The sequence below is a fragment of the Cibotium barometz genome, chromosome 33, assembly GCF_041138505.1.
Source record: "Cibotium barometz isolate CiBa-2024 chromosome 33, ASM4113850v1, whole genome shotgun sequence".
NCBI lineage: Eukaryota > Viridiplantae > Streptophyta > Polypodiopsida > Cyatheales > Cibotiaceae > Cibotium > Cibotium barometz.
In genome coordinates this window covers 31,537,618-31,681,796 of record NC_141078.1, presented here as the reverse complement: position 1 = coordinate 31,681,796, position 144,179 = coordinate 31,537,618, and the positions used below count along the sequence as shown (strand labels likewise).

At 42.6% G+C, this 144,179-nt stretch overlaps 2 protein-coding genes across 2 annotated transcripts; one reads left to right on the top strand and one right to left on the bottom strand.

The window, feature by feature from the left end:
• Positions 1-58,245: 58,245 nt before the first annotated feature.
• LOC147619486 (glucosamine inositolphosphorylceramide transferase 1-like) lies at positions 58,246-111,374 on the top strand. The gene is made up of 5 exons (XM_086773168.1): positions 58,246-58,479; positions 58,964-59,321; positions 59,554-59,676; positions 59,779-59,946; positions 109,033-111,374. The coding sequence occupies exons 2-5, from the start codon at positions 58,968-58,970 to the stop codon at positions 110,710-110,712; spliced, it is 2,325 nt and encodes a 774-aa protein (XP_086629294.1). The 5' UTR covers positions 58,246-58,479; positions 58,964-58,967; the 3' UTR covers positions 110,713-111,374.
• LOC147619487 (uncharacterized) lies at positions 79,250-79,840 on the bottom strand. The gene has a single exon (XM_086773397.1). The coding sequence runs from the start codon at positions 79,838-79,840 to the stop codon at positions 79,250-79,252; it is 591 nt and encodes a 196-aa protein (XP_086629523.1).
• Positions 111,375-144,179: the final 32,805 nt, after the last annotated feature.

The window sequence follows — 144,179 nt, the reverse complement described above, 5'->3', positions numbered from 1 at the left end:
ATGGATAGTTTGCTTACAAAAGTCAAGGATTTTAAGGAGAAATTGGTTAGTGTTGATGAAATCTATCCTAACAGTTCATTGGTGCATACTATCTTGAATGTGTTGCCAGACTCGTATCAAGGTTTTGCTTCTACCATCAGACTTATGAAAATGAAAGGCAATCCAAATTCCTTGAAGTTTGAAGAGTTGGTTTTTGTGTTCTTGCAAGAAGAGAAATCCAGGAAAAACAAATATGTCATACATATTGGAGATAAGGCTTTTGCTACCAGTCAACAAAAAGGCAAAGGTAAATCATTTCTTCAAGGTAGTTACAAGCCAAAATCAAGGTCATCCGGCAAGCCTGCAGACAAGGAAGGTGATAAGCTAAAGAAAAAGGAAAAATGCAACTATTGCAAGAAACATGGTCACTACATTAATGAGTGCAAGAGACATCTTGAGAAGGAGAAAAGGAAAGACTCAAGTATGGCTATTGATACATAAGCATCCAATGTAGAAAACAAAGAGTTTCCAAACTATGCACATGATGATTGGGCTTTCATTGTGCAATGTAGTTATGACCCTTCACATAAGGTTGTATGCATGGCTGTACATGTCTGGTATTTTACAGCGGTGCTAGTAAGCACATTACTTCTCATCGCATTTTGTTCTCACATTAGGAAAAATTTGGACTCACAAATTGACCCTCTAAGGGCTTTCTCTCTCTTCCATGAATCAAGGAAAAGTGCAAAAATAATGTTATAATATTGCTCCTCTCTCTTCTCTTTTTGAATCTTGTACATCTCAAAATATTAGTTTTATAATAGATTCACTTATTATTTTATTGACTGTCCAAAAACTGTTCCAGACCTGCTCAAAACTCGAATATCTCAAAAACTATTTTTTTATTTGAGCTGGTTTCGAATATCTCAAAAGAGATGACATTCTTAAATGCCCAGATTCATTTATGACCGAAGAAATAATCATTTCATGATTCTAGAAGGATTTTATCTTAAAAATGGAATATCTTGATTTGTACTTTCATAATTTCTTTTCATACAAGTATATAGATGCGTGCTTTATCTACATTTTGGTGCGTTTTATGTTTTTTTATAGAGATTTAAAGAGAATAGATCTTTTTTAAGATTTTAAGAATGTGTTTAGATTTATTATTTTAGAGAATAGTGCATTACGAATTTTCTCTTCTTCTTGTCTTCTCTAGGCCGCGATCTATGAAGAGTTTTACGAACATCCAAGTGGAGGTCTTCCTCATCGAGTTGGGGGTTATCATTCCTACCACGACGACCTCGATCCATAATCCTATCAATACGAAAATTCTTGTCAAGTCCCTTTATTTATAACTCAAATCCGACTTTAGATCCAACTGATTATGGGGTTCTTTAGATTGGTCACTCCCCCCACAGAATTATGGGATAAAGATCCCTTCTAACAAAAGAACAAACAGAACTCATTATTAGAGAATAATTCATTCATATTCTTAACACAGTAATGGTCCATCAAACCAAAAATTCCATCTGGACATTCCTCCATGGGAATTTGAGTTATGCAGGTTCTCAATTTGTCATCCCTTAATTAGAGTCACTGGGTCAAGGTCAATAGTAGCAATCTGTTAGCACAATCCACTAATCTCATAGTGATTTGCTGAAGTCATAAATCATCATTTTTCAGTTACAAAGATCATCACTGAGATTTGTCCGATTCATCCTCATTGTGGCTTTGTTCAACTTATCTTCTTTCAACCAGAATTCAGGATTCATTATCTTTCAATCAGAATCCAAATCAACTCATCAATCCTCAACCATATCAACCAGCATTTGAATTCATCATCTGGATAGTATTTTTGCTTATAATTTCAAGGTCTTAGATTTACTCGTATATATTGTTAGTAAAGAGCTATAGTTATACCCAGGTATATATGGGTAGTCACGGTCCTTGGAGTTATAAGTAAATACCATCATATCTAGGCCTCAAGAAAGTCAAGGATTCCATACAATTGCGGTACTTCCATCTGAAGACCCAATTACCAATTTATGAATTTTTATATTGAATATCAATTTGTATGAATTTCATCACATAATTACAATATTTTATTGGTACTTCATAAATTTTTGACATTTCTTGCTTTTTGGTTGATCCTTTTTAGTCAATTTGCTCTGATATAGCAAAGGCAATATCCCGCTCGATGCGATCAATCGAGTTTTTCTCCTCAAAAGTGAGGGGGCACAGAGGTAGATCGGAAGGCGGGGGGGACATGTGCAAGTGCTCTTTGCACAACCTTTCTATGATTGTCACCACTCTTGGAGAAGAGGAACTCTAGGGGTATCCATCGAGCAGTGGAGTCAGGGATAAAAAATGTGATGTCATCACATCCCGCGCAAAAAAATGCAAGCATTGAGCTATCAAGCTCTAGAATCCTAAATATATTCTCTAGCTCAACACTCTGATAAAACCTAAGGTAAATCTAGTCCCACATCTGACTGTATATGGGTTTCATTCATCCACCACTGTTGTGCGAACGCATCATGATGAGAAGCCATGGTGAAGGAGTAAAGGGAGCAACAAGCAAGGTGGATAGAAATTGAGAGATAGAGAATGCAATAGAAGTGAATGAAAATAACCCCTACTTATACTTATAAATATAAGTTTGTATATTATTTCATTAAAACTTTAATAAAGCAATATATATTTTATTAAAATTTTAATGGAGTAATATTTATTTCACTAAAACTCATGAGGAGGTGATGGCACTCAATGAAGCTAGTGGTGGGTCATGACTTTGGGTTTCGTAAGACTGGATGGATGCAATTTATACTTATGTTTATTATTATACTTAAAATATCTATAAACTTATATTTATTTTATTACCTTATGTTTATACTTTAGTAAATAAAGGACACTTTAATAAAATATAATAAATAATAAATCCTACTTATATTTCTTGTTACATATCATCATCATCATCATTATCATTATTATTATTATATTTTATTATTTATAAAGTTACTTATATTATTATTTGCATTTAAATATATACTTAAAGTTATATTTATTTTTACACTTATATCCATAGACTTAAAATTAATGACATTTCATTAAAATATAAGAAATCATAAATCATATTTATATTTCTAGGATAACTAATTATATTATTGTTTACACTTAAATATATATTTATACTTATATTTACAATTATACTTACTTATACTTATCTTTATTTTCTTACATATTGATGGGTTCGAAACATAGTAGACTTAAAAAAACCACTACAATTTATGAAAATGAAATAAAATAAAATTTACAACACTTTTAGAGAAACAGTTTTTAGTATTTACTTGAAAGAATAAGAATTACATGGACTTTACAATTTCAAGGATGTGTGGAGCAACACACTGCTTGCATATTTTCTCGGGGGGTCCACTATATGGAAGCCCCTCCTACGACGTGCGTTCAAGCGGTATTTAAAAATCCCCTTATCTGTGAATTTTGAGCTAATAAAACTACCCCTTTTTCTTTATAAACTTACGGTTTTTTTTCCAAAGTACAATTAAAATACCCCACTTTTAATTGTATTTCTGTAAATTTACCCAATATTTTGGATTAAAAAAACCCCACCTAATGATCGCACGTGGTAGACTTACATATTTTGAGGTGCACCCCCCGAGCATGTTTTGCAATGTTCACTTCGACTCCCAACCTTCCTACCACCCAACTTAAAATAAAAATTACAAGGGGGATCATTGGACATAAGTTACATTTCCTCCCTAAGAAAACTAAGGGGCCAATGACTTTCTACATTAACGCTAAAAGGGTCATGACCCTCCCAAAGAATATTCACATCACTGAGTTCTGAATGCGTGCCATCTCGCATGTCTTGGTCCAAGCTGGGCCACTCCCCTCATAGAAGTCGCCACCTTCTATACTTGAAGTGATTGCACAAAGTTTGTCTTGCAATGAAGTACATGTCATAAAAACAAACAACCAACATAAAAACATAAAATCAACAATTAACATTCAACAATTAACATTCAACAATCAACAATCAGTGTCTTGCAATGAAGTACTTATGAATAAAAACCATCAACAATCAACAGACATAATAATTTTGCAATCTGACCTAAAGGTAGCATCTGACACAGTAATTCTGCACTCACAATCATCGTGGGTGAGTTCTCTTGAGATGCCATGACTCCTAGTAAAACTGAGTCATCCAATCCTCAGATGGGCACTTGCATTGATACGTAATCTTAGTTTTCTTAACTACTTCACAGGATCCAAACAAATGTGCAAACAAACCAAATGGTACAAACCAACTTAGATGCACATCTCTAGATCCTGTGGATGGTTTCATGGCAGCATGAACATGAGTTTTTATCTTTACCTTACATGATTCTGATATGTCTAAGCTAGGATTATACCATTCCTGGTGGCTAGACAATGGTGGTAGTGGAATATACTCTAAACTATGTCCCTCCATATCATACACTGAATCATAAAAGAAAACATTTTGAGATGCCAATTCTCTTGCACTCTTGTTGTCATAGAACAAGGCACCTATCTTTGCATGTAAAAAATTTAGCTTTCCACTAAAACATTCTACGTTCTGTCATTCATGCAGAGTGGATGGATATAAAGCTGTAAGCAACAAACATGCTTGTATTAAAACATGCAGAGTGGATGGACTCAAAGCACAAGGACACAACACACAGAGATATAAACTTACTATTAGGCTTATGTCTTTCACTAAAGTTATCATTATGCACTTGAATCTCTTTGTGCATATAAACATGTTGAATGAAAGCCTCTGTTATTGTACTCATACCATTTGTGCAACGTGTCATGTCTGCTATGCCGAGCATACGCAGTCTCGTGGGCTGTGGGCTTCCTCCCCATAACCCATCACTATAACATAAATCAACACAATTTATAAGATTAAAGCAATCAGCGCATCAATGAATTAAGTAAAAAATCAAATAAGGTGGCAAGATACTTACAAACTCTGCCTCCCACTGCTCAACGCCTCTATCCGAAATATGAAGATCCAATGGTCTCCATCTGGATCCGTCGTGCCTCTGCATGCTGCGTGCTCTTCATGCCACCCTCTGCTCGTTTCTTTGCCTCCTTCCACTCGTGTTTGTGGTGGGCAGTGGGGCAGGTTCGGCAAGATAGCCACCCGCAGCTTGATTTACCTGATCATCATACGCGAGTTTCTTAAGGTGAGATATTTTATTACTTAAGATCTCCCTTATTCGCGTCCTTTCCCATACATTCAAGAATGTCGCATGTGGGGGATTGAGGTACCGACTATATACAGCATCTATCACCTCCCCAACTAATCGGCTATTTTGATCTTTAAATTTAATAAAATAATTTCTATACAAGTTTGATACTACCCCATGCATGTATTCCATTACCTCTTTCCCCCTCGCATCCATCACTATCCTGCCACTATCCATCACATCATAGTATATCTCTTCCTCTACCTCTCTCACCACCTCCTTATCCTTACTGTCTCCTCCAACTCTTCTCCCTCTATCTCCTCTCTCATCGCGTGAAGAATACAACCTCCCCCACTAAAGCATCTGCTGCATCCTCCCCATCTTCCACTCCCACTCTCCCTACTATGGCGTCTGCTCTCCCTACTACTGCGGCGTCTGCTCTCCTCTGTACTGTGGGTGGAGTCATGACTAGGGGATTGTGTACGTGAATGTGGACGTGACACTGAGCGTGATGGTGGCTGTGAGGGAGTACGTGATGGTGGCTGTGAGCCCTGACTTGACGATGCCTGGGAAGGGGTATGTCTCCTCACCAGACTCGCAAGCACACAAGGTTGTGGAGTAACATGGGCACTCGGGAGCGGGGTGACTATACCAGGGAATCTAGGAGGAGGATGGGCATACATATACTCTGTAAGCTCAACTAGGCTAGGGTGGCACCCAAAATGATTTAGCATCTCCATCATCCAAGTGCCGTATGCAAATGGATCGAATGAAGTACCTGGATCCATGCAGAATCTACAAAAAGAATCCATTTGTATGCATCATGTATCATGAAGTTTATCATGCATCATGAAGTCGCGTGTAAATGAGCATGTAAAATCCCATCCAAGATCGCGTGTATCTCCGTGTGAAAAAACTATCCTAGCAGAGTACACACAGGCCTACATGCGATTATACACGCGACTCTGTGAAAAAAAGTGCGAAAAAAAGGACGCCTACCAATCAACGTCACTTTCATATAAAGAAAAGGACACTTGCATAAAGAAAAGGGCTCTTGCAAGAAAGAGAAGAAAGGAGGGACATTTGCATAAAGAAAAGGAAGGGAAGAGACAAGACCAACTGACTCACCTCTTGAGAAGTGAGTCTTCTTTTTGGCTTTTGTGTGCACCCATGTGTATGCTCCTTCAACCCGCTGCAAGCTCCTTGCACTTGTGATGCCTTGGTGGCGACGAAGAAGATGAAATTGAAGAAAGCAATAGGGTTTTGAAGTAGGCGACGGCTTTTGTTTTAAGTATGACATTGACCGCTGCGTGTATGATTGCATGTATGATTGCGTGTATGGTAACATTGCAACGCAAATACACGCGTTTTGACACAGGGTAAATGCGTAGATACACGTGGAACTATACACGCGATACAGAGACTTTTTTATACACGTGGTTATACACGCGATACAGAGACTTTTTTATACTTTGATTAAAAACTGATTATGATTATGTATTTGCTCTTTTGTACACAGAATGTCATCAACATCAACCTCCTCAAGCAATTTTGGTGAAGATGAGACAATGTGTCACCGTAATCGTGATGTGTGGTTGGGACAAAGGATCAAGTGTATGTGTAATCGTCGGTGTCAAGGATGCATTGTACGAGCGTGTGGAATTACCTTGAATCACATCTCCATGTATGGAGATGGAATCAAACAAGTTTAGAGGTGAGTAGATGTAAATTGATAGTATCCAAATGACTCATGGTGTCCAAATTAATGGAGTTGTTAATATATATACTCTAATTGGAGCAGGATGCAGTACCACACCCTAACATGGTACCCTACGCTCGGCGAGAGCATGCAAAGCATCGACGACATGATGCTCAAGCTTCGGGATCTATTGTTAGAGATGAGTGGGAAAGGGATGACAATAGCCCTACACCCCACGAAGTCATGAAAGAGGAAGTGTTTGATGATATGGTGCGGCATCTTTTTAGGGATGATCCCAAAGGTATGGACGACAATGACACTAATCAAGAGCATCTTTACAAGGCTTCATCGACACCGGTATTTGAAGGGTGCACATTCTCTATTTTACGTGCTTCACTTGAATTACTCAATCTACAAATAGTTTATGGATGGAGCAATGCAAGTCTTGATGCATTATTGAAGTAAGCATTCTAACTTGCAAATTCAAATTAGTGGTTAAGGGTTTCGCAATGAATAAAGCTCAATATGTTTTGTTAATTGATGATATTGGATGCGAGGCGCTATGTGACATCTCTTGGAGGATTGGATTATGATCACATACATGCATGCGTCAATGATTGCATTCTCTTTCGTGGGATGTATAAGGAGGCTCGACATTGTCCCACTTGTGGTGAAGCAAGGTATAGAACAGATGTGAAGAGTTTTGATGTACCTCGTAAAGTCTTGCGACACTTTCCTATAATTCCTCGCATCAAAAAGATGTTCAAGTGCAAATCCATAGTAGAGCTCATGTCATGGCATACTTCACATCATCAAACAGATGATGGCATGTGGAGAATTCCCTTAGACACTCCTGCTTGGAATCATATTGAAGATAAGTGGCCTAGCTTCAAAACAGAGCCCAAAAACTTGAGACTTAGCCTAGGTATGGATGGAGTGAATCCATTTGGTTTCAAAAGCACCGCATAAATACAGTGTGTGGCCAGTTGTGTTAGTGAATCACAACCTTCCACCATCAATGGCAATCAAGAAGGGACATCTTATGTTATCCCTTCTAATTCCAAGGAAACATAGAGTAAAGCACATGGATGTTTATCTCAAACCGTTGAGATTGATGAGTTGGAGGAACTATGGAGAGGTGTTGTGGTGGTGTGAATGTTAGTAGGCCTCCCTCCTCTCGACACTTCGACTTGAAAGTAGTGTTGATGTGGACAATGCATGACTTTCCAGGATACAACGATTGTTCTGGTAAGAATTCAAATAACTCTCTACTCTAATACTATTGGTTATATTAATTACAACTATTGACTTTATTTTTCTAACTTTTATTTATATTTTAACAGGCTTGATAACATCGAGTAACCTGTTTGTGGCCCTTCATTAGTACATGAGTATGCTAATGGTTTGTGTAAGACCATATTCGATAATCATTTTCGATTTCTCTCGTCAAATCATCCTAAATATGTTGCACTTCCTGCAAAATATTAGAAGCATATTTGGAAGTCTACAAATGTTCTTCCTCCATATGGTATGAACGAGTACAGTAATGTTTTTCAATCTTCTTTTGTGTAGTCTCTAATTGGACTAAAGATCACATAGAGCAATCAATGTCATGGCATCTCTTGTGTGTAGGTACATTTTTTTGGCCACCATATTGGACCCATCTCAAGATCAACCATCTTCTTGATCCCATGCACATCTTCAAGAATGTGGCATCTGGTATTTAGGAACATGTTATTAGTAAACGAGAAAATATCAGCGTATGAGAGGACTTGCGGGTCGCAAGACAGATGCGTTAAGCTTGGCCCCATGAGAGAAGAGTGGGCACGTTTGTCTTCCACGTGCACCATGGATTATATCAAAGCAGGAGGAGAAGCAGGTAAAGCAGGCCATCACTACTTTGCGTACTCCCACTGGATGCATGAGATCATTGAAGGGGGCCTTTACAACCACTAAGAAAAGAGGTGTTAAGCAACTATACGGGTTGAAGTCCCACGATTGGCACAAGATGCTCCAAGTAAGTGTTTTCCAAGTCTTGTACGTTGAAATTAAATTTTGTAATGCCTCAAACCATATATACATGTGCTCTTATGTGCTCAGTTCATACTACCTACTAGCATCGATCATTGTGCAAAAACAAGAGTTTGAAAAAATGTATTTATAAGATGGGCGAGCTTGTGAAGTATGTAAAACCCATGTTAGATCACCCTTCATTATACCTTGCACTTTGATTTGATAGTTTTTCAAAATGAACGTGCATGAGGCTAGGTATAACGTACTATTCATTTGTTTTTCGGATATGTTAGTTCCAAAGAAATTGATCCAGCCACGTTGGATGATGCGCGTGTTATGGCAGTGGAGGTGGTTTGTTTGGTAGAGGAAACTTTTTCGCGAACCATTCTCACAAGCTAACTACATCTCATTGTGCATTTGGTGGACAAAATTACTTTATGTGGCACTGTGCATGCACGTTGGATGTTCTTCCTAGAGCGCTTCATGAAGACCTTAAAAAACTTTGTGAGGCAAAGTGCAAGGCCCAAAAGAAGCATGGTCGAGGGTTGGTTGATACAAGAGTCTCTTGTATATATTTCAGAATTTCTTAGTCAAGTGGATAGCTCTTTGCCGCGACTATGGAGCAATGAAGAGGACTTGAGGATGACCTCTATTGTGCCTCAAGGAAAAGGATAGAGTAAAGTAATTGACAGAGCATTGATTGATGATATCAATTTCACTTGCATTCTTAATAGTGATGTGATGAGCAAATGGGTTACAAGATATGAGGATGCAAGGACAAGAAGGCAAGCAAAAAGAGATCTCTAGCAACACTTCCGACTGATATCCATGTTGATTGGTTGCATGAGGAAATGGAGAGAGAGCAGAGAGAGACGAGGGGCTGCATATCACGGCGAAAGAATGGGAGTATGCACGAGGATGCATGTTAAAGGTACATAGAACTAATGTTTTACATTAGTTGTAAGTGATTTGCTTTTATTATTTATTCACATTGGTTACACAAATATTGCTTCTATTTTGGTCCAGTGCACTATGTTCAATGCTATATGGTGTGAAAGAAAGCATTTTCAAACACAAAGAATTGATGATTATTAAGAGGAATACACAAGATTGCGGTGTCATTAGTAGCTTTGAGGGAGCCAATGGAAAAATGGATGATTATTGCGCCACAATCCAAGACATATTTAGGCTTGACTTTCATCGCTTCTTTGTGTATGTTTTGGATGTCAAATGGCAAATGAACGTGGTGGGAAAAGGGCCTAATGCAATGATAAAACGCCATGTAAGTGGCTATGTAACTATTGACTCTATAAAGTTTTGGCAAACAAAGAAAGATAGGCTCGTATTGCCACAACAATGTGAGCAGGTATGCGTTTTTTTACTATTGTGTTTCATGTACATATATATCTAAGCTCTTGTACTTCTTGACTTTTAATATGCTAATTAATTACAGTATGTGTATTTGAGTAGGTTATCTATCTGCTGCCAGTGATGCATGACACTAAATGGTGGTACGTCATCCCTGTTGCACCACGTTCCAAAGTGATGTACAATACATTCACTGATATGGAGAACATGGAGGATGTAGCAGGTTGCAATGAAGATGATGTCGAACATGCCTATGAAGATATTGTGATCGATGATCAAGAAATAAGAGATGATCATGATAATGAGGATGAGCATGCCATTTCTCATGATCATGAGGATGACCCTACCATTGATGATGATGGTGATGTTGATGAGGATGATCAGGCCATATACAAATTGATCAAATGGCTATTGAAGTTGGTTGTTTGGCAAGGATGGATCTTATTGAAGATGAGATCGAATCCTAACCAACCCATCATTGTATCGTTCTAAATTGATGACAATTCTATTGTATATGTTGTCTTTTAATTATCATCTCATGATTTGTTTTTGAATATATATTGTTGTAAATGCATGTATTGGGATTGTGTAATGATATATATTGTAATGTACTATGAGATGGTTTAAAGAAGATGGTTTTTTTTTAAGGTATGGAGTTTTTCTTAAATAATATTTGCTCTCTGCTATGGAGTTTTTCTTTGCTATCATGTGTAATAAAGCGTGTATATTTGTGTCTAAAACATAGTTTTTACGCGTATATACACGCTCTGTTACATGCGTTTATGAGCTTAGTATACACACGAATTTAAATGCCCATGTACATGCACGACCATACACACACGCGTAACTTATTACGTGTATCGAATGCGTGTATGGAAGCATTGTCTTGTAATGGGAGTATATGTCTAAGGAGTTTCATGCATACATGGCTGTGATAATGGGATAAAACACCAATGTACTATGCCCTGCACACCTCAGCAAAATGGTGTAGCTAAACATAAAAATAGGTCTCTCACGGTGAAGATGGCTTATTGTATGGTCAAAAGTCAGGAGTTACCGCATGGTTTCTGGCTAGAAGCAATCATGTGTGCAACATATGTTTTGAACAAGTTTCCTACAAAGGCTTTGCATTGAATTACACCTTTTGAAGCTTGGAACGGCAAAAATACCTCTGTGACTCATTTACAAATATTTGGTTGTCTTGCTTATGCACTTTTGCCTGAGTAACTTTGCACAGCAAGCTTTGATGAGATAAGGATGTTAAATGTATTTTTGTGGGATACAGCTCAGAAAGTAAGGGCTACCATCTCTATCATCCTACTACTACTGCTTGATGTAGCACTGGTAGTAGCAAGGGGCCACTGTAACGCAGTAGTTCAATGCATTTTATGGTGGATGACATAGCCAACCTGGTGTTGTGGAAAGAATTAAGAAGAATGCCTTCTCCTATGCATGCAAAACAAAAGGAAAATAAAAAAAGAATACTCCCCCAATGTAGTTTTTGCCACCTGCTTTTGTACCTCTTTGGAAACTTTTAAATGTTGATTGAAGGCTCCTTAGAAGTTCACTTGATGCTTGCTTAGGTCCAAATTTCTCTATTGTGTCCAAAATAACCTGATTTGATGAGATTTCCCACTCAAGTGAGTGAAGAGGAAGAGAAATATTAGTAGCTAATTAGTGTAAATTTAATACATCCTACTTAACTACAAGCTAGAGAGATTAATGATAGGGCGTGGATCTGATACCATGTTGAGAAATCATGTATGGTTGAGCTTATGGTGGACTAAAGCATATTATAAACATGATTAAGCATATTAATTAAGATAATACAAAATGTGATTAAACTAATAACAAGATAATGATAAGTGATTAAGCACAAACCCTCATAATCTCATTGCGTTAGAGTTGATCCAAGTACATCCTTTTATAACTCTCTTGTTGGAAATCCCAACTCACAAGATGTGTGCACCCTAGTGCCAACCATGTGTCCATAAATGATCACACTACATGTGTCTCCTTGCACTTTCCGTGTGCTACCTTTTTGACCTTTGTATTCACCTTTTAAATGACCGTACAAATTAACCTTTGCCAATGTACCCTTAGTCTATCCTTTTCTAATGTGCATGCTCCTCCCCTTGCTCTACACATGTTGCACCCTGACACATTGTATTTCTCAACAAGTTGATCGGGTCTTTTGGATCTCTTTGGGATCCACACATCTTCATTAATTTCACAAAACCCCTTTGCTTGTAATAATTTCTTGGGGACCCATAACTTAGGCTTTGAAAGAATATTTTATTGGGTTCTTCTGGGTTTTCGTTGTAGAAAAGGTTGACGAGTACTCTTCTTTCCAGGATTTTGAGATTTACATAGTGAGCATTGTTGTAAGAATTGCTTTGGTTTGGCAACGTAGCCAAATCGGGTTACCACCCTTATAGCAGCCTTGAGCTACTAATAACTACTTTTCCACACACCTTTTGATTTCATGAAGATATCCTTATGTTAACTTATGTGGTGGATATACCTTCTTTTTTAGAAATGAAGATTGGGTATCTTCCTTGGCATTTTCTTGCAACAATCAAGTGGTGATAATTGTTGATTTAGCCACCATTGTTGATGGAGATTGGGTCTCGATGAGAGGGGCTACCATGGCGAGGTCACTTGGATGGGTTTAGCTTTGTCAGCTATAAATAGTGATGGCCTTTGGTGTTGTCTCATCAATGACCTAGGATTATTTTCAATAAGGGAGGGGCTATCACCGATAAAGAAGTTTTTGTGATGTAAATTGTTAACTCCTTTACTAAGGCTGGTCAAAGAGAGGCTCTCGGAGTAGAGGCTTCATCATACAATACTGTCGATATAGAGGGTAGGCCTTTACTATCAATGGAAGTCACTGGAGAGGCTATTTGCTCGGGCATAAAGGCTATTGATATTGAAGGTTTTAGAGAGTTATCCTTGCCACCACAGAGTAAGGTTCAAGTTGTGATATTGGTATCAACTCTATATAAGAATCCAAAGTGATTGTGTCGACTACGAGGTTGTGAAATTAGAGGTAGAATTGAGAAGCTTTCTAGGAGGAGCCTTGTAGCCTTTTATGTGCTACACCATAAAAATATTTTAGTGTAAGATTCTACTTATCACAAAATGGTATCACCATCTCCATGCTATGGATCCTCAAGGCGATTGTATTGCTCATAAAACATGGCCTTGTCTTGGTCAAAATAATCCATTCCCATCTCAAAACTATGTCTGCTTTCAACACAAGCTCAATCATAAAGAACTTACAGTTAAGGGGGTTAGTTTACATATAGATTGTATTTACAAAGTACCCCCAAACATGGCATATTCATGTCTTTCATGAAAGAAACCCACTCAAGATAAGCTTATAGTGTAGGTTGATCTACTAACTCCCATAGTTCGCAAGGTTCATAAGACGATGTTCATGCCATGGATAAAGTTGGGCTCGAATTATGTTAATACTTCCAAATTCTTTAAATCCTCCATCAAATCTTGGAAGATTTGCAATAGGGTCAAGTTTAGGTGTGTTGGGGTTTCAAATTCCAAGGTTTTAGGTGGTGAAGGTTCTTTTTTTGGGCAAGCATTATGAATGTACTCATTCGGTGTTTTAAGGTTATAGTTTACATGGAATTGTCAATAAAGCAATGAGAACTACTTATCCAAAAAGATGATTTTGTCAAGGTTCTCAAGAGTAACCTGGAACTCCTATTCCATATCAACACCCTCAAGGAGAATAGTGAAATAACTATGTGTTCCCCACTATCAACATCTATTACTTCAATGTTTCTAGGGGGGCTAATTGCAAGTTATCCCAAGGATACCAAAATTTCCCTAGCTATGATATTGTAATTAGCATAGGATTAATCAGTGCTCATTTCTGTTCAACACTCTTTCCCATAGGGAAGTCTAACCAAATTTTGATAGGCTTTTAAAATGGAATTATGGATGTCTAGTTTCACTTTCAGTTTCCATTTCCCATTCACTCCAAGATGGAGACATTGAATTTTCATTCTTTGATATATTCCCAAAAAGTTGGTCTAATGCATAGTCTTCCTCGTTTTGACTCTTAGCATTCTCAAGATTACCTAATGTGATGCTCAACATGAACAATGTCACTGAAGGAACTATTACTATGTTTACTGAGACTTGTTCAGAAGCATGTGAAGACTTTGGAGGTTCACATGCAGCATGTGAAGACTTTGGAGGTTCACATGCAGCATTGGAAAACCACTTGATTCTATCAATCTCATTCTCAATTGAACACTAACTTGCAATATCATGATCTATCCTCACCCTAGTTTAATGGATTGGAAAACCAATTGATTCTATCAATCTCATTCTCAATTGAACACTAACTTGCAATATCATTTGTAGATTCTTCTTTTGATCTATCCTCACCCTAGTTGATTAATTTTGTACACCATGCCTCTTCCTCTTGAAAGAGAATTGGTATGACTCTTTGTGTTGGATTTGGGGAATGGATTTAATCGGATGTGGTTCAATGTTTGTTGAAGCCTTGGAGCTCACATGGTTGTAGAGCGGTTCTCTCTACCGTGTAATATAGTGCTCATAGAGTACTACCGATCAACAAATGTGTTAAGAAACACAATGTCAATCTGAGGACTAGACCCGATTAGTGCATGAAGGCTTATCCCATGAGGGAGAGTTCACATACACAAAACACCACTAGACGATTCAACCATTCAACACCTCAATCAATCCCTTAAATCGAGTACACTAATCAAGACAACAAGCAATGCATAGCAATCTCTTAATCCCATTCAAACATTGATTAAATCTTAGCTTTCCCTAATGCCTGCAAATCCATAAGCGTGCATCTACTAACCCACAAGCTTAAGCAAGCAGAGAATGTAACATTCACAAACCCACAAGCTCATAGAGAGAGTCTATCCATGAATAACTCATTGCCAAAGAAGTGGGCAAGAGCTTGCATCAATGGAGACTACACACACACAATACAAGCATGCAGCATACACAAGAGAAAGAAAGAAGTATTCAACTAATCATAGATTAATCTACTTCAATGATGCTAAAACAGATTAAGAGAATGAAGTGGAGCTATACTCATTAGAGCTTCATGCTCATTAGAGTACAATAGAGAGAGAGTTAGAGAGCTGCCATAGCTTGAGAGCTCAAGAGCTTCACTCAATAGCTTATGGGAATGGCAAAAACGTCCCCTTTCTTTAGCTAACATCTCTTTTGTAGAGATGCCACTAACCCCAACCCTAGGCCTCTTTCACACATGGGCGGACAACCCCATAAGTGAGCCTTGCTTAATACACTTAGAACTCTCATTTAGAACCCACATTGGTCTAAAACAATTTACATTGCACTTCGGCACAAAAATATGGAAAAATTATGTGCGTCTTTATGTTCCCATGGCTACAATCCCGCTCTCTCGCATTAATTGCTTCCGGCCTCCTTCCATAATCCGTGTTCTTGTGAGTGTTCCCGTGGAACATTCCCCCCTTCCTAAATCGCGCACGTCCTCGGGCGCCGTAGAAGTAAAAGCTGCAAAAAACAATGGAAGACAAGTAAAGCCTTTTATTGAAAGAAAAAAAGAAAAAAAACCAGCAATGACAATCTCACACGTGAGCATACAAGTGAAAGGCCGATTAGAGTTTTAAAGAGTGCTAAAAGAGGTGAGTAAAGACTAGTCAAAGTGAGACTAAGTGGTAGATAGTGCTATGCAAAGGCAAGTGTGCTTGTACACCGCAAGTTATGACCGCAGTCTCAATGTCCTACAAGTGTTTAAGTTATTCCTAAGTGGTAACCCGACTCCTAAATATGAGCAATGGTGCTATGCAAAGGTAAGTGTGCTTGTACACCGCAGGTTATGACCGCAGTCTCAATGTCCTACAAGTGTTTAAGTTATTCCTAAGTAGTAACCCGACTCCTAAATATGAGCAATGGTGATTGGACCTTTTTTTTTTCTCTTTTTTTTTTGTTGGCGTGTGTGTAAAAGATGAATAAAGAGCAAGGTTCCATCCCAATGAGACCCAAGCAATGGCCCAAGAGACCTCCGCCAAGAGAATCTAAAGGCCGCTCAGTATCTCAAGGGCGACAGACCCTTTTCTTTCTTTTTGACATAAGGAGTACCCCATGAAGATGAGGGCATCGGTCTCGAGGGCCCATAATGTACCCCAGAGTCCTACCAACATCTATCAAGGTGATAGAGTCCTTGAAGGTCTTTTTCTGAATCTTTTAGACGTCAGTGTTCACCCCATGAAAACCAAGGCATCGGCCTCAAGGTGCTAAGACAACCCAAGGTCCTACCAAGCATTCCACATGGTTGTAGACACGTCATGTCTCGATTCACTTGTATATATTTTTTAGGGCATGATTTTCGTAAATTTTTTATTAATCCTAGCATCTAGCCCATACCTAAGAGGTAGCTACCACTAAGGATAACTAATATACTTCGAGAACATAAGAACGTGGTATACTCCATTGGCATATATCCTACACCGTCTTCAAATAGAAATACCTTCTACTAAGTCCTCTAAGAATCTAGAAATCACTCACCACATTTTAACAACTAATTTAAAACTTAAACCAGCCAACTGTGTGTGAACATGCAAATAATATATCCAAAAGTTAAAAGCACATAAAGAACAAAAGATTATGATTTGAATACACCTGTTGTAGTGCTCATTGATGGTTGTGCGTTTGCATTGATGCATTGCTGATGTTGTGCAGATTGCTTCTCTTTACTCTTTGTAGGCATTGCATGTCTCCCCCCTTCCTAATTTGTGTGCATGGTAGATGGACTATTGGGGCGTGTGTATGCTCTTGTTTAGCTGAGATCTCTGCAAAATGTTTATTAACAAATAAGAAAAGAAAAGAAAAGAATAAAATTTGTTATTGGTGCCAATCACCAAATATAGCCGAGGGGAAAAACCCAGTGTGGGAGAAAAGTGCCAGGGCTTGTTGATCTTATTGTGGAGTTGATAAGCTTACCCTTGCAGTGGTGGTGGATCCGTGTCCACTTCTGTTGGAAAGATGGTATCAATCACTTCAGGATGCAAGGACAACCCTATACAAAAACCGACCTCTGGAGAAGGTGGTAGAGGAAGGAGTGCTTCCTCGCTAAAATATGGCATTGGTTCTATGGGAAGGTTAAGCAGACAATTTCGATTTTGGAACTGCTCAATATAGGTACTCATAGTGATCCAAAATTGACATGTTGAGGCTCGGGGAAGGAGGGCTTGCAAGATAGGTGGTTGGAAGTCATTTATGCATGTATCCCTCCATTATTGTGCTTGAACCTCCTCCGGTAATCTACGTTGATTTGGTCCTCGGTTTGGTACTCTCACATCAAGAAGGTTATGGCGTTGGGGTGTAATTCCCACAATTTGTTTCATTAAGCCTGTGCCATATTGTCGAAAGTAAGAGCGGCATAGCCAACAAATGTGTGAAGCTTCTCCTAATACGAGTCGTGCACACTCTTGACAATGTGGAAATGGGTGATGCTATTGATAGAATAAAGTGACAAAGTGATGCCCACAGCAATTTTCACCTAACTTGGGAGCATAAAAGTACCTAGAATGAGTTTGAAAAGGAGGAGCACTATAACCCCTGCGATGTTCAGGTTGAGTACTATCAGGGTCAATGCATGGTGGACATGTATCTCGCCAAGTATCCATCAGGAGGTATCTGGACGTAGAATAATGAAATTTAGAAACTTCAAACTTTATACATTCATATCCATCATTACAATCCCTATCAAAAACATTATAGATAAGAGCATCTTAGAAAGAACACAATCCTCTAAAAGCATAAGGAACCACATTAGTAAATGTGAGACTATTCAAACACTGATCTACCAAAGAGCTTCAATTGTAGTGTTAATGCCTTACCTTTGGTTTTGGGTATGTCCTTCTTAAGAGATGGGAAGGTTAGCAATTGTCTAGGGATTTGAGCAAGATAAGAGGATTTAGGCAGTGAAGTGGTAGAATCTATGCTCAAAGGAGACTCATGTAAAGTTGGATTTGTCTTAGGTACACAAGTTGATGGTGGAATTGTGTAACAAGGAGAAATTGGGACAACTGGTGATTCAATACATGTTTTGGGAAGGTCAACACAAGGAGATTTGTAGGTGCTATCACAACCACCTATCCTATCTTGAAGAGGTTGGGTTGATTTCCTTTGCACCCACTGATATGGAAAACCAAGGGTGGCTTTTGGAATCTTATTGATACATTCTTTTACCTCTAGCAAACCATGACATTTGGGAAGCCAAAGTGCTGTTGCATCCTCATAATAGCCTTGTGCTTTAAGAACATGCTTTGGGACCCAATGAGTAACAATCTGAGGTTTAGGCTTGGAAAAGATGTGCTTTTTAGGAGGTTTAGCAACTAGGCTAGATGGTACAAGTTGTACGCATCTTTGGGTAGCCAAATTGATAATTCCTTCTTGCCTGGCCTTCTTTGAGCAGTGACTAGAGTTGTTGGAACATGCCAGCCATGGCCCTCACTTGAGGACTCATCGATTATCCACATCATTTGTGTTGGAACTTCAAGAGCAGATTTTGAAAGTGGGTTATGTAAGGTAGAAATACCACCCTTTTGACATGATAAAGCTCATGGAGTAGCAGATCCCAAGATGCAATCAAAATCAATTTGCAATTTGTATTGTCTTTTCTTCCAATCTAATGAACAATTGGTAGCACTTAACATGATCGACCGAGAATAGCCTCTGCCACTGCCTTGGACTTACTAGCCACATAAAAGGGAACTGACATTCGGTGATCCTAAATGGACATCATAATAACACATTTTCCCTCTATAGGGTTCTCTTCACCTGAGAAGCTTTGTAAGTCAATAGAAATGTGCACAAGTGTTGGTTGTCCCAAGGCTATCTATGTGTCAAACGAGAAAACGTTATAATCTACACCAGAGTCAATTAAGGTAGAGACAAAGTAGGTAGTCTCATGAAGATGAAGACACACTTGAATATTGAAAGGATCGACATATTGTTCATCAGTAGCCAACTGTAAGGCCAACATAGAAGCCTTGCGACCCTCCTTGGCTTTTGCAACTCTAGTTTTAGCCTCTTCTTGAGCCTGACGTTTAAGTAGGTCATGTGCTTCTTTCCATGTGTGTGCAGCATGCATTTGTTGAAGCATGGCTTCAGTTAATAGTTCATTGTATTTCTTGAGACGACTTCCATTAATGAAGTTAGTAGGCATTTTCTCACCTTCTAGTGTCTCTAAATGCACTTCACCACTTGGAGTAAGCTCATTAATCACAAACGGTCCTAGGCCACGTTTCTTGAGCTTTCTCTTATGCTTCTTAAGTGTGTACAAGAGCCCAAGGTCCCCTTTTTCGAATCGGCCAGTTGTTACATTTCTATCATACCATTGCTTTTGTCTCCTCTTCTCGACATACATCCCCATTACCGCCAATAAGCGGGTCTCATCAAGCTTTTCCAATTCATCAATGCGTTGAAGAAGCTCATGACCAGCAGTCCAGTCCAATTGTTTAGCAACTCGTAGAGTAGGTACAAGAAATTCAATGGGAAGAATTGCATCTAGCCCAAAAGCAAGCTCAAATGGGGTTGTGCCCACCACCACAGATGTTTTATAGGCTGTTCTATATGCCCAAAGAACTGAGTGCAACTTTTGCTCCCAATCAGTCCTATGTCCCTCAACAATCTTTGTGAGTGCTGTGCAGAGAATCTTGTTAGTACTCTCAGCTTGTCCATTGGTCTGGGGATTATAGGGTGCAGAATGCTTGTGAATTACCATAAATTCTTGAAGCAAAAACTCTATGACCTCATTCACAAAGTGCACACCTTGATCACTAACGATTTCAATAGGTAAGCCATAGCGTGTAAACACATACTCATACAAGAACTTGGCTGTGGTTCTGGCATCATTTTTTACTATAGCCTTTGCCTCTACCCATTTGGTCAAATAGTTAGTTGCGACTATAATATATTTGGCATGCATGTGATGAGCTAGAGGTTTAATGGGATCGACAAAATCAATACCCCATTTGGCAAAAGCACGTGTGCTTAACATAGGCCGCAATGGCATATTGTCCTTTGTGATGGGAGGTTTGGTCCTTTGACAATCGTCACAACGTTTTACATATTCTTCAGCATCCATTTGTAAGGTTGGCCACCAAAGCCCAAACCACCTAATCAACTTAGCTGTGGTATTGCCCGAAAAGTGTCCACCCCCAACACCTGCATGTGCATGAGTCAAGATTTTCAAGTAGTCAGCTTCACATACACACATGCGTAAGTTGCCACCCTTGCCCCTCTTGTAGAGTTGGCCCTCTATCAGCATATAGTTTGCCGCTTCAACTTCAATAGCATGCTTTCGATATTTAGGAATTTTTTGATCAGTATGACCATGCTAAAGATAGTCCACAATATACTTACTCCAACTTGGTGTAGTTGAAATTTGAAATAATGTGACATTATGAATTGGCTGTTGAATTTGACATGAAGCATAGTTTACGAATAAATTTTTCAGCATCCGCATGCATGGTAGGCCACCATTGCCCATCCTGAGATATACGTCGCGCACTAGTAGTAGCTGATGCATGGATTTCACTGATACCCTCATGTGCCCATTCCAAGATCTCCTCATATTGGTCAGGGTTAGGTATAAGCCGCAACACTCCATCATTACCCTGACGATATAATCTCCCTGAGATTAACTTGAATGGTCACCATAGGTCCACATTAGGACCCGCTAGTTATATCTGCCTACTTGTTGTCAAAATTTCTAAGATGGGTTCAGACCATTTAGGAGCTGTCTCTACAAGGAAAAGTGTTGAATCTAACATATCATCATCCACACCCACAGGAGCTTCGCCAGAGGTGATTCGAGACAAATGATCTACCCTAAGATGAGTTGTTCCCTTTCGGACTACCACTTCAAAATCAAACTCAAGAAGGATGACAAACCACCTCACAATCCTTCCAGTTGCACAAGGCTTATTCACCAAATATAGCAGTGCTTGATGGTCCACAAAAAATATAAATTTGTTTGCCAAAAGGTAATGGCGAAACTTTTTCACTGCATATATCATGGACAAACCTTCTCTTTCTGTTGTGGTATAATTCTTCTCACCATTGTTCAACTGTCGACTAGCATATGAGATTGGGAAATCCTTATTATGTTCTCCCGATTGAGCCAAAATACATCCAATTGCAAAGTTTGAAGCATCAATATGGATATCATTGAAAGATTTGGTTCCAATCTGGTGCCCGTAAGATGGGTGCAGTCACTAATGCTTGCTTCAACTTTTCAAAGGATTCCTCACACTCATCAATCCAATTAAACTTTACAAGAAGAGCATATAATGGTTTGGCTAGGACAGCGTACATGTAGATGAATCGACTATAATAGCCACAATGTCCCATGAATATTTGTACCCCTTTAGGGTTGATAGGCCGAGGTAATGAGACAATGACATCAATTTTATCCATATCTGTTGAAATCCCATTGCGAGAAACAATATGGCCCAAAATTTTCCCTTGTCTTACCATGAATTTGCACTTGTTAGGATTCAAGAATATACGATAAACTTGACACTTTTGAAACACAAGTCTGAGGTGTTCTATATGATCATCACGCTCTTGTGAGTGAACACATAAATCATCCATGAAGATCTCAAGAAATTGCCTAAGGTACTCCTTGAATACATGACTCATTAACCGCCGCCGCTGAAACGTTGCTGGTGCATTTGTTAGACCAAATGGCATAACACGATAGGCAAAGATGCCATCTTCAGTAGCAAAGGCTGTCTTGTGTTGATCCTTTGGATCAATTGACACTTGATTGTAACCGGAGAATCCATCCAAGAAACTATATGCCTTTTTCCCTGCAACTCATTCCAAAACATGATCCGTGAATGGAAGTGGGTAATGATCACGTACAGTAGCTGCATTTACCTTCCTGAGGTTTACACATACTCGAAGTTTTTCATTTTTCTTGGGCACCACTACAATAGGGGAGACCCATTCAGTGTGTTCAATCTCATAGATAAATTTTACCTCTAAGAGCTTGTCTATTTCTTCTTTTATCTTTCGTGCAAAATTCTCATTGTAAGTATAAGGACATTGCTTGGAAGGCTTTGCATCCTCTCGCAATGGAATTGTATGCTGACATATGCTTGGATCAACTCCTTTGAGGTCTTTATAACTCCAAGCAAAAACATCGCGATACTCCTTTATTGTTTGAATTAATAACTTCTCCTCATCTAAGGACAAGTCTGCGGCAATCCACACATAGCGAGGCTCTTCTCCTGGCTTAGCGATATCAATTTTTTTTGCATCTTCTGGACCATCATATGAAACCCCTAGCACGCTTGGTTTTTGTCGCATGGGCTGTTGAAGAACAATCTTCCGATCTTGAAGAGTGTACTGTGTGAAGTTGGGGGGAACATTGAGACCTTGTTCTTGTCCACTTGAGTCATCACTAATTGAAGACCATGTGGTTTTGAGCTCTCTTTTGCAATCTTGCATCAGATTTTTTTGTTCAACCGTTATCTTTGCACTTCCGACACTCTCTTTTGAATCGGTTTGAGACTTGAGTTTTGGTTTTGGTTTCTTTGTTTTTTTGTAGTTTTTGCTAACAGTTTTTAGCTTTTCTCCTGGTTGGAATCCATCTGATCGTTTTACTTGGTCTTTGATACTATCTTGTGCTTGGACATAGTATAGATATCCATTCTTTCCTGAGAAGTGAGGTGGTGGTTGAGAGTGTTCATTCTTAAACTCCTCCTTTTCTTTTTGTATTCTCTCACGTCGTTCCCTCTCATCTCGTTTACAGATTCTCTTATGGCTCTTACAGCATTTACGTTTAGGTCGGCTTCGAGGAATCTCTACTTGAACCTCCCTTCCTCTCAAAAGTAGGCGTGCCTTTCCTAACTCTTCCTCAGGGATTATCACATCATTATCGAAATCAGAGTCCCATCCATCTTCCTTATCAGCATCATTAGCAAATTCGAGTGTTAAATCCTCCACTGAGACTTCCTCTACATGCAGTGCTATTGTGGATGCATCCCCATAGTACAAATCATCTAAAAGGTCACGTGGTTGTACCATTCGTATAGGAATAATGTCATATCCATCTGAGTCACAAAATTGAATTGGTTTAGGTAAAGCACATGTCGATAATGCTGCAAGGACATGACTCCATTCTAGGGGATCAATTAAGTGCTCAAGGAAGGGTTGTGGAATGTATGCCTCATCTGATACACTTCGATTACCCTTAAGTCTCTCAGTGTTGAAATCCCTACATGAGGCTCCACACATCCACAGATCTTCTCGCCCATCTGACAATGTAACTCCTTAGCCCTCAGATGAAGCAGAATCCAACTCATCTAAGACCTTGTTACATCACGATATGAGTGATTCTTTAGGTTGACCCTTGTGATGATAGAATCATGTCGGAGGTACAAATAATTGTATCCCCAATCTTGAATCATTTGAAATTGTCACATGAATGGTCTACCCAATATCACTTCATAGTTTGGATGCTTTCCAAAATCCACTACTGCAAATGTGTGCTCATATTCAATCCCACATGTATTGACCAATATGTTCTCTACTAGCAGCCCAATGGGATGCTCTAAGCTTCCATCTGCTAGTAGCTGCAAGCGCATCCTGGTACTCCTAATAGCTAGTTTGCCCCACTTTTCCCAAATGGACCTTGTCACAATGCCCACTCCTGCACCACTATCAAGTATTGCAGTTGAAGCTACTTTTCGCACTTCTAATGGGAGGGTAGCATTTCCCTGATCATCCTCACAAAATTTTCCTACTTTGTTGTGATAGGAACTGGCATAACATGCTTTGTCTCAGTGTGTATAGTACAATGATGGTGACCCTTTTGTAGCAATACCTGCTTTGACAAACATGTGGCAATATCATTCCACAACTCTAGACGAAGCTTTATCAAATCAAGCAAAGGTATGGTACAAGCCACTCATATCCATCTCCTTTGTCAACCTTCTATGCATGGAGGGTATCCTCAAGGTTTGAGAACAGTTCTCATATTCTCCCAAATAAGATGGTAAGGTTTTCATTGTATGCTTACTTCTAGGAGAAACAATTGTTTGAACTTCCTCCTGGATGCTTGGGCGTCTAAAGTTGTTTTCTGTGCCCCTAGTAAAATCCACCTCAGAGAATGGAGGTGAGATAATAGAGGACATATTCTCATTAACTTTCTCATGAACTGCTGCCCACATCTCATTTGCCATATCCTCTTTAGCATCAATAACTTCATCATCACATGGGAAGGCAAGACTAGGTGGTGGGTGGCAGAATGCCTTCTTTCAATGGGGTGTCAATTGGTGCAGACTTTTCGCTACTATGAGCTTGTGAGATCAGCTCACTTTTCATTTCCCAACTTGATGACACTTCTGGTATGGTTTCTAATGTTGGCTTAAGAGAGGTTGGGCCCCGAGGGATAGGTGGAGGTGGACCCTCAAGTATTGATTGAGCTTCCCTAATGAGTTGCTGATGTACAGCTAGATTGATCTTCTCCTCAGGGTTTGGGTATTCTTGAAGCTTCTTGGGTAGCTCAGATAAAGCTACAATGCAACTTCTATGAGCATCAATGATGGCATCTAGAGTCTCGTTCACCTTATCCACAAAAACAGAACCCCCAGTACTATCGTCGGTCATACTAGCCTCATCTTGTTTAGCACTAGGCCCAGGTTGAGGTTGATGCTCCTCATGCACTTCTTGGGATGTAAACTAGTGGATGCACTCTTAGTTCGCTTATTGCGGTTCTTTTTCCTCCTAGTGGTCCTTTTTGTATTGGAATGTAGAGTCTTGTCCACTAGATTTGGCTTTGCATCCCTAGTTCGAGGTGTCTCATCAGTTGCATTTCGGCATTTCATGTCTGTGATCTAGTCATGACTCTAAGTGGCACGACATCCTCATTCTCTGATGAAGGTGGCGATGGAACTGCCTCTACAAAGTTGAGTGAAACCTTTGGTTGAGAGGTGCCTTCCTCATGTGGTTTCAACAAACAATCCTTTGGAAAGTGTTCTACACAACACCCTAGACAATATCTTTCAATTGGTGGAAACTATGGTACTGTTGTATTGGATCGAGCTGCTTGCCTGGGTGATGTGGACAATCACGAGCCCAATGGGGTTCTCCGCACTCATAACAGGGGCCCATTAGTTTGGCTTCTACTTTCCTTTGTTGCCATTGACCTGAGGGGCCTGGAGTCCTAGGTTGGTAGCCGCCTAGCAACATCAAAGAATTTTGTTCCCCTGGTTGAGCCTCGAGTGCTTGGCTTGGATATGCGGGACTTTCAAAGAGATTTTCCTTGGATGAATATGATGCATATTCCTCCTCCACATAGCCTAGGTTTACCAAGTCTCTACACATATTTGAATTGTCGTAGTCAACAACCCTCACAGGAGTAGTCCCTCATAGGAGCAGTCCCAAGAGCAGGAGGTTGAGCTCCAAGTACAAGTCGTGCTTGCTCTTGTGCCATCGGTGGCTTACGTTTAAAATTAGTATACTGTTGATGCATTTGTGGAGCCACTCCACCCCTTTGCTGCTCACGCTCCTGTCTCATTCTTGCAATGCGAGTACATTCCTGTTTGGTGTGGGTAAAGTTCCAAGCATAGGCCTAGCACCACTTCTTTGTGGGTTGGTTTGTGACTAGAGGAGAAAAGGTATTACATTCTTCGGTTTTATGGTTACCGCCACATGCTCCACAAAGATGAGGACCTGTAGGTAGTACACTCCTCATTCGTTGTGTTGTTGTTGTGGCTGCATGGGTGGGCGATAGGTTTGTCCCAATCTCCTTAGTACTAGGTTAGCTATGTGGTCTGGATTTACTAGTGCGCTAGACCCTGAACTTTGGTCATCACCCCACTGCTCCCTAGGTTGCACCTCAGGGCTAGAACCATCTTGGAATTTGAAGTTATCTGTGAAATCCATAGCATCATGGCAACACTCATTGAAATTTGTACGCTTCTTTGCATAGAGATGTGTATGCAGTGTTGAATTTTTGAGTCCTTTTAAGAAGAGAGAAATTAATCGACTCTGGGTGGGCTTCTCATCTTCTGGGCAAACGATTAATGTACTGCTTCATCCTATTTACACAGTCTCTAACACTCTCAGTCTCGCCTTGCTTGAAAGAGTAGATGTTTGCTACTGTGTCATGTTGAATCCCCATCAAGGAAAAAGCAGCAATGAATCTCTCTTCCAAAACTCGTAAAGAAGATTTGTCTGAAGCCTCTAGTGCCTGAAACCAAGCAAGGGCCTTTCCCTCAAGAGTGAGCCCAAATCCTTCAATTTGCGTATGCTTGTCAGTCAGAGTAGATGTTTGCTACTGTGTCATGTTGAATCCCCATCAAGGAAAAAGCAACAATGAATCTCTCTTCCAAAACTCGTAAAGAAGATTTGTCTGAAGCCTCTAGTGCCTGAAACCAAGCAAGGGCCTTTCCCTCAAGAGTGAGCCCAAATCCTTCAATTTGCGTATGCTTGTCACTTGCTCAGCTCAAACTGCTTGCCTAAATGCTGCTACATGGTCATATGGATCTCTTGACCCTTCGTACTTCTTTACCAGTTTCTGAAGAGTTGATGGCCTTACTTGTCTTGAATACTCATCATAGGGCCTACGGCCTCTCATTCTTAGTGGGAACTATTCCTCTCTTTGGTAAGATGGTCCACATGCATCCCAAATTGGTGTGGGTCCCCTATTACCTGCCTCACCAACCCCCTCCAAAGATCTTGTTACCCACATTTCAGTAGGTGCATTTATGGGAGGCCGAGTTGGCTCCCCTACCCTCCAATTGTCATAGTGAGAGAAACGTTGTTGTGGTGTGATCTGTGGTCGCACTTTTGGTGTATGATAATATCTTGGTGCTAGAGTTGGGCTACTTGCAGTGGTCCACTTTGATGTTGAGGGTCCCTCTCTAGTGAACTCTCTTAGGGGAGGAGCAACAGTTTCTCCCAGAAAGGCTGTCTCTCCTGGTTTAGCTGTATTAGTTGAGAACACTTCCATGAATAATGGTTGTCCTCTCCATGTGAGCTCACGAATTTCGTTTCAATCTAAGGTTTGGTATTCATTGGCCCATTTATCATTCAACGATTCGGTTCTTGTATCCTGCAAGCTTCTCGACTACCACCACAAGTGCTAGAGGAAGATCTGGCTCTGGCAATCTAGTTGTGGCATAATATCCTTCTAAAGAGTCCTTATAGACCTCTTGAAGTGGGTCATCCTGTTAGACCTTTGTCACTGGAATTTGTCGTACAAACTCCCATTGGTTCTCAGCCCCCTGATCCATTTTGCTCTTGTCTTTCTTGTCCCTTTCCAAATTTAGATCTACACAAAGTAAATCATCTATGGATGGCTTTGAGGACTGGGCATTGGATGGTCCAGGCATGTCTGGCTCAATGAGCCAATCATCTCTAGACTCCCTTGCTCTGGAAGGCTTTGATAAGTCTAAGAATTCACTTTTAGAGAGCTCCCCTAATTTGTCCACATTCTCTGGGGATGATAGGTGACTTCGTAGCGAACACCATCTCCACCCATGTACATGTTACCCTGGTCATTGACTAGAGGTGCTCTATCAAGCTCTGAGAAAAAGTCTGCGATCTTAACGAGATACCGTTGTTGTGGATCCCTAAAAATCTCAGCTCCTTGAGCATTCGTGTAGACATATTGAAGTCTCACATTGAGTGGTAACCCCATGGTGTCGGCTTCAAATGGATTAAAAGATCTTGTGGGTGTCCTATTTGGGGCTAAGGGATGACTATTTAATGGCCCTAGATTGTCCATAGACAATGAGCTAGTTGTCCTGGAAAGGGTATCAGATTGGGATTCGGAAAAGGTTTCAGCAATATCTGCCAAATTTCCTACCGATTGGGTTCCACTTTCCTGCGTAGGTACTCTAGAAGGTGCCCTAGGCCCTATGGCAGTGTCTATATGACGTCTTGATCGCAAGTGCATAAGGTCAAATTTTAAGTTTTTTTTTATAAATAAATCTTTTCAAAAAAATCTAAAAATTTTCAAGTTGGCTCAAACTTTGCCAAAACCCAGTTTGAGCCCCCTCGAACACATTAGGCCAAAAAAATAGCGTAATTTTTTGGATCGAAAATCGCCTAAAATTTACCAGTTTCCCATACTGACTCACTATGGGAAAATGGTTCCGGGATCGAAATTTCGACGATGGGTGTCGTCTAACTCCTTTCGAAAAGTTAGATAACCTCCCAAATTTTTGCGACAAAAAATGAAAAATTTTCCAAACACTTTTTGCACCCCCTTATCCGGTGCGGTGGCGGTCTTTATGGTGCGGTGTGTGGATCTCTCCACGCGGTGTGCTGTTCACACAAAACTACCGTCTTTTATTATTATTATATTTTTTTTTGAAGTGCGTGTGCAGTGAACTAAATGCGTGTACAGCTGTGAGATAACGAATTCAATGCGTGTGCAGTGAACTAAATGCATGTGCAGCAAATTCGAAATGTTCAATCTTCATGTGTGTGTGCAGATTTCAGTTTCTCTACAGGTGCAGGTTTAACAGAGAACTAAAATGCAGGTTTAACAGAGAACTAAAATGCACAAAATTAATGATGTAGAAAATTGAACTAAGCTAAGAACAGAAAATAAAACGAACATGCAAAAAACTGAAACTGTAAAAAATTTCCTTAAACAGAATGACAGAAATGCGAAAATAGGCCTCTCTTTTTCGCACACAAATTGAAATTTGCAGGTTTAGCACCTACCTCCAATCCTTCTCGTGTGTTGAATCCTTGTCCTGACCTCGAGGGAGAAGTGTAGCCAGCCAATTACACTCAAATTGCAAGACAAATAAAGAGAATTTAATAGCAGATTAGTCTTAAATAAGTACCAAAATTAGTCCCAAAGTCTGCTCTCCTATCCAACAGTTTTGCAACCGATTGGAGCTTAATAAGGAGTGGTAGTGTGTGTACGGTACTCAACTAATGTAGGCACTCACTCCCCGACAGCGGCGCCATTGTAGAGCGGTTCTCTCTACCGTGCAATATAGTGCTCATAGAGTACTACCGATCAACAAATGTGTTAAGAAACACAATGTCAATCTGAGGACTAGACCCGATTAGTACATGAAGGCTTATCCCATGAGGGAGAGTTCACATACACAAACCACCACTAGACGATTCAACCATTCAACACCTCAATCGATCTCTCAATCCCTTAAATCCACTACACTAATCAAGACAACAAGCAATCTATGGTGTCTTCAGATCAAAAGTTTTTACCATCGGTTGATTGGGGTCTTCCCTAGAATCTCCTTTTCCACCATTGGTATGGGGCTCCACTCAACCTGTGTAGCTTCTTCATATTTTATCGGATCATCTGAAGGTGGGCTTTGTGTCTCTTCCACTCCCGGGTCTGGAGTGCCCCACTTCTAGACACTGGCACTTGTAGGTGGTTGCATTCTAGGTGGAAGCATCCTCCTTCCCTCTAGCATCTATTAGAATAAGAATTGAGAGCATGGGTGCTCCAAAGGAAGAGGTTTCCTAGTAGGTATGGATTTTATTCTACTTGCATTCTAAAAAAATATTGTGGCAGCTCTCTATTAGTCCTCCTCAGCAACGCAGAGAACATCACATGTGAAGCCTCAAAGAATGGATTGTCCAAGTTGGCCCCCACCACCACACGGAGCTTTTGTGAGAACCTTATCAATGGCCTCAAACTTGTCAACCTTGCTATGATGGAATAACAGTTGCAATCTCAACTGTTCCAGATGTCCAAGCATCATCTTTTTGTGTGTGGATCATGCCAAATTCATAGTGCACCTTTGTTGACTGGCTAGAATTCCCTTCGATAAGCATTCCAATGGTGATGAAATCAACAAAACACACAAGAATATATTCATATTGTGAGTTTAGTGTGTTTAAAGCAAGTGCCAACTTGGAGAAAAATTCTAACGAGAGCTGCTCCTTTGTACCTGTAGGTCCATGATTGCCAGTTGAAATGGTACATGCTCTTCATCACTACAGAAGGCTATAAGTGAAGGATTTTTTTTTGAACAATGGAGAGCGTCCCTAACAAAGGACTAACAAAGGACTGGTTGTGTATTTCCTTACTTCCATTCATCAATTAACTTCAATAGCATTAAAAAGCCATTCCAATTAAGCTTCTCAAGCTTGAGAGGGGTTGAGAAGAGAGAAACATTGAGAAATTATGGAAAAAGATCAAAATTTACACTTTACCTTACAAATTGCTTGATTCTTTGATCACGGTAGTTGATGGAGCCACCAATGGAGATTGAAGAAGGAGGGAAGCTCCAATTTCTTCAATTTGGAGAGAATTTTAGAGAATAGTAAAAATTATCATTATTTCAGTATAATTCTAGCATAGTATAATTCTCTTATTTTTTTACAAAGGACTCAGGTTCTATTTATAGGAGAGGGAGGCTCTAACCAAGACCAACTGATTTCTAGAATTTTTCAAATTCAGTTTGGTTGAATTTGGACTAGATTTGGATCTAGTTTGGTTCCTTTTTTATTCGATTTTGATTCGGTTTGATCCAAGAGAGAGGAGAGATAAAAATATCACATTATTTTTGAGTTTAAAACTCATTCAAGCATGTGAAGTAGGCGCCTCCTTGAAGGGACTCCCCTTCCTTACACATGTGTCAAAATGGAATCATTATATCCAAAATATCTCATTTTTTTAGTAATACTCATAGTTTTTTACTAATAAACCTTGTACATAGTCAACTCTTCATCTTATGTGAGCATTTACTCATTTTTGGGTATTTTCTTTTACAAATTGGATTTATCTCCTCCCCACACATGGATTGATCTTATTGGCCCATAGGAACCTTAATTTAAAATTTCGAAAAAAATCTTGACCCTCAGGATAAAGCCTCTTGAACAGATTATACTTGATTTCTAATGCACCTTCTGAAAATCTTTTTGAACTTCTGTGTCGGGGGAACTTATTTTAATAACAAGAGATATTTTTCCATCCAAAAATATTTAAAAACTGAATTACCACTCTCTAGAAGATTTTCTCTCTCTAGGCCAAAACTGGTAGAAACAAGATCTTTTATATTTCTAAAGAGGGATTTGACTACAGGGGAAGATACTGGACATCCTGAGAGGCTGGGGAGGAATCTTACATGTCCAAGCTATATTGCCTCTGTAATAATAAAATGCTATGAGGTAATCTCACCACCCAAGAAATATCACAGCTCACCCAAATCCTTCATCTCAAACTTCTACTTCACCAGCAACTTGACATCATGTATGTCAGTATCACTATCACCACTGATAATCAAGTCATCCATATAAATAACATGTTCCCTATATCTATATTTTTGACATAAAGTAAAAATTTTATATTGGATATTTATAATCCAATGGTAACAAGATACTCCCTGATAATCAAGTCATCCATATAAATAACTAATAACATGTTCCCTATATCTATATTTTTGACATAAAGTAAAAATTTTATATTAGATATTTATAATCCAATGGTAACAAGATACTCCCTGATTTTGTTTGACTGTGCTTTGGGTGCATGCTTCAAGCCATACAAGACTTTACATAACCTGCACACAAAATTTGGGTGTGCATCACTCTCATAACCCGGTGGCTACATCATGTATACTTCTTCTTATAAATGACCATGCAAGAAAGCATTCCTTACATCCATCTAATGTAAAGACCAACCCTTTGATGCAGCCATGACAGCTCTCATAGTTGCCATTCTCGCAATTGGGTTGAAAACTTTTCTCCTTCATGAAATAAACCCATGCTTTCGTAGTGTGATCCATTAATGAATGTAACATAATACTTGAAACTTGCAATTGTTGTAGTCTTTTTCGATGCCCATACATCCAAATTCATAACATCCAATGGCCTTGTATTGACATCCAATGGCCTTGTATTGACATGCTTTATATGTGGGAAAGCATGTTTAGCCTACTTACCAAGTTGGCATACTTCACATACTTACCAAGTTGGCATACTTCACATACTTTATGTATACTATCAACCTTAAACTTTAGCGAACCTAACAACAATATTTTGAGCCTCCATAGAATTTAGCCATTGTATATTCACCTAACTAATGTGCTTGTGCCATGTATCAATATCTCCAATGACACATGTCTCACGTGCAAACATGGTTGCCTTTACCTCGGTCATGTTCAAATCAACATCCTGTCATTTCTGTTACCCTTTGCAACCAAGTGGTATTGATTTTTGAAGTCTTCCACAAAATACCTTTGAGGATTAGACCTCACTTGTTGTTGCAGACCTTGCTCAACCATCTGTTCAACAGAACCAGGTTCTTTATAATATTTGGAATATGAATTACATTTATAAAGTACTTTATTTTGCTATCCTACGTAAACAATGCACTTTACTAACAGCTATCCTACGTAAACAATGCACTTTACTAACAGCTATCCTACGTAAACAATGCACTTTACTAACATGCATAATGGGATGCGTAGTATCATCACACCTGTTTCTATATAACCTAGTTTTTCCATTTTTTTTGTGTCTTTAAATCACTCACCATGACTAGTCATGTGATTAGAGGTGCCAAAATCCACATACCAGACGTCTCCATATCCTTACACATCTCCTATCATGGAACTGAGCAAGGATTGTGAGCAGGAACTGAGCATGTGATGCATCACAAAAACAACTGCTTATTACTATCATCACTATAGTTGCTTTGCTAACTTTCCACTTTTGACATCATTCTGCTTTTTATAGTAGCCCTTTGCTATGTGCCTTGGTTTGTCACAATGTAATAACACTCTATGCTATTTGCACTCTCTAATTTCTTTACCAACCACTTTGGCCCCTCTGGCTCCCCTGCCTCTAGAGTGGCCTCCTCCACCTATTTGTAGATTTGATTCATGTTGTTATTGCTTCCCATTATTTCTATTCCAAAACGGCTCTGCGATTTAGGATTTCTTACCTCATGGGGTCAAGCTATGTGATTTCTAATGGCACTTGTTCTACATCAGGCTAGCTTTGAGGTTGCAATCTCCTTGTTGTTGTGGCTGAGGATATATTATGTAAATGCCATTATGGATCCCTTTAGTTTGAGATGATCCTAGTCATTAGCTTTTTACTCTTTCTAATGTTCCTTGCCTGAGCAGAGAAGAAATGAAACTTGGTTTCGTTGGTGAAGAAGAAACTATAGTGGGCTCATTGAGAAGGTGGGACTCCTGGTTACGCTTTGTGTGTTTGTTTGTTGGGTGTTTTGAGAAACACTTATCCCTACTAATGGTATATCAAAATAGACATATCCCAATTGTTGTAGTTGTTGGGTTGCTTGTGATAATCTCAGCTCAAGATTGATACTAAATGTTTGAAACATTATGGCATATAACCACTTCCTGAAGGAGCGAACCTTGAGGTTCCTACTCTTGATCTTTCATTGGAGTTTCACCCAAAAATAGAAAAGTCTAATACCCTTTTCATGAAGTTTATGGCATTGTTTACAGATCCAATTGTGGTGAATCTGGAGCTCAGAGGAGAGTGACAGCTCATGTTTCTAAGTGTTCTGTCGCTCCTCTACTCATGTCTACTTTTAATTGGCTCATTCCTCTTAAAGCTCCTTGCTTGAAATGGATCTGAAGGATTTTTGCCTTCTCAACTAGGGAGCAATTTATTGAGTGTGTTGGTTGTTTGCTGGGATCAAAGCGTGGTGGGTGAGGAAGTGTTGTTTGATACACTGTTAACCCATTCTTAGCGTTAACAAGAGCTATTGCCATTATCTTATATCAAGGAGCCAAGGTAGATACACCAAAAGGTCATACATTCAAGATATTGAAGCAATGGTGCCCAAATCTACAACTTGGAGGGGTGCTCGTAATGGTCCGACGGAACACTTATGGTGATTCTTGCTTCAACAGCATGTGGTAGTAAGTTAGGATGAAGTACCAAGTGATGTACTTCATGGATATATTATGAGAGTAGTCATTGTAATAGCATTAGGCCTCTTATGAGCCTAAAGTGCCCGACCAGCCACAGTTTGAGTGTGAACACTTATGGCCATGGCCATGCATCAAGAAGGGGGAAATGTTAACCCATTCCTAGGGTTAACAAGAGCTACCGCCGTTATCTTACATTAAGGAGTCAAGGTAGATACACCAAAAGGTCGTACATTCAAGATATGAAGCAATGGTGTCCAAATCTACAACTTGGATGGGCACCCATAATGGTCTTGTGGAATACTTATATGGGCAATTCCCGCTTCAAGAGCATGTGGTAGTAAGCTAGGATGAAGTCCCAAGTCATGTACTTCATGGATATATTATGAGAGTAGTCATTGTAATACCATTAGGCCTCTTATGAACCTAAAGTGCTTGGCAGGCCACAGTTTAAGTGATTGTGAACACTTATGGCCATGTATATAAGTGAATATCTCTCATAATACAAAAAACTCTCCCACTGTACAATAGAGTCTTGCTCTTGCTAATCCTCTTGCTAACATCTCCTGCTAATAGTCTTGCTAATCTATCTCTCTAATGCATGCTAGTAAGTGTATGTGTGAGTGAAGTGAGGTGAGAGAAGAGACGAGTACACATAGTGCAACACAGCGGTATGACAACGCTTGCGGGAGGCAAAGTGGAATTTCTTCTCAAGGAATTATAAAGCTTGGAGACCTCAAGGATTACAGCTCAGCAATTGGAAATATCCTCACGGTAGTTGCGGTTCACCAGGTAATCTTCTTGTTGAATGTTTTCCAAAGGGGGTTTGGGTGAGCCATAACATTTTTGGCACCGTGCCGGGGAATCATCCCTTGGCTATTTCCATCGTTTTTCTCTAATCTTCGTAGTACCCATTGCCCATTGTCTTGATTAGTGGTTTACCATGAAAAAGATGTGGTTTTGATGGTGATTTGTGTGTGATTTTGTGAGAAATAGTTCTCTTTTCTATTTTGCAAAGAATGCCTTTTTGCTTAATTTTTAGCTTAAATCGTTGTTTTTATTGTTGTTAATTTGGTTTTTAATGTTCCTAGGGCTTGCACTTAAAGTGTTTTAGGTTTTGTTTGCTTCCATTGCATCAAAAAAATGCAATAGAATGCACTTTTTTGTGATTTTTAGGTCTATTGTGGTTTTGATGTGGTGATTTGTGTGTGCTTTTGTGAGAAATAGTTCTCTTTTCTGTTTTGTAAAGAATGCCTTTTTGCTTAATTTTTAGTTTAAATCATTGTTTTTATTGTTGTTAATTTGGTTTTTAATGTTCCTAGGGCAAGCACTTAAAGTGTTTTAGGTTTTGTTTACTTCCATTACATCAAAAAATGCAATAGAATGCACTTTTTAGTGATTTTTAGGTCTATTTAGAGTTATAGAGCTAGAATCATTAATTTTTGTTTGATTTGTGTGCATTAGAGTATTAGAAAAAGCATTAGGAGTAGCTTAATCATTTAAAAAAGTTCTCAAAAATATTAAAAAACTCTTGGAATTGACTAATCTTCCTTAGTTGATTGGCTTTTGTCATTAAGGGTGATTAATCCAGTCAAGAGACAAAAAGATTAAAAACTGTGTTTTTTGGGGTCAAAATTGTGAAAAGATGCAAGGGGGAAGAGAGCTTGAGCTCTTGCAAGCACACACACACTCACAAAACCCTAATAGAGAACACACAAGGTGAGAGGCTGAAAATCTTCTTCTTCTTCACTCAACACTCAACACTCAACACACCATATACAAGATAAGAGTACACATAATATGAAAGGTACTCAACCAATACATACACTGGTTCTCTATAGTGTGAACCCAACTAAATGAGCTGGCGCTATAACTATACCAGTCTCTAGAATGGCTATCACACAGCCTGTCATCCCACTGGCCGCATATCACCCATGATCTCACCAACCATGCCAGTGGTGTAAGTGTGGGGCCTATCCCCTAGGCGGGTCATCAGTGTCCACCGCCTCACTAGATGAGCTCGATATCTCAACACTCCCTTCAACCTGCAAACATGCTCGGGGTGACTCACGTCCTCATAACCAGGTGGCTGCAACATATACACCTCTTCTTGCAAATCCCCATGCAAGAATGCATTCTTTACATCCATCTGATGTAAAGACCATTGCTTTGACGCAGCCACTGCTATCACAACTCTCACTGTTGCCATCTTGGTAACTGGGCTGAAAGTTTCCTCATAATCAATGCCATATGTCTGTGCATATCCTTTGGCTACCAATCTAGCCTTATACCTGTTTATGCTTCCATCACTGTTATGTTTTACTTTGTACACCCACTTGCAGCCAATGGCTTTCTTGCCTTCAGGCAATTGCACTAAGTCCCAAGTTTCATTTCCATATAGTGCATTCATCTCCTCATCCATAGCTTTCTCCCAACACACATTTCCAACAGCCTCATCAATGCATGTGGGCTCTACAACCTGTACAACCTTTGCCATATATGCATAGTGATGTGCCACATAACCATCATATGTAAACCTCTGCACAGGGTTTTTTACTCTCCCAAATCTTCGCAGCTTTTCATTCACGGCTTCCATAGCCTTCTTTACACTCGGTGTTCTCATAGCTGGGATCCCAAGCTCCTCATCAAGGCTCATATCTGAGCCTCTAGACTCTCCATCAACATGAGAATGCCCTGCAGAAATGTCAGGCATACCAAGGGTCTCAACCACTTTCTCTTTTCCTTTATGTGATGTACTAATCACATTTGCAGGACTGGTATTATGATGCAGCCTGCCACTCCATGGTCTATCAATAGACCCACTAGATGAGGACTCTCCTGGTCCACTCAAAGACTGTGATTGCTGACCTACATTCTGTGCAACCACACTTCCACTCACATCAGCCCCAACAAGCTTCTTTTTCAGCAGCATACCAGCTGCTCATCTCATCAAAGACAACATCCCTGCTTACCCTCAAATCACGTGCAGTAGGGTTATAACACCTGTATCCCTTTTGCTCAAGAGAATATCCAATAAACACACATTTCTCAGCTTTCGGATCTAGCTTAGTTCTCAGCTCATATGCACATGCACATATGCAATGCATCCAAAGACTTTCAGATGAGACAAATCTGGTTTTCTACCAATAAACCTCTCCTCTAGAGTTACATCATGTATGGCTGCAGTTGGAGTCCTGTTCATGATGTATACTGCTGTAGAAACAGCCTCAGCCCAATAGCTATGCGGCATATTTTTCTCTTCCATCAATGCTCGCGCAATCTCAGCAATGTGCCTATTTTTTCGCTCAGCAACTCCATTTTGCTGTGGAGTATATCTGCATGTAAACTGTCTCCGAATACCATTCTTCTTCAAAAATTCAGAGAACTCATTGGAGAAGTACTCTCCCCCTCCATCTGACCTTAGGCACTTTACATATTTCTCTGTTTGCTTTTCAACCAAAACTCTAAAATTCTGGAAGTGAGTGAACACCTCACTCTTCTCCTTCATGAAATATACCAACACTTTCCTTGTGTGGTCATCAATAAATGTCACATAATACCTGCAGCCTCCCATAGACATGGTCTTCGTAGGACCCCATACATCGGAATGCACAACATCTAGTGCATTTCTGCTCACATATCTGTTACGTGGAAATACATGCTTTGTTTGCTTTCCAAATTGGCATGCTTCACATATTCTCTGCATACCTTCCACTTTAAATTTTGGCAGCCCTGTCACAATTCCTTTAGTTTGCATAGACTTCATTCGCTGCACATTCACATGTCCAATTCTTTTATGCCAAATGTCTGTGTCTGCAACAATTCCTGAACCATTTGCAAACATTGCAGCACTCATTTCAGGCATGTCTACATTTAACGTAAACCCACTCTATTGCCTTTTGCAACCAACCTGTACTTGTCTTTAAAAGTCTTCAACATAACAACCATCAGGGTTAAACCGAACCTGCAAATCCTGCTCAATCATCTGGCCAACTGAAACCAGATTCTTTGTTATGTTCGGAACGTGAAGTTCATCTGCAAGGTACTTCACTTTGCCATCCTGCATAGACAATGGCACATCTCCAACATGGGCAATTGGATGAGTAGTGTCGTCTCTTGTTTCCACAAAACCTGGTCTTTCGAGGTTTTTTATCTCCTTGAACCACTCCCCATGACTTGTCATGTTGTTCGAAGCACCTGAATCCATATACCACACATCATCTTTTTGTGCTGCTTCAATATTTTCAGACATGGCATTCACGACATGCTGCATAACAAACAACCTTTCATTGTCCTCATTATTTCTGCTTGAGGATGCATAGTTATTTTGCTGCACTTTTCCATTTTGCATGTCAGCTTGCTTCTTATAACATTTTGCCTGCACATGTCCAGGCTTACCACAATAATAGCATTCACGTGCAGACTCCCCCTGCCTCTGAATTTGCCTCTTCCACCTGCGTGTTTTTGTTGTTGTTGTTGTGTATTCTGGGACTATTGTTGTTGCTGCTTGCTGGCCATAATTCTGATTACCTGTTCGGCCACCTCCTTAACCGCGTCCACGACCTCCTCTACCACCTCGTCCTCTTCCTGAACTTGTGTAGAAGGCCTGTTGCTCTGAACTGTTTTTGTTTTGTGAAGACTGTTGGTCTTCACCCAAGCTCTTCTCTTCTATAATCAGCATAGACACCAAATCTGTAAAGTTGGGAATGTTTTCCCGAGTCTGAATAGACGTCTTGAATGCCTTGTATTGTGGCCCGAGACCACGTAGACAGACTTCCACCTTATGATCATCATCTACAGACACACCAATAGATGCAAGGGATTCCACAATACCCTTTATCTTCAATGCATAGTCATTCACAGACATGCTCTTTTTCTCCACAGTATGAAGTTCGTTCTTCAACTGTATCTTGCGTGCCTTGGTATTTGTTTCATAGAGTTTAACCAAGGTATCCCACGCCTCCTTGGGGGACTTGGCATCCTGAATGTGCCCAATCATGGTGTCCTGTATACTAATGGAGAGCCAATACATTACTTTCCTGGCTCCTTGGTTCCAATTTTTAAACTCTTTCACATCTGCAGCAGTTGGATTTACCGGTATCTCCGGTGCCTCTTCATGCTCACCTTCTATGTAGTCCCAATAGCCCTTTCCCATCAGGAAATTCGTCAACCTGAACCTCCAAGCATGGAAGTTATTCTTATCAAGCTTCTCAGCCACAATCTAGGTTATGCCATCATTTGACATCTTGCCAGACACACAATTTTACCAGAAATAGCACTCTAGTTTGTCCTGCACAAACTGTTGTATTTTCTGCAGCGGTACTGTAGTACTCTCAAATGTCACAAAACAGTGACTTCAATGTGCATACATACACCCAATGGCAATTGTTGACCTCTTTGCAGCACCCACAGTGTCTGCACAGTCAATTTGTCTTCCTGCAGTTCTTAAAACAAAGCTCTGCAGAGAATACCCGTAGTGCTCGAAATTGCCTGCTTTCTGAAAAACAGAGGTCCAAACGCGCCCGAAACGCGTTTTTGACCCAAAAAATTGGTTCGATAAGACAGTATAGTTGCCCTTTAGCTTTGCCCCCACGAAGAAAGCTCCGCAATCAGAGATCGTTTGCCGGTGCCTCCCGTAGAGCTCCCGACAAGGGTGTAGTCACCAACACAAATAGTGAAGAGTAGTTGAAGCTCTTACCCTCGTACCGCTTCCTGTGGTTCTCTTGCTTGCAGCTCAGCCCTTAGCACGAACTAGGCTCTGATACCATGAAAAGATGCAAGGGGAAAGAGAGCTTGAGCTCTTGCAAGCACACACACACTCACAAAACCCTAATAGAGAACACACAAGGTGAGAGGCTAAAAATCTTCTTCTTCTTCACTCAACACTCAACACACCATATACAAGATAAGAGTACACATAATATGAAAGGTACTCAACCAATACATACACGGGTTCTCTATAGTGTGAACCCAACTAAATGAGCTGGCGCTTTAACTATGCCAGTCTCTAGAATGGCTGTCACAGAGCCTATCATCCCACTAGCCGCATATCACCCATGATCTCACCAACCATGCCAGTGGTGTAAGTGTGGGGCCTATCCCCCAGGCGGGTCATCAGTGTCCACCGCCTCACTAGACGAGCTCGATATCTCAACAAATTGATCATGTAAGAGATTGAAATTAGTGTTTTTGAGTATTTTGAGAGAATCTAGATGCATCAAAACACCTAATTACATCAATTGGAGGAATTTCACTCTCTTTTGCTTAATTTTGTATAAAGAGAAGAGACTAAAATTAAGGAGTTTAATTAATCTCTAATTATAAATTAATTTACACATTAGTTGATGCACATAGCTTAGCAATTCCATGCTTTATCCAATGATGTGCTCAATGGTGTGAATTAATTGGTTAGTGGTTAATTAGATTAGTGCAAAAGGGAATTAATTAGTGGTTAGTGGTTAATTAGATTAGTGCAAAAGGAAATTAATTAGTGGTTAGTGGTTAATTAGATTAGTGCAAAAGGGAAAAGGATTAGTAGAAGGATTAATAATTTTTTATCAACTCCTAAGCACCTTTTTTTCATAACTCATTAAGGTTAATGAGCATTGAGTGAGAAGATGTCAATGAGTTGTCAAATTGTCCATTTTGGGGATCATTTATGAAGCGTGTAAGGGGGTGTCATAAAAGTGTTGACTTTTTTTATTCCCACTTGACTTTTTAGGAAAATGCCCATATCTTCTCAATTTAAAATTCAAAAAATATTCCCTCCACACAAGGAAAAAAGACGACGTTTCATGGTGTGAAACAGCCTGTGCGGCCCCAAAAAAATCGATGTTTCACGACGTGAAACAGACCGCACGGCCCCAAAAAAAAGAGTGTCTGGAAAATAGCCGTGTTTGGAGGGTCACATCTCCTAAACCATGAATCCAATGAACGCACTCTAGTGCTCACTGGAAAGCCGGCATCAAGCTCTTTGAAATTGGTCTTGAGTATCTGAGGATAAAATCCATCGTTTCGGCTTCCGACCAACAGCCTTAAAACTCGACCTAGAAATCAAGGCAAAAAATGGACCTTAAAGCACTAAAATCGCCCAAGATAGCTTCGAAAAGGATTGCGTGCCATATTTGGACTACTTTTTTAGTGTCTAAACGACAAAATCATGAAAAAAATAGAAACACAAAGTTGTAGTACTTCAAAAATATTACAACTCTCTTATATAGAGTTTTTTCAAAATCCTACTGGAACACATTCAAAAACGGGCTGCAAAACAAGAAAAATCTTTCCAGGAAAAAAAATCATCTTGAGAAAGTGATGGAAAACAGGTTTTGAGACCCCCTCTTCCATATGGGATGCTATTGGCATGCACTTTTTTTGGAAAAGTTCATCTCAAGGGCGACCGCATGCACTTTTGAGACCTTGGCTTCCGTCTAGAACAATGGACGCACTTTTTTTAGAAAAATATATCTAAGAGGTCGTTCATGTGTGCTTAGAGCCTAAGTAAATCAAGGTAAACGGACACTCATTTGACCCAATGAAGGGTGCACTAGGCCTCCTTAGGCTGTAAACGGGCTGTAAGAAAACCTAGAAGGCACAAAACAAAACACTTATGCTTGCTTATTAAGAAGCAATTGACAACGTTGTGTGAAGTTTTGTGAGAACCCTAAACTCAACTTGTACATGTGTACATGAGTGTTGTTCGTGTTGTGGTAAAGTCATGGGAGCACCCATTGACTCAGCGTGGGCGTCGTGGATGCGGCAATCAAGCTTAGGGCTTTGATGGAAGTGTATGTGCAGGGAAAATGATGAAATCCTGGAAGCATAGGCTTGTCTGGAGCGTAGTATGCTAGAGATGGTGTCAGCCATTCGATTGCTTTGTATGTGTGCACGTCCTCAAAAGTAAATCGGCACCAGGTTGTATTTGAAGGTATGCATGGCAATAAGGGCAATTTATTCTTGAGGAGGCCAATTCAATGTGTGCATAAACTTGATCTGGAAGGTCCTGGAAAGAAAGGTGGCCACGTGTATGAAAAGCTGGCGAGAAGGTGGCACTAGAATTTTTGATGGAGGGAATATACTAAACTCGTACCAAGTGGCGGATTCTGCCGGAAGAGCAAATGTAGATTGCAGACGGCGTGGGGGATGCAGAGAGTTACGAGCAGGGGGCCCTTTAAGCATTGTGGCCATCCTTGAGGCTTTAAAGAAAAAAATAAAAAATAAACAACCAGGTGGCTAGCTTATTGAAATCCACGTGGAGGTATGCTTTGCAGCCATCTCTCTCGCCAGCACAACACCTAGAAGGTGGGCGAAGAGAGAAAGAGGATGGAGTTACCGCCTTGCGAGGGGGATGCTTCTGGGGGTGAACGAAGAGAGAGAGAGAGAGAGAGTACTGTGAGGGGATGTGGCTTTGGGTGGAGAGGCGCAGGTGAAGGGAGAGTGCCCTAGGGAAGGTGATGTGACTGTGGCTACTGGTGTCAACGGAGAGTAGCTGGTAGAGAGAGGAGACCGCATGCTTGGAGCAGCCGCTTGGGTTTAGCTGGTGCGCTGGTGCCAGCTGTGCGGGTGCTGAAGTCAGGTGGTAAGTGACTAGCGGCTGGCTGGGGAGCCGCTTGGCGCTGTTGCTGATTGGCTAGGGAATGCTAGTGTCGAAGATCTTAGAAGACAACGAAGAGGAGAGAGCATCGACTGTACAAGGGAGCCTGAAGGCTGCAAGCAGAGGCTAGGGGAGGCGGGTCATGAAAGAGTGTGGAGTGCATGCTGTTTTGCTACAAGGGAAGTTAGCAGTGAAGGAAAGCGAGACTGTTAACAGCAGCAGCAAGTGCTGAGTGCATGTGTGGACTGTGAAGGCAGGGAAGATAACAGAGTACAGGGAATATCTCAATACTTGTAAGATTCCTCCCTAGCCTTCGAGGTATACAGGAGTAAGAATCTCCGTTTTTGATCTTATAATTATTCCCTCTCTAAAATAAAAGAAAGATTCTGTTTAAAAAAGGAAGACCCTTTCCCTAGAATACTTCTCAGGAGTCACGCCTGTTTTAAGGATTCAGAACAATGAGTTCAGAAGTGAAAATCGGTGTTTTGGATACCAAGGTTTTGGTTTTCATTCGAGTACGACCCAAAATAAATTCTTTATCTCTTGGGGAGTATAAGAAGTTATCCCCCAGATATTGTGAGCCTTATATCTGAATTCAATGAAAGTAGGTGACTTAGCCTACAAGCTTCTTTTACCTCCTCATCTCAAAGTTCTTAATGTATTTCATAGAAATATGTGCCAAACCCAAATCATGAAAAGACGGTAAAACTTCAGTGGGGCAAGATACCGTTGGCTTCTAAGTTACGCTAGCTCCTTCCTTTATATAAGTCGTAACTTTTACCTGTCGCTCACAGTAATCTTACTTCCATCGATCTCCCTTCTTCTTAATCTCCTTCATGGCTTGGAATTAGGAATTAGTTTTATCCATGATGATTTCTCACCTTCAAGATGCAAGTGAGTCTATGAAGAAGGATTTTATAGAACAGTATGAGCGCTCACTTTTTCCTCACTTGGGAACTTCTGTAGCTCAGACCAAATGGTGGACCTATCAAGACATAACTAGGGTAACACCCTGGGGTCAGCAGCACTTTCATAACAATGTCCGCTTGGCCATGGTTATTGAAGCCTTGGGTTTGGGTCCCCGATACTACTGCATCATGAGATCAAGGCATCTTGGGTTTTCTGAGCGAGTCTTCTTACTGGCGTGTTTTCTTCCTCATCAGAAGATATGCCTTTACCCCGTTTTTGGCTTGCCTCTCAAAGGTCCTCTTGTTAGATCACCTCATACCACTGAGATAGGTGCGGCAATAACCAACAGAATTATTCCCATAGATGAGTTACCTTATGCGTGCGCAGCTTGTGAGTGCTGCTTTTGTGATCATATGATGGATGGGCTTATGGAAGTGTAAAGAGTTCTTCTATCTTTACTGTATAAGTTCTGAGAATGAATAAAGTTTAAATCTTGTTCTTATTTTGAATCTTGCTCTCTTTGAGACTTTTCTTGGTGGTTAATCTTGATTAAATTTTTTTTCTCTAAGTCTCATATTCGTGCATCTTGCGAAATTATCCCAGTTTGCGAGATGAGAACATCTCGTGTTTTTTAAGTGGGGTAGAATGTAAGATTCCTCCCCCAACCCCCTTTTTGATGTTTAGGATCTTCCCCTGTAATCAATCCCTCTTCAGAAATATAAAGACCTTGTTTCTAACTCTTTTAACCTAGAGAAAGAAAATATTCTAGAGAGAGAATATTCAGATTTTGAATATTTTTGGATAGAAAATTATCTCATCTTATTAAAATAAGTTCCCCTGAAACAGAAATTCAAAAAGAACTTTCCAATGTATAATTGGAATTAATTGAAAATGGGTATAAAAAGGACCTTAGCCTAAGGGTCTAGATTTTCAGAAATTTTTGGATTATGGTCCAATTAAGGTTCCTATGGGCCAATAGCATCAATCCATGTGTAGAGAGGAGATAAATCCAATTTGTAAAAGAAGATGCCCAAAAATGAGTAAATGCTCACATAAGATGAAGAGTTGAAAATGTACAAGGTTTATTAGTAAAAAACTATGAGCAATATTAAAAATATGAGATATTTTGGGTATCCAAAAATGAGTAAATGCTCACATAAGATGAAGAGTTGAAAATGTACAAGGCTTATTAGTAAAAAAACTATGAACAATATTAAAAATATGAGATATTTTGGGTATAATGATTCCATTTTGACACATATGTAAGGAAGGGGAGTTCTTTAAAGGAGGTGCATATTTCACATAAGATGAAGAGTTGAAAATGTACAAGGTTTATTAGTAAAAAACTATGAGCAATATTAAAAATATGAGATATTTGGGTATAATGATTCCATTTTGACACATATGTAAGGAAGGGGAGTTCTTTAAAGGAGGTGCATATTCACATGCTTGAATGAGTTTTAAACTCATAAAAATTGAGATATTTCATCTCTCCTCTCTCCTCATTCAAGTCTAGTTCCAAAAAGTTAACTTAACTGACCTAAAAATGGTCAACAATTGACCAAACTGATTTGAAAAATTCTAGAATCAGTTTGTTTGGTTAGGAGCTCAATTTTTCCTATAAATAGAAGCCTCCCCCTTGTTGAAAAATATATAGTGTTTATGCGTCGTTACTCTACTCCACCTAAGCCAAGAACTATGAATTCATTAATAATTCACTAGTTTTTGGAGCTTCCCTCTTTCTTCAATCCCCATTAGTGGCTCCATCAACATACTTAACCAATTGATTGGTTGGGGGCCTCTACCGTGAACAAAGAATCAAGCAATTTGTAAGGTAAATGGTGAATTTTGATCTTTTCTATAATTTCTCAATGCTTCTCTCTTCTCAACCCCTCTCAAGCTTGAGAAGCTTAATTGGAATGATTTTTGAATGCTAATGAAGTTAATTGATGAATGGTAGTGAAGAGTTATATAATTTGATGAATGCTATTGAAGTAATTGATTAATGATAGTTAAGAATTACATAAATTTCTATTTATGATTAATTCAAATGATTTTTTATGTAATTTCTCTCTCTCACTCAAGAAATGGCCATACGCATGACCCATTCTCAATCCAAATGAAGCTTTTCATAAAGCTTTTTCTTAATCCAAGATTAATCTATACTTGAGGCCAAATTAATGGCTTTTTTCTATGCTTTTAGTTTATGTATTTCATGAATATTGATGATTCAATCTATTATGGATTATTGATCCAATTAGGGATCATTCTAATTATTTCTTAATGATAAGTTTTATCTCTTAGAAAAACTGAGATTTATCAGTCATAACAGCGGAGCTATGGCAAAATTTTCATAAAAATTATGCATAAAATAATTTCATTCAAAGCATGAAAAGAGGACTTCCTACCATATTCTAGGAATTATCATCCTAGATTAATTGAAGATATTCATTGTAATCATAGAGAAATTGATTTTTATATTATGCATAATTGATTTTCATGCATAGAGGTATGCATAAAAGATTATTATTTTAATGTAAAAGTGTTACTTTTATCATATTGGATTTCATGCATAGAGGTATGCATAAAAGTTGATTATTTTATTATAAAAGTGTTACTTTTATCACAATTGAATTTCATGCATAGAAGTATGCATGAGAGTTGATTATTTTATTATAAAAGTGTTACTTTTATCATATTGGATTTCATGCATAGAGGTATTCATAAAAGTTGATTATTTTATTATAAAAGTGTTACTTTTATCACAATTGAATTTCATGCATAGAAGTATGCATAAGAGTTGATTATTTTATTATAAAAGTGTTACTTTTATCATATTGGATTTCATGCATAGAGGTATGCATAAAAGTTGATTATTTTATTATAAAAGTGTTACTTTTATCACAATTGAACTTCATGCATAGAAGTATGCATAAGAGTTGATTATTTTATTATAAAAGTGTTACTTTTATCATATTTGGATTTCATGCATAGAGGTATGCATAAAAGTTGATTATTTTATTATAAATATGTTACTTTTATCACAATTGAATTTCATGCATAGAGGTATGCATAAAAGTTGATTATTTTATTATAAAGGTGTTACTTTTATCACAATTGAATTTCATGCATAGAGGTATGCATAAAAGTTGATTATTTTATTATAAAAGTGTTACTTTTATCATAATTGAATTTCATGCATAGAAGTATGCATAAAAGATATTCTTTTTATACTAAAAGTGTGATTTTCATCATAAATGGATTTTATGCATAACTTAGATGCATAAGAGAAATTCTTTTATTCTAAAAGTGTAATTCCTACCAAAATGAATTTATGCATAAGAAGATGCATAAAAGATTGATTCAAAAGCGTCATTCTCATCTAAATTGAATTTATGCATAAGAAGATGCATAAAAGATTGAATTTTAATTCAAAAGTGTCATTCTCATCTAAATTGAAATTATGCATAGGAAGATGCATAAAAGATTGAATTTTAATTCAAAGATGTTATTTTCATTTAAAATAAATTTATGCATAGGAAGATGCATAAAAGATTGATTTTTACTTCGAAAGTATTAATCTCCTTAAATAGAATTTATGCATAAATAAATGTGTAAAGAAATCTTATATCAAATATAAGAATTCTCTTGTATTCTATAAATAGATATGAGATGTGATAGGATGTGATAAGAGGTGTATAAGATGTGATAAGAGGTGATAAGATGAATTAAGATGTGATAAGATGTGTATGGGATGAGGTAAGAAGTGTATGTGATAGGATAAGATGTATATGGGTTGTGATAGGGCGAGAATGGATGTGATGTAAAAGATTAGATGTGAAGGCATATGGGGTTATATGAATGGGAATGTGAAAATGGATGTATGTATGTGGATGTGTGGATGTGGAGATGGGAGTGTGGATGTATGAATGTGAAAATGGATGTATGCATGAAGATGTATATGCATAGATGTGAATGTGGAATGTGGATGTGAATGTATGTATATATGTGGATGTAGATGTAGATGTATAGATGTGAATGGGAATGTGGATGTGGATGTATGTGAATGTGGATGTAGATGTGGATGTATAGATGTGAATGTGGAATGTGGATGTGGATGTAGATGTATGTATGTATGTGGATGTAGATGTGGGTGTATAGATGTGAATGGGAATGTGGATGTGGATGTATGTGAATGTGGATGTAAATATGGATGTGGAATGTGAATGTGGATGTATGTATGTATGTGGATGTAGATGTGGATGTATAGATGTGGATGGGAATGTGGATGCGGATGTATGTGTGTGGATGTGGATGTATGAATGAGGACGTGATAGTGGATGTATGCATGTGGATGTGGATGTATGGATGTGGATATGGATGTGTATGTATGAATGTGGATATGGGATGTGGATGTATAAATGAGGATGTGAAAATGGAGATAAGCATGTAGATGTGGATGTATGGATGTGAATGTGGATGTGGATGTGGATGTATGGATGTGGATATGGATGTGAAATTATGATATGTGATGTGAAGGAATCTGAAGTGAAGAGATGAAAAATGATGTGATTGGATGAGTACACATATAAATGGAATGTGGAATAAGTAATGTGGATTAATGAGGATTAATGTGGAAAAATGAGAGTTAATATAGAAATTGTATTTGTAAACTGTTTGTAAATGCTGTTTGTAAATGACTGTTTTATGTCAAGAATGCTAGGGAAGCATTTTGATCGTCTTGTGATTAAGGTCGTGGAGACCTAACTGATAAAGTTGCAACTGCTGACGGAGAGTCAATGGAGGACATCTCGCGTAGCAAGGTCGGCCAGCCTCAGTTCGATTAAAATGGTGAGCTTCCGCCGGTATGGTGGATGAGGGACCAAGGAAGCGGTCTATGAGTGAAGCGCTAGGTCACCTGCGAAGGATCCTAGAGGGTGCTGACCATACGGTGGTCGGGCTCTGGGTCGCCTAGGATACCCACGTGTGCGTCGAGGAAGATATTGGAACAAGGAGTAAGAGTTGTTTTTCTGAAACCAGGCATGGATCTGGTTGATTGACCTTGCTGGTCTTCAATGGATGAGTCCATGGCTCTTTTTTATGGATTTGTTGGTTGATCTTGCTGATCTTCAACGAGAGTCCATCTTGATTTTTATAAGTGATTATATTGCCGAGTATTATGGGCTAGGAACTATTGAAAAGGCCCCTGAGTGGACAGGTGGTGAGCGTTCTAGTTGCCAATGATGCCATAGATACTATGATGAAGGAATGATGGGAAATTTGAGAATCAACCAGATAATTTGGAAGACTGTGATCAGTGGTACTATGGTTTCATTAAAGGATTGTTTTAAAGTTAGCTGATGCTAAGAAAAAGGGCAATTTCATATTGGGTATGTAAGTGGTGTGCCTAATTTTATGTTTGCATGAACTTCCGGCTAGGGGGCCTTGGAACTCTTTTCCTTGGTACCCGGGACAAAACCTAACCAAATTCCAAATTGGATCCCATTACTACAATGGTTGGGCGGTTGGCTAACCCATGGGATCGGATGGGGTTAGGCTGGACTGATGGATCCGTAAATCGAGATTTAATTTCTATTATTACGATAGATGAAGTACCCGAATAGTAATTGTTCTATGGATAGGAATCAACGGCTGTGCCTCTTGATGGGGAAAAAAGCGTTGATCCCAATGATCCAAGTGCAAGTTTCTTCCTTGATCTGACCAAGTACCGTTAGAGGTATAGTCGGATCAGTTTGATCAGTAAATGATCTTGACTACGTTAGAGTAAAGAGATATCCTAGTGGAATCGCCCGTGCTTTCCGGATAAGGGAAGTTTTTCCGGGTTCGGTTTGGAAAAACCGACGGATTAGTCTCTTGTCCGGATATCCGTGGACGAGGCCCCGAGTGTGGGTCCCTGCCCCGTGCATGAAGTGCTACTTCCGCTGCTAGTACCCCGAATCCGTCGCGCGGTGGAGACAGGGATCTCACAATACTGCTCTACTGTCAAAGAACCATGCTGCTACTGTCATGGAGATGAGGAGAGGAAGACATCAGGTTGCTGTTCTTGTGTGAACATGAGAAAGGTGACAAGGAGGCTTGCTGTGTTTAGCTATGCAGAGCTGGCTGAGCACTGAGAGAGAGAGAGTGTGTGTGTGGTTTTTGTGGATTACTACCTCTTGGAGTTTCAGGCCAGGGGTGTTGCTTTCTGTTGATTAACTGTGGCTGGTGTCTGGGATATTCAACTCTGTAGAGATGAGGATCTGTTCTGAAATATAAATCTTGTTCATGCTCTTGGGTCTGGTGTTCTGGGTGTGTTTGTACGCGTGTGTGGAAGTGTGACACTCTATAAAGGCATAGACAGCTTTACCGCTTCCGTGTCATCACTTTTTGGTGCCTCCACTGAGGAAGAAATTTCCTTCAGTTTGTGAAAGAAGCCAAGGATTTGTGTGAAGAAGGTTTGGAAAATGGCTCAGGATTTTCTAGAGTATTGGGGATTGCCACAGGAGAGTGCAATCAGGTTTCTGGAGAAGATGGAGTTTGCAGCCTTAATGAAAGACAGGGCAACCCCGGAAATCCTTTCTCAGATTTTGACTTATTGCTTGCATGGTGATGCAAAAGCATGGCTACGGATGTTTGTGACTACACACAGGAATGTTCATCAACAGGATCCTGAGTACCGTGTAGTCAGAGCTGCATTTTTGGCATAGTTTGTCTGTGTGAAGAGTCCGAATGAAGTGTGGAAAGAGTTGTGTAACATTCAGCAGAAGGACGGTCAGGATGTGGATCAGTATCTAATAGAGTTTGGTAGACTGTGGAGTCTATGGTGTGAGGTTTTGATTCCTGAAGTACCCCCGCAGATGATAAAGAGAGACCGGTTTGTGGCTAGTCTGGAACCAACCCTCCGTCTGAAGGTGGAGCTAAAGAACCTGGATAGCTTTGAGGAGGCTGTCAGAGTTGCTCGTGAGAAAGAGTGGAAGGTGAAGCGTCTGAGGCAGTTGGGAATACAGGAGGAGCCAAAGAGGTTTGTGAAGATGCCAGAGATTGAGAGTATGCATCCTGGAAGAAAAGCTGTTGTTGTTCCTGAACAGGAGGATTCTTTGAAGAGGGAGGAGCTCATGAAATCTTTAAGCTTGAATTGGATAGAGTCTGCAGGAAGAGGAAGAGGCATAGGTGTTATGGGAAGGAAGACTGATGCATCATCTGGTTCTGAAATTCAGCAGATATTGGAAGAGGGAGAGGGTATCCATGTGATGTGCAATGCCGAAATTGTGGTGAGTGGGGTCATATCAGTCCGCAATGCCGGAATTGTGGTGAGTGGGGTCATATCAGTCCGCAATGTAAGAAACCAGCCAAAGCTAATGGTGGTGTGTATCAATTGTCTACAGGAATGAATGATGGAGTGATTAACCCTAGTATGCAGATGAAGGATGCAATTCAGCCCAATGTTCATGAAGTCTGTAAGGTCACATTTGCAGCTCAATTGAAGAGATGTTTCATGATGGGCATCAAGAATAACTACTTACACAACTTGATCATTGTATATAATCCATAAACATTCGATTAATGTTGTAAAGAAGCAATATGTTTAGATGACAACATGATAGAAAATGATAACGATATGAGATGTTCCTCATCTAAACCAAGTCAAGCAAAGGCTAAAGAAAAATTTATCTTGGAATTGTCATTCCCGGAATTCTACATAGGCTTGCTTAAAAGCTTTGAACTAGAATCTCCAAAAGAGGATGAGCCCCCTCAAAACCAAACATCCTTAATGCCTCTCAAAGTGATGGGCGAAATGCCTTGTGTTCATTGCCATCACTACGTCCATCCCAATCCCCAATGTGCGTACAATAGGCCTGTCTTTCTGTACTAGATATATTGCAAAACCTTTGGTCGTGACACACCCCAATGTCCCAATTCACCTATAATTAACTCAAAACCTCCATCTCCCGTGCCCCAAACAGACATAGTCAAAAGGGTAGAAACTGCTCAAGAAGTAAATAAGCAAACAATTCAGTGTTTCTAGTATCGTGGACCACACAAAGTGGTAGAATGCACAATTTAGAATACTTCCATGCCCACAGTAACTGACACTTTACAACCCATATGTGAACGATGTGACATTAATCACATATTCCCAAGGCGAGTCGCTTCACTACAACCTGTCTCACAAAATACAACTCTTAACATTTTGAGTGTGCAAAACCGGCAATTGTCCACGGTACCCTTGAATGTGCTTCTAAGGCATGAGAACAAAAAAAATAATTAAAAATAAATAATTAAAAAAAAGAATGCAAAAGAAAACACTTCGAAATGAGTAGAAGAGCATGTTTTAAAGTAGAAACCAAAAGAGGAAGCAAAACCTTCTAAACCTAAGGAAAACAAGAAGCAACAAACTGTCGACACACACCAAGGTTGAAATAAAGGATAGGGGAAAGGAGCATGTGGAGGAACTGAAACCAAAAGAGCTAAAAGCTACACATGATGCTAAAGCATCCACCTCCAAGGCTACCACTCAAACCACAAAACCCACGGGTAAGGCAAAGAACAAAAAAGCAAAAAAGAAAGTTTATGCTCATCGCATGGGAAAATATAATGAAAACCCGACGATCCAAGGAAAGTTAAAAGAAGATACAAGTTCTAGTACGTCACTATGAGGATGAAACAAGTTCTGATTCATCACTCAGTGCACCTCACAGACCAATCAAGAAACTAGAATCCACCCAACCACCCTAACTTGAAAATCGTGATCACATGTCTTATGCGAAATGCAAAAAGCAAGCTCAGGAGAGCATGATTCGCATTGTTGAGTGTCATACAAGATCACCGGTTGTGATTGAACCTCATAATGTCAAACCTAAAAATGTAACCAAAATACAAAAATGGAGGAGTATCGCTTCTCCTTTTAAGAGGAGGGAGACGTACTCTCTACAGAAAAGTCATTTGAGGCAGATTTCACGAATGATGCAGTTAAAAAAGCACGTGAGGAATTCGATGAATCCATTACAAAATTTAAGCAATCTCTCAAATCCTCATTTGGAGGAGTGCTCTTCTCTCATGGTGGTGAAGCTAGCATAGCATCAACACTTGCACCTTTAAAGGTTAAACATGTATACCAAGATATCAAGAGCTACATAGAACAAGACTATAAGGATTCACAAGTTTCTAAATAGACCTGACTTAAAGTTGTCAAAGGACCGAGTGTGCCATTGTACACATTGGGCACCCTTGAAAAAGATGAGAGCCAAAAAGAGGATGAAAGTAAATGGGAATATGAAACTGAAATGGGATTTGAAGCTGAAACAAAAACTAAAACACCCATGCTTCCTCTTGAAGATTCTATCATAGTATGGTTAGATTTACCTACGGGAAATGATGTTAAGCACAAATGCGTATTGATTAGCCCTTGAGCTAGTCATAACATCATGACAATAGACACTTGGGTGTCATGGGACAACCTAAAATCATCCCTAAAGACAATGTTCTTGCTAGAGGTACCAATGGACAAAATCTTGAAGTTCCAGAATGCTTTAGCTATGCTACTCAAACAATCGGTGGCAAAGTGGAATTTAGATTCCATGTTACCCCAGATTCCCTTGAGTATGATGTCATCCTTGGTGAAACTTGGGTACATGACTCGTTGTATTCAATTGATGAATCCATGCAAACAATCACCTTGAACACTCCTGTATGCATTGTACAATTCCCATTACGGGAGGGACAGACCTTAGAAGAGCTAGAAATTCCAACATATCTTACTCAGAATATCCTCAGAATTATGGTTGGAGTGGAACTTTTCACTAAACTCACCACCACAATTCAAGCAGAGCTTTATCCATAATGAGAGTAAAATCTCATGACTCGAGTTATGGGATTTGTTAGGTCTACCAATATTCACGGCTCATCCTGAAAGAATTCCATTTACATAAGACTTGAACATGCCATGTTTGGGGTACTTTGAACATATAATGTATATTGAAACTAACCTCCTTACTTGCAAGTTTTTGGTGGTTGAGTATGTGTTGGAAGTAGATTTGATCTTGGGGCGGCATAAATGGACTATTACTGCCCAAGCACCACTGTGCTTTGCTCTAGCGATAGGGTCATCATCATGATGGTCAACAACACAAAGTTGACAATACCATACTGCACGCAAGAGGATCCAACCCTAATGGATTTCTATGATGCTGAATGCAAAAAGCTACAAGCCTCTTCCTCGGAAGCCCCTCTACACAGTGACGTACAATCTACATTTAATGACTGACTCCAATGAAGCATCTACCCCTTCAACTCCATCCTCACCAACAAAGTCTAATGCCAAAACCTTACAATCAACAGAAGTTCCCCAAATGCAACCATATATCTCTAAAAAGGACCTCAAAGGAAAAACCCCTAAGTCGATACCTCTTCATCAATCAACCTCACCAAAGGCAAAGGTTGCATGGTCAAAAACCTCATAATCAACAAGCATCATCGTCAACAACACCCATGAGTCTCAAACCCGCAACCTTAGTGCCACCAAAATGTGAAGGAGGGCACCAAATATTCTATTTTAAATTTAAAAAAAACTCCACCATGACAACCAAAATCAAGGTATCTTAATGGTATCAAAATGTGGGTGGAGAAGCAGCTACTTGTAGCTTAAGGCTACTACGAAGGTGCCAATCCAAATTGGGTGCCTCAATTATCAAAGGCTCTTCCTCAATGCAAAACTCAAATGCCAAGGAATAATAACATTACTCTACAATGTCGTCCCACAAAAGACTAGGCGAGTTTCTTAAAGAACTCTAGCAACTCAACAAGTGTGGGTACCAAAAAGGTTACTACAAGCTTAAGGATACTACCAAGGTAATACCAAAGCTTGGATTCCCAAACACATCAAGAAGTGCCCCAAGCCTACTCTAAGAAAGAAGCCTCAAGGGCATCAACCATTAACTTCTAATGTTCATCAAAGATGGGTGCCTATGAACATGCTTCAACGACAAGGGTATTATGATGGTAATCTCATCATATGGATGCCGAGATTGAACAAAGGGAGAAATGCTTCACCAATGAATTCAACCCCAACAGCTGCACCTAAAGTTCACCAAGGATGGAGGCCCAAGCAACACCAAGCAAGCCACTCAACCCATCTCGTGCATATAACAAATACACATGAGTTTGAGTGTTTAGTCAATCCAAATGGCAACCAACCAGAAGCTATAACTACTGCCTTGAGACAACACTTGAGCAACAAATTCAAGAATCAATTCCCACGTCAACGGAGACTTATAAGCGCATCAAAGAAAAACACACAATGCTCTTTTCACCCCTCTCTCCGATGAGAAGCATAAGTGTAGAAGCTTAGCGGCAAACATAAGAACCTATTCTCTCAAATAGGAAGTGGACACAAGAACCTATTGCTCGCAAGTTGGTAGCCAAAAAAATGAAGACAAAAACAAAAGGGAGTCACAGTATGGTCTACCTACAAATGGTAGAGTACACAAGAAATTCTCTTCATTAGCCAATACATTTTTGTTCAGCTTATAGCTTCCTATTCTTTTGGCTAAATTAATGTAGCAGCATCTACTCCATAAGTACATATCCACTGGAGGACATTGGCACCAAAGCCTCATCATTGACAACTTTCCAGGTACATCTCTGGATGGGGGGGCCATCCAGAGATGGTCAATGGTACAACCCATCACTTGGAACTTTCCTTCAAATTGCAAACCTCTCCAAACACAAGTCTTCACAACACATTGATCTCTAATCCTTAGTGAAGATGTCTATACTAGCCTCACAATTCGGCGTAATTCTTTCATGTCTCACCAACAAGTAGCAGCTCAATAAGAGTCTATTCGACTCATTTAATGTACTTCATGATTATCTACTTCATAAGAGTACTTAAATATACATAAAAGCACATGGGAAGAAGCATGAAAGAACAGTTCCTACTCAACATCTGACAAGAATCTTGCCACAAAAAGGGACATCATCGAAGGCCAATTTATTCAAATGATGAATGTCGCTTCAATGAATCAGATGAGGAACCGAGAATCACAATCTTGTTTTGATGATTATGTCTACGTTCCTCATAATCCTTCCTTCTCTTCTCCCCCATCATCAACATCTTAGTTTTCCCACTAACACAAATCACATGTAACTCCGCTTATGATTGCCAAAAACAAAATGAGTAAAAATATAACCCACATAAAACATGCTTAGAAAAATATTAAAATACAATCACTCGCAAAAACCCCCAGCCCCCTAGCCCATTAGGAATTTTCACTAATCTCTAACCCTTTTCTTTACTAACTAGCCTTTCTTATTCCTTCCAAGGAACAAAGACCATTGAACGTCACTCAACATCAAAAGCCATCGACAAAGCTTATCAATTCTCCCCACACAAAGGTCTTTAACATGATCACAAAGATGCGATCGGCATCAGGAAGGGGGAATGTTAACCCATTCCTAGGATTAACAAGAGCTACTGCCATTATCTTATATCGAGGTGTCAAGGTAGATACACCAAAAGGTCATATATTCAAAATATGAAGCAATGGTGTCCAAATCTACAACTTGGACGAGCGCCCGTAACGGTCTGATAGAACACTCATGGCGATTCCCACTTCAACAGCGTGTGGTAGGGGATGAAGTCCCAAGTGATGTACTTTATGGATATATTATGAGAGTAGTTATTGTAATAGCATTAGGCCTCTTATAAAGTGCCCAATCGGCTATAATTTAAGTGAGTGTGAACACCTATGGCCATGGCCATGCATCAAGAAGAGGGGAATAATGTTAACCTATTCCTAGGGTTAATAAGAGCTACCGCCATTATCTCACATCAAGGAGTCAAGGTAGATACACCAAAAGGTCATACATTCAAGATATGAAGCAATGGTGTCCAAATCTACAACTTGGACGAGCGCTCGTAATGGTCCTATAGAATACTTATGGCGGTTCCCGCTTTAAGAGCGTGTGGTAGTAAGTTAGGATGAAGTCCCAAGTGATGTACTTCATGGATATATTATGAGAGTAGTCAATAGAATCAGGCCTCTTATGAACCTAAAGTGCCCAACCGGCCATAGTTTAAGTGCATGTGAACACTTATGGTCATTAGATAAGTGAATATCTCTCACAATATAAAAAACTTTCCCATGGTGTAATAGAGTCTTGCTCTTACTAATCCTCTTGCTAATCTCTCTCTAATGCATGTTGGTGAGTGTGTGTGAGTGAAGTGAGGTGAGAGGAGAGATGAGTACACGTAGTGCAATGCGGCGATGTGACAACGCTTGTGGTGGGAAGCACGGTGGAATTGCTTCTTGAGGAGTTGTAAAGCTTGGAGACCTCAAGGGTTACGAGCTCGGCCATTGGAAAGATCCTCCGACAGTTACGGTTCACCAGGTAATCTTCTTGTTGGATGTGTTCCAAGGGGCGTTTGGGTGAGCCATAACATGCACTATAGTCAACAGCTGTATTGTCATTTCCAATAATTTCAGATTGGGTTTGCATTAAGGGTTTCCAACTGAAAATGACAAATGTATTGTAATTTTCAATAATTTCAGATTGGGTTTGCATTAAGGGTTTCACTGCGGTGAAATGATCTCTAGTTCTCTAGTGCTCTTAAAGAAGTAGGTTTGAAATTGATTTCAAACATGTCCGTTCAGCTCAAGCTACATTTATTTATTTTCTTTATAGCATAAATAACAAGTTTTTTTTAAGTTTTTTGAACTTTTTTTTCCTAGGCTCATGTCTTTAGGTTTATACGTATAGACTTACTATTTGTCTAGGCTCACGCCTATGTAGGTTTATTCTTACAAGCGCACATCTTTGGAATGTAGTATGTAGGCTCACATCTATATGTTTATGTTTGTAGGCGCATGTCTGTAGGCTCACATCTATAGGTTCATGTATGCATACTCATGTCTGTAGAGACATGCCTATAGGCTCAAGCCTTTTTGTACGAGCTAAGCTCACATATTTTATTTTTATGAAATAGTCCTACCTACTAGGACATAGACTTTTTAGATAATAATTATACTCTAGTGTCTAAATAATTATAAAGGACAAGAATTTTACTTGTTGCAAATTAAAATGCATGAAAAACATGAAAGCACTTTTCCGATGTCCTCAAGTGAACCGGGCCCGCGGGCCTTAGCTGATAGCTCTTGAGTCTTAGAGCCGCGTCCCACCCAGTGCTTGTGGGGGGAGGGCTCCGCAAAGTATGGAGGGGGAGGGTAGACATCCCACACCCAGGAAGGTATTGAGGGTCTGCATCAGCGAGAATGAAGGAGATTTTTTTTTAATTTTCTAAAAAATATTCTGATTGGTGAAGCTCACCGAAAACCTTGAACCCCCGCTAAAACTTGCAAATATTGAAGTATTAGTAGGGCCTCCCTAGTTCGATGGAAAAAGTGATCTTTCACTATTTTTACACCACCCGCCATCGCTGCAGCGGCCAGCCCCTGGGCGGGACGCAGGCGGGACGCGGCTCTTAGTAGAGGATTGGTGTGAAAATTTAAAATGGATGGGTTCCATTTCTCCACGCGGTTTGTATGAAAGTCAACGATACTCATCCAAGTGAGATCACGGACCTTAAAGTCCCCCTCACCTTCCCGATTACTGCCTGTCTCGATGTCCTTCCTTAAATATCATATAACCTTTTGCTTTTAAGTTTCCACCCCCCATGCCCACCTTCTGATCTGCGGAGCTCTTAAGCTTTTCTGGCTATGGCGATCTTCACAAACAGGAGTTTCTCCACGTGCTGGAAAACTACCTGTAAGTCTGTGCTTGTATTATTTGGTTTTTCTCGCATTTTCGCTTCTTCATTTCACCCAGAGAGAAGAAATCGTAATTTAACTTTGATTCGAGAGTGAAGAAACCCTAAGTTGCCCCCAATTCGATGGAAAAAAGGACTTTTTAACACCAACGATCAGGAAGCCTTGGTTGAATGGTTACACCAATAGTTGAAACTTCAGTTCACATAAAGAAAGATCCCTAATTTCATCGCTTTTCTTCCCATTTACAGTGAAACCCTAATTTAACAGAAGAACATGGATCTTCCTGAACACCCTAACTAAACCCTAATGTTAATGCTTGCGCAGTGAGCTGAAACCCTAGTCCTAGAGTTTACCATGTATTCTCCTATAGTGAACCGTAATGGTGAAACATCATACTGTGTCGTGCGACTTTATGAACGCTCTCTGAATTTCTGACTCGAGAGAGATTTTTATACCCGTGCCTCTCTTTTTATATTTTGCAGAAAAATGGGCGAGAAGGGTTTCAGAAGCGCCAGCTCTGGAGCCTTATCAATCGGCTGCTGTGACATGACTGTTAAATGCCGTTGTAGGTGGCGTTGGGATCACTCAATCCTGTGCTCGTTTTGCCGTGAGCAACTGCACAATCCGTCATGCCTTCTCTCTTCTACCCTCGTGTTCTTCGTCAGTTCCTTTCTGGTCTTTGGAGCTCTGGGCATGGTATTTGCATGGCTCACTTTCTCTCCTTTTAGTCAGCCTTTGTTCGATTCTGCTGAACTGGCATGCCAACATGACAATGAAGGGTCATGGTCGATTGGCGTCTACTTTGGGGACAGCCCATTGTCTTTACAACCAATTGAACTGGTTAGTAGAATTTTTTCCTTGATATGTGGACAGCCAATCCTGAAGAACAATGCCAAAAGAGTGGGCTGTCTGTATTGCACAGCTGGTTTTGATCCTGGACATGCATGGGCATGTATGTATTTTTGATGCACCACATCATACTAGGGGGTTGATTTGTCACTAGGTCTCCTTGTTGAAGGCAGGGTTTTGTGGCACCACTTCTTGTTGCTTTAATGTTGCGGAATCTGTACAGGAAAATTTTCGGAGTGATAAGGGTTCTGCTTGGCCTGTTGCAAATCCCATACTCACTTGTGCGTCCATAACTGATGCAAGTCACCCAAGCGCTTTTGTTGCTGATCCTTTTCTCTATATCCAGGTTTGTAAGTGGGAAACCTTATTTCGATGTTTTGTGAGGGGTGGTAACTGATTTTGCTGATGGCGTTTCTTGTTTGCCCCCCCCCACCCCCACCAAATCCAGGGCTCAAAAATGTACATCTTTTTTGAAACAAAGAATGCTCTCACAAAGCAAGGTGACATTGGGGTTGCAGAAACTTCTGATGGGGGTGCAACATGGAAATACCTCGGTATTGCTTTGGATGAGGAGTGGCATCTCTCATTTCCGTATGTGTTCAGTTTTAAAGGACAGGTTAGCCGAATTCATAATACACACACTACTTTGATTTAGGCCATCTTATTGTTTGACCTCTATTTTTTAAATGTTGGTAATGGAAACATCATTTTTTGACGGGGTCGAAAATGGGAAGCACCACATGAGCAAGGGAGGTGAAAAGAAAGGAGGAGGAGAGAGAAGGGAAAGGAAGGGCTTCAAGAGAAAGGTAAGAGGGAAGGAAGTGAGAGGAGGAGAAAAAAGGCAGGAGCTGATTTTAATTTCGAAAACAGCTTGTTTTGGCCATTTCATCCATTTTTCCTCTGCTGTTTGGGGCATTTCTCCTATGTACCCCCATTTATTTTAATATCTAAAACAGCCTGTTTTGGCCATTTCATCCATTTTCCTATGCTGTTTCGGGTCATTCCCCTGGAGCGGACGTTTCCTTTGCACTCCCATTTCAAGACGTGTAGGTCAATTTTAGTATCTCTTGCCCATCCACTTCGCACCATGCATGTGCGTATAGTGAGCAATGTGAGAAGCAAGTCCATCCCGAGATAGCAGATCCCAAACAGTGCACCTGATCTGGCTCATCTGTGTTGGGGTAAAGGCATAATGCCCACCCTTATAGTGTGTACAAGCCCATAAGTTATAGTACATAGTACACTTAGTACTTTTAATGTACTAAGTGCACTATGTGTACTAGTGCAATATACATGTGTGATAGGGGAGTCGCACACTCATCTTGGTGAGTTGACTTATCCCCACAACTCTCTCTCTCTCTCTCTCTCTCTTGCTTCTCTCTGTGTATGTCTCCCACATGAATAACCCTAATTCTTCTTCTCCCATTCAACTGGTATCAGAGCCAGCCTGCAGCTCTCTACATGTGCAGTTTACTTCCAACATGATGGTGGAACCAGGCGCCTACAACAGTGTGTGTGTTCGTTGAGATATCAGGTCGACTAGAGGTTGACAATCAGAGCTACGCGTAGCAAACCACAAAGCAGCCCCAGCCAGAAGCGTGGGCTGCCCAGCAGCGCTTGCAGCAGCAGGTGAGGAGCTAAACGCTGCCAGCAAACAGGTCGACTAGGTGTCAGCGCTGGGCAGCAATACGTGAGCGCTGGGCGTTAGACGGCGTAAAACCACCGGGCGTCAATACAACAAGCGAACACGCAAGGCGTTGGTCGCTAATCGCGTAGCGAGCCACTAGGCGAAGCGAAGGCGAGACAGGCTGCAACGCCTACGTGGTGGTGGTCCGTGTAAGTAGGCGAAGGCGACACGCCTACGTGGTGATGGTCAGGCGCAGCCACAAGGCGTCAACCGGTGGGCGGCGCTAAGCTCCACGTCACCTCCTGCTTGGTGTCGAACTCAATGAATCCGCCAATACCCTGCGCGTTCAGCTCCGGGTCGTCTGTGAACTCCACAGACTCCATTGAGACTGCCGTCCAGGCCGCTGAACCACTCTAGAAACTCCTCGCAGTCGCAATTGGGAGGCAAGTTCCATAGCTTGAGCTCGTGACGCAGCATTTTGGTCGCCTTCAGCAATACAACCAGAGCTCCTCAGCTATTGCCTACCTGCACAACAGCAACATCAGCAAGAAGCCCCCCCCCTTTCTGCAACACCATCAACACAAAGAAATTCAGCTTGCAGATCAGAGAAATTCAAAAAATTAAGAGGTATTTGCCTTCAATTTTGGGAATTTCTTATCAATTCAATCAATTGAGCAGGTACAGCTGCCGAATTGCTCAATTTTTGAGCAAAATTGGCAAAATTGGGTGACATTGGTCACAATCAGGATCAATTTGCAGGAAATTGGATGTCAAAATTTGGGGCTTTTGATGTAATTGTGCAATTGGGCACTCATACATGCTGTATGATGTGAGAAATCACACATTCGGGCAAAATTGCAGCAAATTGTATCGCAAATCAAGGGGCTTTTGTGCCGATTGGATTGATTTGCATGCATGCAATCACATTTGATGCTTTGGGCAATGTGTTGATGCCTTACAAGCACTCAATGTGCCTGTAAATCAAGGGGCTTTCATGTATTGGATGTATATGTGGCCAGGGGGAAGCATCGCGAAGACTCTGGATGCCTTCATGTGCGTCAATGTACCATGTATGATCAACAATTGATCTTAAATCAAGGGGCTTTTTAAGAGTCGTATGCTTGTTGAGCTTGGCAAAGCAGCAGGCAAGACATTTATGCCTTGAATCCTCAGAAATCAGCTTGCAGTCAAGGGGCTTTTGCCCAATTTCTGTTCGGGACTGTTGTATGCAGTGTTCGAGACTGTAAAAATCTGATTTTCACTCATTTGGACAGCCAAGAGAGCATTTATTGCTACTGTACTTGTTGGTACAGATTTGGTACAGCTTTGTGCAAGTTTTGGCATGGCTGCACATTGATTTGAGTGAGGAAAAGTCTCAATTTCAGTTGTTGTACTTGCCGGTACAGGTTTGGTACATCATTTGTGAGCAATTGGTACTGTTGTACAGTACTTTGGAAGGGCAATAAAGCACATTTAAGGTGCTGTCAAAATCTGCAGCAACCAGATTTTGGTGATTTCATCACATACAGTGGGAGTAGAGTTGCATTCTTGCTTCCGCAGTGGGAGATAAAGCTTGGGAGAATAACTGTGAGCACTTTGTGTGCTTTTGGTGCAGTGTTTGTACATTTTGCAGGGAGTCAGGCATTGACAGGTTGCATATTGCTATGTCAACCACAGGTGAGAGCTCTTCATTGCTTCACATCAAGAAGCTTGAAGGCTCACATAACTATGATATTTGGCAAACCCAGTGCTATAATGTGTTGCTCCAGAAGAAGCAGCACAAGCCTATCAAAGAAAGGGGTGTAAAGCCCGCTTCTCTTACTGCTGAAGAGTGGGAAGATATGGACGAGCTGCCAAGATCTACTATCATGTTATCTGTGTCAGACTCTTTACTTTTCAGCATTCGTGAAGAGAAGACAGCTTGGGGAATGTGGCAAAGATTGCAGGACTTGTATGCCCAGCAAAGTGCCTCAAGCAAAGTGTATTGGTTGAAGAAACTCATAGGTCTCCAGATGAAGGAAGGGGCGTCTATGGGAGCCCACCTCAATGAGTTTAATGGTATTGTCAGCCAAGTTATAAATCAAAAGTTGGCAATGGACGATGAGTTCAAAGCCACCTTTCTCTTATGCACTTTGCCAGAGAGTTGGGACACATTCAGGACAGCCACTAGCAATTCGAATGCTATGCTGTCATATGCAGATGTTGAGGGTGCTCTTCTTCAAGAAGAGATGAACAGGAAGAACAATTCTGTTGGAAAGTCCAATGCAATGAATGCACGTGGGAGATCCCAGCAAAGGGGAAAAAGCCAAGAACGGGGAAGGAGCAAGTCTCGCTCCAAAAAGGACTTGGAATGCCATTATTGTGGCAAGAAGGGACACATTAAAAAGCGATGCTACAAATGGAAAAATGATCAAAAAGAAAAGGGAAAAGGCAAAGACAAAGACAAAGATGAAGCCAAAGATGCAAAGCAAAAGGGCAAAAGTGGAGTCAAGATTGAAGAAATCAATGTGTCACATGAAGGTGACAGTGAGGATGAGGTCCTATTCACGTCTTCACTTGATGCCCGTTCACTTCTTACAGGAGATGGTCATGGTATGCACTCATGGATCATTGATTCAGGTGCCTCCTTTCATGTCACAGGTTGCAGAGACTTGTTTGTCAGGTATACTGCTGGCAATGAAGGAGTGGTTTATTTGGGTGATAACCATGCATGCAAGATTCTTGGCAGAGGTGATGTGAGGCTTGTGTTTTCAGATGGCTCACAGCTTATGCTCCATGATGTCAGGCATGTGCCTGAGATCAAGAAGAATCTGCTTTCTACAGCTTGATGATGCTGATTATGTTACCACATTTGGTCGTGGAAAGTGGAAAATTAGTAAGGGCTCACTGGTTGTTGCCAGAGGCTCTAAGGTGGACACTCTTTATTTCATGCATGCATGTGTTTGTCACCATGCTAATGTAAATGCAACCGAGCTGCCGGAAATCTCTATGTGGCATAGCCGGTTGGGACACATGAGTGTCAAAGGAATGGAGCAATTGTCTCGTTTGGGTTACTTGCCTTCTCTAAAGTTTTCAAGTTTTCAGTTTTGTGAGCATTGTATATGTGGCAGGCAACTGCAGTGCCCCCACAAGAAAGCTCTTGGACAGAAAGATGCTCAGTTAGAGCTTGTGCATACAGATGTATGTGAGATGCCTCAGCTTTCTTTGGGAGGGGCAAAATATTTTGTGTCTTTTATTGATGATGCCACACGCAAGGTGTGGGTTTATCCTCTTCGTTTGAAGAGTGATACATTCTCAGTGTTTCAGAAGTTTGTTGCTCTTGTTGAGAATCAAACTGGCAAAACACTGAAGGCTTTGCATTCCGACAATGGTGGAGAGTATATGTCCAAACAGTTTCATGACTTTTGTGATGCTAAAGGCATCAAGAGGGAGCTCTCTACTCCTTATGATCCTCCACAAAACGGGACAGTAGAGAGGATGAACAGGACCATTCAGGAGAAGGTCCGTTCTATGCTGTCACATGTTGCGTTACCTCATGGTTTTTGGGCTGAAGCTGTTATGACAGCCGTTCACCTTATAAACAGGTCACCTAACACGAGGCTTGGTGGGAAAGTGCCAGAGGAAGTATGGACAGGGAAGCCTCCGTCATACAAGCACTTGAGAGTGTTTGGTTGCGTTGCGTACGTGCACATACGCAGGGAAATGCGCACCAAACTTGATCCTAAGTCTCACAAATGCATATTCCTAGGATATGGTGACAGAGGTGAAATGGGGTATAGACTTTGGGATCCCGTGAATAGAAAGATTATACGCAGCAATGATGTCATTTTTGATGAAACATGCATGTATAAGGAGCCTGCAAGGCAACAGGAGCCTGGCAAGGCAACAGGAGCCTGGTAGAGTCATCTTTGATGATGATGGACATCATGGACAATAACCAAGGGCTGTAAATCAGCCATTACAGCAGCAAAACCAGCCCTTAAATGGTGCTGAAAATGGTCCAAATGGACAGCCAGAGATGGCAGAAAATATCCCTATGGATATGCCACAGTTAGAGGAAATACCGGGCATGATATTTTAGCCTTATGGCATGGAACAGGAGCCACCAATGGGTGATATGCAAGTTGGACAGCAACCTGCAAATGATGGTCATTGGGTACGGAGGTCCACAAGACCCTCTAGAGCCCCTGACAGGTTTGTTCCAGGGGTTGACTACTTGATGCTCACTGATTGTGGGGAGCCCTCATGTTATAAGGAGGCTTTACAGAGGGCAGACAAGGCTCTTTGGGAGCGTGCCATGAAGTCAGAGATGGATTCTCTGCACAAAAATGGAACATGGAAGTTGGTGCTTTTGCCTGCAGGCAAAAAGGTTTTGCCATGCAAATGGGTATACAGGCTCAAAGTTGCACCAGATGCAAAGCCAAGATACAAAGCCAGGTTAGTGGCTAAGGGCTTCAAGCAGGAATATGGTGTGGACTTTGAGGAGATCTTCTCTCCAGTGGTCAAAATGACCACACTTAGAGCTGTGTTAGCTTTGGTTGCTCATGATGATCTGGACTTGATTCAGATGGATGTGAAGACTGCTTTTCTTCACGGTGATCTCCATGAGGAGATATATATGCAACAGCCAGAGGGTTATGCAGTAAGTGGAAAGGAGAAGCTTGTATGCAAGCTGAAAAAGAGTCTTTATGGGCTCAAACAGGCACCAAGGGAATGGTATCACAAATTTGATACATTCATGAAATCCCAGAATTTCAAGAGAAGTGACATAGATCACTGCTTGTACACCAAGAAAGCTTTGTATGGCAGTCTATTGATCCTCATCTTGTATGTTGATGATATGTTGATTGCCGGGAAATCTCGTAAAGAGATGGATGCCTTGAAGCAGAGGCTGCATCAAACCTTTGATATGAAGGATTTAGGTGATGCAAATCACATTTTGGGTATGCGGATACTTCGGGACAGAAATCAGCATGTGTTGTATTTGTCTCAGAAGGAATACATTAGCAAAGTTTTGCAGAGGTTCAATATGGACGGGGGGAAGAAGACTAGTACTCCTTTGCCTCCATATGTGAAACTCAGTGCTATGGACAGCCCACAGTCAGATAGTGGCAGGTCTGATATAGCCAAGATTCCGTATGCTTCAGCTTGTGGCAGTCTCATGTATGCCATGGTTGCTACTAGGCCGGACATTGCATTTGCAGTGGGAGTGGTTTCTAGATACATGGCCAACCCTGGCAAGAAGCATTGGGAAGCAGTGAAAGGTGTCATGAGATACCTGAAGGGCACACAGGATATGTGCATTTGTTTTGGCAAACAGGATGCATTAGTGCATGGTTACACTGATTCGGATTATGCCGGTCATCCAGATAACCGGAAGTCTACTACCGGTTATCCAGATAACCGGAAGTCTACTACCGGTTATGTGTTTACATTCACAGGAGGTGCTGTGTCATGGATATCCAGGATGCAGAAGTGCACAGCCTTATCTACTACAGAGGCCGAGTATATTGCAGCCACAGAGGCTTGCAAGCCTTAACAAGATAGCCATAATGCAAAGAGTTTGCCTCCGGAGCGGTTTGCTCATTGCAGACACTTGATGGGCATTGGTTGGATGAGGCCAGTTTCAGCCTTGATATGGCCTTGTATATTATCATGTACATGCTGATTTTTCTTTTCCTTCATTTAAGGGCACTTTGCCTTTAAGTGGGAGGTTGTTGGGGTAAAGGCATAATGCCCACCCTTATAGTGTGTACAAGCCCATAAGTTATAGTACATAGTACACTTAGTACTTTTAATGTACTAAGTGCACTATGTGTACTAGTGCAATATACATGTGTGATAGGGGAGTCACACAATCATCTTGGTGAGTTGACTTATCCCCACAACTCTCTCTCTCTCTCTCTCTCTCTCTCTCTCTCTCTCTCTCTCGCTTCTCTCTGTATGTCTCCCACATGAATAACCCTAATTCTTCTTCTCCCATTCAATCTGCAGTTGTGTTGTCAAAAGTTGTTGTCATCTTAATGCCCATCAACACCATTTCTCGTGTAACAAATCTGGGGGTTCACACATGAATATTAATGTAATGAAACACTTAATATTAAAGCGCACAATTTACCCATTCAAACCAAAGGCTCTCGTAAATATTGGACCCCACAGTGGAACGGGAATGGGCCGGCCCCCCTTTGGAATTTGTCATATTACCGAGAAGAATTTGTGTTCGAAGCTTTGGGAGCCTCTCTTGTTCCCACACATGGAACATGCTAGGTTATTTAGAAAACAATAACAACACACAATTTACCCATTCAAACCAAAGGCTCTCGTAAATATTGGACCCCACAGTGGAATGGGAATGGGCCGGCCCCCCTTTGGAATTTGTCATATTACCGAGAAGAATTTGTGTTCGAAGCTTTGGGAGCCTCTCTTGTTCCCACACATGGAACATGCTAGGTTATTTAGAAAACAATAACAACATTTGGGCCTTTGGCATATGCCCTAAACTCTTCCCCACATTCACAGACCTTCATAAATAACATAAAACACAACCGAATGGATAAAACCAAAATGCTCCATGAATATCCTAAATTTTTATATAAAATATGATCGGAAATTCTGCAGGTGCATCCCACAATTGAATCTGAGCATTTCAGCCAGTAAAGTCAACAAATCAGCTGGCATAGGCCAAATGGGGTGTACAACAGCAGCGGGCATACAACAGCAGTCCAGGACTGTACAGACTGCATGGATGCTATATGGACATGTACGGGTGCCATACAGAACTGTATGGACAGTGGTATGGTTCAGAATCGCTGTTGGGTTGTAGAAGTGAAATTGGCTTGAAAACAGGTCGAAAACAACCTAAAACGGGCCAAAACAGACTAAAGTAGCCAGTAAAGTCAACAAATCAGCTGGTATAGGCCAAATGGGGTGTACAACAGCAGCGGGCATACAACAGCAGTGCAGGACTGTACAGACTGCATGGATGCTATACGGACATGTACGGGACAGTGGTACCACGGTGCAGAATTGCTGTTGGGTTGTAGAAGTGAAATTGGCTTGAAAACAGGTCGAAAACAACCTTAAACGGGCCAAAACAGGCTATTGTAGCCTAACACAGTTCAAATCTGTACCTATCTCCAGAAAATCATGCTAGGTGAGGAGGTTGGTGATGGAGATGGCGAGAGTGAAGTTGATGATGAAGATCTATGTCCAAGAAGGCTTGTGACCACCAAAATAATAAAATGGGATGCCCACACTTATTAATAATGATGTGAACACATAGAAATGTCATGTTATTTAGCATGTTTTCCACACTACTGTTGTTCCTATCACTTCAAAGGCCCTGCGTGCTTCCATGAATCTAGAGATGACCTGTCAAACCAGGGTTGTGTTCCTTGTTCCTGAGCACCCACAACACGTACAGGGTGCGTGAGCTATGGAACCCATATCTGGATAACCTCCCATTCCCAAAGCTTGTCCAAAAGTCCATGAATCCTCATAAATCTGTAAAATACTGTTAATTCTGGTGGTGGTGATAGCCTGAAGTATAGCACAAGCATGCTTGCGTTAACAAAACAGCTAGCAACATCTGAAGCATCAAAAAGAGTGATCAACATCAAAGCAGATATAACGAGGCTATTGCATACAGGCTGTGAGTGAGTGACAATAGGGCAGCCCATACGTACGCACGACGGTGCCCCTCTGATTTTTGCAATTGTAAAGCCAGGTGCGTGATTTTATTTGCAAACTAGAGGACTGGTTGTGTGTTCTGGCACAATCCCCGATACTCATCTTGAGTTGCTTCAGATAGTGAGGTGGTAGAAGCCGCTTCTTGAGGTCCGTGACAAGTTGGTCCCACTCGTAGGCAGCAACATAATTGGAATTTGCCCGGGCCCAATGAGTCCACCAAGAGATGGCTTCCCCTTCGATGTAGCAACTAGCTAACACCACCTTCTCTATATCCGACAGATGACTTCAAACTGATGAATCTAGGAATACAAAGTTGTGAGGTTAAGTTTACTGTCATGCTTACTAAAATTCACCCTTTCGTGAAGGTGAGTCGAAGAAGTGGCGGGTACTGTCCTTGCATCAAGAGTTGCAAGGTATTGCTCTTGCTCCATGTGTCGTCGTCGTTCCTCCTATGCGGTAGTGCGAGCTGCCGCTTGTGTTCGAAGATCTACCTCCCGTACCTTTGAGTCTGTAACGCACAGGATTGTTGTGTTAACTTTGCAAGGGAGATAGCCGAAGGAGGGATCTGGAAAGGGGTTTGGGAAGGGATCTTAGTGGTGACTAGTGGAGGAGGGGGGGGATGGGTGTAGAAGTATCTTCAAGAGGTATCCGTTCCTCCAAAGCACAGGATTGTTGTGTTAACTTTGCAAGGGAGATAGCCGAAGGAGGGATCTGGAAAGGGGTTTGGGAAGGGATCTTAGTGGTGACTAGTGGAGGAGGGGGGGGATGGGTGTAGAAGTATCTTCAAGAGGTATCCGTTCCTCCAAAGCCTGTAGAGAAGCCGTGCATGCCCACATCTTTTCGCTTCTTGTGCTATGATACACATAAATTCTTGGAACATGGTGTTCGTATCACCATTGGTGACTTGGCTTCTGGAAGCAATCGTTGTCAAAGAAACAATTTTTGTAGGGTCTGGTTTTCTCTCTTATCGTCAGAATTTGCCATAGTGGGAGTAATCAAGTTTTTCCCTGACTGCAATAAAACCATCCACTATGTGTGTGGGAGACGTTTCCGGTTGCTTCTAGCGGCTATAAACCAACCATCCTTCGAGGGATAGGAGTCACACCAAAATGGCCGTGCAACTGGCATTTGAAAACCACCCACACCAGCGAAAAAAAATTTCTTCTTTTTTTTCTTGGCTGAATCTCTTTACCAAAAGGCAAAGCTTTGATACCACTGTAACATGCGAAAGCTTACAAATAGGAGTATACTTTGGTAATGAATATGCAACACCTTGGTTCCTGACGATTGTACAATGTAGTGGAGATAAGAGTGCAAGAGAGAAGCTATATTAAACGTCTTCTAAAGACCCAATGGGTCTATGAGACCAAAGTAATACAATGCTGCTATCCATGGTATGTCTCATCATGGAAAAGGAAATGTTGGAATATATATTTATCATCTCAGAAGAAGTATGTGAAGAAGCTGCTCCCACTTTATGGGTTGTCATACTGTACACCTCTCTCTTGTCCCATGGATCCCAATGCCAAGTTATCCAAGGAGGATGATACACCATTGGTGGATTCCATAGAGTACAGGTAGATTGTTGGCTCATTGCTTTACCTTGCCAACACGCGTCTAGATATTTGCTATGCTATGAGTGTTCTCACCCAGTTCTCATCAGCCGCTCGAAGGTCTCATTGGCAGGCAGCTTTGAGAGTTCTTTGTTATCTTTGAGGTACTTCAGATTATGGCATCTCCTATTCCAGTGGTGCTGATTTGGTACAGGATTGGTCAGAAGTAGAGGACTGTTGCTGCTTCTTCCACCGAGGTTGAGTACAAATCCTACCCTTTATCCTCCATTGAGGCACTTTGGATTCATCAGATTCTGGAGCATTTGTGCTGTGCCGACACTTCCCGGGTTACCATCTTCTCAGATTCTCAGAGTGCTATTGCTCTAGCTCAGAATCTTGTGATACGAGGATGATCCAAGAATATTGAGGTGCATTATCATTTTGTACACGATTGGATCGAGTTGGGACTTCTTTGAAAGAATGGGTACTATGCTGTGATACCCACTAAGAAATGTTGCAAGAACTGTACAACACTGTATATGGACAGCAAGCATAAAGGGGAAAAGAAGATCACTGCTGAATGTCACCAGAAAAGGTAGTACATCACGTGGAGCAGCATGAGGGAGGTCCCGTAGATGCTGTCTATCACTGCAGAAGCTGAAAAGAGAGAGAATTTGAGGGAAAAGGGAGCCAGCCCTTTTAGACTACCTCAGGATGCTGGTCGGCCAGTTGTAGGAGGCCGATAGCATGGCTGTAGCAAAAGAATGCTATAAAATGCCTAAAAAATACCAAAAAATGGTACAAAAATGCTGAATAATCTGTGCTAAGATATGCCAATGCAGGGCCTCATAAATGGCCAATACAAGCATGAAAAAGATGATGTAGACCCTTTGGAGATGATATAATCCAACATTCTTTGGCTGGCCTACTGTTCTACCAAGGACAATGTGGTTGATCTCTTCACCAAACCACTTCCGAGAGCTACTTTGGAGGTGTCACTTCAGCGTGCTGGTATTGGACCGCCCCTCTGGCGTTGAAGAGAAGGTGTTTGAAAATATATTTATCATCTCCAGATGGTCTACATGAACCCTAGCATGCTTGTACTGGTCATTTCTATGAGGCCCTGCATTAGCATAACTAGTAGACATCACTTAGGGTTTTTTCTAGCACTTTTATGAGTTTTTAAGGCTATTTATGCCATATTTATGGCTTAGACTGCTGGCGGCCTGCTACACAGCAGGTCGACTTGCTCACATGTGAGGTATATAAGGGTTTTGACCTTCTCATTTCTCACTTTCGCATACCTGCTTGAGGTCATTGGCTGTCACAAGTCTCTTATGCTTGTAAGCACCTACGGGCTTCCCTTGAGGCTCATTTTCAGCAATAAACGTCTGTCTACAGCCTTCTACAGTTTGTACTTGGGCCTACAACTTGTGTTTTCTTTTTCTTTCAGGAAAACAAAACAATTACAACTAACATAGCTCTGTGAAAGTAGAGGCTGATACAATGATCATCATGTGGGAGTACATGGGATATATAAGCATTAGTACAAGAGGATTACAGCAAGGACTGCCTGAGAATATGAAGCACCAAGGGCACATCATCCTCCAGTAGAGGGTACACCTCTCTCAAGTATGTCGAGCATGGGGTTACTGACTATGGCCGAGAGGTTCCCTTCTGTCACACAGTACGTGAGAAGGTGTGGTGGTGGTGGAGCATCTCTTGGATCTAGAGCAAATGGGAGGATCTTGGTTGGTGTCCCATGGGATGGGGATGCCGGGTATGTCAAAGTGCGGAAGCCCGTTCCAAAGTGACTCCTTAGAGACGGTGGAGAGTTGAGGTATTGTGTGGTGGACTGTCATGTGCATGATAAATGCCATGGACATTCTCAGGTGCTGATCCAGAAGAGGCAGCCAGAGTATGAACCAGGATGATAGAGCACAGAGCACTTTTGGCAGTGTAGACTGGAGAAAGGCGTGGAGAGCAAGCTGAAGATCAGATGGCTGTCGGCTGCAGGACAAGTGTTGCTGGCTGCACACAAGGCTGTCGGCTGCTCAGAGGACAGGGGCAGCAGCAGGCGCAAGGAGGAGGACCAGTCGACTGCGTTAAAGAGCATTTAATGCATTTATCACAGAAGTGGTCGGCTGAACCAGAGGATAGGGGCAGCAGCAGGCGCAAGCAGGAGGACCAGTCGGCTGCGTTAAAGAGCATTTAATGCATTTATGACTGGCCGACCAGCAGTCGGCCAGTCTACCAAGTGTCCAAGGGACCTATAAAAGGCACCAAGTGCTCATTCTTATGACCATTCATTCCACTAGGGAGTGGATCAAGTCCTAGGACAGATTTTGGTGTGTTACCACCTTTTATAAAGACAGCCTAGGGCTGTAGTAGAAGTACCTTTTTGTACCATATCAATATACTGAATTTCCAGCACTTCTCTCTCTCTCTCTCTACTCTCTCTCTATATCTGCGTTTTGCATTAGATGGTTTCCAAGAGTGTTTAGGGCTGAAAGAAGATTCCCAGAGCTTTCACATGTTACATTGGTATCAGAGCATTAGGCTCAGCAAAGCTAAACACTGATTCAGTCCCATATGATGGTGTACAGGTCCAAGGTACAGGAAAGTATACGGATACGAAGCCCAAGGCAAGGAACACAGAATCGGGAAGAGCTCCTAGGAGGTTTGTTGGTGGTTATTCACAAAGCCAAAGGGGATGGCCGTCCTGTGAACCAGATAGGTACCCGGGCAACGGTCCCAAGGGAGGTTTATCCTCCAAGGGTGATGTGAGAGTGCTAGACTTATTTCTCAGGAATGAACCAAGACAGTGTTCAGAGTCGGGGCAGGAATGGATTGTGGACTAGAGGAAACAGATGCATAGATCTTCGTCAGAGACAGAGTGGTTTGGAGAACAGGCCGGATTTTCAGAGAAAAAGGGTTGCCAGGGATGAATGATGACAGAGGGACTTCGGGAAAAGATTGGGATGATGACAGTCATCCAAGAGCAGGTTGGAATCCCGTCATCAAGTTTAGCAGAGGGGGATGTCATGTGCATGATAAATGCCATGGACATTCTCAGGTGCTGATCCAGAAGAGGCAGCCAGATAAAGAGTATAAACCAAGTAGAACCAGGATGATAGAGCACAGAGCACTTTTGGCAGTGTAGACTGGAGAAAGGCGTGGAGAGCAAGCTGAAGATCAGATGGCTGTCGGCTGCAGGACAGGTGTTGCTGGCTGCACACAAGGCTGTCGGCTGCTCACAGAAGTGGTTGGCTGAACCAGAGGACAGGGGCAGCAGCAGGCGCAAGGAGGAGGACCAATCGGCTACGTTAAAGAGCATTTAATACATTTATGACTGGTCGACCAGCAGTCGGCCAGTCTACCAAGTGTCCAAGGGACCTATAAAAGGCACCAAGTGCTCATTGTTATGACCATTCATTCCACTAGGGAGTGGATCAAGTCCTAGGACAGATTTTGGTGTGTTACCACCTTTTATAAAGACAGCCTAGGGCTGTAGTAGAAGTACCTTTTCGTACCATATCAATATACTGAATTTCCAGCACTTCTCTCTCTCTCTACTCTCTCTCTATATTTGCGTTTTGCATTAGATGGTTTCCAAGAGTGCTTAGGGTTGAAAGAAGACTCCTAGAGCTTCCGCGTGTTACATGGACCCGTGGGGTCCACTATGATGGTATACTCTCCCTGGGCCCGAAAGAAACTGGTGATGGTCGTTGGCGAGGAAGGAGGGGTGGAAGTTGTGGTTGACACTCTCATAGGAGTCTCTATCTGTGTCTGCGAAGCTCCAATAGGAAGAGTCCCAGGTAGCGTTGGAAGTCCATGATCCTGGATAATGGTGTGAGGATTATTGTTATTACTTAGTATTTCATCCACTTATCTGTGTATTTAAGACTGAAAGTAGACTCGAGAGACTTGAACACAGATGTTTGATTGATTGATTGAAACTGTGATACAACAGGCTCCTTAGATAGGAGTCCAAGAGACACGAATGAAAAGACACATCCCATGACCAATAGTCATGACTCTAGGTAAAGAGACACATCCTTTGGACAAATAGCTGCAACCATTGGGTGAAGAGTTGCAACCTTAGAGCGAAGGGGTGTGACCAGTCGTCGAAGGAGTGTGGCTCTTGATGAAGAGGCATGTCTTTAGAGCGAATAGTCGTGACCATCCGAGTGTAGGGGTCCTCTGTAATCATGTCACTTCAGTATCTGTAACCATAAGGAGACTGCGTATAATGAACTAAGTCACAATCGTGACATTCCCTCCCATTTAAAATAAAACCCATGTGATTAAATGAGAGTCGGTCGTCTGCCAAAGAATTCTTGGAGGAGTTGAGGATATTGTTGCATTTCTTCATCTGTCTGCCAAGTAGAATTTGACTCATCCAAGTCCATCCACTTAACAAGAAATTCTGTAGTAATCTTCCGTCTTGTTTCTTTCTGACGAACGTCAAGAATCTTCTCAGGAACAAGAATAATGTGATCATCTTCAATCTCAGGAACATAAGAAGATAACTCCGGAATAGATGAATCTCCTTGTATGTATTCCTTGAGCCAAGAGATGTGAAATGTCGGATGAATTTTTCCCCAAGATGGTGGAAGATCCAACTTATAACTGACAACTGAAATCTTCTTTATAACTTTAAATGGACCATAGAAACGCGGTCGCAACTTCGGAAAGATTGACTTTACTGTCTTATATCGATGCGGTGCAACATAAAGCAAAACCAAGTCACCTTCTTGAAACTCAGTATGCCTTCTGTGCTTATTCGCATACTTTTGATACTTCTGCTGAACATGAACCAGTTTGTCTCGAACTTGCACAAGAATATCTTGCATTTCTTGAATCAACTAATCTGCTAATGCACCTTGTGTTGAAGAACAAAGTTTGTAGGCACAAGCGGAGTGTGACCATATGCTGCTTGAAAAGGAGTCATTCCAGTGACTGAATGCGGAGAATTATTATAAGCAAACTCCACAAGAGGCAAATATTCTTCCCAAGAAGCTAATCTTGTCTGAATATAATGTCTAAGCATTTCTTCCAAAATTTGATTTACTCTTTCTGTCTGTCCGTCTGTCTGAGGATGATAAGCAGAACTGAACAAGAGATTCGTACCAAGAGATTTGAATAAGGAAGTCCAAAAATGTCCAGTAAACTTCGGATCTCTGTCTGAAACAATAGATCTTGGCAATCCATGGATTCTGAAAATATGCTGTACGAACAACGCTGCACGATCTAGAGCAGAAACTGTCTTCTTGCAAGGAATAAAATGTGCCATTTTGGAAAACCGATCAACCACTACTAAAATTTGAGCATTGCCTTTCTGCGAACGCAGCAAAGTAGTGATGAAATCCATGCTTATGCTTTCCCATCTTTCCTGAGGAACTGGCAAAGGCTGAAGCAATCCTTGAGGAAGTTGTCGTGAAGCTTTCATAATTTGACAAGAGTGACAAGCTTTAACAAACTTAATAACATCCTGTTGCATCTGAGGCCAAAAGTATGTTGCTGATAACAGACGATATGTCTTGTTAATTCTAGGATGAGCTGCAAAGGGTACTTCATGATGCTCTTGAATAAGGAGTTTCCGCAAAGATGCATTGTGAGGAACACAAATGCGATCTAAGTAATAAAGTAAATCATCTGCAATTGTATATGCGGCAAACATATTCATTTCTGCAAGCAGGATGAAGAGATTTGAGAGCTCAAAAGACATCTCCAAAGTCTCTATCTGTCAAATACTCATGCTTAAAACATGCAGGAATCTCCATCTGCACATTTGAGATAGCAAAGTTCGTAGCTCGAGGCCTGCGGCTCAAAGCATCTGCTACCACATTCTGTAATCCAGGAACATAGAGTATCGCCATGTGAAAATTTGCCAAAAATTCAACCCATCGTCCTTGACGAGGATTCATCACTAGCTGAGTAAAGATGTAAGTCAAAGACTGATGATCTGTCTTGACCACTGAATCTGCACCAAGAAGATAATGCTTCCACGTTCTATAAGCATGAACAATTGCCAAAAATTCCTTGTCATAAACGGGATATCGCATTTGAATAGCCGAAAATTTATGACTATCAAAAGCAATAACACGATCATTCTGCATAAGAACGCCTCCAGATGCTCTATCCGAAGCATCTGTCATGACGTCAAACGGCTGAGTTGGATCCGCAATAGCCAAAACAGGCATAGTTGTCAACGCATGCTTAAGATCATTAAAGGACTTTTGAGCTTCAAGTGACCATTGCAATTTATCTAACTTTGTAAGGGCCGTCAAAGGAGCAGCAATATCTGAGAACTTGTGAACCTTGGTGTGGTAAAAATTTGCTAATCCCAAGAAAGGTCGCACATCTGAAATTGTAAGTGGCAAAGGCCAATCAACAATGACCTTTATCTTCTTAGGATCAACTGCAATACCATGTCCAGAGATGATGTGTCCAAGATATTCCACATGATCTTTGAAAAACTGACTCTTCTTCTTGTTGATGTACAAGACATTCGTACGGAGTACTTCGAAGACAATCTGCAAATGCTGTTTGTGATATGCTAAAGTCTTACTGAAGACCAAAATGTCATCCAGATAAACGATGACAAACTTATCCAAGTAAGGACCAAAGATGTCATTCATCAAAATCATGAAAGTAGCTGGGGCATTGGTTAACCCAAAAGGAATGACCAAAAATTCATAATGTCCATACTTTGTTCTGAAAGCTGTCTTATACTCATCTCCAATTCGAATCCTGATTTGATGATAGCCTGACTTCAGATCAATCTTCGAAAATACCTTCACACCAAGCAACTGATCAAAGATCTCATCGATGCGAGCCAAGGGAAACTTATTCTTGATTGTCTGCTTATTAAGGGCACGATAATCAATGCAAAGTCGCATAGATCCATCCTTCTTCTTGACCAATAAAACTGGAGCACCAAAAGGACTTTTGCTTGGACGTATATGACCTTTATCCAACAACTCTGCCAATTGTCTCTGAATTTCTTGAGATTCTGAATAAGAAACTCGATAAGGAGCTCGAACTGGCGGTGGTTGTCCAGGAATTAGATCAATCGTATGATCTACAGAACGTCGAGAGGCAATGTCGTTGGCAGCTCGTCAGGAAATAAATCCATATAAGGTTGAAAGAAGGGCTGTTGTAAATAAGAAATATCTGATGGCGAGGATCCCGATTGGTCAACTGTATTGTCTTCTGCTTCTCGCAACATAACTAAGGCAGAAGTGCTGTCGAGTTTACGCACGAAGCGTTTGACTTGCATAGCAGAAACCACAGTAATCGGCTTAGAATTAAACAGACCTCGTAATTCCATTTCTTGATGATTATGATAAAGTCGAATGGAATGATCTTGAAAGCTGATCAAAGGATCATACTCATATAACCAAGACTGTCCAAGGATCATGTCATAGTGTGACAAAGGCATAATAGAGAAATTCAGCTGATCCTGATAATCCTGAATCTGAAAATGCAACTGCTGAATCCGTTTACTGCAATGCAAGAAAGAACCATCTGCAAGTTCCACTTGGAAAACTTCCGCACTCTGCTGAGTAGGTAATCGCAACTTGCTGACGAGAGTAGTTCCCACAAAATTAGTCGAGCATCCACTATCAACAAGAACATTGATAGGATGCTGGCCAATAAATCCCAATAAGCTCAAAACTTGATTGGAAAGGTTAATAGGCACTGAAGTATGGTTGTGGGCATTTAACATTAAAGCACTGACAACTTTAGAAACTCGCACTGCATGAACCACATGCTTGCCTTTCTCTGGCGCAGAAGGATGATGAGGATGTCCATGTTCACCTTCTGGGCAACATTCCATGTTGGAATTTTGGCGAGAATTACGCTTTGGGCACTCATACCACCTGTGTGGTCCATTGCAAATTGTGCAAAGACCTGGAGGGTTGTCTTGAGAGGTTGAAGGTGCCGATGTAGAGGCTTGCTGACCTGCTGAGGTATCGCGGCGAAAATTGCGGCGATTGTTGGGTCGGCGACCTTGCCAGTTGCGTCCTCGATTCCGATTGTTGTTGTTGGAAGAGGATCCTGTTTGTGAGGCTGCTGCCTGACATAAAAATCTAGGTCGAAAGGGCTGTTGCCGAGTAGATTGCTGACCAGAGGATTGGGGATATTGAGACTCAGGTTGAGATAAATTTCCTCTGCGATTGTGCTGGGAGAAACGAGCACTGTTTGAGGACCGATTGCCAAAGAAGGATGTCCTGGGTTGTCGTCGTAGATCTCCAAGGCGCTCTACATAGGCAATGGTAGCATCTATGGTGAGAGGGTTAAACTTCTGCACATCTTCTTGTAAGTTGGGTTCAAGCCCATCGATGAAGCTGTGTAGCTTGTCAGCGGGGTTGAGGCTCTCAATTTCCAGAGTTAAACGTTGGAACTCTGTGATATACGCGGCTGAGGATCCTATTTGCCTCAGACAGCGGAGAGCAGACCAGGCATGGTAGTCCGCACTGGCAGGTTCAAAGGCCTTGCGGAGGGCGCGCCGGAATTTATCCCAAGTAGGAGTGTGCTTACCATCTGCAACACGTCGTTGCCACCATAGAAGTGCTGTATCCTTGAGTAGTGAACTGGCTAAAGCCACCTTCTTGCTTTCGACCAAATCGGTATTGGTCAAATATACCTCCATTTTGAATATCCATTGGTCAAGCACGCGCTTGTCGCGGCGACCATTATAAGGGGCAGGCAGTTTGACATCGAGTTTCTTTTTTTTTTTTGCAGCAATAAATATTTTATAAAGAAGTTGGAGTTCTGCATTGTTTACCTCGGCAACTGGATCTGGTTCATCTTCATTTTCTGCTACCGAAGTCTTTGAAGAAGAGGGTTGTGGATCACTGGCTGGTGTGCGCGTTGGATGGGGCCGCTGCAACTGGTCGAGTCGTCTGCTGATGGTAGAGAGACTTGTCGAAAAAGTCTGCTGAAGTGTCTCCATCTGCTTGCGTAATGATGTAATGGCCTGCATTTGCTCGTCTTGTTGCTGGCCCTCCTCCTGTGAGATAGATGGCATGTTGGAGCTGCTAGAGTGAGTAGCGCGGAGAAGCTGGTGAAATATGTGGTACTGCTGGAGGAGAGAGTGACAGTGAATCGTCTCCCAATTCTGCTAAGAAATTGGAGCCTAACTCCGAAGGCTCGTAGTCTTCCACCTCGTCGACAGGAGGTGTCTCTGCAGGGGTTAATGGAGTGTAATCCGGCACAATGAGCTCGTTGTATACTCGAACCAAGGGCTGAAGCGAGATGATCCGGTTTACTGCATCCACACGGCACTCGTCCAGGGAATATGCAAGATGTGGGTACCGTCCCAAAATAAACTCGTAATGAGCAAGATGGTGTGCTGGACACGTCAAGTAAATATGCCAGATCACCCACGCCTGTAACTGAGTGGCGTGGCGGTGACTGATGTATAATAAATAGTCCAGGGGACCTGGTACATGAACTGGAGCCGGAACAGGTTCTGCAACAGGTTCGGGTAATGGAGCGGGCTCCGGTGTGGGTGTATCGTGTATTATAATTATTTCCGGGGTTGGGCGAGGATTTTCGGGCAAGATGGCTTCCGGGACCTCGTCTATGTACGAGATGTAAGGCTCTGGCTGAGTGCTGTTGGGTTCCATTGGACGCCTGGTTGAGAAGGTGAATGTGTGCCAGAGTGGAGAGAATTCCCTGGCGTGACAGTGTGGGAGAGGAGCGAGCCTTCCCTGGAACAGCGTGCGAGAGGAGCGAATGGGCTGGCCGGCTGACTATTTCGTTGCGCTGGCCACATATTCGCCTTTTTTTTTTGACTTATCGAAAGGGCACGTAATGTAATAAAAGGGGCCGCCCAAGTTAATTAATGGGCTGGCCGGCTGGGTAGGCTGCCGTTTTATTAAACCCACGAAGGGCTGCGCTGGCTGAATTGTAGGACTTAGCGCTTATTGCACAAGCGGCCAAGAGGTGCGCAGCCATGGGGCATAGCGAAGAGGTGCCTTCGCTTGGGAAGAGGTGCGATGGCTGCGGTGAAGAGGCACCATGCGATGAAGAGGCTCCAACGCTCATGGAGGAAGTGCGCATGAAAGGGCACGATCCGATGAAAAGGCACACAAAGGGTTACCGGCAAGTCACCTTCGCACACATACCGGGTATGCCACACACACACATCTGTGTATTTGTCTTATGTATGTGTAATTAGTAAAGAAGTTGTAGGGTTACCTCATACTCGTAAGTGTAGGTTCCATCTTTCTTCTGCTTCCATACAACGCCGGGTAGGGGAGTAGAGCGGAAAGGGTGAGAGGCTCACAACCGTAGGCCCGGGAAAAATTTTGCTCTGATACCACTGTGAGGATTACTGTTATTACTTAGTATTTCATCCACTTATCTGTGTATTTAAGACTGAAAGTAGACTCGAGAGACTTGAACACAGATGTTTGATTGATTGATTGAAACTGTGATACAACAGGCTCCTTATATAGGAGTCCAAGAGACACGAATGAAAAGACACATCCCATGACCAATAGGCATGACTCTAGGTGAAGAGACACATCCTTTGGACGAATAGCTGCAACCATTGGGTGAAGAGTTGCAACCTTAGAGCGAAGGGGTGTGACCAGTCGTCGAAGGAGTGTGGCTCTTGATGAAGAGGCATGTCTCTAGAGCGAATAGTCATGACCATCATCCGAGTGTAGGGGTCCTCTGTAATCATGTCACTTCAGTATCTGTAACCATAAGGAGACTGTGTATAATGAACTAAGTCACAATCGTGACAAATGGGCCAAAGCCCTTAGGGAAGAGAAAGTGGTACCTCTTGTGGATCTCATAGTACACTGGGCAATGACATGTATAGTGCTCCTTTGTCTCGACTCCTCTGTGGCATAATTTGCAGATCCTCTCCTCCCAAGGTCTTCGTATGAGCTCTCCATCTTTGAATATGCGCTTTGCGTGCCCCGTCTCCACTCATAGGCGGTGAGAGGATACCCGTAGCTGGCCAATCGCGATCTGCATGGAATGTGACATGTGAATACCAATCCATGTGTTGTGTATGTGGAGGCTAAGGAGGTCGAACCAGAAAATCCGGTTGACGTCCTCATGGGAGATCTGGAGAAAAGGGGAGTCCAAGTAGTACTAAAGAGTTGGGGGGATTGTCTTGAAAACCAGGTGGAAACTCGGGCGTACCATGCACCAATGTCACCTTCATGTGCGAGCTGTCGTGAGCAGGCCTCGGGTATCTGTGGGGACCATCGTGCTGATGTGGTGGAGGTAGGTGATTGTCTGGAAAAGTGTGTCCACCACCACGGGGGCTGCTGTGAACTCTGTTGGGAGAATTAGGGTTAGGTCATGTGAGAGACATACACAGAGAAGCACAAGGGAGAGAGAGAGAGAGAGAGTTGTGGGGATAAGTCAACTCATAAGGCATGAGTGTGTGACTCCCCTATCACACATGTATATTGCACTAGTACACATAGTGCACTTAGTACATTAAAAGTACTAAGTGTACTATGTAATATAACTTATGGGCTTGTACACACTATAAGGGTGGGCATAACGCCTTTACCCCAACAACCTCCCACTTAAAGGCAAAGTGCCCTTAAATGAAGGAAAAGAAAAAATCAGCATGTACATGATAATATACAAGGCCATATCAAGGCTGAAAATGGCCTCATCCAATGCCCATCAAGTGTCTGCAATGAGCAAACCGCTCCGGAGGCAAACTCTTTGTCAACAGATCAACCGGGTTGTCATCCGTGTGAATCTTAACAAGCTGAATTTGCTTGTTCTCTATCACCTCTCTGATGAAGTGATACTTCACATCCACATGCTTCGTCTTTGCATGAAAGACAGGGTTCTTTGCCAACTGGATGGCACTCTGACTGTCACAATGCAACAATGGTATATCCCCTGTATAACCCAAATCAACCACTAACCGAGATAGACATAATGCCTCCTTGCAAGCCTCTGTGGCTGCAATATACTCGGCCTCTGTAGTAGATAAGGATGTGCACTTCTGCATCCTGGATATCCATGACACAGCACCTCCTGTGAATGTAAATACATAACCGGTAGTAGACTTCCGGTTATCTGGATGACCGGCATAATCCGAGTCCGTATAACCATGCACTAATGCATCCTGTTTGCCAAAGCAAATGCACATATCGTGTGTGCCCTTCAGGTATCTCATGACACCTTTCACTGCTTCCCAATGCTTCTTGCCAGGGTTGGCCATGTATCTAGAAACCACTCCCACTGCAAATGCAATGTCCGGCCTAGTAGCAACCATGGCATACATGAGACTGCCACAACCTGAAGCATATGGAATCTTGGCCATATTAGCCCTGTCTCTATCTGACTGTGGGCTGTCCATAGCACTGAGTTTCACATATGGAGGCAAAGGAGTACTAGCCTTCTTCCCCCCGTCCATATTGAACCTCTGCAAAACTTTGCCAATATATTCCTTCTGAAAATACAACACATGCTGATTTCTGTCCCGAAGTATCCGCATACCCAAGATGTGATTTGCATCACCCAAATCCTTCATATCAAAGGTTTGATGCAGCCTCTGCTTCAAAGTATCCATCTCCTTACGAGATTTCCCGGCAATCAACATATCATCAACATACAAGATGAGGATCAATAGACTGCCATCCAAAGCTTTCTTAGTGTACAAGCAGTGGTCTATGTCACTTCTCCTGAATTTCTGAGATTTCATGAATGTATCAAATTTATGATGCCATTCTCTTGGTGCTTGTTTGAGCCCATAAAGACTCTTTTTCAGCTTGCATACAAGCTTCTCCTTTCCACTCACTGCATAACCCTCTGGCTGCTGCATTTATATCTCCTCATGGAGATCACCGTGAAGAAAAGCAGTCTTCACATCCATCTGAATCAAGTCCAGATCATCATGTGCAACCAAAGCTAACACAGCTCTAAGTGTGGTCATTTTGGCCACTGGAGAGAAGATCTCCTCAAAGTCCACACCATATTCCTGCTTGAAGCCCTTAGCCACTAACCTGGCTTTGTATCTTGGCTTTGCATCTGGTGCAACTTTGAGCCTGTATACCCACTTGCATGGCAAAACTTTCTTGCCTGCAGGCAAATGCACCAACTTCCATGTTTCATTTTTATGCAGAGAATCCATCTCTGACTTCATGACACGCTCCCATAGAGCTTTGTCTGCCCTCTGTAAAGCCTCCTTATAACATGAGGGCTCCCCACAGTCAGTGAGCATCAAGTAGTCAACCCCTGGAACAAACCTGTCAGGGGCTCTAGAGGGTCTTGTGGACCTTCGTACCCAATGACCATCATTTGCAGGTTGCTGTCCAGCCTGCATATCACCCATTGGTGGCTCCTGTTCCATGCCATAAGGCTGAAAAATCATGCCCGGTATCTCCTCTAACTGTGGTATATCCATAGGGATATCTTCTGCCATATCTGGCTGTCCATTTGGACCATTTTCAGCACCATTTAAGGGCTGGTTTTCCTGCTGTAATGGCTGATTTACAGCCCTTTGTTGTTGTCCATGATGTCCATCATCATCAAAGATGACTCTGCCAGGCTCCTGTTGCCTTGCAGGCTCCTTATACATGCATGTTTCATCAAAAATGACATCATTGCTGCGTATGATCTTTCTATTCATGGGATCCCAAAGTCTATACCCCATTTCACCTCTGTCACCATATCCTAGGAATATGCATTTGTGAGACTTAGGATCAAGTTTGGTGCGCATTTCCTTGCGTATGTGCATGTACGCAACGCAACCAAACACTCTCAAGTGCTTGTATGACGGAGGCTTCCCTGTCCATACTTCCTCTGGCACTTTCCCACCAAGCCTCGTGTTAGGTGACCTGTTTATAAGGTGAACGGCTGTCATAACAGCTTCAGCCCAAAAACCATGAGGTAATGCAGCATGTGACAACATAGAACGGACCTTCTCTTGAATGGTCCTGTTCATCCTCTCTGCTGTCCCGTTTTGTGGAGGATCATAAGGAGTAGAGAGCTCCCTCTTGATGCCTTTAGCATCACAAAAGTCCTGAAACTGTTTGGACATATACTCTCCACCATTGTCGGAACGCAAAGCCTTCAGTGTTTTGCCAGTTTGATTCTCAACATGAGCAACAAACTTCTGAAACACTGAGAATGTATCACTCTTCAAACGAAGAGGATAAACCCACACCTTGCGTGTGGCATCATCTATAAAAGACACAAAGTATTTTGCCCCTCCCAAAGAAAGCTGAGGCATCTCACATACATCTGTATGCACAAGCTCTAACTGAGCATCTTTCTGTCCAAGAGCTTTCTTGTGGGGGCACTGTAGTTGCCTACCATATATACAATGCTCACAAAACTGAAAACTTGAAAACTTTAGAGAAGGCAAGTAACCCAAACGAGACAATTGCTCCATTCCCTTGACACTCATGTGTCCCAACCGGCTATGCCACATAGAGATTTCCGGCAGCTCGGTTGCATTTACATTAGCATGGTGACAAACACCTGCATGCATAAAGTAAAGAGTGTCCACCTTAGAGCCTCTGGCAACAACCAGTGAGCCCTTACTAATCTTCCACTTTCCACGACCAAATGTGGTAACATAATCAGCATCATCAAGCTGTCCAGTAGAAAGCAGATTCTTCTTGATCTCAGGCACATGCCTGACATCATGGAGCATAAGCTGTGAGCCATCTGAAAATACAAGCCTTACATCACCTCTGCCAAGAATCTTGCATGCATGGTTATCACCCAAATAAACCACTCCTTCATTGCCAGCAGTGTACCTGACAAACAAGTCTCTGCAACCTGTGACATGAAAGGAGGCACCTGAATCAATGATCCATGAGTGCATACCATGACCACCTGTAAGAAGTGAATGGGCATCAAGTGAAGAAGTAAATAGGACCTCATCCTCACTGCCACCTGCATGTGACACATTGATTTCTTCAATCTTGACTCCACTTTTGCCCTTTGGCTTTACATCTTTGGCTTCATCCTTCTCTTTGTCTTTGCCTTTTCCCTTTTCTTTTTGATCATTTTTCCATTTGTAGCATTGCTTTTTAATGTGTCCCTTCTTGCCACAATAATGGCATTCCAAATCCTTTTTGGAGCGAGACTTGCTCCTTCCCCTTTCTTGGCTTTTCCCCCTTTGCTGGGATCTTCCACGTGCATTCATTGCATTGGACTTTCCAACAGAGTTGTTTTTCCTGTTCATCTCTTCTTGAAGAAGAGCACCCTCAACATCTGCATATGACAGCATAGCATTCGAATTGCTAGTGGCTGTCCTGAATGTGTCCCAACTCTCTGGCAAAGTGCATAACAAAAAAGTGGCTTTGAACTCATCGTCCATTGCCAACTTTTGATTGATGACCTGGCTGACAATACCATTAAACTCATTTAGATGGGCTGTCATAGAAGCCCCTTCCTTCATCTGAAGGCCTATGAGTTTCTTCAACCAATACACTTTGCTTGAGGCACTTTGTTGGGCATACAAGTCCTGCAATCTCTGCCACATTCCCCAAGCTGTCTTCTCTTCACGAATGCTGAAAAGTAAAGAGTCTGACACAGACAACATGATAGTAGATCTTGCCAGCTCATCCATATCTTCCCACTCTTCAGCAGTAAGAGAAGCGGGCATCACACCCCTTTCTTTGATAGGCTTGTGCTGCTTTTTCTGGAGCAACACATTGTAGCACTGGGTTTGCCAAATATCATAATTATGCGAGCCTTCAAGCTTCTTGATGTGAAGCAATGAAGAGCTCTCTCCTGTGGTTGCCATAGCAATATGCAACCTGTCAATGCCTGACTCCCTGCAAAATGTGCAAACACTGCACCAAAAGCACACAAAGTGCTCACAGTTGTTCTCCCAAGCTTTATCTCCCACTGCGGAAGCAAGAATGCAACTTTTCTCCCACTGTATGTGATGAAAACACCAAAATCTGGTTGCTGCAGATTTTGGACAGCACCTTAAATGTGCTCTTTTGCCCTTCCAAAGTACTGTACAGCAGTACCAAGTGCTCACCAATGATGTACCAAACCTGTACCGGCAAGTTCAGCAGCTGAAATTGAACCTTTCGGTCACTCAAAACAGTGTACAGCCATGCCAAAACATGCACAAAGCTGTGCCAAATCTGTACCAGCAGGTACAATAGCAATAAATGCTCTCCTGGCTGTCCAAATGAGTGAAAATCAGACTTTTACAGTCCCGAACACTGCATACAACAGTCCCGAACAGAAATTGGGCAAAAGCCCCTTGACTGCAAGCTGATTTTTGAGGATTCAAGGCATAAATGTCTTGCCTGTTGCTTTGCCAAGCTCAACAAGCATACAAACTTGAAAAGCCCCTTGATTTAAGATCAATTTCTGATCATACATGGTACATTGACGCACATGAAGGCATCGAGAGTGTTCACGATGCTTTCCCTTGGCCACATATACATCAAATACATGAAACCCCCTTGATTTACAGGCACATTGTGTGCTTGTAAGGCATCAACACATTATCCACAGCATCAAATGCGATCGCCTGCATGCAAATCAACCAAATCGGCACAAAAGCCCCTTGATTTGCACTGCAATTTGCTGCAATTTTGTTGCAATTTTGCCCAAATGTGCGATTTTTCACATCATACAGCATGTATGAGTGCTTAATTGCACAATTACATCAAAAGCCCCAAATTTTGACATTCAATTTCCTGCAAATTGATCCTGATTGTGACCAATGTCACCCAATTTTGCCAATTTTGCTCAAAATTGAGCAATTCGACACCTGTATCTGCTCAATTGTTGATTGTACTTGCTCAATTGCAAATCCCAAAAAAAAATTGAGGAAAATACCTTGTAATTTTTGATTCTTCAATTTGCAGGCTGTTGCAGGAAAAGAGGGGTTGATGATTGCTGCTTCTGTTCTGTGCAGGTTAGGGGGCACTTCTAATGCAGGTGAGGGGGCACTTATGTGCCGGCCTAGCTGCTGCAGAAAGCTATTGCTTTTTATTATGTTTCCAGACGAGTAGGTGCTGCTGCTGCTGCCTAAGGAACTGCTGCTACTCTTCCTCTGACCTAAAGATGGATGCAGGCAAGATCGCGCAGCTGAAGGCTTTCATTCAGCTCTGCGACTCCAGCCCAGCGGTCTTGCAGGACCCTTCTCTGCGTTTCTTTTGGAATTACCTCGAAAAGCTTGATGACAGTGTGGCGAAAAACGGCCACGGCAGAGTTTAAACGACCACGCGTAAAGGTCCGCCCGTACGTGTTCGCTCGTTGACGGCGCCTCCGACCGGTAGCTCTACGCCGTCTAACGTTCAGCGCTGACACTTCTTCGTTACACGCCTGCCCGCGACCTTCCACGCTCACCGCACCATTGAGTACCTGATGCTCATCGGTTCTCGTTTCAGTTTCGCCTAGCGCCAGCCTTGTGTATGAGACGAATTTGCCTTCGCCTAGTAGCGCTTGAACGCTTAGCTACCACAGCCAAACTTGTGTGTAGCCTTCGCTTCACGCAGACAGCCCAGCGTTCAAATTAGGGTTAGGTCATGTGAGCGACATACACAGAGAAGCACAAGGGAGAGAGAGAGAGAGAGAGAGTTGTGGGGATAAGTCAACTCATAAGGCATGAGTGTGTGACTCCCCTATCACACATGTATATTGCACTAGTACACATAGTGCACTTAGTACATTAAAAGTACTAAGTGTACTATGTACTATAACTTATGGGCTTGTACACACTATAAGGGTGGGCAGAACGCCTTTACCCCAACAAACTCTGCCTGAATGATTGCATGTGGGACCGATGGTTCGCTGTGAATCATGCGAGCGAAAGCCTCTCCACATGCTGCCGATTCTGCTCTGATAGGTATGCTCCCTAGAAAGGTGCTCCATACATCAAGGCTCGTGTGACGAGGGTGTCGGAGAGCCAATCCTTTGTCCTGGGCTCTTGGAAATGGCCTGGGCCCTGGAAGCACTGTTGCTCAAGGACGGCCAAAGCTGCATATCCCCGTCACTCTAGTGCGTGCTGCTGTGGTCATGGTAAAGTGGGGGCCACTAAAAGTCGCTCTGAGGTACACACATGATGGGACAATCTCCACCGGGGCTCCCCTGTATGTGAAGATAAATCTGGATGTGTAAGGGTGGGGGGTGCTAAAGACCATGACCTTGGTTTTACCAAGGTTAACAGTGAGATCTGGCTGTGTACAGAAAACCTGGAGAGCATCTAGGTGTCCCTGAAGCCCCTCGGCTGAATCTGATATGAGCACAATGTCATCTGTGTAGAGTAGGAGGGGAATCAATATGCCTGCAAGTGGAGCGCCTGGCCCGCCTAATCTGTCAATGAAGCTCGAGATCTCATCAATACAGAGGCCAAAGATGATGTCCACCGAGGTACACACATGATGCGACAATCTTCACCGGGGCTCCCCTGTGTGAAGCTAAATCTGGATGTGTAGGGGTGGGAGGTGCTGAAGACCATGACTTTGGTTTTACCAAGGTTAACTGTGATATCTGGGCTCGAGATCTCGAGCTTTATTGACAGATTAGGCAGGCCAGGCGCTCCACTTGCAGGCATATTGATTCCCCTCCTACTCTACACAGATGACATTGTGCTCATATCAGATTCAGCGGAGGGGCTTCTGTGACACCTAGATGCTCTCCAGGTTTTCTGTACACAGCCAAAGAGAGTGGGTGATAAAGGGCAGCCCTGTTTCACCCCAATAGTACTAGTGATCTCCTGTGACATCCCTCTTGGGGCTCTCACCCGTCCTATGACTGACTCATAAAGAGCGATGATGCTCCAAATCATGTTGGATGGAGCCTGGATGTCCTGTAGGTGCTGGAGTAGTGGTGTCTTGGGAACAGTATCAAAAGCTTTGCGGAAGTCCACAAAGCAACAATAGATCCTTTGATGGCGCCCTCTGCCCTCCTCGATGATGGCTTGAAGGGTGAAGATGTGATCAAGGGTAGAGTCACTCCTCCGGAACCGGTCACTCTAGTGCGTGCTGCTGTGGTCATGGTAAAGAGGGGGCCACTAAAAGTACCTCCAAGGTACACATGATGTGACAATCTCCACTAGGGCTCCCCTGTATGTGAAGCTCAATCAGGATGTGTAGGGGCGGGAGGTGCTGAAGACCATGACCTTGGTTTCACCAAGGTTAACAGTGAGATCTTGCTGTGTACAGAAAACCTGCAGAGCATCTAGGTGTCACTGAAGCCCCTCGTCTGATATGAGCACAATGTCATCTGTGTGGAATAGGAGGGGAATCAATATGTCTGCAAGTGGAGCGCCTAGCCCACCTAATCTGTCAATGAAGCTCGAGATCTCATCAATAGAGGCCGAAGAGAGTGGGTGATAAAGGGCAGCCATGTTTCACCCCAATAGTACTAGTGATTTGCTGTGACATCCCTCTTGGGGCTCTCACCCGTCCGGTGATTGACTCATAAAGAGCGATGATGCTCTGAATCATGTCGGATGGAGCCCCGATGTCCTGTAGGAGCTGGAGTAGTGAAAAATTTGCATTGGATATCTAAAATCCAATGGTAACAAGATACTCCCCGATCTTGTTTGACCATGCTCTGGGTGCTTGCTTCAAGCCATACAAGGCTTTGCGTAACCTGCACACAAAATGTGGATGTGCATCACTCTCATAACTTGGTGGCTGCATCATGTACACTTCTTCTTGCAAATCACCATGCAAGAAAGCATTCTTTACATCCATTTGATGTAAAGACCAACCCTTCGCTGCAGCCATAGCAATGACAGCTCTTATGGTTGCCATTCTTGCAACCGGGCTGAATGTCTCCTCATAGTCTATGCCATATGTCTGGGCATAGCCCTTGGCAACCAATCTTGTCTTGTACCTTCTCACTGAATCATCAGCATTGTGCTTAACTTTATACACCCACTTACATCCAATTGCCTTCTTTTTCTTAGGCAAAGGCACTAACTCCCATGTTGCATTCGGTTGAGACAGGTTTGAGGTGTAGTAATTGCCCCGGCAAGTCGATCGCTGCTCGCTGAAGCTCCCGCCTTCACCCCTGCGCTCGCGCTGCTCGCCCCTCGCCTTCCCTCCCTCGCGTCCCTTTCCTTCCTCCCCCCGCCTGCCATCGCTTCTGCGCCCCCCCCCTCTTCTCGCCATTGCGCCCCCCCCTTCTTCTTGCGTACTCGCCCTCTTGCGCCCCCCCTTCCTCGCTGCTGCGCCTCTCCCCTCTTCGCCTGTTCGCCCCCCCCCCCCCCCCTCTTCGCCTGTTCGCCCCCACCTCCCTTCAGCAGCGCCCCGCCCCCCCTCCCTTTCGCGTTGTTGCCGCCCCCCCCCCCCCCCCCCCGGCGGGCTTCTCCTTCGACTTTTCGCCCCCTCCCTCCTCTTTCGTGCTATTTTTCACCCCCAGGGGGTTTTGTTTTTTCCTTTTCCTCCGGTCTTCCGCCTCTCTGTGTGCAGCTTGTTTCTTGCAGGATTTCCGCTTTCGCCTCGCCTTCGCCTGAGCTTCAGACTCTGATGGAGACTCCTCCCGCCTCGCCTCAGAGGGACTCATCCGCAGCCCCCTCGCCCGCCCCCGAGGACATCCCCATCAGGCTTTCTCTTTCGCCGGAAGAGGAAGCGAGTCTCACCGCCGCAGAGCTGGAACGCCTCCAAGCTCATTCCACCATCTGCCGTATAGTCGGCACTCGCCCCAGCAGAGGGGAGATCAGGGATCTTCTTCAGGCTCGCCTTCTTGCAGATGTGGGCAAGATCCTGGATGTACAGCTCCTGGGCCGGGGACATTATCAGATCGAGTTCGAGGCCGCCCAGAGCGTTGCCAAGGTCCTTGCCATGAGTCCCCTGGACATCAGGGGTGCTCGGGCTTTCTTCAGACCTTGGCAGCATGGATTTGACCCAGCAGCGGCGGAGCAGGGAGAGCGCCTCTTCCATGTTACAGTTTGCTTCCCTGGACTCCGCCGGGAGTATCTTCCGCTCCTCTCCAGGCTCGGAGCATTGGTGGGCTGGGTACTAGAGACTGGCCCCTCAGCGGCTTCAGTGGTGGCCAGAGCAGTTGGGCTACCTTCGGTCAGAGTGTTGGTGTCTGACATCTCCTCTCTTCCTAAGGTCATTCAGCTACCTAGGATAGGGGGGGGATGGATAGATCAGAGAGTGGAGTTCTCGGGGCTCCCGAATCAGTGCTTCATTTGCAGGCAGGTCGGTCATTTGGCCAAGGCGTGCCCTCGCAGGAGACCCCGACCCTCACCACAACAGCAGGCTACTGATGGCCCGCCCACAGATTCGGCTCGGCAGGCTGCCTTCGGGACACCTGCTCAGGCCACAGAGACCTCGGAGTGGCAGCCTGGATAGGGGCGCTGCCGAGGGAGACAGCCACAGCAGCACGCCCAGAGACCGCTGCAGCAGCAACCACAATCTCAGCCTCACTGGGTTCCCGTGAGGAGGAACAGCTTTTCTCCCCTCGAGGAGGAGACCCTCGCGGCGACGACTGAGGACCAGGAGATGCCAGCACCCCCTCCTTCACCCCCCCCCCCACCCCCGCCCCCCCCCCCCCACCGCCTCGCTTCCACCATCGCCTCCTCCCGTCTCCGCTCCGGTTTCGGCAGCGGCTCCCTCTCCATCCCCCTCGCCTCCCCCTCCTCCCCCTCCGCCCGCCTCTCCCTCTCGGGAGGCCTTGGCGGTTCCCTGGCGTTCACCTGCAGTCCGGAGAGCGCTGAGCACTGATCTCGCTCGAGCATCACAGAGGAGACCTATGCCGATTAGGGCTTCACGGATTTCATCTATCCGCAGTCGGCTGAGTCGCCTTGGCATTAGACAGCGCTCGGAGGCTTTTGATTATACTTTCACACGGCTTTTTGGAGCAGAGGGCCCCCATGAGCCAGCACCCATCCGATTTCATGTGTTGATACCTCCGGCCCACGGAGAGGAGGCACTAGACTCAGCGGTGGCCTTCTCTTTCCCTCTATGTGGCCCTTGCGACCGGGAGTGGACTCTAGAGCTCGCTCTCAGCACTTTGAAGACTCAGGCAGTTGAGTTTTCTCATCACATGAGCGATCTGGAGGTGACAGATGTGATAGGCCGACTTTGGGAGTTGGCTCATTTTTTCTTGGATCCCGGGGGTGTGGATACCTCACGGATTCGGCATTTGGTCGTGCGCATAGTGGCCGACTTAGCACGCGACCCTGGATATGTGTGTATACACGAGGTTTCTCTGTCAGAGCAGGAGGCAGTCGCCATGGGCCACAGCCACTGGCGCCTGATCTGGGATTCTTGCAGTACACCGGGTGGGCAGATTCGCAGCCGCTCGGATGGGGACTACTCTCCATCCAAGCCGCTTGCGAAGGCCCGCCGCACGGCTGAGACAGCATCCACCTCAGCAGGACATCCATGAGGATCATCTCATGGAATGTACAGGGCCTTGGCGGAGCACATTTTATATGCTATCGTGGTTGCTTGAGGCAGGAGCTTCAGAGATGGTTGGTTGGTGGCAGCATTGATATTTTGATGATGCAGGAGCACCACTTGGGTGAGAGCAGGATCCGGAGATATGGTTCGGTGATGCCTGGTAGATGGGACACTTTTTAGTCTGCAGGGTTTGGTCCTTTGGGTGGACAGGGAGGAGTATGCATGGTCATCGCAGATGTATGGCGGCAGGCCATTGTGGATCGAGGGATCATTGTGCCTGGTAGAGCACAGTATGTCATTCTGAGGATGCATGATGAGCTATTGGGCGTGCTCAACGTCTATGCGCCCAATCATGCTAGTGCCAGAGCAGAGTTATGGACCCAGGTTACGGATGCATTGCTAGAGGCCGCACATTGGTGTGTCGGGGGAGACTTCAACATGCTTGAGGACCCGGCAGATAGGGTGGGAGGCAGTCATGTTACAGTGCACACGGCACGGAGCTTACAGCTTGGGATCGGTTTTGCATGTCACTGAGGATCACTGATGCATGGCAGCATGGGGCTTTCTCCCGGTCTCAGGACAGTCTTAGTTTCTCTCGGTCAGATCGTCGGCAGGGAGGGACTAATCTATCACGGATTGATCGCTTTTATGTGGGCGACTGGTTAGGGGAGCGAGGGGGCTCCGTCGGCATTCTCGCTGGCACCTCATTTTCAGATCATGTGCCAGTTATATTGACATTGGAGGAGGGGACACGGGAGCCCAGCTTGCAGTTGAGGATCCCAGAGAGGATACTTACAGATCCCAGTCTCGCTGACGACATTGAGAGGATCTGGCATGATAGTCAGTGCTCTGACCAGGATGCAGCGGGCCAGTGTGCTCAGGGACTCACCGATCTTAGCTCTTTTCTTCACGCTGCAGCTTTGACACGGCTGGGAGAGATTCGCGAGCGGGAGCATCGGCTGAGACGCAGCCTTGCTTCGCTACAGCGCCTTCAGGAGCAGCAGCTTGCAAGTGGGTGGCGTCCCAGCTGGGCCAGGCACGCGAGGAGTTTAGAGAGGTAGAGGAGCAGAGACACGAGTTTTACTATCGTCGTCAGGCCTCTCAGTGGACGCAGCTTGGTGATAGAGTGACTGGAGAGTTTTTTGAGATCAATGGACCTCGTCATGCGCGAGCAGGAGTCCGCCAGCTTGGTAGACCGGATGGATCGGTAGCTACTGAGCTTGGGGAGATTAGAGCCATTGCCACTGCATTTTATAGAGACCTGCTTTCAGCGGAGCCAGCCACTGAGGATCGAGATGTATGCAGACATACTGTGTGGGCCCATGTGCAGAGGAGGGTCACAGACTGGATGCGTACAGTTCTAGGTGCGCCTCTGTCAGAGATTGAGCTTGCCGAGGCCTTGAGGGTCTTGCCGCGACATAGTTGCCCAGGGGAGGACGGACTGACGCCGGCCTTTTTTATGCGCTATTGGGACCTTTTGGGGCCAGGCCTCCGCAGGGGCTTTCAGCATGTTTTGGACACTGGGGTGATGCCGCAGAGCTTTTCAGAGGGCTTGATCTATCTTATCCCCAAGGGGGAGGGAGTATCAGATGATATTCGGCATTGGAGGCCTATTGCGATCCTCAATACTGTCTACAAGGTCTTAGCAAAGGCCTTGAGTTTGAGGATCCAGCTCTTCCTGGGGGAGTTGATTCATGCTACTCAGACAGGATTTGTCAAGGAGCGCAGTATCCTTGACAACATCTTTACTTTCTGGGAGGCGACGGCCCGAGCTAGATTTCTTGGCGAGGACTTGGTCGTGATGCTTCTCGATTTTGAGAAGGCATACGATAGAGTTGATTGGGGTTTCTTAGAGGGCACTATGCTTCGCCTGGGCTTTGAGCCAGGATGGATCAGAGGGGTGGCGGCTCTGTATTCCACAGCTCGCATCCAGGTGCTGATTGTAGGAGGATGGGGGCCGAGTTTTGAGCTGACCAAATCAGTCCGTCAGGGGTGTCCCCTCGCTCCTTTTCTTTTTCTCTTCTTTGCGGAGGCTATGAGCATGTATTTGACGGCAGAGGAGGTTGGTTTGAGAGGACTGCAGCTCCCATTCCGGGGGGAGGACCTGCTTGATGCTGAGTTTGCAGATGACACGGGCTTATTTTTGCATGGCCAAGAGGCCAATCTTCTTCGGGCAGAGTAGTCGCTCCAGGTTTTTAGTGCAGCTTCGGGAGCATTGATCAATTGGCGCAAGACAGTGGCCTTTTGGATCAGTAGTGCTCCCACTCCGGCATGGAGCCCGGACCCCGGTTTTAGATGGATTCCTCCAGGCACAGCAGTGCGGTATTTGGGATGCCAGATTGGCCTAGATTTGTCACCTGAGCAGCAGATTGCCTCGCTTCTTCTGAGCATTCGGAAGAAGCTTTTGTATTGGAGTACAGCTCGACTATCCTTGGCCGGAAGGGTGGTGGTGGCAAATCAGGTGCTGTTAGCGACCATGTGGTACATTACGTCTTGCTGGATTTTCTCGAGCTCTTGCATCAGCCAGGTACAGAGGCTGATCAGGAACTTTCTGTGGTCTGGGCGGGACGGTCAGCCAGCTCGGGCAAAGGTTGCATGGGCAGTTATTACACTTCCGTTGGCTCAGGGAGGTTTGGGCATTATAGATCCAGTCGATCAGAGTAGAGCCTTATTGGGGAAGCTTATTGTTCGGGGGTTGCTTCCAGGCGCTGAGCCTTGGAAAGAGCTCCTCTTGTAGCGGCTGCAGGCTCGGGCACCCCTTTGCAGGGGGTACTTGGGCACCAGAGATTCGCTGGATCTTCATAGAGATGAGGAGGATAGGCCTCAGTAGAGGATGGGAGGACAGATTTGCTTTGAGTATCCTGAGAGCTTGGGAGCTGCTGAGACCGGGGCTCTCTCAGCGACCTCCTTCTTGTGTTGAGGAGCGGGCCAGACAGCCGCTCATCTGGAACCCAGCGGTTTGCACGGAGCAGGGTCATATGCTGGGTTCTCGGCCTCGTCTAGCCTGGGGACCTTTAGCGGCAGGCCCAGCTCGTAGTTTTGGAGACTGGCAGACCTTCTGCAGTCTCCCAGAGGAGATCCAGGTGGAGAGGCTGAGTCACTTCAGAGGGGTATTGATTATGATGGATGATATTCAGGAGGCACTCACAGAGGAGTGGGTCACGCCTCTTGAGCCAGTGGCCCCACGGTGGATGGGAGCCTTTACACAGTTGGAGATCCTGATTGCAGTCAGAGCTTGCACTAAGGATGGCGGTTGCCTCTACTATGAGATTCAGGATGAGGGCAGACTCCAGAGAGTGGAGATGGAGTCGCCTTTGGTTGCAGAGTGCACCTTTCAGAGGATTCGGGTAGTGGCCGCCGCTTCTCGGAAGTGGCATATTGACCCCGACCCTGCAGATGTGCTCCCGGATTGGCGCATATGGGCATATGCAGCGCGCCCTTTGGCCCGGCTATAGTGGGACCCCGGAGAGTATGAGTGGCATGATCCCTATGCATTCCTTGAGGCCACAGAGATTACCTTTTTCCAGTATACTGTTCGGCTGGGGCGGCATATTTTGACGGCGAGGAGGACAGTCTCTCCAGCGGCAGCGGGGCATTGGCGGCTGTAGGGACTCTCACAGGAGTTCCTGGAGGATTTTTGGGCTCGGCTCTGGGCTAGTCGATAGGCCCGCAGGATCTCAACTTTTCAGTGGGGCTGGTCGCCCATAGGGGCTCAGCAGTTGGCACTTGGCTTGTTTACAGCGGTCTTCCGGCGGCCTGCGTCCGATGCGGCCACCCTATGGAGACACAGAGACATTGCCTTTGGGATTGCCCTCAGGCGCAGCAGATTTGGCTGCGGATGCTGCGTATTCTGGCTCCCCTCTCTCCAGAGGGTATGTTTACGTGGGGTGCCGCTGCTTGGTCGACCTCGTCAGGGCCTGCGATGGGCTATGAGATGGAGCAGGGCAGTCAGGCCATCAGATTTATTAGGGGCCAGCCTCGCCTGGTTCCGGCACCGGATTTCTCGTCCGCTAGCTGGACACAAGAGAGGGATTTACGATGGGAGCTCCTCAGCAGCCTCACCATCTGGTTCACCTGGAGGGCCCGGTGCTTCACGGCCTTTGAGGGGAGATTGGAGCCACCAGCAGAGACTGTACGGGGGATTTGGCAGGAGTTGATCCACACCCTGCGAGGACAGTACGACCGCATCCGGGGAGACTCGGATGAGGCGATCTTGCGGCGCCAGGCCTTTCACACCACTTGGCGTTGTGGCCCCTTCTACACCTTACACACGGGATCCCCCCGTTGGCACTACCGGCCACCTGTTTGGCTCTTCCCCCCCCCCCCCCCCCCCCCCCTATTGTATGATTTAGCCTCTCAGTCCATTGTGCTGATGCTTGTATTTTGCAGCACCTAGGGAGAGTCTCCCGGGCTGCCATGCTGTATTCCCTGCTCTTTTTCTCTTATGAGCAGGAGAGATTTTTTGTAGCCCTACGGGCGTTTTTTATATAACTAATGAAAGGATCTTTTCTCTGGAAAAAAAAAAAAAAAACTCCCATGTTGCATTTGCATCCAATGCTGCCATCTCCTCATCCATGGCATCTTCCCATTTCTTATTTTCAATTGCGTACTCAAAGCAAGTGGGCTCAATCTCTTGTATTGCTTTTACCATGCAATCATAATGATGGGCTGTATATCCATCATATCTTAACCTGTCAACAGGGTATCTAACCCTTGTAGACCTGCGTACACTTGGATCACTGCCTGGTATCCTCAAAACAGTCCTGGTTCTCCTTACACCAGGAGTAAACCACAGACGGAATGCCAAGCTTCTCATCAAGGCTCTGCTTAGAGCCACTAGAGTCACCATCCACATATGAGTGACCTGCTGACAGATCAGGCACAAAAGATTGATCTACCTTTTCCTTCCCTTTCTGTGATACATGTGTACTTGCATCATTTCTCAACCTGCCTGACCATGGGCTAACATTGGATCCACTGCTTGAGGACTCCCCAGATCCACTCAGTATCTGTGTTTGCTGCTCTACATGTGGTGCAACATCAGCACTTCTTATATTTGCATCTTCTGTTGCCTTCACAATTGGTGCATACCAGCTACTCATCTCATCGGAAACAACATCTTTGCTTACTCGCATCTCACGAGTGGTAGGATTATAGCATCTATAACCTTTTTGCTCCATAGCATAACCAATGAAGATGCACTTCTTTGTCTTTGGATCCAATTTTGTTCTCACTTCATCAGGAACATGTACATATGCAATACACCCAAACACTTTCAAGTGAGACACATCGGGTCTTATGCCTGTAAACTTTTTTCAGCCATCAAGGCACGTGTCACTTCTGCAATGTGCCTGTTTTTTCTTTCTGCAACACCATTCTGTTGCGGAGTGTACCTGCATGTAAACTGTCTCTTGATTCCTTGCTTTCTCAGGAAATCGCTGAACTCATTGGAGAAATATTCTCCCCCACTATCTGATCTTAGGCATTTTATTTGTATATCTTTTTTCTTCTCGACCAAGGCTTTAAATCTCTGAAAGTGAGTAAACACCTCACTTTTCTCCTTCATGAAATAAACCCACACTTTCCTAGTGTGGTCATCAATGAATGTAGCATAGTACGTGCAACTTGCAATTGTTTCAGTCTTGGTCGGTTCCCATACATCTGAATGTATGACATCCAATGGCCTTGCACTGACATGCTTTTCATGTGGGAAAGCATGTTTGGCCTGCTTACCAAGTTGGCATGCTTCACATACCTTATGCATACCGGCAAGCTTAAACTTTGGCAAACCTGCAACAATATTTTGGGCCTGCATAGACTTCAGTCGCTGTACATTCACATGAACAATGCGCTTGTGCCATATGTCAATATCTGCAATGATACCTGTTTCATGCGCAAACATGGCTCTGTCTTTATCTTATGCATGTTCACATCCAAAGTAAACATCCTGCCAAACAATACCCTTTGCAACCAAGCGACACTTATTTTTGAAGCCTTCCACAAAATATCCTTGAGGATTAAACCTCACTTGCAGACCCTGTTCAACCATCTGTCTAACAGAAACCAGGTTCTTTGTAATATTCGGAACATGAAGTACATCAGCCAAGTACTTCATTTTGCTATCCTGCATAGACAATGGCACTTTACCAACATGCACAATGGGATGCGTAGTTTCATCACCTGTTTCTACATAACTTGGTTTTTCCATTTTCTGCATATCTCTAAACACTCAGCATGACTGGTCATGTGGTTAGAGGCGCCAGAATCCAGAGATCTTGACATATCCCCTGTTATGGAACTAAGCATGTGCTGCATCACAAATAACTGCTCACTTTTGTCATCACCACCTCCACGTTTGCTAGATGATGCATAGTTGCCTTGCTGCAACTTTCCTTAAAATTTCACTTTTAATGTCATTCTGCTTTTTGTAGCAGTCCTTTGCCATGTGTCCTAGTTTGCCACAGTAATAGCACTCTATGCTATTTGCATTTTGATTTCTTTGCCAACCACCTCCGTCTCTTTGGCTCCCCTTGCCTCTAGACTGGCCTCTTTCACCTGTGTATGATTGCTGCCGTGAATCATTGGACCGTTGTTGTCCAGAATTCTGATTTCCTTGCCGGCCATCACCTTGGTCTCGACCACGGCCTCTATCTCTGCCTCTACTTGAATTAGAGTAGAAGGCCTATTCCGATGTGTTCTTGCTTTGTGAAGAAGAATCCTCACCTAAAGCCTTTTCTTCTATGATTAGCATAGATATCAAGTCCCGAAAGTTGGGAATATTCTCCCTAACTGCAATGGAGATCTTGAATGGCTTGTACTCTTTGCCAAGTCCATTCAGACAAACACTCGCGACTCACCCAATCATCATCCTCCACTGATACATTGATAGACCCAAGGGATTCAACAATGCTCTTGATCTTAAGGCATATTCATTGATGGACATGCTTTTCTTTTCCACAGTATGCAACTCTTGCTTTAATTGCAACTTCCTTGCCTTTGTGTTAGTTTGGAACATCTGAACCAGATTCTGCCATGCAACTGCTGGGGTGTTTGCATCTTGTATGTGTCTTATCATAGTGTCTGTGACACTAATTGAAAGCCAATACATGACTTTTCTTGTACCCTGATTCCAATCCTTGAATGCCTTTATATCTGCAGGAGTGGCATTCTCCTTAGATAACTCTGGAGGCTCCTTGTTGTCTCCTTTTACATAATCCCAAAATCCTTTACCCATTAGGAAATTGGTCATTCTGAACTTCCAGGCATGGAAGTTATTCTTATCCACCTTCTTACTAACAATCTGATTAATTTCGTCAGACATGTTTTCCTGTAGCAATCAAATAACTTGCAAACATACAACTTCTGTATGCAACCTGAATGTAACATGCGGAAGCTCTGGGAGTCTTCTTTCAACCCTAAACACTCTTGGAAACCATTTGATGCAAAACGCAGATATAGAGAGAGAGTAGAGAGAGAGAGATGTGCTAGACATTCAGTATATTCATATGGTACAAAAAGGTACCTACAAATCTACAGTCCTTGGCTGTCTTCTTGAAAAGGTAAACATCACCAAAACAGTCCCTAACTATGACCCATTCCCTAGTGGAACGAATGATTCTAATGATGAGGCTCTTTGCCTATTTATAGGCCTTTGGACTCCTTGGGGAACTGGCCGACCAACAGTCGGCTAGCCGATTGTGCATGGACTCCAATAAATGAAGCGCTTCAGTCGCCTTTGTCTTGATTCAGCTGACAGCTCCTTATATCTCAGCCGATAGCTTCTTGCTTAGTTCTGGTACAGCCGACAGCAGCTTCCATGCCTTCCAATGCCAATCCAAGCCCCTGCTCCAAGTACAAACTACACCTTGTGCTCCAAATGGTCTTTTTCTTGGCTGTCCCTTCTGGATTAGCCCTGAGAATGTACATGGTACATGACATTCCCCTCTGCTAAACTTGATGACGGGATTCCAACCTGTTCTTGGATGACTCCTTTTCTCTGTGAAAACCCGGCCTGTTCTCCAAAACCACTCTGTCTCAGACAAAGATCTATGCATCTGTTCCATCTAGTCCACAATCTATTCCTGCCCTAACTCTGAACACTGTCTTGGTCTTTATTCTTGAGAAATGAGTCTAGCATTCTCACATCACCCTTGGAGGATAAACCTCCCTTGGGACCGTTGCCCGAGAACCTATCTGGCTCACAGGACTGCCATCCCCTTTGGCTTTGTGGAACACCACCAACAAACCTCCTGGGAGTTCTTCCCGATTCTGTGCTCCTTGCCTTGGGCTTTGTATCCGTGTACTTTCCTGTACCTTAGACCTGTACACCATCATATGGGACTGAATTAGTGTTTAGCTTTGCTGAGCCTGATGCTCTGATACCAATGTAACACGCGGAAGCTCTGGGAGTCTTCTTCCAGTCCTAAACACTCTTGGAAACCATCTGATAGGCAAAACGCAGATATAGAGAGAGAGAGTAGAGAGAGAGAGATGTGTTGGAAATTCAGTATATTCATATGGTACAAAAAGGTACCTACAAATCTACAGTCCTTGGCTGTCTTCTTGAAAAGTGAACATTACCAAAACAGTCCCTAACTATGACCCATTTCCCAGTGGAATGAATGATTCTAATGATGAGGCTCTTTGCCTATTCATAGGCCTTTGGACTCCTTGGGGAACTGGCCGACCAGCAGTCGGCCAACCGACTGTGCATGGACTCCAATAAATGAAGCGCTTCAGCCGCCTTTGTCTTGATTCAGGTGACAGCTGCTGCAACTAATATGCAAGGTGGCTGTCCAACGGTGATGGCCGCCTTCTACCCAGTCTCCAAGTCCCAAACAACCCAACAGATCTTCAATCAGCACCAAAAAACGAGCAGTCCCGTAAGCTCTTCAAATCTCCCGCATGTTGAGATATCGAGCTTAACTAGTGCTACGACGGACATTGATGACCAGCTTGGGTGATAGCTTCCGCATCTACAGCATTGGCATGGTTGGTGAGATTATGGTTGGTATGTGGCTAGTGGGATGACAGGCTGTGTGAGCCATTTCACAGCCAGCCATTTTGGATTACTAGAGACTGGCATAGTTATAGTGCCAGCTCATTTAGTCGGGTTCACATTATGGACCGACCCTTGTATGTTGTAGTAGTTGAGTACTAATCCATATAGTGTATACTCTTATCTTTATGTTGAGTAGAGAAGAAGAAGATAGAAGAACTGTGTGGGCCCATGTGCAGAGGAGGGTCACAGACCAAATGCGTACAGTTCTAGGTGCGCCTCTGTCAGAGATTGAGCTTGCCGAGGCCTTGAGGGTCCTGCCGCCGCGACATAGTTGCCCAGGGGAGGACGGACTGACGCCGGCCTTTTTTATGCGCTATTGGGACCTTTTTGGGCCAGGACTCCGCAGGGGCTTTCAGCATGTTTTGGACACTGGGGTGATGCCGCAGAGCTTTTCAGAGGGCTTGATCTATCTTATCCCCAAGGGGGAGGGAGTATCAGATGACATTCGGCATTGGAGGCCTATTACAATCCTCAATACTGTCTACAAGGTCTTAGCAAAGGCCTTGAGTTTGAGGATCCAGCCCTTCCTGGGGGAGTTGATTCATGCTACTCAGACAGGATTTGTCGAGGAGCGCAGTATCCTTGACAACATCTTTACTTTCTGGGAGGCGACGGCCCGAGCTAGATTTCTTGGCGAGGACTTGGTCGTGATGCTTCTCGATTTTGAGAAGGCATACGATAGAGTTGATTGGGGATTCTTAGAGGGCACTATGCTTCGCCTGGGCTTTGAGCCAGGATGGATCAGAGGGGTGGCAGCTTTGTATTCCACAGCTCGCAGCCAGGTGCTGATTGCAGGAGGACGGGGGCCGAGTTTTGAGCTGACCAAATCAGTCCGTTCAGGGGTGTCCTCTCGCCCCTTTCCTTTTTCTCTTCTTTGCGGAGGCTATGAGTATGTATTTGACAGCAGAGGAGGTTGGTTTGAGAGGACTTCAGCTCCCAGTCCGGGGGGAGGATTTGCTTGATGCTGAGTTTGCAGACGACACGGGCTTATTTTTGCATGGCCAAGAGGCCAATCTTATTCGGGCTGAGCAGTCGCTCCAGGTTTTTAGTGCAGCTTTGGGAGCATTGATCAATTGGCGCAAGACAGTGGCCTTTTGGATCAGTAGTGCTCCCACTCCGGCATGGAGCCCGGACCCCGGTTTTAGATGGATTCCTCCAGGCACAGCAGTGCGGTATTTGGGATGCCAGATTGGCCTCGATTTGTCACCTGAGCAGCAGATTGCCCCGCTTCTTCTGAGCATTCGGAAGAAGCTATTGTATTGGAGTACAGCTCGACTATCCTTGGCTGGGAGGGTGGTGGTGGCAAATCAGGTGCTGTTAGCGACCATGTGGTATATTACGTCTTGCTGGATTTTCTCGAGCTCTTGCATCAGCCAGGTACAGAGGCTGATCAGGAACTTTCTGTGGTCTGGGCGGGACGGTCAGCCAGCTCGGGCAAAGGTTGCATGGGCAGTTATTACACTTCCGCTGGCTCAGGGCGGTTTGGGCATTATAGATCCAGTCGATCAGAGCAGAGCCTTATTGGGGAAGCTTATTGTTCGGGGGTTACTTCCAGGCGCTGAGCCGTGGAAAGAGCTCCTCTTGCAGTGACTGCAGGCTCGGGCGTCCCCTGCAGGGGGTACTTGGGCACCAGAGATTCGCTGGATCTTCATAGAGATGAGGAGGACAGGCCTCAGTAGAGGATGGGAGGACAGATTTGCTTTGAGTATCCTGAGAGCTTGGGAGCTGCTGAGACCGGGGCTCTCTCAGCGGCCTCCTTCTTGTGTTGAGGAGCCGGCCAGGCAGCCGCTCATCTGGAGCCCAGCGGTTCGCACGGAGCAGGGTCATATGCTGGGTTCTCGGCCTCGTCTAGCCTGGGGACCTTTAGCGGCAGGCCCCGCTCGTAGTTTTGGAGACTGGCAGGCTTTCTGCAGTCTACCAGAGGAGATCCAGGTGGAGAGGCTGAGTCACTTCAGAGGGGGGTTGATTATGAGGGATGATATACAGGAGGCACTCACAGAGGAGTGGTTCACGCCTCTCGAGCCAGTGGCCCCACGGTGGATGGGAGCCTTTACACAGTTGGAGATCCTGATTGCTGTCAGAGCTAGCACTGAGGATGGCAGATGCCTCTACTATGAGATTCAGGATGAGGGCAGACTCCAGAGAGTGGAGGTGGAGTCGCCTTTGGTTGCAGAGTGCACCTTTCAGAGGATTCGGGTAGTGGCTGCCGCTTCTCGGAAGTGGCATATTGACCCCGACCCTGCTGATGTGCTCCCGGATTGGCGCATATGGGCATATGCAGCGCGCCCCTTGGCCCGGCTACAGTGGGACCCCGGGGAGTACGAGTGGCATGATCCTTATGCATCCCTTGAGGCCACAGAGATCACCTTTTTCCAGTATACTGTTCGGCTGGGACGGCATATTTTGACGGCCAGGAGGACGGTTTCTCCAGCGGCAGCGGGGCATTGGCGATTGCAGGGACTCTCACAAGAGTTCCTGGAGGATTTCTGGGCTCGGCTCTGGGCTAGTCGATAGGCCCGCAGGATCTCAACTTTTCAGTGGGGCTGGTCGCCCATAGGGGCTCAGCAGTTGGCACTTGGCTTGTTTACAGCGGTCTTCCGGCGGCCTGCGTCCGATGCGGCCACCCTATGGAGACACAGAGACATTGCCTTTGGGATTGCCCTCAGGCGCAGCAGATTTGGCTGCGGATGCTGCGTATTCTGGCTCCCCTCTCTCCAGAGGGTATGTTTACGTGGGGTGCCGCTGCTTGGTCGACCTCGTCAGGGCCTGCAATGGGCTATGAGATGGAGCAGGGCAGTCAGGCCATCAGATTTATTAGGGGCCAGCCTCGCCTGGTTCCGGCACCGGATTTCTCGTCCGCCAGCTGGACACAGGAGAGGGATTTACGATGGGAGCTCCTCAGCAGCCTCACCATCTGGTTCACCTGGAGGGCCCGGTGCTTTACAGCCTTTGAGGGGAGATTGGAGCCACCAGCAAAGACTGTACGGGGGATTTGGCAAGAGTTGATCCACACCCTGCGAGGACAGTACGACCGCATCCGGGGAGACTCGGATGAGGCGATCTTACGGCGCCAGGCCTTTCACACCACTTGGTGCTGTGGCCCTTTCTACACCTTACACACGGGATCCCCCCGTTGGCACTACAGGCCACCTGTTTGGCTCTTCCCCCCCCCTATTGTATGATTTAGCCGCTCAGTTCTTTGTACCGATGCTTGTATTTTGCAGCACCTAGGGAGAGTCTCCCGGGCTGCCATGATGTATTCGCTGCTCTTCTCTCTCTTAGGAGCAGGAGAGATCTTTTGTAGCCCTACGGGCGTTTTTATATAACTAATGAAAGGATCTTTTCTCGGGAAAAAAAAAAGAAGAAGATAGAAGAAAATTCAGCTATCCATCTCTCTCTTGTGTCTTGCTCTCTCTTGTGTGTGTGTGTGTTTGCTTGCTAGGGTTTGAAGCTCTCCCTCTCCCCCACATTCTCTTTATGGTATCAGAGCCTGGTTCATGTGACAGCTAAGGAGGCAAGCAAGAGGCAAGAACAAGCAGGAAGGAAGCGGTACTACACGGGTAAGAGCACCATCATCTCTTTTCTCTTCTTGGTTTAGGTACAACACTCCCTCCATAGCTCTAGGAGCTTCACATCTTTGATTGAGGAGCTGTCTTCGCAGGAGTAGAACTACAGGGCACGTATTCCATTCTATTGGACAAAATTTTTTCCAGCCAGATTCGCGTTTTGGGCACGTTACGGGCCCCGTTTCATCACTGCAGGGTATTTTTGACAGTTTTTTGGAAGTTCTGGTAGAGAATTGTTTTTGCTCGAAATCTGGCTATTGCAATATATAGCGAGCGGTGCATTTTGGAAGTGCAGACAAGGTTTGCACATGTATTGTTGATACTGGGTGTATGTACATGTACTCTGGTCACATTTGGTGACACACGGGCTGTGCTTAAGTATTGCTGCTGCAGCAGTTACAGGAGATACTACTGTATTACAGTGTTGTGTGCATGAAAATGCCATGTACATTCTCAGGGCTAATCCAGAAGGGGCAGCCAAGAAAAAGACCATTTGGAGCACAAGGTGTAGTTTGTACTTGGAGCAGGGGCTTGGATTGGCATTGGAAGGCATGGAAGCTGCTGTCGGCTATACTAGAACTAAGCAAGAAGCCATCGGCTGAGCTACCCCCTCGAGATGGCAAACTTGCTTGAGATGGTTGAGAAGCATATGAAGATCCCTACTATCCCCACGTTCTCGGTGGATCGACAGTTGGACGGGACCAACTATGGCATCTGGAAGGTTATGATGGAGTCTGTATTGGAGTCTTATGACTTGGCTGATTTCATTATTGTTGGTGTTCCATGGCCAGAGTTGGAGGATGGGGAGTTGTTACTCTCTACTCAGAAAGAACGGGAGGCTCCTGGCTCAAGCACAATTGTGAGATCGTGGCAATGCCCGTGTGCGTTCTTTCATCTTCCTTAATTGCACACCACAAGTGATTAATCATATCAAACATATGACGCTAGCCAGAGGGATTTGGCAGCATTTGGCTTCTCTGTATAACAGGGTATCACCCATGAAGCGGATTTCCTTGGAAGTGCAGTGCGGGTGATGGATCCTACAAAGTCTTCAACAATGCAGGAGCACATCAACAAGTTGCAGGCTCTTCAGCAGGAGGTTCTTCAGGCTGGGAGAAGGAGATATCTTTAGAGGACATGGCCATCACTTTGTTGTCTCATCTGATCTCTCAGTACTCAGCTTTCTACTCCTCTTTGATCACTAGTGGGTGGCAGGCTCAGCACCATCACATGGGAGGAGCTTGTGCCTATGGTCTTCGATCAGGAAGAGCGTTTTAAGAACCCTCCACAAGGTGGAGGTTCTGAGGCCTTGACTGGCCAGTGGTCGTAAGGCCGTAGTAAGGGCAAAGGGAAGTCTTCTGAGCAGGAGTCCGACTTGGATCACGATGCCTTGAAGGCAAAGAGGACCTGTAACAATTGTGGCGAGAAAGGAAGCGGAGCACTGAGCAGGGTGCAGATCCCTCAGCAGTAATTGTGAAGACTCCAGCTTTTGTGCACTTGGAGATTATGGACACCGGCGTTTTATCTTCTTTGAGCAGGGAGGCGGACTCACCTCTAGGGACACTCAGGACTGGATTCTAGACAGTGGTGCTTCTAGGCACATCAGTCCTTCCCGAGAGTTATTACAAGATCTTTGGAGGCACACAGGTCACATCTTGATTGGTGACGAGTCCACTATCCCTATAGAGATTGTTCCCGATGGCAGAGGGGGGAAGCATTCCTCCTATTCTTTTTGTCCCATCTCTTGGTTTTCATTTGTTGTTAGTGCATGAGGTTTGCAAGACTGGTGTATGGGTGGAGTTTGAGGAGCATTTTGTTGCTCTCCGGAACAAAGCGACAGGCTAGGTTGTATGGGAAGGCAGAGTGGAGAATGGGATCTACAAACTCTAAGCAATCTCTCTTATAGGTTCTCAATTAGGTGATGTGTGGCAGTTTCGTCATGACCACTTGAATGTGGATACGCTGCAGCAGGCTTTCGAGGACCAGATGGTGGATGGCTTGCCAGATGTTGGCAGTAGTAGGTAGAAACTTTCCAGTTCTTGCGTTCGTCAGTTAGAGGAGCCTTAACAGGTGAACTATGCTCTGATGTCTTGTATCATTCGGGACAAAGAGCCTCGTGCAGATGAGGAAGCTCTTTCCCAGGGGACTTGTAGGAAAGCCAAACAAGTGGCAGATGGTGACTTGCAGGTGGAGGTGGATGTTGAGCAGCCTCCAGGCTTTGAGGTTCCAGTTCAGAGGGGGTGGTTTACAGGTTCCGGAAGGCTTTGTATGGCCTTTAGAAGGTTCCCAAGATTTGGCATACCAAAGTTACAGTTAATCCTTGTGAGGAGGTTGATGCCTCTTTGTATCGGAAGCAGTTTGGTTCATTGATTTGGTTGTTGAACACCGCAGGATGCCTAAGCACACATGCTTGACTGAGAATGTAAACTTGAGTTTTGATGTGATGATTTTGGACTATGGCAGGATCACCCTTATATGTCCAAGGAGTGCTGGTCGGCTGGCATTAATTTTGTCGGCCTGTTTTTTTCTGGCACGACTAGGATTAAATAGCATTAAATGCTGAATAGAGTTGTGGGGATTTTGGCTGCTGGCCGACACAGTCCCTGCCAATTGCTGCCCAGGCCCTACCTAAGGCTGCCGACTGCTGCCCAGGCCACATAAAAGGCTGCCGATTGGTTCTTACTATTGGCTGAGGGTGATTATCACCCATTGCAAGGAATTTCCCTCCATGGGTTGGCCTCAGGGCTGGCCCCTACTTCATGGATGCAACTAATCATGCCTATGATGCATTCTACTCCTAAGGCTGACATCTACATCTACCTACATGAGAATCGCTTGCTGAATTCTCCAAAGTGGGTTAAGAGGACTGACCTGACAGACCTCTATGGCTGGGAGATTGACCTACGTAGCTTGTGCTTGACATGTCCCGGATTGGGGCTCACAAAGGGGTCACGGCTCACAACAAAATATCCTATCAAGGTACTACTTCTGTACATGTTTCTTGCCTTGTTGATGAGCCAGTGTGTCATCGTATATCACAGTGCATGGGTGCACGTGACAATTTCCGTGGATTTTGTCACAAGACTACCCAAGGTGCAAAGAAGACACGACTCCATGTGAGTGGTAGTTGATTGATTTACCAAAATGGCGCTCATCATTAAGGGATTTTCTGCTCTCAATCAACACTCAGAACCACGCTCCTGCCAAGAAGGGTTGTGCACAATATGAAAAAACAATAGAATGAATTGTGTTGGCAATCTATGACACTGTATGCTGCTGTTATTGCAGCGATTTGGGTGCTTTAACGTTTAGATTTGTGGGATCAGGTTCATCAAGGCTCTGCTCGTGTCTCAGCCATTGTGCCCTTAATGTGTCCTTCGATCCTTCCTATGCAATGATTACTCCTTGCTCCCATTAAATCATCCATCTTTTTCTTTCCAGGAGGAAGCTTGGTGACACTTTCTTATGAAAGGTGAGAGTATGGACCGATTACTTTCTCCTTCAGGTCAACACAATGGGTCTTCATGTGTCATGTCCCCTGGCAAGTTTACCTGCAAAAGTGGATTTACTTTTTCTCTAGCTAGCGGCTCTGTACGTTTCTATGGGGGTCACATGCTTCTATATAGGATCCTTAGCTCCTGGCATGGCTGTGGACAGTAAAGGAATGAAGTAAACAATGTAAGCCCAAGTCCCCAAGGGCATGCAAGGTTTTGGAAGGTAGCTCCAGTTTACAGCATGATGCCTTGACTGCCTTCTTTATGTCTGAACTTGCTTAAGATATTTTTTTTTCCCAAGCAAAAAAATGATTTTAGGTTTTATTCGACATATTTCACTAATTTTGGTATTTTTTCTTACAGGTATATATGATGCCAGAGGGTAATGAGAAGGGGGATCTTCGCCTTTACCGTGCATTGAATTTCCCTCTTGAATGGACTCTAGACAGGGTCCTTATAAAGAGACCCCTTGTGGATGCAACAATGGTGGAGTACAACGGAAATTTTTGGATTTTTGGGTCAGACCTTCACCAATTTGGGGCCAAAAGGAATGGAGAACTTGAAATCTGGTTTGCAAGCACACCTTTTGGTCCATGGAAGCAACATAAAGGCAACCCCTTGCATAATGGGGATCGAAGGTCAGGGGCTCGCAATGGTGGGAGACCATTCATTCACGAGGGTCAGCTTTATCGTGTAGGACAAGACTGTGCTGAGACCTATGGGGGCAGGGTTCACTTGTTTCATGTGGAGACTCTTACCAAAAATGACTTTCATGAGGTGGAGGTTCCTTTGGGTCTAGAAGAATCAAAGAAAGGCCGGAATGCTTGGAATGGTTTACGTTACCACCACTTGGATGCCCAGAAACTACCGTCCGGTAGGTGGATTGCAGTTATGGATGGGGACAGGGTTCCTTCTGGTGATCTGAATGCAAGGTACTTTTTGGGATCTGCAGCCTTCCTGGTTCTTATCTCACTCATTCTCCTATTTGGCATCATTTTTGGTGTTGTCCGGTGCGTGTTCCCCTTGAGCAAGTGCCTCAGTGCAGGCAAGAGAAGTGATGAGTCATCGGGATGGGTACGGCCTCAGGTCACGTCAAAGCTACACCGAGCATTATCTCGGTTGAACAGGAGTACCTCTGCTATAAGGGGTCGAATCAGGTTCAGCAGCTGTGCGGGTGCCTCACTTATGCTGGTGTGCTTCTTTTTGAGTGTGGTTTCAGTCTGTATTGGAGTGAGGTCCTTCTTTGGTGGAAACGGAGCTGAGGAGCCATATCCGGTGGAAGGCCAATACTCACAGTTCACAATGATTACAATGACATATGAGGCACGGCTCTGGAATCTCAAGATGTATATCAAGCATTATTCTCGCTGTGCATCAGTCAGAGAGATAGTGGTTGTTTGGAACAAGGGGAAGCCCCCGAATGCTGATACTGATTTTGACTCGGCTGTACCTGTTCACATCCGGGTGGAGGAGAAAAATTCTCTAAACAATCGCTTCAAACCTGATCCTCAAATAAAGACACGGGCTGTGTTTGAGTTGGATGATGACATCATGATGACATGCGATGACCTGGAGAGGGCTTTCAAAGCCTGGCGTCATCATCCAGAGAGAATTGTGGGCTTTTATCCACGTTTGAATGATGGGAGTGCTCTGAAATACAGAAACGAGCGGTATGCCCGTAAAAAGAAGGGTTACAACATGATCTTGACAGGTGCTGCTTTTCTAGACAGTGAAGTTGCATTCCCCAAGTACTGGAGTCGAGCAGCAGAACAAGGGAGAGCTCTTGTAGATGAGCTCTTCAACTGTGAGGACATTCTCCTAAATTATATCTTGGCTAACAGCACGGCATCACGCACAGTTGAATACATACATCCTGCATGGGCGGTTGACACATCAAAACTGTCTAGTTCAGCTATCAGCAGGGATACCAAAGTCCACTACATGAAAAGGACTAATTGTCTTCTCAAATTTTCTGAGCTTTATGGTGGCCTTCCGTTAAAGAAATGGGAGTTTGGCAGCCGTGGTGACGGTTGGGACTACTGAGGATTGTTTGCAGGGATGTGGTGGCAATTGCTTTTCAAAGGCAGCGTAAGCTGTACATTTGTTCTGACTTAAATTTGTTATTATTCTGGAGTTACCACTCCTTGTGTATGACAGCAGCAGCAAGCACTCTCCTAAGGGGACCTGGCTGCTGTGATTTGGAGCTTTTTTCTTTGGTCTTCCCATTGTTCAAACCTACGGGACATTCTTCTGTTCTCTTTTCAAGTGTACTGAACTGGTTACAGTTCGCAGCGTCCGTCTTAGCGGTGTTTGGGAATATGGGGGCATCTAAAGTAGATGATACCCTCACAGGAGCTAAGCACGGAGGAGTTGGATCCTGTCTCAAAGCTTTCAATTCTAGCTTTGAGCTGCTAATGAGCTTCAATTTTCCACCAAGGAGGGACAGAGTTGGGCAGCCATTTGGACTCTGATTTTGGGCCCTGGGTAATAGGTGGTAATCTTGGAGGATCCTTAGCTTTACTGGGCTGCAGGTTTGGGAAAGACAGAATATGGTGTCTACAATGCCTTTACATACATTCTCCATAAATCCCTTTTCTAACTTTTGAGAAGAGGTGGCTGTATATTATAGTCGTGTGAAATTGTGCATACTGAGTATGTGAAAAACTTTGTAGAAAATTTTGGTTAAATGACCTGTTTTGACTAAAGCTCACATTCAAAGTCTGGATCTGTCTCTTTTCCCAAGAAGGGACATAACTGGGCGGCCATTTATTAACCATATATACACACACATAAATAACCATATTTTCATGTGGACAGTGCTGGCACACACTCTCCAAAAAATTCCAAGTCCAAGACATGCCCTTTCTTAAGAACATTGTTTCTTGAAAGCTTTTAAGATTTGAAAACTTGCAAACCTTTTGAGTTTTGAAAACTTGAAGTTGAAAAGCTCATTTTTTTTTCTTGGAGCATTTAAAATGCGTGATATGCACTTATTACACTATTTTTCATTCTTATTATATGTATATATATATATTTGATGCTTTTGCACTATGATGTACTATTGTAAGATCCATGCATGCATATTGCTATACACTTGGTATCAAGGTGATTTTAGAGATGCAAATCAAGTTTTTCAAGTATTGTAAAAAGATATAAACTTTTCAAATTTAACTTTTCAAAATGCAAAGATCTCTCTGATACTCTTCTTCCTTTGTATGGTAGACACCGTGTGTTGGGCATTGGGACATTGTGTTACTTAGTTCTCATTGGGTTGTCATTTGTAGATATTTTGATTTCAAGGGAAAAAAATATATAAGTGTGTTACTCCTTGGTTCTCAGTGGGTTGTCATTTGTATTTATCTCTTAATATAAATAAATGGCATTGCTAGTCTTCATTAAAATGTCGTGTGTGTTCCATTTTAAGTATCGATCTCGATGATTGAATCTATATTAATGTGATGCGATTAATGTAAAACACACACACACACACACACACACACACACACACACACACACCCCTTTACCCTTTTCTCCCTTGTGGCTTGGACGGTTACACACACATCACTTTACTCATTTGTGCTCATTTGAATCACTTTATAATGTAAAACACACACACACACACACATGTTGAAATAAGTGGATTTGAAGAGGGTATTGTGTGCATAACCATGAGAAGTGAGAGCTAGGTGGATAGAAGATGGAAAAAGAAATAATTAGAGTATAATATCAACAATAATAGACGTGATTAAGATATGAGTTAAGGTTAATCAACACATCACGTTTTTGTATTACGAGAATGATCTTGTTACGTCCATTTGTAGCTTTCATAGAGTTCTCATTCATATGTTCTATGCACACTTGTGCCATCCATGTGTTCATAAATGCTCACATGTTTTGTACACTCTTTTGCAACTTCCATGTGTACTTTTTAACCATTGATCATCTTTTACATTCATCCATTCACATCCCCTAATAACCTTAGCTTGCATCCATGCCAATTTCATAGCATCCTTATCTTCTTTTACCTTATTTGCACATACATGTACTCCATACATGACATGACAGGCTTCATATTTTAACAATACACACACATTCCCTTATCCTTTTCTCCCTTGTAACCTTGGATGGTTACACACATATCACTTTACTCATTTATGTCCATTTGACTCACTTTATAAATTGATTGGTTTATGTAATAGAGCTTAACTTGCGATAATTGCGTAGCTTGCAACAACCCTAATATCTATGTTAGGAAGTCCACTCTATGGTTGATCGAGGATGCCTAAGATACCATTGTACCATGCTTGTAGTTGGTTTCATGGTTGATACCACATTAATATCGATAGGGTAGCATTATTGGTATGTATATTTGGAGCCATGCTAGTGTTATTGGCCTTGCAGGTGATCCATGTTAAATAACGAGCTAGTGTATTATTGATAAATGTGTCTGTAGGTATTTTTTGATCCTCTCTGAAGAGACTTTTTGGCCCTGTGCACAAGAACCAAAGGTGGTGTGTGCATTTCACTACCAGCATCACTTTTGTCTCATATGTTATTGGCCATGGTGTTATCGTACCTGCTAGAGTACAATGGATTATGGTTATGCAGGAGAGATTAAAGCTGGGTATCTTGAATATATATGTGCCTAATGTACGGGGAGAGAAGGTGGTCCTTCACGACACCATGACAGATCTGCTACCCCTGATTAATCATTGGATTGTTGGAGGAGACTTCAATATGTTATCACTTTGATGAGCATTAACTTGTTGAGCATGTAAGGAGGACTTCTTTATATAGTCCCACTTCGACAAGCATAAAAAAAGTAAAATGTTTTGGTATGAAAACCCATAGTTTTTCACGATCATGATTATCGAGGGTTTATGTCCAAACAATTTCATTTTTTGAGGTTGGTAAGGTGATAACCTATTTCGGACTAACCATTAGACTTCATTGGGAGTGATTTTAAATCCACAAATAAAAAAATTTGGTGTGAAAAAATAGTTTTTTTTAAAACAGTTATGATTGTCTCGAGTTTTTCACGTCCTAATTTTTTTATTTTTTGAGGTGTCTACATGATCTAGATTGATCATGTAAGTCCAAAAGGTGAAATTGAGTTAAAAGAAATGGCATGAAAAATTAGAGTTTCATGGTCGCTAGGGGGTGGGAAAAAGAAAGTAGCCATATTCGCAGGTCCTATATCCCCCCAAACTGTGAGATTGGTGTGAACATGTTCTAGTGCTCATCTCAAAGATCTTTCCTTGAGCGGACCAAGTCAATTGTCATGGTTTTGGCCTCCGATGTACGAACATTTGCAAAAGTCAACTTGAAAATTGAGACGAAAAAACATTCAAACAGAAAAAAAACAAGCTTGTGGACCACTTTCGGACTACAGTTTGAGAGACAAATGAATTAATTTTAAGAGGGTTAGGGGAGAAAAGTTATAGAGTATTTAAAAAATACTACAACTCTCTCATAGAACTTATTTACAAATTTTATATGTAACACATTCGAAAAAGGACTGTAAAAACCTAACAGTCATTTTGACTCTTTCTGGAAAAACATGCATGATTTGATAGTTATGGAAAATAGGTTTTGAGACCTTCTCTACCATCTAGGAAACCATATGGGAAACTACTGGTGTGCGCATATTTCAAAACAAGATTGTGTCTCCTAGCGTATAAGAGGAAACCCATGCAAACGGACCCTTGTTTGAGGCCTAGGGGGTAGACTAGGCATACAAAGGTTATTTTGGGTTGCAAGAAAATCACCCAAAAATGGAGAACGGTGGCTGTAATGGATAACCAATAGGGAATTTACGTGCCAATATTAGAACTAAATTCAATAGTCGAAACCTACTAGCCCTTGCAGCACATGCCTCAAGAACAACCCCCAATCACATCTGCCATGCATTGGACCAATCTTATGCCTTAGTGGTACCACTAGGTTTTAAACCCTTGGTTACACCAATTCGGAGTTGATACCCCACAAACCTTGTAGCCCCCCCTAGATGCACAAATTCTAGCAATATTGAACAATCTAATAAGGGGAGTTGCACAAGGATTGCATGGTGCTTTAACCAAACGGACCTGCACATGGCCTAAAGGAGTCGTTTAGAATCATGGCCATAGAAATTTCCAAGCTCATGGTGGGAAAATATGACAGATCTACTAATCATGTTAAATTCATGCAAATGTTTGAGGAGCGATGTGAAGCATTTAAAAATCTAGATTTCCCCACCAAGGTGCATGCACTCAATCTATACTTAGTGGGTAAGGCCAGTAGATGGTTCATCACATTAATGCATGTAATTAAGATAAATTTTAGAACTCTAAAGATTAACATTATCTATGGATTCTCGAGACAAGGTCCTAGGTGGAGTGCTACAACCAAAACTTTACAGGATAGAGTGGAGGGCTGAGGAAATTTTATGAATTACATTCTACGCATGAAACCCTAAGCTCACAATGTGAGGATTGGGAGAAACTCAGTGATGCACAAATGAAGAGATGTTTCCTCCTGGAGTTAAAGAAAAACACGTTGCGCAATTTTATCATAGTCTCAAATCTAGATTCTTTTGATCAATGTTGTAGAGAAGAATCTGATTAGACAACAACATGATGGAAGATACCATCTAGATGAACTCTTCCTTGTCTAAGCTAGTAAAAGTAGGGAGCAAAGAGACTTTGATCTCTGATATGTCCATAGCAGAATTTTATAATGCCTTGTTTGAAAACTTTGGAAGTCACTACAAGAAAGGAGGTGATCTAGATTGTCTACAAACTTTACAGTCCCTTTCTCTTGTAGACCTCATGTCTTGTGCATATTGTGGGCACCACCATCCCAATTCTCATTTCATGTACCCTAAGGTAGTCTTTCTATAGTATTGTCATTGCAAGGCTTTCGGCGGCCGTCAAGATATCTCACAAGTGCACAATCATTTCAAAACCAAGGAGCCCTTTGCACACATTTAGTCTCCATGACTCAAACAGACACAACACCAGGGATATAAACTACTAAGGAAATACATAGACGAATAATAGAGTGATTTTATTATCATAGACCTCTAATGTATGCTAATGAATGTGCGTGAGTGATTTGAGGTGAGAGGAGGGATGAGGACCCATAGTCCAATGTGCCAGTATCGCAATGCTTGCAAGAGATGACAAAGAAAATTGCTACCATAGATGTGTGGAGCTTTTGAAGTGGTGTAATCTAGCCCCACCATTGGAAAGATCTCCATGATGGTTATAGTTTGTGAAGGTAAGCTCTTATGAATGTGTTTGTGAGAGTGACCAGAATGAGCCATAACATTTTTTACGATGCTAGGGAGTAATCCCTCGGCTTTTTTCATTTTTATTTCTCTAGATCTACACATAACCTGTTGCCCACACTGTCTATTGGACTTTTATAAAAAAGAGTTGGTTTGATGGAGATTTGTGGTGATTTTACTCTCTTTTTGCCCTCTTTTTATGTTTTGAAAAGAAAGTGATTTAGCTTAAATTTTTGCATGATTTGTTAGTGTTTAGATTTGTTTTAATGGTTTATTTAACATCCACATAGGTTAATCTATGCTTAGAATGCATCATTTGCATCACATTGAGCATTAGGAAGCATTTTAGTGAATGTTTAGCTGTCTTTTGTATTTTTACTATAGAGTTTAAATGTCGATTTTTGCATTTTCAATGAGTTTTTAAATGCATTATTGAGTTGATTAGAGTGTTAGCATGCACTTTGGTTAGCTTGATCATCAAAAAATTCTTAAAAAAAATGTTAATTTTCACTAAAAACATTATTTAGATAGGTTTTATGTATCAAGAGAGTGATTAGTGAGAACAAAGTATAAAAAACTCAAAAGTTAGATAATTTAGTGGTTTTTGGTCTAGTGTGAGCTTAGAATATAGATTAGGAGTGCATAGAGTGCATTTTAATGCAACCCAAGAAACTCATGAAACTAAGGAATTCAGCTCTCTTTTACATAATTTTGCATGAGCCTAGAATTAACCTTTAATTATTTATTGATTTACACATATTATGCAATGCATATGGTTTGACAATTTAGTCCTTAATCTAATAATATGCTTAATTGTGTGAATTAATTAGTAATTAGTGATTAATTAGAGACTCTTAGTCATTCCAAAAGGAGAAAAAAATTGTGAAAGGATTAATGTTGGATTAAGTCCTAAATCACTATTTTCCATAACTGATTATGCATTCAATGAGAAGATGCTTAGTTGGTTGGGTACTATCCCCATTTGGGTGCCATTTAATGAGAAGATGCCATTTGGGTGCCATTTAATGAGAAGATGCCTATTAATATCCCCATTTGGATGTCATTTAGTGGGTTGGGTAGTATCCCCATTTCGGTGTCATTTCTAACATATATAAGAGGGGTGTCATAAAGTGTTGACTTTTTGGCCTCCCACTTTTCTTTTTAGAAAAATCTCATCTACACATTAATTTGAAATTCAAAACCACTTTTCTTTTTGGGGAAACCTCATCTACACATTAATTTGAAATTCAAAACCACCCTCTCCACATGAATCGAATTTATTTTCTCTCTCTAGAAAATAAATTCACATCTAAATAATCATACCGCCATGAGAAACAAAAACAAACAAAGATATTTGCGCCATGAAAAACTTAAGTTTTTTATGCTTGAAAAACTCAAAGATAATCACACCATAAAAACTTAAAAAAAGACTGAGATAATCATGTTGACGTCGACATGAAAAACCAAAGATAATCACAAATAAAAAAAAGCTTTCACGTCGTGAAAAACTCCCAAAAAAATACTTAGATAATCACATCGACGACATGAAACACCAATGGTATTCATCTATGAAAAAAAACATGTGATAATTATGCCGATGTCGAAGTGAAAAACCAGAGGTAATTACGTTGATGTGTTTGGGAGACCTGGCTCGATAGCCCGTCCGAATTACACCACTGTGAGGAGAGAACTACCACCAGTACCACAACACCAGCAAATAACACCAAATCAAGGCACCAGTACACTCAGTTGACCTCCCCTAATCTCCAGCTGACATAGGTGGACACTTAAGCACACTCCAACCCTTCCACAATCAAATTCAATTGCCTCCTCAAACTGTCCTCCCAGGTTAGCGACCATCTACCAAAATAGCTTAGTTGACCTCAACTGACATCTAGCTGACTAGAAACCTCCCCAACTGACATAGAATTGGCTAGAAACTATTTTCAAATTCTGATGCAGACTCCAGTAAAAACAAATTGTCCTCTGGGATCCTTTATTATCCTCTAACATCAGCTAACCTTACTGCCACAACCCTAGGGGCTTACCAACAAACACCTTGATGACCCTCTTCTAACCTTTCTTTTTGTGATGACCTTCACCTATTGAGAACTGCCTCAGTAGTCTCACAGAGAATCGGTTGCTTCAGATGCTTCAGCTGATGCAGAAACCTTCAGATGCTTCAGCTGATGCAGAAACCTTCAGATGCTTCAGCTGATGCAGAAACCTTCTCTCACTTGTCCCTTGACACACGCAGGCTCTCAGGCTGCTCCAAACTGATCAAGATATCACACTAATAACCCTCTATTGACAGCAACTGACCCCATTCTGAGACTGCTCTAACTAATATGACTCACCCGACTCAACTCGGTCAGAATTTCTCTCCTCTGTGTCAACTGACACTTCTAGACTCTCAGAACACACTATCTAAATATGGATCCAACATTTTGGACACTTGGTTGCAACAGGCGACTCACAGCTGCCATATAAGCACTCTCAAATCACAAACCCATCTGCTGTGCTGCTGATTGTTAACTTTTAACAATCAGCTGTGACTAAAGATCACTTCCCCTCAACTCAAACAAACCAAAACAAACAATCTACACCATCAACAACTGACATTTTTGATGCTTAGCTGATACAGAACTAACTCTGTACCCTCTCAACAAATGTTGACTGAGAAACACCACCAATTATCCGATTGATACACACAGAAGCTTCATCTTTATGAACTCAAGGGAAATCACTCATTCATCTCATCCAAAACATCAAAACAAAAGACTATATATCCATACACAGCTGACACACCACTCACATAAACTAAACTCATAGACTTCATCAGATAGGCTAAAAACATGAACGTCTCAAACTGTTAAAATTACAGCAATGTGAGAAGCTATGGTGGATCAAATGCTAGAATCAACATCATTAACAAAGAGATTAGATGATAATTAAGACATGATTAGTGAGCAATTAACTGCTGGTAGCTTAATGTAGGCATGGATAATAAAAAACCAACAAATTCTCATTAGGCCAATGCCTCAATTTATAGGGTTTACATCGAAGCATCTAATCCCAGTGATTTCTCCTTGATTCACTCCACCTCTTTTGCTTGATTCTCTCCACCTCTCAGAATATCTCCACACCTCCTAAATCTCCTCATGCTACCCTTTATTCTCTCCTAGTAGATACTTCTCACCTTTTCACAGGTTCTCTCACATTTATAGATTCTCTTTTACAGCCTCTTGCTAAGGGCTTGTTCCCGCACACACCCTATTCACTTGTATATTTCAACACCTCCCCTCAAGTAAATACTCATAGCACACCTGGACCCTATACCAAGTTTTCCTCTTACTTGATAGTCCGCGACCAGTTTCTCAAGTCCGTAAACTCATAGTCCTTGACACTCTCTCTCTATGTGTCCAAGGCTACTACAAGTGCCCGTGACCTTGACTAAAGTGCTCACACATACAACTACCACATGGCCTACATCATCGGTGGCTCAGAGGTGGTTTTACTCTGTTGGGGCAGGCTACATTGGGTTGTGGGGTCTCTCTCTCTCTCTCTCTCTCTCTCTCTCTCTCTCTCTCTCTGAGATTTTCACATGGCTCCTCACTTCTTGGAGCCTCACATCTTCTCTTGTCTTCAGTCTTCTTGTCATGGTGGCAGTTTCTCTTCACGCGTCCATGTCTTCCTCTTCTTTTAATCTTCTTCTCCAAAAAAAAATACATGGTCCTTCTTGACCCTCGTCGCCACCTTGATTCCTTCCAAAAAATATCACCGTGCGGTTCTTAAGCTCACCCATGCTATTTCTTTTTTTGGTTTCACGCACCTTCGCTTATACTTAACCACGCAATGGTCATCTATTTCCTAAAGTTTCAAACATACACAACAAGCTTATTATCTGTCGGAGGTTTAGGGTAGGCACATCCTTTGAGCTCATCTCTTGGGCACAAAAAAACCCATCATAGTATGCAGAACCCCCCTAGTTAGAGCATTTATGCTCAACCACATCTTCTCGCAAAAAATCTTCTTCAAGTTCTACAATTTTTTTAAACTCCCCCTAGCTGATTCTCCACCTGGGTTAAACGGGTATGACATTATTCTCCAGATCTTTCCAACTGGACTAATCCATCCTCCTGGATCAAAAACTTGCAAGCACTCTGTGGACCACCCTTTAGCCTTGCCTCTATCAAAAAGTTGCATCATCCAAGCATACTTTATGTCCATTCTCCTCTCTCCCTCTCCATCCTTGTCAGCTCTTAGATCACACATCTCAAAACATTTAGCAACTCTATTCTCCATCATCACACCTCCATTCCATTTCTTAAAAGGGTCCTCACCATCACAAAAAAGGCCTCGACAACAACCTGAACATTATCCTCCAAAACAACCCAAATAAAAAAACTTGTTGCATCTCCTAGTCAACATTCATAGTTTCTTCATTCAACAGCCTGCTCATAGCATCCAAAACTTCATCATCATTGACATACACTCCGGCATTCACATAGGCACCGCACCAACCTACTCACCATCATCTAGACCTACAAATTCTTCAAATAAAGCATGGAAACCCTCCAAGGCATCATCTAATATCACTCACTATCCATACACTCATTGCTCATGTGTCAGCTCAACCATGCTAGCATCATCAACACCTGTGTCAACATAAAGAGGCAATTCTAACAAACTTTCATCCTCACACTCTACCACAACATCAAACAAATCTGCAAACTTTGATGAAATAATGCTCAAATTCATTTACTTGTGGAATCTCTATCACACTAGGGACCACTTGCCCCTCCACAACAGTCTCACCAACCTTTGGCCATCACCTTTCCAACATCCACTATCTCCATCTCTAGGTCCATGACTATACAAATTGTATTCTCTTCACCTTCACACACACATTGTTCCACAGTCTTTGCATCCACTGTCACAACACTCACAACAAGGATCCACAACTTGCACATTGCTTCTACCATGACTCATACCAAACAAATTAAATGTACCAACTCCACATAGTGCTTTCCTTGGCTCCAGACATTGAAGGGCCATATGACCCCTTACTCCACAATTAAAGCATGAGCCTCATCCATCCTATTCCTAAGCTGCCTCTCTTCCGACTCCTCATGAGTTGCTGACATTTCCTCTCCTCTCCTAGCATCTTGTACTTCTTCTCTTTTGAGTGGCACTGGAAAGCTATAACCTTCCATCAGAGGAGACATAACTGGTATGTCAGCTAAAAACTGCCTTTTGCTTCTCAGCCAAACTTTGTTGCTTCCAGTAGTCTCTGGCTATTCTCAAAGCCTCTTCAAGGCTTCTAGGTCTCTTCAACTCCACTTTCTCCTTCAAATCTGCATGTAGGGACTGGATAAACATGTCTTTCTTAAGTAAAACCAATGGGAGCTTTGTTCCCAAAGGAAATATCCCATTTGCCCCACAAGTCTTCAAAATGGTCTACAAACCTGTCAAACACATTAGACAGATTATGCTTTAACTTTTGGATTCCCTGCCCACAGAATATATGGAGATTCCCTTTGCTTATAATGCTGCACCAAGGCCACTTTGATGTCTTCATAAGCGCGACCTTGATCTAGCTGAGCTCTCCAAGTCTGCAACCACCTTTTGGCATCTCCCTTCAACAACATTGAAAACAATTCTAGCTTAACCTCATCCCTATCCTTCCCAAAGGTGAATGCCGCCAACTCCATCTCTTCCAAAAACTCATCTGGATCCTCTCCATCATGTCCATGGAACACCGGGCACATCATCTAGGCTCCCATCTACTCCACTGAAAACTCTCAAACCTGTAAACAAGTTGAAGGGTGCTTCAAAGACCTCCTTAGTGGGGGCATCAAAACAATGATGTGTCTGGGAGACCTACCTCTATAGCCCATTCGAATCACACTGTTAAGGCTCACCCTAACCCTCCTTGAAACACATCCAAAAAAGAGATTACCTTGGTAAACCGCAACTGTCGTGAGGATCTTTCCAATGGCCGAGCTTGTAACCGTTGAGGTCTCCAAGCTCTACAACTCCTTGAGAAGCAATTCCACCGCGCCTCCTCCTGCAAGCGTTGTCACACCGCCGTGTTGCACTACGGGTACTTGTCACTCCTCTCACCTCACTTCACTCACACACATTCACTAGCATGCATTAGGGAGAGAGATTAGCAAGAGCAAGACTCAATTGCACAATGGGAGAATATTTTGTATTATGAGAGATATTCACTTATATACACGGCCATAAGTGTTCACACTCACTTTTAAACTGTGGGTGGCTGACTGGACACTTTAGGCTGCCTAATGCTATTACAATGACTAATCTCATAATATATCCATGAAGTACATCACTTAGGACTTCATCCTAACTTGCTACCACACGCTCTTGAAGTGGAAGCACCATAAATACTCCATCACACCATTATGGGAGCCCGCGTCCAAGTTGTAGCTTTGGACACTATTGCTTCATATCTTGAGTGTATGACCCTTTGGTGTATCTATCACGACTCCTTGATGTAAGATAATGGTGGTAGATCTTGTTAGCCCTAGAATTGGGTTAACATCCCCCCTTCCTAATGGCGATCACGTCCTTGTGATCTCATGAAGACCTTTGTGCGGGGATAATGGACAAGCTTTGTCGATGGCCTTGAAGTTGATTGACGCTCACAATGGTCTTTGTTCCTTCGGAAGGAATAAGAAAAGCTAGTTAGTGAATGAAAAGGTTAGTGGTTTATTGGGAATTCCTAATGGGGTGGGGGGTGGGGTTTTTTGTGAATGATTGCATATTTGTGTGAGCATGTTTTTTTTGGACTTTTTGCTCACTTTGTTTTTGGCAATCATAAGTAATGTTACATGTGATTTGTGTTAGTGGGGATGCTAAGAGTGTTAATAATGGGAGACAAGAGGGAAGGATCCGGAAGAACGTAGACTTAATCATTAGAATGAGATGGTGATTGTCATTTCCTCATTTGATTCATTGAAGCGACATTCATTGTTTGAAGAAATTGGCCTGTGATGATGTTCCTTTGTGTGGCAAGATTCTTGCCAAATGTTGTTGAGTAGGGCCTGTTTCTACTATCCTTTTGTCCATGCGCTTTTTATGTTCTATGTATATTTAAGTGCTTTTATGAAGCATATATAAATGAAGTACAAGAATTGAGTCATATAGACTCTAATTGAACTACTATGTGTTGAAGTAGCCACTTGTTGGGGTGAGGATTGAAAGAATTACGTCGACTTGCGAGGCTAATATAGATATCTTCACTAAGGTTTGAAGATCATTGATTTGTGAAGATGACTTTGTTGTTTGGAGAGGTTTGTAATTTGAAGGAAAATTCCAGGTGATGGGTTGTACCAATGACCAGGCTTCCGCCCACCATGGCCCCTCCATCTAGAGATGTATCTAGAAGTTGTCGATGGTGACACTTTGGTGCAAATGTTTTCCTATCCATGAGTATGGATATGTACTCATGGAGTAGCTGCTACATTAATTTAGCCAAAATAATAGTAAGCAATAAGCTCAACAAATATATAATGGCTATTGAAAATCGTTGGGAAAGTGTTAGTGCGTGAGATGGCTTAATCCGTGATATGGCTTAAATCGTGAAAGTGTAGGTTCTTAAGCCATGAGAATGTAATTCGTGAGAAACCTGAACTCGTGATATGTAGGTTTTTTGGCCGTGAAGGGATATTTCATAAAATGGCCTAATCCCGTGAGATTGTAGGTTTTTTGGCGGTGAGATGGAATTCCATGAGAGATAATTCCATGAGTTGGAATTCCATGAGAGAGAATTCCATGAGTTGGAATTCCATGAGATGTTATTCCGTGAGTTGGAATTCTGTGAGATTGTAGGTTTTTTGGCCGCCGTGAAGGGATATTCCATGAGATGGGCCTAAACCCATGAAAGTTAATCCCATGAAATGGTGTTTCCCTAAAAGTGCCGACTATGAATTGCGCGTGAGATGGAATTCCATGAAGTGTAATTTTGTGAGATGGAATTCCATGAAAGTGCAAGCCATGAACTAGAACTCTGTGAAATTGCAAGTTTTGACTCGATGGTTTTTTGATTTTAATTGATTTTATGGATCAGCTAGGTCACAACCTGCGAGCAACAGGTTCTTGTGCACTTATTTCTCACATCCAGAGTGGTGACAAGAGCATTGTTATTTTGTCCTTGATGCGCTCATAAGTCTCCATTTGTAGACGTGAGTATTGATTCTTGAATTTGTTACTCAAATGTTGTCGAGGCAATAGGTAAGACTACTGATTGTTTGCACTACTGGTTGTTTGCACGAGAGTGGTTGTTTGCACGAGAGTGGTTAAGTGATTTCCTTCTTGTTGCTTGAGCCTCCATTCTTGTCGAAGCTATTGGGGTTGAAGTCCATGGTGAGGTTTTCTTCACGTTGTTCGATTTTGGCAACCATATGATGGGATTACCATCATAGTATCCTTGTTGTTGATTGAAGCACATGCACAGACACCCATCTTTGATGAATATTATAAACTGGTGGGGCTGATGTGCTTGGTGCTGAGGCTTCCTTCTTTGTGCAAGCTTAGGGACTTTGTGATGCACTTGGGAATCCAAACTTTGGTATTTTGGTAGTACACTTGTGCTTGCAATAATGATTATGGTACCCACATTTATTGACTTGGTGGAGTTCCTTGAGGAACTCGCATAGGCTTTTGTGGATGGTGTTGTAGAGTAATTTTCTTTTTCCTTGGCCTTTGAGTGCTGTGTTGAGGAAGAGGCTTTGACTGTCGAGGCACCCAAATTTGTGCTTGCAATAATGATTATGGTACCCACATTTATTGACTTGGTGGAGTTCCTTGAGGAACTCACATAAGCTTTTGTGGATATGGTGTTGTAGAGTAATTTTGTTTTTCCTTGGCCTTTGAGTGCTATGTTGAGGAAGAGGCTTTGATTGTCGAGGCACCCAAATTTGATTGGTACCTTCATAGTAGCCTTGAGCTACAAGTAGTTGCTTCTCTACCCACATCTTGTTACTATTAAGATACCTTGATTGTGGTTGTCATGGTGGAGTTTTCTTTTGGGTTGAGGTGGAAGGTTTGGGGCCCTCCTTGACTTTGGTTGGCACTGAGGCTATAGGTTTGAGACTCATGGGCATTGTTGACGTGATGAGGCTTGTAGAGTGGTTGTCGACAATGATGAGGCCTTTGAGCATATGGTTGTCTCCTTTGGTGTGAGATTTGTCGATGAAGATGCATAGGCTCTGGGGCATTTCCTTTGAGTTCTTTGTTAGAGATAGATGGTTGGTGGGCTGTGGGAACTTCTTCAAGAATAGCTATTGTTTGCGAGGTTTTGGCATCAAACTTTGTAGGTGAGGATGGGGTTGAAGGAGTAGATGCTTAACGGAGTCAATTATTGACGCAGATGGTAGGTCATTATGTAGAGGGGCTTCGATGAAAGAGGCTTGTAACCTTTTACATTCAGCATCATAGAAATCCATTAAAGTTGGATCCTCTTCCTTGCAGTATGGTATTGTCAACTTTTTGTCGTGGACCACCATGAAGACTCTATCGCTAGCGGTGCTTGGGCAGCAATAGTCCATTTATGTCCCAAGATCAAATCTGCTTCCAACACATACGTAACCACAAAAAACTTGCCAAGTAAGGGGGTTAGTTTCAATATACATTGTATGTTCAAAGTACCCCAAACATGGCATGTTTAAGTCTTGTGTAAAGGGAATTCTTTTTAAGATGTGCCGTGAGTGTTAGTTTTCATAACAAATCTCATAGCTCGAGGGTCATGAGATTGTGTTCTCATGGTGGATAAAGTTGTGCTTGAGCTGTGGTGATTTTATTTGAAATTTCCAATCCAACCAAAATCCTAGGGATCTTTTCAATAAGATATGTTGGAAGTTCCAGCTCCTCCAAGGTCTCTTCCTCCCGTAATAGCAATTGTACATTGCCTGCAAGAGTGTTCAAGGTGACTGTTTGCATGGATTCATCTATTGAATACAATGATTCACCTATCCAAGTTCCACCAAGGACGACATCATACTCAAGGGAATCTAGGGTAACATGGAATGTAAATTCCATATCTCCATTGATAGTTTGAGTAGTGTTGTTAAAGTAACTTGGAACTTCAATGTTGTGTCCATTGGCTCCTCTTGCAAGACTATTGTTTGTAGGGATGAGTTTAGGTTGTCCCAAAATGACACTCAAGTGTCAATTGTCATGATGTTATGACTAGCTCAAGGGCTAATCAACACGCATTTGTGCTTAACATCATTACCTATAGGGTAATCTAACCATATCATGATATAATCTTCTAGAGGAACCATGGATGTTTCAGCTTTTGTTTCAGCTTCAGATCCCGTTTCTGTTTCATATTCCCATTCACTTTCATCCTCTTTTTGGCTTTCCACTTTTTCAAGAGTACCCAATGTGTACATTGGCACACTTGGCCCTCTGACAATTCTTAATGAGGTTTATTTGGAAACTTGCGAATCCTCATAGTCCTGTTCTATGGAGTTCTTTATGTCTTGGTATAACTTAGGTTGAGCCCTTAAAGGTGCAAGTGCGGATGTTATGCTGCTGGCTTCACCATGAGAGAAGAGCATTCCTCCAAATGAGGTTTTGAGAGACTATTTTAATCTTGTCAGGGAATTATCAAATTCCTCACATGCTTTCTCAAGCGTATAGCTTACACAATTTGTCTCAAATGACTCTTATGTAGAGAGTATGTCTTCCTCTTGAAAGGGGAAGTAGTACTCCTCTGGGCTTTGTATTTTGGTTGCTTCTTTTAGGATTGGCATTATGAGGCTCAATCACAACCGGTGACCTTGTAAGATATTTAACCAAGTTAAGCATGCTTTTCTGAGTGATCATTATTATCCATTTGGGGTGGTTGGGTGGGTTCTAGTTTCTTGATTGGTCTATGTGGTGCACTGAGTGAAGAGTCAGAACTTGTTTCATTCTCACTTAGTGACGTACTAGAACTTGTTTCATTTTTTGACTTTCTTTGGATTATCAGTTTTTCATTATGTTTGCCCATACGACGAGATCAAATTTTCTTTTGGGCTTTTGTCCCCTGTGTCGCACATATGGGTTTTGTGGTTTGTGTAGTGGTCTTTGATGTGGATGCTTCTGCATCATGCATAGCTTTTTGGCTATATTGGGTTTATGTCCCCTTTTGAGTTTATTCCTCCCACAGGCTCCTTTTCCGTCTTTACTTCAACCTTGGTTTCGATAGGTTGTTGTCCCTTGTTTTTCTTGGGTTTAGAAGGTTTTGCTTTTTCTTTTGGGTTCTGCTTTAAAGCATGTTCTTCTACCCATGTTGAGGTATTGTCTTTTGCATTCTTTTTGACTGTTCCTCATGCCTTGGCTTGTAGACGTGTAAGCACATTCAAGGGTACCATGGACAATTGCATGTTTTGTACACTTAAGATGTTCAGAGTTGTATTTTGTGAGACAAGTTGCATTGAAGTAACCTGTCTTGGGGGCAATCTTGGAACATGTGATTAATGCCACATCGTTCACACATGGGTTGCAAGGTGTTAGTGGCTATGGGCATAGAAGTATTCCAAATTGTGCAATCTGCCACCTTGTGAGGTCCACGATAATAGAAACACTGAAGTGTTCGATTAATTGCTTCCTGAATCAATTGTGGATGAAGTTTCTACCCTTTGGACTGTTTCTGTTTGGTGCACAGGAGATGGAGGTTTTGAATCAATTGTGGATGAAGTGGGACACTTTTTAGTATCATGGTCAAAGGTTTTACAAATGGAAGAACAGGTGCCTTGTATGCATAGTGAGGATTGAGATGATCGCAAGTGATTGCACTCAACACAAGGCATTTCGTTCCACTTGTAGAGGCATCAAGGATGTTTGGTTTTGAAGGATCTCATCCTCTCTTAGAGATGTTGGTTGTAAGGTTTTAAGCAAGGCTGCATAGAATTCAAGGAATGACAATTCCGATATCGATCTTTCTTTTGCCATTGCTTCACTTGGTTTAGATAAGGAACACCTCGTAGCATGATCATCTTCCAGCATGTTGTCATCTAAACGTATTTTTTCTTTACAACATTGATCGTATGTTTCCGGATTGGATACAATGATCAAGTTGTATAAGCTATTATTCTTTAAGCCCATCATGAAACATCTCTTCAATTGAGAATTGTTTAATTTTTCCCATGACTCATATCGTGAAGTCTAAGAGTTTTATCCGAAGGATAAAGTCTCTAATGGATTCATTTGGTTGACGCTCAATTGAATAGAGTTCTGTTGTTGCACTCCACCGATCACCTTGTCTGGAAAAGCCATGTAGAAAGGCTGATTTCAAGGTTTTGAAGTTGGTCTTGATCGCTGGCGCATCAATGTGGTGAACCATTGACTAGCTTTTCCCTCTAAGCATAGGTTCAACGCATGTACCTTAGTGGGACAGTTGGGATTTCCAAAAGTTTCACATCACTGCTTAAAAATTTGTATGAATTGAACAAGATCTATTGTTCTGTCGTATTTTCTCATCATTTTAAAAATCTACCGTCGTATTTCTATAAGAGTCACTGAGGCTGTATGTGAGTGCTCTTGTTTGGGAGAGACTCACTGAGTCCTTGGGCTACCCTCCTTACTAGACTAGTCAGTATGTCCTTGGGCTACCCTCCTTACTAGACTAGTCAGTATGTCCAAGGTGTGGACATCCAAGAAAGGGTTGGTACCTATAGAATTTGTGGGAATGTTAGGTAAGGGACCAAAGCCTGGTGGGATCAAAGTGACAGGGGGTGTAAAACTTGATGACATGCTTGTTATAGGCATGGCCAATGGTATTGGGAGGTCCATTTGTGTCATAGATCTCAATGGCTCGAAGATGTCAGCCATTGGGTTCAGTCCTTGTGTGATCCCTAGCAATCCCTCTTATCATTGCCATGTCGGAGTGCCTAGATGCTCCTTAATTAGCAAACACATTTTTTTATTTTTTTTATTTTCTCACAACTCGTTACAGCCTCAAGAGGCCTGTCACACTCTTTGTTGGGGCAAACGCATGTCCATTCGCCCTAAATAGCTTACGCACGTGAACAACTTGAGATAATTTTCTAGAAAAAGTGTATGCTAGTAACTTCCCAGATGGAAGAGGAGGTCCTAAAATCTATTTTCCATCATTGTCTCAAGATGAAAAATTTTTCCAAGAAATGTTTCTTGTTTCGCAGCACGTTTTTGAGGGTGTTCCAAAAGAAAATTTGAAAAACTTTGTATGAGAGAGTTGTAGTATTTTTGGAGTACTGCAACTTTATTTCCCTGAGTCATCGGTGATTTTGTCGTTTAGACCCTCAAAAAGTAGCTCGAATATGGCTCATCGTCATTTTCGCGCTGTTTTTTGTGATTTTTCGTGGTTTTTGGGTTATATGTCTCGATTTTTGGGTCTAAATTTTGAGGCTACTGGTCGAAGGCCAAAATGTTGATTTTGACTTTGGTTGAAGAGCTCGATGTCAGCTTTCCGATGAACCCTAGAGCGCTTTCTATGTATATACGGTTTAGGAGATACGTGCTTCCAAACAGGGGCGTTTTTCAAAGTTTTTTTTTGGCCGACGGACCCCCTTACTCGTAAAGCGGACTTCACAGATTTTATACATTTTGATTTTTTTGAATTTTTTTTTGCCATGTAAACAAAAGGTCTCACGCTGTGAAGTTGCAAAAAACAATTCATGCATGACCCGGACTTCACGAAAAAATTAAATTCGAATTTTTTTGGGTCACGTGAACGAAGTGTCTCATGTCGTTGCACAAAATAGTTCACGCATGAACTGCACTTCACGGAAAAATTAAAGTTGATTTTTTTTTGGTTGCATGAAAACGAAGGATCTTGTGCTGTGAAGTTGCAGAAAATGGTTCACGTGGTGTGAACCGGACTTCATGAAAAAAATAAATTCATTTTTTTGGTCGCATGAACCCTTATTGGTTCACGTCATGATCTGGACTTCACAAAAAAATAAATTTATTTATTTTTTCATTACTGAACAAAGGGTCTCATGCCGTGAACCCTTATCAGTTCACCTCGTGAACCGGACTTCACGAAAAAATTAAATTCATTTTTTTGGATCGCGTGAACGAAGGGTCTCACGTCATGTGAACCCTTATCGGTTCACGTCGTGAACTCAACTTCACGAAAAAATTAAATTCATTTTTTTAAAGTCTAGTGGGAAATATGAATTTTTCTTTTTGGGGGAGATATTTTTTGAATTTAAAATGGAGATATGGGCATTTTTCCAAAAAGGTAAGTGGGAATAAAAAAAGTCAACCTTTTTATGACACCCCTTACACACTTCATTTAACTCCCAAAATGGACAATTTGACAACTCCTGAGCATCTACTCATTGAATCCTCATTAGCCTTAATGAGTTATGTAAAAAAGTGATTAAGAATTAATCTAAGATTAATTCTTTTACTAATCTTTTTCTCTTTTACACTAATTAAGAACTCTAATTAACCACCACTAATTAAGAACTCTAATTAACCACCACTAATCCTTAATTAATTCACACAATTGAGCACATCATTGGATAGAGCAAGGGAATGCTAATCTTTGTGCATCAATAAATGTGTAAATTTATCTAAAATAGGAGATTAATTGGACTGTTAATTGTGGTCTCCTCTTTTAAGGCAAAATTAAGTAGAGAGTCAAATTTCTCCAATTTAATGAAAAAAATTGATGTAAGTAGGTGTTTTGATGCATCTAGATGCTCTCAAAACACTCAAAAATACCAATTTCGACTACTCATATGATCAATTTAGACCCCAATTAACACATTTTCTAAAATTTTTTGCCTCTTGAATAAGATTAATCACCCTTAATGATAAAAACCAGTCCATTAAAAGAAATTAGTTGAATTTAAGGATTTTTTTGATGATTTTAAGAAATTTTTAGAAAGATTAAGATACTCCTAATGCATGCTAACATTTTAATGCAAATAATTTCAAACAAAAAATACACAATTAAGCTAAAATTAATGATTTTAGTTCTATGTTTAACACTAAAGAGAGCTAACATTCAGTAAAAATTGCATTCTATTGCATTGTTTGATGCAATGGATGCAAACTAAGCCTAATGCAAACTATGTACAAGCCCTAATAACATGAAAAACCACAATAACAACAAATTAAGCTAAAAATTAAGCAAAAGACATTCTTTTCAAAAACAAAAAAGAGAGCTATTCTATACACAAATCACACACAAATCACCATCAAATCCACATCTTTTTCATGGGAAACCATTAATCAAGATAACGGGAAATGGGTAATGAGTAGATTAGAGGAAAAACGATGAAAAAAGCCAAGGGATGGCTCCTCGGCAGCGGCGCCAAAAATGTTAAGGCTCACCTTAACCCTCCTTGAAACACATCCAAAAGAGATTACCTGGTGAACCGCAATTGTCGTGAGAGGATCTTTCTAATGGCCGAGCTCGTAACCCTTGAGGTCTCCAAGCTCTACAAATCCTTGAGAAGCAATTCCACCGCGTCTCCCACCCCGCGAGCGTTGTCACACCGCCGCGCTGCACTACGGGTACTCGTCCCTCCTCTTACCTCATTTCACTCATACACACTCACTAGCATGCATTAGGGAGAGAGATTAGCAAGAGCAAGACTCAATTGTACAATAGGAGAGTATGTTGTATTATGAGAGATATTCACTTATATACATGGCCATAAGTGTTTACACTCACTTAAAGTGTGGCCGGTCGGGCACTTTAGGCTACCTAATGCTATTACAATGACTACTCTCACAATATATCCATGAAGTACATCACTTATAGGACTTCATCCTAACTTGCTATATTGAAAAGATGCAGGGGGGAAGAGGGCTTGAGCTCTTGCAAGCACACACACACTCACAAAACCCTAAAAGAGAACACACAAGGTGAGAGGCTGAAAATCTTATTCTTCTTCACACAAAACTCAACACACTATATACAAAGATAAGAGTACACACACTATGAAAAGATACTCAACCAAATACATACTAGGGTTCTCTATAGTGTAAACCCAACTAAATGAGCTGGCGCTATAACTATGCGAGTCTCTAGAATGGCTGTCACACAGCCTGTCATCCCACTAGCCGCATATCACCCATGATCTCACCAACTATGCCAGTGGTGTAAGTGTGAAGCCTACCCCCAGGCGGGTCATCAGTGTCCACCGCCTCACTAGATGAGCTTGAAATCTCTAGATGCGAGTCTCTAGAATGGCTGTCACACAGCCTGTCATCCCACTAGCTGCATATCACCCATGATCTCACCAACTATGCCAGTGGTGTAAGTGTGAAGCCTACCCCCGGGTCATCAGTGTCCACCGCCGCCTCACTAGATGAGCTTGAAATCTCAACACTCCTCCTCGAGCTCAACTCCATCTCATGTACACCAAGCGAAGTCCTGATCTGCGGAGCTTCTCTGTACCCAATGCTTTGGTGAAGATGTCAGCAACTTGATCTTGTGTGCTGACATAAACAAGGTCAACGTCTCCTGCCAAAACCTTCTCTCTGACAAAATGGTAGTGGACCTCTATATGCTTCGTGCGAGCATGAAAAACTGGGTTCTTGGCCAACTGTATACTGCTAATGTTGTCACAAAAAATGACAACTTGTCTATCCACTGATAGACCCAAATTTGCAAGTAGCTTCTCAACCAAGCTACCTCACATGCTACCATAGCAGCACCTCTGTACTCGGCCTCTGCATAGTACTGGATAGAGTAACCGTAGGCTGCTTTTTACTGCTCAAAGTCACAACAACACTTCCCAAAGAAAACATGAAGCTGCTAGTAGATCTTCTATCTGAGATACTACAAGCCCAATCAGCATCTGTGTACCCATGTACACATATCTCTGTCATCTCAGTTTCATAAAATAGTCCACAATGCAAAGTAGACCTCACATACCTCAGTATGCGTCTCAATGCATCCAAATGGGACTTCCGAGAAACCTACATAAATTGACTCACCAACTCAATAGCATAGCTCAAATTTGGCCTGGTGATCGTCATGTGTAGATCAAGCTTCTTACTATGCACCTATAGATAGTAGGATCCTCCAAAATCTCTCTTGAATTTGCACTCAACTTGCCATTCTGATCCAATGGCACTGAGATAGGCTTACAGTCTGTCATACCATACTTGGACAACATGTCCAAGCCATACTGTCTCTACAGTAATCCAATACCATGTGGTGACCTAATCACCTCAATGCCCAAGAAATATTTGAGCTCCCCCAGATCCTTCATCTCAAACTTCTGTCTAAGCAAGATCTTTACATCAAAGATCTCTGCATCATGGTCCCCCGTAATGATGAGGTCATCTACATAGATGACAACAAGCACAACCCCTCTATCACTATGTCTCACATACATCGAGAAATCTGCATTGGCTACATGAAATCCAATACTGATAAGGTATTCAGAAATCTTATCAGACCATGCTCTTGGTGCTTGTTTTAAGCCATACAAGGCTTTCTTCAACTTGCAAATATGCTCAGGGTGACCCACATCCTCATAACGAGGTGGTTGCAAATATGCTCAGGGTGACCCACATCCTCATAACGAGGTGGTTGCAAATCCCCATGCAAGAATGCATTCTTTACATCTATCTGATGTAAAGACCATTGCTTTGACACAGCCACTGCTATCATAACTCTCACTGTTGCCATCTTGGTAACTGGGCTGAAAGTTTCCTCATAATCAATGCCATATGTATGCACATATCCTTTGGCTACCAATCTAGCCTTGTACTTGCTTATGCTTCCATCACTGTTATGTTTTACTTTGTACACCCACTTGCATCTAATGGCTTTCTTGCCTTCAGGCAGTTGCACTAAGTCCCAAGTCTCATTTCCATATAGTGCATCCATCTCCTCATCCATAGCTTTCTCCCAACACACATTTCCAATAGCCTCATCAATGCATGTGGGCTCTACAACCCGTACAACTTTTGCCATGTATGCATAGTGATGTACCACATAACCATCATAGGTAAACCTCTGCACAGGATTCTTCACTCTCCCATATCTTCGCAACTTTGCATTCATGGCTTTCATAGCCTTCTTTACACCAGGTTTTCTCATAGCTGGTATCCCAAGATCCTCATCAAGGCTCATCTCTGAGCCACTAGACTCTCCATCAACATGAGAATACCCTACAGAAATGTCAGGCATACTAAGGGGCTCAACCACTTTCTCTTTGCCTTTATGTGATGTACTACTACAATTTGCAGGACTGGTATTATGACGCAGCCTGCCACTCCATGGTCTATCAACTAAATCACTAGATGAGAACTCTCCTGGTCCACTCAAAGACTGTGATTGCTGACTTGCATTCTGTGCAACCACACTTCCACTCACAACATCAGTCCCAACAGCTTCTTTTTTAGTAGCGTGACCAGCTGCTCATCTCATAAAAAATAACTTCCCAGCTTACCCTGAACTCACGTGTAGCAGGGTTATAACACTTGTATCCCTTTTGCTCGAGGAAATATCCAATAAACACACATTTTTTAGCTTTTGGATCCAGCTTAGTTCTCAGCTCATCTGGCACATGCACATATACAATGCATCCACCAAAAACTTTCAGATGAGACAAATCAGGTTTTCTGCCAGTAAACCTCTCCTCTGGAGTTACATCATGTATGGCTACAGTTGGAGTCATGTTCATGATGTAAACTGTTGTAGAAACAGCTTCAGTCCAATAGCTATGCAGCATATTCTTCTCTCCCATCAATGCTACGCAATCTCAGCAATGTGCTTGTTTTTCTGCTCAGCAACTCCATTTTGCTGCAGAGTGTATCTGCATGTAAACTGTCTTCAAATACCATTCTTCTTCAAAAATTCAGAGAACTTATTGGAGAAGTACTCTCCCCCTCCATCTGACCTTAGGAACTTTACATGTTTCCCTGTTTACTTTTCAACCATAACTCTGAAATTCTGAAAATGAATGAACAACTCACTCTTCTCCTTCATGAAGTATATCCACACTTTCCTTGTGTGGTCATCAATAAATGTCACATAATACCTACAGCCTCCCACCATAGACATGGTCTTTGTAGGACCCCATACATCTAAATGCACAACATCTAGTGCATTTCTGCTCACATCTCTGTCACGTGGAAATACATGCGTTGTTTGCTTTCCAAATTGGCATGCTTCACATATTTTTTGCAAACCTTCAACTTTAAACTTTGGCAGCCCTGTCACAATTCCTTTAGTCTGCATAGATTTCATTCTCTGCACATTCACATATCCAATTCTTTTATACCAAATGTCTGTGTATGCAACAATTCCTGAACCATTTGCAAACATCGCAGCACTCACTTCAGGCATGTTTACATTCATCAATGTAAACATTATGCCCACTCTATTGCCTTTTGCAACCAGCCTGCACTTGTCTTTAAAGTCTTCAACATAACAACCCATCCGAGTTAAACCGAACCTGCAAACCCTGCTCAATCATCTGGCCAACTGAAACCAGATTCTTTGTTATGTTCGAAACATGAAGTACATCAGCAAGGTACTTCACTTTGCCATCCTACATAGACAATGGCACATCTCTAATATGGACAATTGGATGAGCAGTGTCATCCCTTGTTTCCACAAAACTTGGTCTTTCAAGGTTTTTTATCTCCTTGAACCACTCCCCATGACTTGTCATGTGGTTCAAAGGAGATTTGGATCACATTTGGACCTAGTTTGGTTCCTTTTTTATTCGGTTTGATCCAAGAGAGAGGAGAGATAAAAATATCACATTATTTTTGAGTTTAAAACACATTTAAGCATGTGAAGTAGGCGCCGCCTTGAAGGGACTCCCCTTCCTTACACAAAATATCTCTTTTTTTAGTAATACTTAGTTTTTTATTAATAATCCTTGTACATAGTCAACTCTTCATCTTATGTGAACATTTACTCATTTTTGGGTATTTTTCTTTTATAAATTGGATTTATCTCCTCCCTACATTTGGATGAATCTTATTGGTCCATAAGAACCTTAATTTAAAATTTTGAAAAAAAATCTTGACCCCTAGGATAAGGCCTCTTGAACAGATTATCCTTGACCCCTAGGATAAGGCCTCTTGAACAGATTATCCTTGATTTCTAATGCACCTTCTGAAAATCTTTTTGAACTTCTGTTTCGGGGGAACTTATTTTAATAAGAAGAGATATTTTTCCATCCAAAAATATTTAAAAACTGAATTACCACTCTCTAGAAGATTTTCTCTCTCTAAGCCAAAACTGGTAGAAACAAGATCTTTTATATTTTTGAAGAGGGATTTGACTATAGGGGAAGATACTGGACATCTTGAGAGCATGGGCTCACACGTCCCTTGTCCGGTTCCGTTCTCGCACGTTATGGGATGGCGTTCCCCTGTGTTAGGGGTCCGTCCCCCACGTCCCCTGTGACTATGGGGGAGGGAGGTCACCGAAGCATCAAAATACAGGTTGCTCTGATCTGTAAAAACGCAACATGCAAAAAAAAAGTTATGGGAAAAAATGGCAAGATAGCAGCGCAAAAAAAAAGTTAGGAAAAAAAATGGCAAGATAGTAGCGCAAGGCCACCTGAATGATGTGACTAGCTTTTGGAAAGCAAAAGATTAAAAGCTTTTTAAATAATAAAAAGAGGAGCTTTTATTATTAAAAAGATGCTTTTTGGACTATGAGTTTTAAAGTGCTTTTCTCAAGTGCATTTGGGCAAGAACTATAAATTCAGCTTGTTGCGATATGTAAAAAGACGAGCTCTCTAGCTCTAAGAACTTATACTCAAGACTTCTCCAAGGGGTTGTATGTAATATAACTCGGAAAGAAGGGGGGGGGGCAAGGCTATTCTCACCCCTAATGTGGTGTCTTCTTTCTCTCTCTCTCTCTGTCTTTTGTTTATTTTCAGATTTTCTCAAGGTTTTACGCGCGTGAATTTGTTGTTTTCTTGAAGATAAGCTAAGTACTTGTGCCACAATCCTTACGAAGGCCCACTACACTTGCATAGTTTTTGGTGTACAGTCGTATGATATCGTACGGTACGATATCGTACGGTAATTTACTGTCATGTGCACAGTGTGTATCTACCGTGTGCTACACGCACACAAGATGTCAAGCACAACTCATGGCACAGATGGAGGCTTTGCAGAACTCCATCTCTCTTTTGACCACTACTCTATCTACTCTTTTGGGTATGGATACCTTGGCCTCTGCTTTAGGCCCCAACATTACTCTGGAACAGTTCGGGGGCGAGCAAAAGCAGCATACCAAGGAGATAGTGGGCACTTGGCTATATAAGTGGCAAGTCCATTTTCAGTTCCATCCATATGACGATGGAAAAAAGATCCAGCTAGTAGCAGGTTTCCTCTCAGGCAAAGATTTGCTTTGATGGAAGGAACTCAACCCTAAGCCAACGACTTGGGCACAATTCGAAGATGTCTTCAAGAAAGAATTCCTCAAGAAAGACGATGATTATGATGATGTTGCCCGGTTTACAGCTCCCCATCGGATCTCCTCGTGGAACGCTCCTGGTACATGACTCAAAACTCGTGACAAACAAACAAACAAGAAGGGGGTGCAGGCCTGACTCACCTCCCAACCTTGACAGCTGTGGGCAAGCCCACAAGACTTGGTTGTGCCCATCAAGTAACTAGATGGATGTACCGACCAATCTCTACCTCGTGACGTCCCATACCGCCATGAAGCTACCCTTGTTGCAGGCCTTGGCTGCATGAAGCAAGTGCACGTCTGCACTAGATCCAGGCTCCTGACCATAGAGCTCTCACAAATCACGCGAGACTCTATATGACTAATGACTAACCTTGGCCACCCTTTTATAGGCTCTTGGCCGGTCATTGGGTGTCCACACTTGGGCGCCTGCCCATCTGTACTTGGGTGCCCGTCTACGTTTGTCAATCAGCCTGCTGAGCTCCAAGCTTCCCCAAACCTCGAAGCTAGTCTTGTGTGCGTATAGCACACGGTAGATACACACTGTGCACATGACATACTCCCCTTCCTCTAAGAGCTCACTAAAAAGCTAGGGTAAATCTCTCTGAAGAGTGGTCAATGTATCCCATGTAGCGTCCTCCTCAACACGATCCTTCCACTTGATCTTGTATTCCGTGATAAGCGTATTACGATCGGGGCCTCGCCTACGAATATCTGGACAAGAGACTCTTCTTTCACGAAATCCAAGAATCTTTTCAGGTTCGTGTGGAATAAATGTCATGTCCTCGTCGGACATCTATGATTTCTTGAGGAGTAACTAACTGGTCTATTCCACCCAGTACTTCCTTAAGTCTATTGACATGAAATACAGGATGAACTTCCACATGAGAAGGCAAATCCAATTCATATGTGACTGAACCAATCCGTCGTGTAATACAAAATGGTCCACAATATCTAGGGGATAATTTCGAAGATCGGCATGTCTGGAAAGTCTCAGAATCTTTCGGAACTCGCAATTACACCATCATTCCTTCGGAGAACTCTCTAGGTGAACGATGTCTATTAGAATAAAATCTGTCTTGGTCTTGAGCACTTCTAATAAATTCCTTCACAACTTGTAACATTTCTTGCATATCTTGCAAAAAATTACGTGCTGCATCATGCTGAAGTCCTGAGAATCCCATTGTAATAGGCGATCTAGGTTGAAACCCATACATAAGCATGAAAGGACTAAAATCTGTACTCATATGCTTAGTACTGTTATATGCAAATTCTAACATAGGAAGATAATCCTCCCATGAACTCTGTCTTTTGGATACATCTACTCGAAGCATATCCTCCAAAATCTGATTCACTCTTTTAGTCTGGCCATCAGATTGAGGATGATCTGAGGAACTCAAATTCAAAGTTGTTTCCAAATTCTCAAAAACAAAATCACTCGTAAACTTAGAGTCCCTATCATTGACTATGATCTGCAGTAAACCATACAATCTAAACAATTGCTCGATAAACTGCCGTGCTAATTGCGTAGCTGTAATGGTCTTTTGGGTCGGTAAAAATCTAGCCGACGGCGCAGGTGCACAGGTGTGCAGTCGGCAGCTTGGATAGGCAATTCAGCTGTATGTAGGTGGCTAAGCCTATGTGTAGGCGGCCAAACACGTGCGCAGGCGACGGCGGCAGATTACAGGCGTATACTCGCAGTCCGACAGGTGGCAGGAAGGAGGCGATGGATTTAGCGAAAAGCAACGTAGCATGGAGTTTTTTTTCTCATGCTTTCGTTTTTTTCCTAAACCTTAGTAAAAGGTTTAAAAAACCTACTTTATGCTTAAAGGTGTTTTTTGAAGAAAATAGAATATATATATATATATATATATATATATATATATAAACACAAAAGAAAAAGCTCAAGATTGCTTTTGGGGAAGCCCCTTAAGCAGGCTTCTTGCCACACATCTATGAGGTTTTCAAGCTCTCAAGCTCTCAAGTTCTCTAGCACTTTTCTTGTGCAAGATCGAATTTTCTCTCCCCTTACCCTCTTCAAGATGTCGACCCAAGAATCCGAGTTGGGGCCCCTTATCGAACGTGAAGGCCTGCCAGCTATGGAAGATACCGATGCCGAACTTTTTGACGATTATGTGTTAAAATCAAATTTCCAAGAGTTTAAAGTTGCTCTCGAAGCTTCTTCTTCGGAACATCAAGCACAAATCGTTGCACAGATGGAGGCTTTGCAGAACTCCATCTCTACCTTGGCCTCTGCTTTAGGGCCCAACATTACTCCGGAACAGTTCGGGGGTGAGCAAAAGCAGCATATCCAAGGAGATAGTGGGCACTTAGCTACATAAGTGGCAAGTCCATTTTCAGTTCCATCCATATGACGATGGAAAAAAGATCCAGCTAGTAGCAGGTTTCCTCTCAGGCAAAGCTTTGCTTTGATGGAAGGAACTTAACCCTAAGCCAAACGACTTGGGCACAATTCGAAGAGTGTCTTCAAGAAAGAATTCCTCAAGAAAGAGGATGATTATGATGATGTTGCTCGGTTTACAGCTCCCTATCGGATCTCCTCGTGGAACGCTCCTGGTACATGACTCAAAACCTATGACAAACAAACAAACAAGAAGGGGGTGCAGGCCTGACTCACCTCCCAACCTTGACAGCCGTGGGCAAGCCCACAAGACTTGGTTGTGCCCATCAAGTAACTAGATGGACGTATCGACCAATCTCTACCTCGTGACGTCCCATATCGCCACGAAGCTACCCTTGCAGGCCTCGGCTGCATGAAGCAAGTGCACGTCTGCACTAGATCCAGGCTCCTAACCATAGAGCTCTCACAAATCACACGAGACTCTATATGACTAATGACTAACCTTGGCCACCCTTTTATAGGCTCTTGGACGGTCATTGGGCATCCACACTTGGGCGCTCGCCCATCTGTACTTGGGTGCCCACTGGTTAGTCTATCCCTAACTCAGCTTGTCAAATCAGCCTGCCTAGCTCCAAGCTTCCCCAAACCTTGAAGCTAGTCTTGTGTGCGTATAGCACACGGTAGATACACACTGTGCACACATGACATACTAGCCTTCCTCTAAGAGCTCACTAAAAAGCTAGGGTAATCTCTCTGAAGAGTGGTCAATGTATCCCATGTAGCGTCCTCCTCAACACGATCCTTCCACTTGATCTTGTATTCCGTGATAAGCGTATTACGATCGGGCCCTCGCCCACGAATATCTGGACAAGAGACTCTTCTTTCACGAAATCCAAGAATCTTTTCAAATTCGTGTGGAACAAATGTCATGTCCTCGTCGACATCTATGATTTCTTGAGGAGTAACTAACTGGTCTATTCCACCCAGTACTTCCTTAAGTCTATTGACATGAAATACAGGATGAACTTCCACATGAGAAGGCAAATCCAATTCATATGTGACTGAACCAATCCGTCGTGTAATACAAAATGGTCCACAATATCTAGGGGATAATTTCAAAGATCGGCCTATCTGGAAAGTCTCGGAATCTTTCAGAACTCGCAAATACACCATCATTCCTTCGGAGAACTCTCTAGGTGAACGATGTCTATTAGAATAAAATCTGTCTCGGTCTTGAGCACTTCTAATAGATTCCTTCGTAACTTGTAACATTTCTTGCATATCTTGCAAAAAATTACGTGCTGCATCATGCTGAAGTCCTAAGAATCCCATTGTAATAGGTGATCTAGGTTGAAACCCATACATAAGCATGAAAGGACTAAAACCTGTACTCATATGCTTAGTACTGTTATATGCAAATTCTAACATAGGAAGATAATCCTCCCACGAACTCTGTCTTTTGGATACATCTGCTCGAAGCATATCCTCCAAAATCTGATTCACTCTTTTAGTCTGGAGAGTCCCTATCATTGACTATGTTCTGCGGTAAACCGTACAGTCTAAACAATTGCTCGATAAACTGCCATGCTAATTGCGTAGCTGTAATGGTCTTTTTGGTCGGTAAAAATCTAGCCATTTTTGTCAAGCGATCTACCACAACTCAAATAGAATCGTGGCCTTGATGTGTTCTTGTTTGGCAATCCGGTAATAAAATCCATGGAAATTATTACCTGGGATTTGCAAGGATGCATTAACCCAGCCTTTTTAAAGCGTTTAGCTTTATTTGCTTGACAAACTTGACACTTGAGAACATAATCTTCTACATACTCTTTCATCTTTGGCTCCATGTTTGTGGTATTGAGACTGATGATCAAGTATGTGTGTGATGCAGACGATTTGAGAGGAAGGAAAGCTCGATGGGCTGAATTAATGCAAGATTTTGATTTTGAGATTCGTTATAGAAAAGGGTCCATGAATAGTGTTGCAGATGCGCTTAGTCAAATTAGAGAGGTGAATACTTTGTCGTTCATTGTACTGACTTATTTCAGTTATCATTGAAAGGGCTTTGCAGGACTGATAATTATTTTGGTCCATTTTGGCAGAAGATCCAGGATGGGAGCTCATTGATTGAGCAAGACTCGATGGACTGAGCAGCCTACCATTCAGGCTATAGGAGGCCAGTGTGGATGATTCGGAATGGTTTACTATTCCATGACAAAATTTGTGTACCACCACAGATCTCGGACATTCGGTCCAAGAATGTTTCTCCCCGTAGAAGATTATGTTCTCAAGTGTTAAGTTTAAAGTTGAACGCTTTAGACAGGCTGGGTTGTTGCTTCCTTTGAAAATCCTAGGTAATAAATGGGAAAGTATTTCCATGGATTTTATTACCGGATTTCCAAGAACACATCAAGGCCACGATTCTATTTGGGTTGTGGTAGATTGCTTAACAAAAATGGCTAGATTTTTACGAACCCGGAAGACCATTACAGCTACGCAATTAGCACGACAGTTTATTGAGCAATTGTTTAGACTATACGGGTTACCACACGACATAGTCAGTGATAGGGGCTCTAATTTTACAAGTGATTTTTGGAAACTTTTTTTTTTAGAAGATGGAAACAACTTTGAATTTTAGTTCCTCATATCATAGTTTTTTCATACTCGTATGGAAAATATTCCATAATTCTGGTGGTGTATGGAAAAACTTTTCATACTCCAGCCAAAAAAGAAAATGTTTTGCATCTTCTCTAGACATAGCGATTAGTTGTCAATGTGTGAAAGTCATGACGGATGAAACATGGTCAATTTGTGAAAACTATGATAGACCATCTATCATGGCTTTCATGGTCACTTCTTTGAAAATGGCATGTCTACCCTTTAATTTAAGAATCAAGTATGAAATCCCACGTATAGAATTTTTCCAAGGCTTGAACCATACTTATTTCATAGTTCCAGACTCATACACGTATGTCGTATGGTTGCCATATGAAAAAACTATGCCTACAAGTGATAGGTTTTGGCATTTGCCCACTCCACACTCCCTAGTCCCTACTTATGGTAACATGTTACATGATACATCATTGATTATACATGTATGATGTAAACAAGTTACAGTAATATAAGTCCGGAGTTTGGATTCTGGCTCTACATCATTTATGTTTTTTCTAATCCCAAATTCTTTGCAGTTTCAAGTTTCTTTGGTTTTTTGTGTCAAATGTAGCATGTTTTTCCTTAAATTTAGGGTGCCGTATGGTATCCAACGTATGGAATTTCTTGGGAGTGTGAATCATAATTTTTTCATACTTCCATACCCGTATGCATTTGTCGTATGGTTGCCGTATGGAAAGGCTCAGATCATCCTCAATTTGATGGCCAGACTGAAAGAGTGAATCAGATTTTGGAGGATATGCTTCGAGCATATGTATCCAAATGATAGAGTTCATGGGAGGATTATCTTCCTATGTTAGAATTTGCATATAATAGTACTAAGCATACGAGTACAAGTTTTAGTCCTTTCATGCTTATGTATGGTTTTCAACCTAGATCACCTGTTACTACAATGGGATTCTGAGGACTTCAGCATGATGCAGTACGTAATTTTTTGCAAGATATGCAAGAAATCTTACAAGTTGTGAAGGAATCTATTAGAAGTGATCAAGACCGAGATAGATTTTATTCTAATAGACATTGTTCACCCAGAGAATTCTCTGAAGGAACAATGGTGTATTTGCGAGTTCTGAAAGATTTCGAGACTTTACGAACAGGTCGATCTCCAAAATTATCCCCTAGATACTGTGGACCATTTCGTATTATTACACGACGGATTGGTTCAGTTACATATGAATTGGATTTGCCTTCTCATGTGAAAGTTCATCGTGTATTTCATGTCAATAGACTTAAGGAAGTACTGGGTGGAACAGACCAGTTAGTTACTCTTCAAGAAATCATAGATGTCGAGGACACGACATTTGTTCCACATGAACCTGAAAAGATTCTTGGATTTCATGAAAGAAGATTGCGTAATATTCTTATCACACGGAATACAAGATCAAGTGGAAGGATCGTGTTGAGGAGGACACTACATGGGAGTCATTGACTACTCTTCTTCAGAGAGATTACCCTGGCATTTTAGTGAGCTCAGGAGTGAGCTCTTAGAGGAAGGGGAGTATGTCATGTGCACAGTGTGTATCTACTGTGTGCTACATGCATACAAGACTAGCTTTGAGGTTTGGGGAAGCTTGGAGCTAGGCAGGCTGATTGGCGATGGGTTAGGGATAGACTAACAGACGGGCACCCAAGTATGGACGGACCAGTGTGGATGCCCGATGACCGACCAAGAGCCTATAAAAGGGTGGCCAAGATTAGTCATTAGTCATATAGAGTCTCGCGTGACTTGTGAGAGCTCTATGGTCAGGAGCCTGGATCTAGTGCAGATGTGCACCTGCTTCATGCAGCGGAGG

Bases quoted from the DNA above. Each gene is read 5' to 3' on its own strand.
- LOC147619486 (XM_086773168.1), top strand. From the start codon at position 58,968: ATGGGCGAGAAGGGTTTCAGAAGCGCCAGCTCTGGAGCCTTATCAATC. The intron at 59,677-59,778 runs GTTTGTAAGTGG...CACCAAATCCAG, and splicing joins ATCCTTTTCTCTATATCCAG to GGCTCAAAAATGTACATCTT. The intron at 59,947-109,032 runs GTTAGCCGAATT...TTTTTCTTACAG, and splicing joins TGTTCAGTTTTAAAGGACAG to GTATATATGATGCCAGAGGG.
- LOC147619487 (XM_086773397.1), bottom strand. From the start codon at position 79,840: ATGGAACCCAACAGCACTCAGCCAGAGCCTTACATCTCGTACATAGAC.